The 144179-nt window shown below is 39.3% G+C and overlaps 2 protein-coding genes across 5 annotated transcripts in view; one reads left to right on the forward strand and one right to left on the reverse strand.

The window, feature by feature from the left end:
- Positions 1 to 21338: 21338 nt before the first annotated feature.
- Positions 21339 to 87853, reverse strand: FLT3 (fms related receptor tyrosine kinase 3). Its single transcript, XM_032219939.1, has 24 exons — positions 87756 to 87853; positions 79022 to 79143; positions 72725 to 72930; positions 69956 to 70071; positions 63456 to 63570; positions 60751 to 60893; positions 58992 to 59125; positions 58196 to 58349; positions 56541 to 56706; positions 48418 to 48524; positions 46398 to 46506; positions 44268 to 44443; positions 42850 to 42935; positions 42632 to 42764; positions 42438 to 42542; positions 39464 to 39574; positions 37523 to 37676; positions 34117 to 34256; positions 30927 to 31051; positions 28895 to 29017; positions 26201 to 26312; positions 24602 to 24701; positions 23451 to 23556; positions 21339 to 21843 (listed from the first exon to the last, which is right to left on the reverse strand). The coding sequence occupies exons 1-24, from the start codon at positions 87808 to 87810 to the stop codon at positions 21718 to 21720; spliced, it is 3024 nt and encodes a 1007-aa protein (XP_032075830.1). The 5' UTR covers positions 87811 to 87853; the 3' UTR covers positions 21339 to 21717.
- Positions 87854 to 93698: 5845 nt separating this feature from the next.
- Positions 93699 to 144179, forward strand: part of PAN3 (poly(A) specific ribonuclease subunit PAN3) — a 72556-nt gene continuing 22075 nt past the window's right edge. For 2 of the 4 annotated variants that reach the window (XM_032219374.1, XM_032219375.1), the window contains exons 1-8: positions 93699 to 94511; positions 109271 to 109392; positions 119259 to 119325; positions 121084 to 121154; positions 127983 to 128144; positions 135924 to 136074; positions 139627 to 139874; positions 141710 to 141814. In XM_032219374.1, coding sequence (XP_032075265.1) covers positions 94076 to 94511; positions 109271 to 109392; positions 119259 to 119325; positions 121084 to 121154; positions 127983 to 128144; positions 135924 to 136074; positions 139627 to 139874; positions 141710 to 141814 — 1362 coding nt within the window. In that variant the 5' untranslated portion in view covers positions 93699 to 94075. The remainder of the gene's footprint in view (positions 94512 to 109270; positions 109393 to 119258; positions 119326 to 121083; positions 121155 to 127982; positions 128145 to 135923; positions 136075 to 139626; positions 139875 to 141709; positions 141815 to 144179) is intronic. The other 2 variants (XM_032219372.1, XM_032219373.1) reach the window with 2 other exon arrangements.

Genomic DNA, 144179 nt, shown 5'->3' on the forward strand with positions numbered 1-144179 from the left:
CCGTCAAAACCGCGGAGGACAAAATCGCGCTCGACGAAAGCGCGCATTTGACATCATCACAGCGCGACGAAAAAAATTAAAAATTGAAATAAAATTAAAATTAAAGCAAGCCGATTCACATAAAGGTAAGGGTTAGGTTTAGGGTTAGGGTTAGGGTTAGGTTAAGGGTTAGGGTTAGGTTTAGAGCGTTAGGGTTACGTTTAGCGTTAGGTTAAGGGTTACCGTTAGGTTTAGCGTTATGTTAACGGTTAGGTTTAGGGTTAGATTTAGCGTTAAGTTAAGGGTTAGGTTTAGGGTTAGGTTTGGGGGGGTTAGGGTAAGGTTTTCGCTTTATTTTTACATTTTTCGATCACAGCGTGATATTTTCGTCGCGCTGTGATGACGTCAAATGCGCGCTTTCGTTGAGCACGATTTTGTCCTCCGCGGTTTTGTGGTGGAACCGTTCACTGCTACTATTTATAAAGTGCTTTCTGTGTGAAAGGAGCACTTTCTAGATTTTTTAAAAAACTATTGCCCCAGCCCCCATCCGCAACCCAACAAAACCACAACCTACTTCTCAGGACACTCTGGGAAACTCCACTTTTACCACAGCAAATATTTTTGCCCTCAGGAAATCTCATTCAGAGGCGCTCGCAGGGACACGCACTCACAAGGCGATTGTGAAATCGAGAAAGCCTAACCCAAAGACGAGGCAGTAAAATGGTGGGTATGTGTGAGTGCCTCTGTGTGTATTCCTTAGATCTATGTAGAGATGTAATTAGAGGTTGACATCTTTTCCCTTAAACGTCATTCAGGCAAAGCTGGGGAGGGAGGGGAATATAGAGGGGTTTTGAATTTTAAAAAGTTTCTAGCTCTCATGAAGACAAGCAAGGCTTATTTAGGAAAGTCGTGTTAAGGCTATTGCAATGTCTGTCTGTTTTAACCCAAACCCTTCTACATTTTAATTAATTTTATTTATACAAATGAACACAAGCAGAGTTTTGGCATTCTTTTAAATGAGATGACATTTTTAATTCTTACAGCTGCAAAGGATGGAGTATAAGGATGACCCCTCCTGAAATGTCTGCCGGGCCCACAGTTATTCACTTTGTGCCTAAGGTGGGCCTAGAACTCACAGTCTCCTAATATCTAGCTTGAGGTCTTAACTACCAGCAAACTGATTCACACAAGCTTCTGGGCAGGGTTTAAAGACTGAACTGGAGTAAATGTTCAGAATTAAATTGCAAAAATAAGTGTGACCCGTCAAAACCGCGGTCCACTAAAGCGCGCCCGATCAAAGTGCGTACGTGACATCAGCAGCAGCGCGACAAATAAAATTAAAAATAAATTAAATTAAAATTAAAATAAAATTAAAGCACGCCGATTCACATAAAGGTAAGGGTTAGGTTTAGGGTTAGGTTAAGGGTTAGGGTTAGGTTTAGGGTTACGTTAAGCGTTAGGGTTAGGTTTAGGGTTAGGTTAAGGGTTAGCATTAGGTTTAGCGTTACGTTAAGGGTTAGGCTTAGGGTTAGGTTTAGGGTTAGGTTTGGGGGGGTTAGGATAAGGTTTTCGCGTTAATTTTAAATTTACCGCTCACAGCGTGCCGTTTTCGTCGCACTGTGATGACGTCACGTACGCGCTTTCGTCGAACGCGCTTTAGTATACCGCGGATTTGTGGCGGAACCAAAATAAGCACCTGGGGAATATCTTATAAGCATTGGCTGTGTTTCTGAAAGACATTTTTCATATGGAGGCCGTGATCACATCAAGCTGGTTTATGAGCCTCTGTAATGGTGTGAACACAGCCTGAGTATTTAGCTTTGCTTCAAAAATATTACAAACCCAGGAAATGGAGTTAATTTAGAATAGAATAACAGAGTTGGAAGGGACCTTGGAGGTCTTCTAGTCCAACCCCCTGCCTAGCCAGGAAACCCTACACCACTTCAGACAAATGGCTATCCAACATCTTCTTAAAAACTTCCAGTGTTTGGAGCATTCACAACTTCTGGAGGCAAGTTGCTCCACTGATTAATTCAATTCAATTAATTCAATTAACCATGGATAATCATAGTGTAGGCTTGTTAATAAAACTCCTTAATAAGCTCCTTAGTAAGCTCCTTAATAAAACTCACGGAAGAAACATTCCTCTCCCCCTTTTCGGTTTTCCAACCCACATGGTTGAGGTTCTCCATGATACCTCCGTAAGGCCTTTTCGGAGGACAAATAGCAAGAAAGATAAGGATGAAATCACCATGTATATTAAGTTTGTGATCCTTTTCCTAATACTCACTCAACTTTGCTGTTGTTTCCTCCAGCAATACAGAAAAGCGATTCCCCATATTAGTGGTCTATAGCAGTGGTCTCCAACCTTGGCAACTTTAAGACCTGTGGACTTCAACTCCCAGAGTTCCTCAGCCAGCTTTGCTCTGGGAGTTGAAGTCCACAAGTCTTAAAGTTGCCAAGGTTGGAGACCACTGGTCTATAGGGTTTAAAGTGTGGGTCTGGCACTGGAAAGACAGAAGTTCAAGTCCCTCTTTAGCCACACATATTTACTGGGTGGCTTCAGTGAGCCCAACCTATCTCAAAGGGTTGTTATAATGTGGAAAAAGGGGAAGCAACAGTGTTATATCTGCTGCCTTCAACTCCTGAACAAAAATTGGGTATTAATCAAATAAGTAAATAAATTAACTATCAATAGATAGTGTTTTATAAGGGACGTGGTGGCGCAGTGGCTAAGAGGCTGAGTTTGTCAATCAGAAAGGTTGGCAGTTCGGCAGTTCGAATCCCTAGCGCCACGTAACAGAGTGAGCGCCCGTTACTTGTTCCAGCTTCTGCCAAGCTAGCAGTTCGAAAGCATGTAAAAATGCAAGTAGAAAAATAGGAATCAACTTTGGTGGGAAGGTAACAGCTTTCTGTGTGCCTTTGGCGTTGAGTCTTGCCAGCCACATGACCACGGAGATGTCTTTGGACAGCGCTGGCTTTTTGGCTTTGAAATGGAGATGAGCATCGCCCCTAGAGTCGGGAACGACTAGCATGCATGTGTCAGGGGAACCTTTACCTTTACTTAGATAGTGTTTATCCACCATCCTAAAATCTGGGTTATGAGTCAATCCCTTAAAATAACCTTACTGGGACTGAATGCAATGACTTGGTTTGCACTAAGGGGAAGACTGGGTTCTCACGAGTCACTCCCAAACTACCCAACCCTGTTTGAGCTTATCTGGCACGCTCTGCGAGTGAAAGCAGGAGGAAAAAAATGTTGCATTCAGAAGGGAGAACTCTATGTGGGATTTGCATTTATCAGAGCCAGATCATCCCTTTTCATTCCCTGTGGCAGCCTGGCTCCTGCTAGAACTGCCTCCGATCTTCCCTCCGCAATGTTATTTGCAAGTCCTTTTTTTTTTTAAAAAAAAACCCCACTCTCTGCATGCCTTTGGTGGCCAAGCAGGAGGAGGAGAAGCAAAGGAGGGGACCCTGTGGGAGAGCAACTTGTGGAATTTATGACTACCCTTAAGCACAGGCCTGATAAGAAGTTAAAAAGCATCTTGGTCCTTTTCAAGCTAGCTACCCTGGAGGCTTTGATGTAGATTATGTTGCAGAATAAGCCAATACTGTTATCCTGGGGATGATATTGGGATTGTTGAAATACACGCCTTGAGATCCCAGGGCCAGTTTATCGAGCAGTGAACCAAAACCGGCTTGAAAAAACTACAGAACTGGCATAGCTGGGCATGAATTGATGATCTCTAAGCAATTCCATTTGCATGTATGGTCCCGATGGAGCTACCGTAATTAGAATCTACAATGTATAAAGGCTGACAGCTTTCTTAAGGTGCAACTAGCTAAAACTTGCATACTTGGTCTATGTGAGGTGAACAGGGGACACATGCCTGGACTGACAAAAATAGAAGACATGGATGTCAAAGTTGATACGGAGGGAGGCATGGAATCGATTGTGAAGACCATCAATTTAAATGTTTTTAAAGTTAGGGGAGAAATTCTAAAAACTCATGGAGGATTCACACATAGATTGAGAAACCAGTCGCTCTTAGCCATAGTGGCTTCTGATAATCCTCTGTATGCTGCAGATGAATGCTATGTGCTGATAATGTTTTCAAGTTCTGCTTGTTGGAGGATTTTGATGGTCTATAATAGTGATGGATAACCTTTTCCACGGGTGTGTGCGTGGAAATGCACATGTGTGTGCCCAAACCCCCAAAATGGAATGCACCCCCCCATGCATGTGCCCCACATATGTGCGTGCACCTACACACATATCCCAGTCCCCCACACATGCATGTCTGACCCCCTCCCATGTGCGCAAGACTCTCGCAGATGTGCTCCTTGCCCCCCCCCTGCACATGCGCAGCAGAGACCCGAACACCAGCTGGTTTGTGAGGTGTGTGCGTGGGCATGCACGTTGGAACTGAACTGGAGTGATGGCTTGGGTTCCATCAGAGATGGCACTGCATGCCACCTCTGGCACCCATGTCATAGGTTCACCATTATGGGTCTAGAAGCCACATGCATGTCTTGTGGGATCAGAAAGAGGATATTTTGCAGTGCTTCAGGTATTGGACTATATGTATATGTATATGAATCAGGGGTGGGTTTCTCGCCCCGTTCCAACCGGTTCAGTTGGAACGGGGCTGGTGGCGTTCTCGTGCACGCGTGCGGTGCACGCATGCGTACTAGCGTCTGTGCGATGCTCCAGCTGCTCCTGGAGGATCGCGCAGGCGCTGTATGCGTCCTGCGCATGCGTGGAAGCACAGAACTCGCCAAAACCGGGTAAGGAGCGCGGGCGGGCGGGTGAGCCCTTCGCCGTTCCCGGAAGTTACTTACTTCTGGGTTCACCGACCAACCGGTTCGCAGGAACCGCCACGAACCGGTTGAAACCCACCCCTGATATGAATGTATATACCGGTATGTATACACACTTACGTATACAAATATAGTACACACACACACCTCCTACATTTATTATTTATACATATAACTCAAGATGTTGAACACTCCTTCCTCCTATTTTTTCCACAACAACAACCCTGTGAGGTGAGTTAGGTTGAGAGACAGTGACTCGCCCAAAGTCTCCCAGCTGGCTTTCATGGCTGAGGTGGGACTCAAACTTGTTACTCTTCTCAGACTACAATCCCTTTGGGATAATTGTGTGATCCCATTGGATAATTCTTAGCTGTGCTCTACAGAGTACCCTTAACCAGCTTGGGTAAAGCTACAGTATTTTACATATTAAATTCATAGTTAAGTAAAGCCACAGTTAGCAGCCTTTGCAGTAAAATGCTAAAGTTCTTTCATGTCAATCAAATTTGATTAGCTTTTGAGCAGTGAGGTAGTAGTGGTAGAGCGTGTTGTATAAACCTAGCCTATTTAATCAGTCTGTTAATGCATTGTGCAAAAAGTGAAAAATCAGATAATTTAGTAATCAGATCAAACAGCTACATCTGCAATATGTCTGGCTTCTTTTGCAGTAGGTGAAATGGAAAGTGATTAATGAAAAGCATAAACATTCATGTTTACCTTGATTGTATAATGCGTTGTACATTCTTTGTACAACAAATTCAAGTTCCTTAATCTAAATCAGACAAATATTTATGTTATAATTCCATAATGGCAAAACTAGCAGGCTGCAACTCTCTTAAGGTCCTATCAGCCTTATCACCACTGTAAAAAAAAAAAACGAAAACCAAACCCAACAGCATTTGATACAGAAATGAATTATTTGTGACTCATTTGCAGCATTTCAATTCCACCCCATCTTTAATGACTGGTCAAAGATCCACAATTAACTAGAAATTAGAGGCTGGGAACTCCTTCCCCCAGGGTAAGTGCCTCCCTCCAAGGAAGATGTTCCAGGTTATTTCCTTTGCTTTTATGACATCCTGGACCTAAACTCATTTCCCAGGAAGGAAATCCTATTGATGTCAGCTGAACTCATTTTAAATGATGGGTACCCAAGGTGGGAACAGCACAAACTCAGCAGCCAAGTTTTGAGAGCTGAAATAGTAGCATCTCAACCCTCCTGTACCCTAGGCAGAATGTGGCGATGGGAAGTTTAATACGATCTCAGCCCAATTTGGACAACTCCTCTAAGTTATAAACTCCCTGCAGATAGAAAGCCAGCACAGTTGGCAACTTAGGAAACAATTTATAATAATTTCCACCTCCAGGGATAGTTGCAATTTATTCTGCCTTTTTGCACTATATGGCTGCGAAGAATAGGCATAAATAAAAACATTACCAGGAAGCTAAATGTATTTTAGAAGCTAAAATATACTTAATGCTACTGATGGAAAATCTATCAGTTTCTATTCTGTCTTTTTCTCCTTGCAGATTTTTCTGCTATTGGAAGAAGACTATGTGGGAAAATATGTATGACATTTTAACATCTTAAACATAAGTTAAAAAAAAATCTGGGAGCAAGGCTGTCTCAACACATAATGAAAACTAACCCTTAATTTATCTTAAATTGTCCACATAATTTTGCTAACTCACTGGAAAGAGACTTTCCAAAAGTGTCTGAAATTTTGGTGGGATGAGGAACAGAGCTTTTTAGAGAATCTAGACAGACTTTATGAAAAGCTTACAATTATATCCATCCATAATATAATCTTTGTTGTATTAGGAGAGAAGCATGAAATCAAGAAAAAGAGTCAATGATGTTGATTGCAGTTTGTTTTTTGCTCTCATCAGTAATGCAGGATCTTGCAATTAAGAAAATGTTGGTGGCTTTCTCTATCCCTTGAAGATATCTGGAGAAATCTTCCCCAACTTTTTTATTCACTTTAAAATTATGTAAGATACCTAACTGTCATAGAGTTTGAGTTAATTTGTAAAAGGCAAGGTTTAATAACTCAAGCTAGATTAATCAATACATGATTGTAATGAAAAAAATGCACTTAAGGTCATAAAAATAAAAGAAAATGTAATTGACATTTTCTCCCAAACTAGCACATTTTATAATTTCTGTCTCTTTTGTTTATGTCAGCAGACTTCATCTGGCTTTTGGCTATGTTCATTACTAATTTGCTTAGTCAAGGCTTGCTGAATAAACCACAGTTACCAGGATTAGCATAGGTTGAGTTCTAAGCTAAACAAATCACAATTGTGTTGTTTATTCCTGAATCTGATCAATCTGAACCTGTTCTTTCAAAAACCCTAATAAATTTCATGGGATGAAAAGGTAAAATCAAACTCATACTTCCTGATGCAATGAATAGAGTTGGAAGATAGTGGTGCAATCCAACCGATTCTATCCGGTTTGGGCGAACTAGTAGTGGTGGCGGAGGGAGGGTCCACCCACCTCCCAGCTGTCATTATGTCCCATTTTTGATGCTCTGCACTTTCACGAAAGGTCCTGCACATGCGTGGAGGTGGTGCGTGCACTGACATTTGCAAACCGGTAGCGAAGGCAAGTTGATTTCACCCCTGGAAGAGACCTTTCCTGTTGATTCCATGGATATCACCCTTTCATGGGTCTTTTTTGGGAGACCGTATGGATGAGTTTGGTGGTGCCTTCTCCAGACATTAGTAGACATTGACATCCCACACATTTGAAAAGCAGCAGGTTGAAAGAAAGCTGCTAGTTAGGATCTTGGAAGATTTATAGATCATAGCAGCCATAGGGATAAGGGTGGGTCCTATTTTAAAATGTTAGCTATAAAATGCCTGCCAGACAGGCAGACATTGATCCTTCCTGTTAGAAAAGTAGCTTAGATGAAAAGGAAGAAGCATTTTCTCTTGTGTGCTTTCAAAAATCTCTTTTCTATGGAATGCATAGTGGAATAGAAATTATGAACCCAAAGGAATAGCATTATGTCAGAATTCAGATCTCCCATCTGCTTTGCATTCAAAACATGGGATACACTGAATCCTGGGAAATGACTGTTTTTCAAAAGCTCCTTGAGGATCCATTACCAAATAGGCATTAGGAGTTCTGGTTTCTTTTGTGAATTAATTGTATTATCGTTTCACCAATTTGTTTCCAATAATCATTTCACACGCGCCTTTCTCTTTTGCTTCCTGAATGTTTTCCACTTATGGAAAACATAACATGGTATTTTACAGCTCAGTCGTGGGTAATAAACACCATGGTAAACATAGGTGGAGTACTAGCTACATGGAAATCTGTGGAGGAAAATAAGGCGTAAATTGCAGCCAAGATCCAGGGGGATAATCTGCCTTTTCTTAGGAGTCTGTGTTTTTCCCCCTCCTAACTTCCTTATTGGAAAGAGCTGCTCTAGAACCTTCACCTTTAAAATGCTTTTTCCCATACCTTTATGAAACCCGCAAGACTATTTTCTGAATTTGACTCTGTCCTGAACTTTGTATTGCAATTTCTCAAAAGTTTTTTTTTTAAACCCGAGAAAGAGACTATACTTTTCCTTATTTCTTTTCAGCTTGCTTGAAATGGTCCCCATTTTTCTTTTCTCTCGGTAGTGCTTTTGATCTGAGCTGCTTGCTGAAGATGATGGAGGATTCTACTGATGATGTTACATTTTGTTCACCTCTTCCCATAATTCTGCAGCCGTCCCTGGTTACTTATACTTCTAATATTAAAAGGCCAAAGGGAGGAGTAAATCTAATCCTGAGATTGAGATTAAGCAGGGCAAAAAGTAGATATTGCAGAGATAATTTTTACAACGAAAGAATTCACTGTAGGGTTGTGCAAACTTTTAAAGTGATGCTTCACACTTATGGTGAAAGCACCTTAATGAAGAGAAGCACCTCTCTGTTTCTAAACCATGAAATTTCCATAGCACTTCATTTTGCTTAACTGACTAACTGAATAACAGAGTTGGAAGGGACCTTCTAGGCAGTGGTGGGATTCAAATAATTTAACAACTGGTTCTCTGCCCTAATGATTTCTTCCAACAGCCAGTTCACCAAACTGCTCAGAAAATTAACAACCGATTCTCCTGAAGTGGTGCGAATTGATGAATCCCATCACTGCTTCTAGTTCAACACCCTGCTCAAACAGGAGATCCTATACCATTTCAGACGAATGGTTGTCCAATCTCTTCTTAAAAACCTCCAGTATTGGAGCACCCACAACTTCTGGAGGGAAGCCATTCCACTGATCAATTGTTCTGTTGGTTCTCTCCTTGATTAGTTTCCATCTATTGCTTCTTGTTTTTCTTTCAGCTACTTCAAAAGGGCAGTGCATGCACAGAAATCATTTTTCTAGAAATGATGCAGCCAGTTCAGGTTGATTAGCCTTGCCTTAATACATATTGATATTGCTTTGGCTTCTAGAAAAGTAATTTTAGTTAAGGTACAACACTTCTTCCGTGCACAGCTATAATTCGTTCACCCATCTTGGCAACTTTGTCATTAAAGAATTAGTGAATTGTCATATTCCACCAATTAGAATTTCATTAAAAATTATCTTCTCTTCGGTAATAAATTCCTATGGCAACTTCTCTTTGGAGAACAGTAGAAATCAATAGAAAAGAATCCTTCTGTAGCACAAGAATGCAAATAAGAAAATATATTAAAGCATTTGTTCTAATTTTATCCTTTATTTAATATTCATTGTTTAAACTTTTTGTAAAAGGGACATGGTAGCTCAAAGGTTGGTAGTTTGGCGCTTCAAATGCCCAGTGCTGCATAATGTGTTACTTGTCCCAGCTTCTGCCAACCTATCAGTTCGAAAGCATGTAAAAATGCAAGTAGAAAAGTAGGAACCACCTTTAGTGGGAAGATAGCAGTGTTCCATGCACCTTCGGTGTTTAGTCATACCGGCCACATGACCACGGAGATATCTTCGGACAGCGCTGGCTCTTTGGCTTTGAAACGGAGATGAGCACTGCCTCCTAGAGTCGGGAATGACTATCACATATGTGCAGGAGGAACTATTATCTTTAAGCTTTTTGTACTTGGTGGAATTAATTTTCTTCTGTATTGGTTATTTGGATTCCAGGTTGTAGCAACTTGTTTGATAGAGTATCTGTTACTGAAACATCATTCATTCTCAATACTTTAAGCAAGAAAGCATTTTGCCTAGCCACCAAGTAATCTGTCTCACGGGCTATTTAATACAATACAATAGCAGAGTTGGAAGGGACCTTGAAGGTCTTCTGTCCAACCCCCTGCCTAGGCAGGAAACCCTACACCATTTCAGACAAATGGCTATCCAGCATCTTCTTAAAGACTTCCAGTGTTGGGGCATTCACAACTTCTGGAGGCAAGTTGTTCCACTGATTAATTGTTCTAACTGTCAGGAAATTTCTCCTCAGTTCTAAGTTGCTTCTCTCCTTGATTAGTTTTGACCCATTGCTTCTTGTTCTGCCCTCAGGTGCCTTGGAGAATAGTTTGACTCCCTCTTCTTTGTGGCAACCCCTGAGATATTGGAACATTGCTATCATGTCTCCCCTAGTCCTTCTTTTCATTAAACTAGACATACCCAGTTCCTGCAACCGTTCCTCATATGTTTTAGCCTCCAATCCCCTTTGTTGTTCTTCTCTGCACTCTTTCTAGAGTCTCAACATTTTTTTTTACGTCGTGGCAACGAAAACTGAATGCAGTATTCCAAGTGTGGCCTTATCAAGGCATTATAAAGTGGTATTAACACTTCATGTGATCTTGATTCTATCCCTCTGTTTATGCAGCCTAGAACTGTGTTGGCTTTTTTGGCAGCTGCTGCACACGGCTGGCTCATATATAAATGGTTGTCCACTAGGATTCCAAGATCCCTCTCACAGTTACTACTGTTGAGCAAGGTACCACCTATGCTGTACCTGTGCTTTTTTTGCCTACAGGGCTTTATCTTGTACAGAATTGAATTCCAGGAAAGATTGCCTCCAATTTCTTGAAATGGAGGGATCTCAACCCAGCTTTTCTAATTAGTTAATTAATTTTTAGAAAAGGAAAGTATTGTAAAGATCATGGATGGCAAAGTGGCAACTCTTCAGTGATTTGCTACTGAGATCTAACATCCTCTCAACTGAAGATGTTGGGTGATTGGGATATCCACCTTGGTTGGAAGATGCCATGTAAGGGTAGAGAGGTGGAAGGTTGCAGAAGGCTGCATAAATGTACTGGACATTTTCAAGAAGTTATTGCTTCCTTTCCCCTAATTATTATGTTGTTCAAACCAAAAGATATTTCCATTTTTAGTTGATCCAATCTGTCTTATTTATACCTGGCTAACAGTGTTTAGACATTCCAAAATCTGTAGTCCTACATCCCTTTACCCAGTGGAAAATTCTATTATAAATGGCTTCAAAAGACAAGGGTAATTTGTTATTTTAGAAACAAAGTAGAACATCCATAGAATTTGGTGAACTATAATTTGCTACCATAATATTTATAAAGCTGTTATGAATCCAAACATTTATAACATTTATAAAGTGAGAACAGAATCATTTTTTTTTACAATCACTCAGAAAGTTAAGACTTAACTCTGGCAATTGGCTTGAAGGTCATAGAGTGATATGCGACCATGGGAATGGTTGGTGTTGCGAGAGTATTCTCTGCACCTTGATAACTTTTTAACTTTTGATACCGCAAACACCACCTTTATTTTAACTTTGTTCTTATTTATTCTTTTGTGCTATGACTTATTTTTATTGTGTACCTCCAGAATCACTTAAGTGAGATGGGCAGTGTAGAAATGTGCTAAATAAATATTATTATATCATCTATCATCTATCATCTATCATCTATCATCTATCATCTATCATCTATCATCTATCATCTATCATCTATCATCTATCATCTATCATCTATCATCTATCATCTATCATCTATCATCTATCATCTATCATCTATCATCTATCATCTATCATCTATCATCTATCATCTATCATCTATATCATATCATATCATATCTTATCATATCTTATCATATATTATATTATATATTATTATATTATATTATATTGTATATATTACATTGTATATATTATATATTATATTATTATATTATATTATATTATATTATATTATACTGCATTGCATTGCATTGCAATGCAATGCAATGCAATGCTATGCAATGCTATGCAATGCTATGCAATGCAATGCAATGCAATGCAATGCAATGCTATGCAATGCAATGCAATGCTATGCTATGCAATGCAATGCAATGCTATGCTATGCTATGCTATACTATATTATATTACATTATATTATATTCGTATCCTATCCTATGCATATTTTTTTCAATTTTGAAACCAATGAGGGTTATTATGCTTTAAATCCACCACCTTTAAATCAACTAACTCTTTACAACTCTTTCTGGAATAGAAAGGTAATATACAAAATATTGATTTTTCTCCCAAACTTCTGATAACTACAGCCTTAAAAATAAATAAATCAAAAACCAAAACTCCGTTTGTCAAAAATGATCTTCTATCACCATCTTGTGTTTGAATGTGTAAAAACAAGTGAAACAGGCTCTTTCCCCTAATGGCAATCAAGCACTGAAGAAAATTAATGAATTTAGTTCAAGTCTCCTGCTGTATGAATCTACTACATAAGAAGTATTAGGAAGAGCTGGGATTGTACAGACAGCTACCAAGATAAAGGTTGAGGGAGTCATTGCTTCTTTGGTATATAACCACAACCACAATGACAAATTACGTATTATGGTCAATGACAAGATAGAAATACAATTCACAATTCCATTATTATGTTTTATCTCTAAAGTAAATACTGATTTTGGTGATAAAGCCCCCTTTTGTATCACTGGAATAAGAATCAAAACAGTTGCATTAAGTTTCTGAAATCTTGGGCTTCGGGGGGTGGATCCTGCCGCCGTCGGGAGCTCAACGGAGCTCCTCTCAGGGTTCTGGTCTGTATATCTTATAAGATCTATAGATATCTCCCCTTTCTGGCAGAAAGGGGCAGGGAGAAGGTCAGTCGTTAGGATCTCTTTGTAATTCATAGCTTTTTTTTTTGCTGTGAATGGAGAAGAGGTTCAACATTAGCTGAGCTTTTACTCCAGCCAGTTCTCCGCAGCTGCCTTTTTTGCAGCCCTAGGCAGATTGCCCCCCCCCCCCAGGACAAAGCTAAGCTATTTAAAAATTAATCCGGGCGGGGACCATTCCTGAGGAATTTCTTCTATTACTATCTAAAATACCAGCTTCAACTTTGCAAAAGGCTCCCTTTTCTAGCTGCATCACAAGATGGCGATCTTATAGCTTTTGTGTTTGATGTGACGTACTTAGTCAGCCCTACTCTCCTGAAGGCTTCTCCGTATTAACTGTTAAAAGATTAACTGAGGGGAGCAGAGACTTTGATTCTTGGCTAGCCTGATTGCTTGTCTTTTATTTTTATTCTGGAATGGCTCCCAAATCTAAGCAGAAGCGCTTCCTTAATAACATATCTCAAAAAACTGCTATGAAGCCGCTACCCTTGCCTCCTACGTCCTCCACTGGAGATTTGTTAACACAAGAATTTTTTCTCAAAACGCTTAATAATTTCAGACAGGAAATTAATCAACTGATATCGGATTTATATGATCAATTTGATGCTAAAATTGCTCAAGCAAAGGAGGATATGATCGGAGTAATGACAGTCATGACAGATTATATTGCTGAAACGGAGGATAAATTGGAACTTTTGGAAGAAACTAACTTTAATTTGACATCCAAAATTCAAACGTTACAACAGGAAATTGAAAATGCTCAAAAACAACTTGTCATGATAAATTATAATAAGACTGCCTTCACAATAAGAGTTAGAGGACTGCGTGAAAACGAACAGGAGAATTTGAAACAGATCTTCTTTGAGGCTCTTAGCCGCTCGGTGGGAAGTCCGGGACTTAACTTTGATTGGCAGATTCAAAAAATTTACCGCCAGAATTCGTGGGTAGCAAAACAGCGACAGCTTCCGAGGGACATAATTATATACTTTACCACAAGGGAATCCAGAAATGTGATAATACAGAAGCTTTACAACAAGAGGTTGAGAATTGATGGACAGGACTTGATTGTTTTTAAAGAGATACCATCTCAAATATTAAGAGCAAGGAGAGATTACATTTTCTTAACTGAAGAACTCAGAAATTCTCAGATTCCATACAAATGGGAAGTCCCAGCTGGCATTACAGTTACATTTGGCAATCAAAAACACCGCATTAATTCTGTCTGTGAAGCCCGAGAATTTTATTACAAGACCCTGAAGGCGGGACTTCCTGATTCATCCGGACCTGGAGAGAGACAAGGAGAAGGAGAAGACAAGCAGCGAGACACGTGGCTACAAGGCGGAGGGTGTTGCTTTCCTCTTCCGGAAGGGCAGAAGAGTAAAGAATAAAGACTTAGCGATGTTCTTAAAACTTTATGATTTCTGCCTGGGATAAAATGGAAAAGTTGTATATCGATGATGAGACATGGAGACTGAAAGAAGCGTTGCTGATTGTGGACACATATTGTATATAAGATTTGTTTGAACTCTAACTCAAATTGCGCATGAATTATTTTCCTAGGCGAGGAGAGCGGAGATCGCGATCTTTTTGAGTTGTGGTCTGGGACGAACGGAGTTGGGAGGCGCGTGGGAGAGGGAAGGGTAGCGAAAGCTTAACTAGACTACTTGGGGCTAGAATGCAAGCTGATGTTTGTATGAGTTGCTATTTCAATATAAGGTTAAGAAAGATTAGTCAGAGAGTCTCCAGGAAGGTGGAGTAAATATGTGAGGAGCAATGGACGCGGATAAAATATATATGTGGATATGGATAAAGGCAGGGTGGAAGGTAAAAAATTTACATGTGGATGTGGGTAAGGATAGAATGGGAGGTGTTGGAAATGAAAAATGAAAGAAGTACTTGAGTTTAATGGTTTTATAGAAAGGTTTGGATATTCGGATAAAAAAGAGATAAATTAAAGGTCTGAATAGATAGATAAAGCAATGAGACTTTTAGTTGGGGAATCCTAATTGATTAACTTACCTGGCTCTAACACAGTTTGAAACCCTGCAAGTAGTAAAATAACCGAAATTTGGAATGAGCTACATTGTTTAAGATTTACAGATGATGGGAAGCTGTGTTAATGTAGTGGGTTTATTGATCTTTCTTGTTTTTCTTTTTTTTTTTTTTTCTGTGTGTGGTTTTTTTCTTTTCTATTTTTTACTATTCCCTTTTTTTTGTTTTTCTTTTATTTTTTTTAACTTTAAAGCTAGCTGGCTTTATTATACTCAAGTGCTTGTTAAAGAACTATGCCGGGTATGGGACCTGGGAAGCCGTAAGGGGGTTAGGGAGGGGGGATTATAGAGGGGAGGGGGGGAGGGTGGAATTACAGTTTCAATTCTTAGAACAATAAGAATTCACTTGTATACTGCGGCTCGTTTTCCTTTTTTTTTTTCTTTTTCTCTTTTATTTTCTAAAAAATAAACTGAATAGATTAATTGTAGGGATACACCAAAGTGAGGAGAAGAGGGAAAGAAGAGGGAGAAGTAAAGAGGGAGCGAGAGGGGAATGTAAGGAGGGTGAGATGGAGGGAGGGGGAGATGTCTGAGGGGGAAGGGAAGTAGAAGAGGGGAATGCTGGAGGGGAGAAATGAAAGTTGGAGGGGGAGAAGAAAGGGTGTATGGGGGACTGAAGTGTCATGTTGGTTTTTTTTTTTTATGGTGGATTTTTTCCTTTTTTTTGTTTTTTGTTACTCACAGTATATAAGTGATTGTATAAAATGAAAATGAAAATGAAATAAATAAAATTTCTGGAAAGAAAAAAGTTTCTGAAATCTTAAAAAGTATATTTTGCTCCATTTAGACATCCAAGATCCTGACAAAAAAGGAATGACAATTCAATATTATGTCTCATCTTAACTATAATTGCATCATTGGCCACACCCTTTGGAAGGACATGTCTTTTCATGAAAATGCTTTTCATACTAGCTGCAAAATCTGTGCCATAGATGATTACTGCCTGAGTTCTAAGTTCTGCTTAGGCATAAATGTTAAGTCAAAATAACAACTGAGAAATGCAGTGCTCCATACCTTGTTGTTAACCACCAACAAATAGAATTGGAGGAAGCTTTCAGAGAATTTAAGGCAGAAGGAATACAAACCCCTCTTTTTAAAATGCTTTATTTTTAGGAAGACGTTTAAATCACATCATATGTGAGCAGTAGAAATACACAGTAGACGGCTGTTAGATAGCAATAAAAAGGAGCTTTTTTGTGTCACTTTCTTGCCATCTAGTGGTTTTCTAAAGTTTTACAGGCTGGATAGAATGTGCTTAATACAGTACCAGACTCATTTTCAGTTCTCACTAAGATACCATGCTAAGCATTTCTAAAGGATGGCCTATATCAGTGATGGCTAACTTTTTCTGGACCAAGTGCCTAAAGTGTGCGCGAATATGTATGTGTGCTCGAACCCCCCAAATTCAATATGCGCACAGATCCCTGCATGTGCCCTGAACCCATGTTCCTCCGCACATGCATGCCTCCCACGTGCACCCCTGCGCATATCTATGCACAGCACTGCATGCACCCCGCCCCTCTGCCCCACGCATGCACGGCAGAGCCCCGAAGACCAGCTAGCCAGTGGGAGGTGTGTGCTCATGCACGGCAGAGCTGACGGCTCATATGCCCACAGAGGGGGCGCTGCATGTCATCTCTGGCACACGTGCCATAGGTTCATCATCACAGGCCTATATCATGTTGCCCATGTCTCATTTCCAGACCATTAGGGAGGCGACTTCAGTTTGCATTTAATGCTTCCAATTTAAAGGAGTATTTCCTTCAGAGGTGGATTGGGCACCTCTGAGCGGTTATGCTTGTTGGCATAACCCAGTTTCTGGCATGCCACGGATTGATGCCAATCCATGAGCCGGGGTTGGGGACCCCTGCTTTTTATTATTCAATGTGCTTGTTAGTTAAATGACAGGTGCAGGTTGCATATGTAATGGAGCGCTGCGCAGTAAAGCAATAGAGAGCAGTCTAAACGAACCTTGCAAGCATCCCACCAAGCTTATGACCAGTCATTTGGAACATTTCTGATCAAAGTTATAGAATAAAAAATAATGACCAACTAAAAATGTGGGATTAACTGATTTTTGTAGCACACTTGTGAATCTGGGTCCGGTGCAGAGGTAGTATTCAGCTGGTTCTCTCTGTTTCAGGTGAACTGGTAACAGTGGTTGCTGGAGGTCCGCCCACCATCCCCAATGTAATGCGCAACCACTGCGCATGCGCAGATGAGGCACGTGCGTCCACATTTGCGAACCAGTAGGGAAGGTAAGTGAATCCCAACTCTGAATCCCATCTTGAGAACCTCTCTCCATTTTGGATTACACAAGATCTGATGTCAAAATTTGATCAGCTACTGCATGCTTCAGCAGGAACCACCTCGTGGAAATAATCTGAAACAGTCCATTGTCAGTCCAGGGATGATTTTTCTTTTTAATGAAATATTTGGGTCTAGCATGCATGTACGTATCATAATTTTCCTATGGTCATTGAGGTTTTTCATTATTCCCCCAATTGTTTTTTTCAAAAAATGTGACACATAAGCCACAATAAAAATCACCTTTATTTTCAATTTATTTATTTTTTTCATCCTAGATTTCAAAAAGTCTATAAAAACATATTAGCTTGTTAAAAAAACTAGGCAGCACTTTTCTGAAAACTGTGTACAATTGAAAATATAAAAAGCATAGATAAGTAAATAATAATTAATCAGGTAAAATCAGCCTAAAGCAGCAACAATATTTGTGTAAAACTGTAAAAAAAAAAGAATAGGTAATTAGAATAAATTGACAATTTCTGCTCAAAATAAAGAAAGAATATATCTGAACTTATTTAACGTAACTGTGGAAATTTTGTTTAAAACAATTTCACACAATGAAGGATCTAGAACTAAGTTATTTGATCATAATGAACATATTTAGCCAAAGATCACAAATTAATTACAAATAGGCAACACAACAATTATAAATAGATATTATGGAGGCAATATAGCAAGTTTTCATTTAGAATCCACAGAGTAATTTCTGCATCTTGCTCATATAATTAGCACTTCATGAACATTTGCATTCTATAGAGACAACAGTAGCATCAGAAGAGAGCCACACATTTAATTTAGTTATGACTTACGAGCCGTGGTGGCGCAGATTTTAGAATGGAATATTGCAGCCTAATTCTGCTGACTGCTGATTGCCAGCAGTTCGGCAGTTTGATTCTCATTGACTCAGTCTTCCATCCTTCCAAAGTGAATAAAATGAGGACCCAGATTGTTGGCAGCAATATGCTGACTCTGTAAACCGCTTAGAGAGGGTTGCAAAGTACTATGAAGAGGTATATATGGTAAGTCTAAGTGCGGTTGCTATTGCTATTACACTGAAGCTGGAATGCATACATACAATCAGTTTCCTGTTCTGTAGATATGCCAGAGATTTCAACAGTAACTTGTCATTCTCTCATCAAAAAGAAGACTCATGTTCTTTGATTTATGTTCCAGATCCAATGTTTATTGTAATGAAAGTAAACTTTTTAAAAAAATTGCCTTAATCCCCAAACCATTTTTAAAGGTGAAGACTGAAACCTGGAATTGACATTGCCATAAAGCCATTTAAGGCTGATAGCATCTTTTGATTTTGGCAGATATAAAAGGTATATAAAAGCACACATTGAAATCAACTGCATGCCAACTCTAAGAGATAATTCAGTACTACAGTAATTCAGTTGCACATTGCTGTCAAATATTGCAACACATTCATTATCAAGTATAAGCGTAAACTGCTTTCAAGTTATACTGAATATTCAAACAATCATTTAATATAGTCCTTAATGCTGAAGATAATCGCGGGGAACAAATTGATTTTTGTAGTCAGCAAATATTTTAGTATTTGATTATTCCCCCCAGGGCTGTGAATTGTTCAATGGTTGTTTCTTGTTTGTCCACATCTGTTGCTGGCTCACTAAATATTTACTTTAGAATAACACCAGAATACTCGTATAGGGTGAATGCAGAGATTGACTTACCTATCAACTAATGTCACATGTTAATTGTGAATTATAAAGCAGCTAACGTCTCTTAAGTTTACAGTTCTAGTTCTGGATCCAGTTCATTGGAGTTTATAGTGGACTGGACAATGGCATTTTTTATTCTCTTTCTTTCCTGCTATGCTTCCAAACTCAACAAATCTTTTCTGATTTTCTCCTGCCCAGCCTTTTAGAGAAGCAGAGAGAGAGAAAGAGTGTTTGTTTGTTTGTGTGTGTGTGCATTACGTTGCACTTTGTACATCATCCCTTTCTTTGTTCTGTACGCAGCATTCCCAGAGCTTTTCTTACTGCTTCCCAGAGCTTTTCTTACTGCTTTTTGTTAATGTGGCCAAGTAGTTATATTTTTTATAAAGTTATTTCAATGCTCTGAACCTAGGTTTCCACAAATCCTCTATCAGCCTGCCTGTTCCCCCTGATTTGCTGCTGGCATGCCAAAAAACAAGGCCCCATTTTTTCACGATTTGTATAATTTGTAATTAGGTTTCTGGGCTTGATAAGAGTCACATTTCTAGAAAAAAATATGTGTGTTTTGTGATGGACCACATCTAATGTATAGCAGCTGCTGTATTTTGTAATAGTGCTTGAAGTTAAAATTCTGAAAAAAAAACTAGCTCCCCAAATTTGGATGCTCCTGTTCCAATTTCATTTGAAACATTCTTGAATGTCTGCCCCCAATATTGTTTTTCTGGATTTTATCAATCTCAGTAACAATATAGAAAACGTTCCATTTCATGCCCAATAAAACCTTTTACTTACATTTAATGTCGCTGTGAAATACTGTAGCATAAAACTGCCCATGATCTGAGGGACAGTCAGGAATAATCTACCCGTCACTATATCCATAAATATCCATATCTATATGCTTGTCTTTCTGATAGCTGATAGAACCCTTTGGTTATATATTTAGTGAGGATATAATATAAGTGCAGTTAGCTGAACTGTGTGAATTAATCTCAGGCTATAATGGCCTTACAGCTTCAGCGTACCTTGGAGGAAGCTAACTATCTTGACCCCTTCCAGTCTGGCTTCAGGCCCGGTTACAGCACTGAAACCGCTTTGGTCGCATTGACCGATGATCTCTGGAGAGCCAGAGATGGAGGCTACGCGTCCATCCTGGTTCTCCTCGACCTCTCAGCGGCTTTCGATACCATCGACCATGGTATCCTTCTGCGACGACTGCGGGAGGTGGGGGTGGGTGGCACTGTTTTACAGTGGTTCTCCTCCTACCTCTCGGACAGGTCGCAGTCGGTGTTGGTGGGGAGGGAGAGATCGTCCCCGAGGCCCCTAACCTATGGGGTGCCGCAGGGCTCGGTTCTGTCCCCCCTGCTATTTAACATATACATGAAACCGCTGGGCGAGATCATTCGGAGGCACGGGATTAAGTACCATCAATATGCGGACGATACGCAGTTGTATCTGTCCGCCCCGTGCCAACTCAATGAAGCGGTGGACGTGATGAACCGGGGCCTTGAGGCTGTTAAAGACTGGATGAGAGCTAACAAACTGGTACTCAACCCGGAAAAGACCGAGTGGCTGTTGTGTTTTCCTCCCAAAAATTTGGCTAATGTTCCATCAATCAGGCTGGGGGGGCAAAATTTATACCCCTCAGACAGGGTCCGCAACTTGGGAGTCCTCCTGGATCCACAGCTGAGTTTTGACCACCACTTGTCGGCTGTGACCAGGGGGGCATTTGCCCAGGTTCGCCTGGTGCGCCAGTTGCGGCCCTACCTGAACCGGGAGGCTCTCACAACAGTCACTCGAGCCCTTGTGATCTCTAGGCTGGAATACTGCAATGTGCTCTACATGGGGCTGCCCTTGAAGAGCATCCGGCGACTTCAGCTAGTTCAGAACGCGGCCGCGCGAGTGATCATGGGCGCACCACGGTTCGCCCATATAACACCAATCCTCCGTGAGCTGCGCTGGCTACCTGTTGATCGTCGGGTGCACTTCAAGGTCTTACTTACCACCTATAAAGCGCTCCATGGTAGTGGATCTGACTATTTGAGAGACCGCCTCCTGCCAATTACCTCCCTGCGTCCCATCAGATCGCACAGAGTAGGCCTCCTCCGAATTCCATCCGCCAGTCAGTGCCGACTGGCGACTACGCGGAGGAGAGCCTTCTCAGTTGCAGCTCCGACATTATGGAACAACCTCCCTGTGGAGATCCGTACCCTCACCACAGTCCAGGCCTTCCGCACAGCCCTCAAGATCTGGCTATCCCGTCAGGCCTGGGGATAGGATTACTCTCACCCCGCCCGAATGTTGAGTGAATGTTGTGTTTTTATGGATAATTTTCTTTTATTCACGATTCTTTTTCTTTTTAAGTCTTGTCTTGCACTCCCTTCCCCTCATTGTTGTAAGCCGCCCTGAGTCCCCTCAGGGAAAAGGGCGGCATATAAATCCTCAATAAAATCCTAAAATCCTAAATCCTAAAAATAATACATTCACATTTGGGAACTTCAATTACAAAATATATTGTTTGCACCTGCTTGAAATAAAATATCTGGAATGCAGACCTTGACTTTAGAGATGCATATAATTTTGAAAGAAATTCAGCAACAACCTGAGGGTCAACCAGGCTATAAAATGAGGCTGGTATAAAAGAGATCTTCCACCTAGCTAATGAAATTGAAGGAGATCAGCTGAGAAGCAAAGTGGATAGAACTGATTCAGTGGCAATAGCAGCAAATTAGAACCTTTAAGGAAGGCAAAGTCAGATCCCTTTTGATTTCCTTCAGCTTATATGGCTTAGTTTGTAAAGAAGAAGAAAAAGTCTGCTTTATTTTCCCCTTGCAATATCTTCATTCAGCAGAGGAATAGCGAGCTCTGCTTCTCTCCTCACAGGTGGGTTGCATTTGGAACTGGAAACGTGCTTAGACATATCAGTACGATCTGTCCGGCATGCCTAAATTATAGGATGTGAACATAAACAGCACAATCAACACCATTATTACTAATGGAACAACATTATACAGATCTTTTCAGTATTTTGCATTCTCTTGCTGAGGTGTGGGCAAATTTTAAGAACAGTGTGAAGAAGTCTCAGGGCACCTAAAAAAACCCTCACCCATGTGTTGGGGCAGAAGGTTTCTGTAAAGCAACGCCCGATTTCTCTTTTGGTCCCTCATCTTTATTCTCACCTGCTGGACAGGTTGCCCACCCCCCCCCCCCAATGCAGCCTTTTCTGGTGCAAATATAGATAATATGTTGCCATGGAATTAAATAGTTAACTAGTAATTCCTTGATGCATTTGGAGGCTTGTCAGGTTTAGGAGCTGACCTCTTTTAGGGCTTAAGGATAAGGTAAACATAAAGGTTCCCCTCGCACATATGTGCTAGTCATTCCAGACTCTAGGGGGCAGTACTCATCTCCATTTCAAAGCTGAAGAGCTGCCCAGAGACGTCTCCGTGGTCATGTGGCCAGCATGACTAAATGCCATAGGCGCACAGAATGCTGTTATCTTCCCACCAAAGTGGTCCCTATTTTTCTACTTGCATTTTTATGTCCTTTTGAACTGCTAGGTTGGCAGAGCTGGGACTAATAACGGGAGCTCACTCCATTATGTGGTGCTAGGGATTCAAACTGCCGAACTGCCAATCGACAAGCTCAGTGTATTAGCCACTGAACCACCACCCTTCAGGAGTAAGGATGAGGGGAGTGAAATATAAGGTCAAACAGTTTTCCACTTCTTACAATTGGGAGAGATAGAGAAGAACTTTTTTTTAGAATAAAGAGTTAGAAGGGACCTTGTAGGTCAGTGGCCCCAAACCTTTTGATCATCAGGGACCAGTTTTGTGGATAGAAGTTTTCCAAAGGCCAGAGAGGGCATGGTTTTGTGTGCTGCCTGCATCTCGTGGATGGAGTTTTGCTTGTTTGTGCGACCTGGTTTCTGGCATGCTTTGACCCTGTGCTGGTCCATGGATTGGGGGTTTGTATTTTCTGCAATCGAGTTTGTTGCGATTTATCTTAAGTTTGTATCTATTGTGTGCTCGTATATTGTTGTGGTTGAAGTAGTCATGGACAGGTAGAACATTGTAGTGGATAATTTTATGTACTACACTTAGGTCAGACTGAAGGCAGTGTAGTTCTAAGTTGTCTAAGCCCAAAATGTCAAGGCTGGTAGCATAAGCTATTCTGTTGCGAGCAGTGGAGTGGAGGACTCTTCTCGTGAAATATTCTTAGCTCTGGTTATGCTTAGATTGTATTGTCTCCCAAACTATGGAACAGAAAAAACTTGAACTCCCAATGTCAACAGGAAGGAAGGAAGGAAGGAAGGAAGGAAGGAAGGAAGGAAGGAAGGAAGGAGGAAGGGCAATTATAATTCATCTTGAGACCTTCTTAAACAACTAGGGAAAACATTAGATTTCTAGTATCCTTCACCCCAAGAAAAGATAACTCTTTCTAAAAAGAATCAACAGCAAGGATGTTGTTTCTAGTCCCCTGACATGTGTCCTAATAAATATGGTGCAAACCTAGAGCAGAAAAAAAGGCTTGTTTGTAAGGCTCACTTACTGTTCCTTCTGCTTCAGCCAGCTGGCATGCCAGAAGGGAAAGCAGCTGCGAAAAGGAAGGTCTTTTTCTGGAATCCAAAGCCCAGCAGGAGCACAGTAATAAGTATCTGTAAAAACAAGATAAAAGAAGGGAGAGGAAAAACACAGAGCTATTTTCCCCAGTATTTTCCAACTGATAAGACCAAGGAAACATATATGTGTCACAGATATTGTGGTGTTATGCAGAGTTAAAAGAACCTAGAATATGAAGAACATCAATTTCATATAGAATTGATAAATGTTTACAAATATGAGGCATCAAAAAGCAGAAAATTGAAAATTAATATTATGCTTTAAATTTTACAATGCTTATGACGCTAGAGCCTTCTGTAATCCAGCTGGGGATGGACTAGTATGACCTAATAATTGCATATAGTGATGGGGATTGAAATGGATCTGAGTAATATTTGAAGATGCATTTTTGATCGAAACGTATCTACAATCTTAAGCATTCCCTTTCTGATTGAATTGTCTTAGTTGTATCTTGCAAATATTTATGTCCTAAATCTATTTCTACAAACTATGTATTTTTTATCTTGTGTGGATGATGGTTTAAACGGAGTGGCAATCTCCAGTGGAGCCTAGTCATTTCAGAAATAATATTGTGGCACAGGTTTTTAAACATAATTGCTATACTAACATTGTCCCTTAACTGATGTAGGATGGCATGTTTTGTTTGCTACAAACAGATGCAAATATAGTCATGTTGCAAAGCATTTGAAGTTTGGTCACATGACCACAGAGAAACAACTATCAGAACTTCAAATCCAGGCCATAAGACCTCTTTTTTGAGTTGGTTATAAGTTGAGGACTTATCTATATTGTGGGAACAGAGAGCTGAGTCGAGGCAATGCAGGACTCTTGTGTAGAAGTACCCTTACAGAAAAATATAGTTTTCTACAAAACACCCCAAATCACCAAGGCCAAACACCTGTATCCTCTTTTAAAGGTGACTTTTCTTGGCCTATAGGACTATTGCACAATGGTGTCTAACTGTGTCCAAAAGTAGCCCAAGAAAGTCACAGATAACAGTATAGTTAGAAGCACGGAAATAATGTCTTCTTACATTATACTCACGACAGTCCCACCCTAACCTTTATACCCAGAACATACATTTCTTCCGTAGCATAAAATGGACGGTCCATCTTAAATCCATTTTGAATAAGCTTGTAGAATTTCTCGTTAACTTGCATTCCGGGGTAAGGATTGACACCTAAAGAAAAAAAGCGGCAAAGCAAAGAATTCATGTTTGAAGTAAGCTTCATTGGAGAAGTTTTCTTAATTTGCATAACCTTGTAGAGATGTCTGCAGGATGTCAGGCCTGCATCTATGTTCCTTTTCGGATCTTTGGCCTGCCACACTTCTATTCTACTATGCGGTTCTATAGGGGGATTGGGAGGGGGGATAGAATGGAGTAGAATGTTATGTAGGCAAAATAAGATTCCTTTCTAGATTGCCAAGGTCATCCTTTGTCTTGGTACCTCTGCACCTGACCGGAACTGGATGGGTGGAACTGCCAGCATGGCAGTGGAAGATTGGACCATGTGATGGACTTGTGGCTGTGAGGGCAAGATCATGAACTTTAACTTGGGTGGGGAAAACTAAGGAGCTTCAGATCCGGGTTTTCTCAGAATTGTGCCAGCAAGGGTCTCTTAATAAATTGGAACTTTGAGCAGTACTTTGCCTTGGAGTCTGATTTAATTTTGAATGCTATCTGGAACGCTGACACAGGGTGTGGTCAGAAAAGTCAAAATGGTAGCCATAGCAGTCCAATTTAAATTTTGTTTGTTTTTTTAAACTCCATTGCATGTCATTTTGACCTGTTTGACCATTTCCTGCAAATATTCTGCATCCTGGACAGCAAGACAGGGACCCACACCGAGCAGGCATATGCTACTTAGATATTTAGAAAGATGACTATTCAATTATATATTACAAACAAAAGAAATGGAAAACCCAAAAGTGGTTAACAAAGACATTGTCAAGAGCTTCTGGAGAACATTTATGACAATTGAATAAAGGATGAAAAAGGATGAATGATTTGTTTTTCTTCTTAAAAAGATGTCTCTCCTAAAATATACACATCTTGAAGTTAAAAACTCACATGCACACACTCCTTCTATACTAATAGGGGCCAGTGGTGGAATTCAATTTTTTTTTATTGCCGGTTCTGTGGGTGGGGCGGGGCTTGGTCGGTATGGCAGGGGAAGGATACTGCAACATCCCCATTCCCTCCCCACTCCTGGGGGAAGGATACTGTAAAACCTCCATTTCTACCCCACTCCAGGGGAAGGATACTGCAATATCCACATTCCCTTCCCACTCCTGGGGGAAGGATACTGTAAAATCCCCATTCCTTCCTCACCCCACTACCTGCTTTCCAGCTCCGTTCTCCTGTGCAGGGCAACAGAAGAAGAACTAGCCAATCAGCTGGGACTCAGGAGGCAGCAAATTGATGGGGGCGGAGCCAGCCAGAGTTGGCATTTGCCGGTTCTTTCAGCTACTCAAAATTTCTACCAGTTTGCCAGAACTGGCCAGAAATGGCTGAATACTGCCTCTGAATAGAATTAAAATGTATCTGCCACCCCTTCTGCACTTTGGAATTCTACTAGCAAGAAACAACATTCTAAAGACATTTTTCCAGGTTGTTTATGAAAAATAGTTCTGTTAAATCTCCGACGGGAGTTCTAGGGAACATATTCCAGAACCTACCAAGAGAGAATATTTCCCAGAGTAAGATTCCATAAGACCAGACATCACTTTTAATTGTGTATATCCCTTCGAATAAACTTTCAGGGGACATCCACTTGACAGGTAGACGAGCCTGGACAAAAAAAAAAGCACAGAGAAGAGAGAGATTATTTCCCCTCAAAGTATTCTCATATAGAGAGACCAACTGTAAAACCACATTGTTATTGAGCAGCTTAACCCTGAGGAACAATCATCCTTCTTGTTGGCATCCTATCAGATAGTAAAAATATTCTTGGTTACATGGGCACTCTAACATTCCCATTGGACTGCTTTTGGAGATTGGAGTTTTGGATTTTGAATTAGGATTTCATTATTAATTAGCTGATAACCCGGCGTTGCCTGGGTATTTATTTATTTATCCTAATTCTGTATTAGATAGGAAAAGGCCTAATTTTGTTGAAAATGTCCGGACTTTCCCCTAATTCCCCGGACTTTTCCCTAATGTTGGATTTTTCTTCATACCAGAGAGCCCCCTTGTGGAGGACTGTGCAGCCGTTACCATGGCAACACTGTGCTGTATAGTAGAAGCCATTTTAAGGCAGTATGGTAGAATCCATTTTAAGGCACAACAGGCTGTATCTTAACAGAACACAGATCTCAAGGGATGTTAGGGGTGTCTTACCCCACAGTATTTGTTTCCAGATAGTAAGTCATCTGGGTGCCAAGTTTGGTTGAAATTGCTCAAGGCATTCCAGAGTTATGCTGGAATGCACACTGCCATATACATACATACATACATACATACATACATACATACATACATACATGTTATATTTGTAAAAAAAATATTGGGTTTCTGCCGAAGGACAGAGAATGGAAGTAGTGATCTTCCTCCCATATTTGGGCATACCAGGGGTTGTGACTTTATATATATATATATATATATATATATATATATATATATATATATATATATATATATATATATGTGTGTGTGTGTGTGTGTGTGTGTGTGTGTGTGTGTGTATATATATATATTTATTTTTACAGCCCTCTCAGTCAGCCTCTTGCCCCCCAACAATCTGGGTCCTCATTTGACCCACCTTGGAAGGATAGGAGGCTGAGTCAACCTTGAGCTGGTCAGAATCGAACTGCTGGCAGTGAGCAGAATTAGCCTGAAATACTGGATTCTAACCACTGAACCACAACGGCTCAGGGAGGGAGAGAAGGAGGGAGAGAAGGAACAAAGGGAAGGAAGGAAGGAAGGAAAGGAAGGAAGGAAAAACATATATATATATATATATATATATATATATATATATATATATATATATATATATATATATATATATATATATATATAGTGTCACAACCCCTGGTAGGCCCAATTATGGGAGGAAGCTAACTGCTTCCATCATCTATCAATCGGCTCGTCACAAGAGTCCATAATAAATATAGTAGTCTCATTTTCTACATGGAACTATTGGAAAAGTTGAGTACCAACGTGGCTGATTTCTCAGAGATGGAGAATCTGTAGACCTCAGACGTTTCTAAGTGGCAACTCCCCAACATCTTTCACCATCAATCATGCAACGGTGAACTGCAGTTCAACCACTATTTCCTCCTCTCCGAAGGAACCTTAGCAAAACCATGGTGGTTTTAAACGTAATAATCTTGATTTTTTTTTAAAGAAAAAACCCACACCCCAACAATGTTGCCTTCTTGCCGTGCATATCTGTAATAAAATAGATTTGTGCATATGTGTAAAGCTGATAAATCAGTACACATGCAACCTAACAATTTCTGATGTAGAAGTGCTTTTCATATTAGAAATTTCCATTTTTTTCCCCAGGTTCCAGGGAATGAAATGACATGTGCAGAGAATACAATATGGTGGTTGATCACAAAATGAGGGATCATCAATCTTACTCCCACTGATATCTGATTGATGTCTATGGGATACAGGATCTCAGAAATTATGAACAAGCTCTTCTTCCACGCTTACAAGATAATTTTCAAGCAGCTATCTATTTATATTTTTGTAGTGCCAGTTTGGTGTAGTGGCTAGAAAAAAGAAGATCATAAGTTCTAGTCCCACCATAGGCACAAAGACAACTGAAGAAGCTTCTTGGATGAGAAGTGAAACGTCTTCAAAGAAAAACCAAAGTCCAGTTGCCTCTTGAAAAAGCACCTTTGGGACAACCATGACCTGGATGACTGAGAATCTCCATAGACATTTACTTCTCAAGATGCTGCTAAGAAAACACAGGAACTAATTCAGGAGCTCACCAATAGTAAATAGTGAAGATGTGGAGATATAGAAGTGCAATTTGTAGCTGAAACTGTGCTGTGATTGTAAGTGTTTGGTGCAGAGATTAAGGCACCAGGCTATAAATGCTAGTCCTGCCTTGGGCATGAAAGCTTGCTGGGTGACCTTGGGCCAGTCACTCTCTCTCAGCTCTAGGAAGAAGGGAAGGGCAAATTACTTTTGAAACCTTGCCCAAAAAACTGCAGGGACTTGCCTAGGCAGCAAAAATGGACTTGAAAGCACACACACCACATTTCTACCCAGCAAACCAACGAAAAGAAATTTGCCATATTATCACCCTTCTGAACCTGGATTTGGCTGAGCAAAATATTAGTAGTAATTTCATTTTTACTTTCAGATCTTTCACAGAAAACATTCGGAACCATCTTTAATAAACATCAACTTACATTTCCTCTGACAACATAGTTTGAATCATTCATGATATCCCTGGCAAGTCCAAAGTCACATATTTTGGCCACTTTTCCATAGGTGACTAGTATATTCCTGGCTGCTAGATCTCTGTGAACACACTGTCAAGAGAAAAAAGTGTTGCACAAAGGACAGAATTTAATTTTCTGATTGCTTTTTTTTAAAAGTCTTTTTTCACTGAAATAATACAGCATGCTGAAAGCCATTAAGTAAAGTGTAGTAAGTTTTTTTTAATGTGTCAGAATTAATTGCCCTATAGATTATTTTTCCGTAGGTAAAGTAAAATAAAGAGCACTTTACTTTAAAGTGAGAACTTTAAAAATATAATAACACAGAGGCCAAAAGATTAAAACAAAACATTACATTCAAAATCTAAGATGGTGTGAATACAGGCATTTCTTTCAGTGGTTTTAAAAATGCTTCTTAAGATGGAAGAAAGGGCAGTTAACTACTGACAATATCCTGGAATTATGCTTCAATATGAACTGTGGGTTGGTCCAAGAAACCAACCTGATTCATTTTATTTCCTTCCACTAAGCAAGGAAAGGATCGAGACTGATAGCAAACTGTTCTTGCCCTTTAAATACATAAACACAGAATGCCTGTTGCTTGGAAGTAGGGTTTATGCATTTATTTACCAATTTAGACACTCTATAAGGCAGCATTTTTCAACTTTTCAGATGGTACCGTAGGATATTTTAAACTAATAAACACTGGCATAAAATAGACAGTGAATATTATATGCCCAGAAAGGATACCGAAGTGAAACATCATAAATAAAATGTGACCTTCAGCACAGTTTTATTCACATTACAAGTCTGTTCCCAGTTGAGACTGACAAGAGCACTTTTTCCCTATAGAAAACTCCCCCACACATAACTTCTTTGCCAAATTTTAATTTGGATGAAATGCCTATCAGATAGCACTATGTAAACATTTTTAAAAAAATTTGAAAATCGTATTGCAGACTGATGTTGTTACATACTGTAGTTGGCTAATAAGACTAAGGTTCTACATTTAGGCAAGAAAAATGAAATGCACAGGTACAGTATAGGTGGTACTTTGCTCAATAGTAGTAACTGTGAGAGGGATCTTGGAGTCCTAGTGGACAACCATTTAAATATGAGCCAGCAGTGTGCAGCAGCTGCCAAAAAAGCCAACACAGTTCTAGGCTGCATAAACAGAGGGATAGAATCAAGATCACATGAAGTGTTAATACCACTTTATAAGGCCTTGGTAAGGCCGCACTTAGAATACTGCATTCAGTTTTGGTCATCATGATGTAAAAATGATGTGGAGACTCTAGAAAGAGTGCAGAGAAGAGCAACAAAGATGATTAGGGGACTGGAGGCTAAAACATATGAGGAACAATTGCAGGAACTGGGTATGTCTAGTTTAATAGAAAGAAGGACTAGGGGAGACATGATAGCAGTGTTCCAATATCTCAGGGGTTGTCACAAAGAAGAGGGAGTCAAACTATTCTCCAAGGCACCTGAGGTAGAATAAGAAGCAATGGGTGGAAACTAATCAAGGAGAGAAGCTACTTAGAACTGAGGAGAAATTTCCTGACAGTTAGAACAATTAATCAGTGGAACAGCTTGCCTCCAGAAGTTGTAAATGCCCCAACATTGGAAGTTTTTAAGAAGATGTTGGATAGCCATTTTTCTGAAACGGTATAGGGTTTCCTGCCTAGGAAGGGGGTTGGACTAGAAGACCTCCAAGGACCCTTCCAACTCTGCTATTGTATTTGTATTTATTTAAGGTGTGTGCAAGTAAACAACCAAGCTCAAAGAATACTAAGGATTCCACGTAAAAATCTATCTCCAAACAACAATGGCATATACTTTATATAAGTGAGATTTTTCTTTCCTAGAAAAATTCTAATGCTTATAATTCTAATATTCAACCAGATTGATCTCAAATGTCTAACTAGTGATGAATTTAGATAGTAGAGTGTTTCTCCTACCCTAATCTTTGCTATTCAGCACTATTTTTACAGAGCAATCTTACTGATTTTGATTCCAGAAACTCCATTCCTCTGGCGACTTGATATGAGAAACAGAGAAGGTCTTCAAAAGTCAATATATTGAGGCTTTCATCACCATCTAGTCTCCTGTTCACATATTTCATTTCATCTGCAAATGAAAAATGGTAATTGGCTGATTTCTCAAGTAGAAAGAACGACAACTATATTTTAAATTTTATTATGTGGTCTCCACAACCCTTCACTTCCAATATATCACATTCTTTCCTATGCACTAGTAACCACCATTGCAAATAAAATCACATGTACTAGTGGGAGACTGAAACACAAAGCAGAGAATGCAAGTAGAATAGTATCTGATGCTGTTCAGAAGCAGGCAGTGTTTGGACAGCAGATACCATGTTATGGATGGCTAAGACCAGGGGTGGGCTTCAACATTTTTAGCAAGGGGTTGTCTGCTCAGTTGCTGGGTGGCTGTGGCCATGCTGGGTGTGGCCTAGTCAGCCTCCTGCTCCACGGTGGTGGTGGTGGTGGTGGGCATTTTTGCCCTCTCCAGGCTCAGGAGGCTTTCCTCGAGCCTCCAGGAGGGTGAAAATGACCTACCCAAGCTCCAGAGGCCCTCTGGAAGCCAGAAATGGACCTGTTTCTGGCCTTCCCAAATTTCCAGTAGGCCCATTTTTTGCCCTCCCTGAACCTCCATGCGTGACCTGCACTTACCTGCATCCAAAATGGGCCGCATGGGGACTCCTGGGAGGGATGGGGTGGGTGGGGCTAGCCAGGAGTGGGATTTGGGGGTTCTCCTAATTGCACAGAATCTTAGCTAGAGCTTCTCCTGAACCTCTGCGAACCCCTAGCAGTCCACCCCTGGCTAAGACTCACAAAGCAATGACATGGTATTTCAGTGGAGAAATGGAGCTGGGATTTTTAGCTTGCTTGCCCTCCCTTTTTTATGAATTGGGATTTCATCTTCACAGGAACAGACACATTATTATTTTGGGTCGGTGGGTGGGTGGGCAGGAGATTGCCTGATAGTTTATTGCTGCATTATAGCACTTGTAGGGTTGAGAGAAGTAGAGAATCAGCATTCAGGACTTGCATGCGGTTTGTGAACTTCCTATTTCGGATAAACTCCACTTCCTATCTCTGTTAAGATTAAAATTGGCCGTACCAATAATACCATGCTTTCTCTTTTAATTTCTTTAAGAGAGAACAAAAAGGTAAGAGAAAATCATGGGATGCCAATGAACTTAAGAACGTATGTGTGTGCCTCTGTTCTCTACTGAGATATAAATCAGAATTACAGAATTTATTCTGTTGGAATCTTCCTTTTAGACCGTATCTAGGCTCTTGCTCAGTGCAGAAATAAAAATGAGAGCAGATGGCTGTGTGTTTTCTGCTTGATTAAATCATCTTCAGTTTTCATCAGTGTGATATCTCTTTAGGTACTGGAAAAGTCCTAGAGTGTACTAACTCAGTCTTTTTGTTTTAAGGCTTCTGAAAGTAGATGGTCCATGACAGCTTTCATTGATTCTATTGCTAAGGCTATTTAGAGAAAGGCGTCTTATCATCAACATCATCTTCTTCATTTAATGACCCCATAATCCCTTGCGGGGTGGAATCTGGGCAACTGAATGGAGCTAGTAAAGTGTTTTAATGGCGGATGCCCTTCCTGTCACCAATGTGGAGTTTCATTCAGTACATATATTCTCAGTGTGCCCAAAGAGAGAAATATCTGCCTCTACCTAGAATCGAACTCACAGCCCTCCTGACTGTGATGCAAGAGCTCCACCTCCAGGCCACTGCACTGCAGAGAAAGGGTACCTTATGTCAATTACACACTTCTTTCTACCCATCTCTAATTCCTACAACTATTTTTATAACCTCTTGGATTGGATTTGGATTTATTCAACTTGTATGCCGCCCTATTCCCAAAGGGACTCAGGGCGGCTGAACAAAAGCCAAGGGGAGGGGGAACAAATACAAAAAAGTAAGACAAAAACAAGACAACAATACAAACAATTTAAAAAACACAACAAGCACAACCAATTTGAGTAGGGGTGGAACTCAACAACCCCAGGCCTGCTGGGACAGCCAGGTCTTAACGGCTATACGGAAGGCCTGGAGGGTGGCGAGGGTCCAAATCTGCATGGGGAGATCGTTCCAGAGGGCCGGAGCAGCCACAGAGAAGGCCCTCCTCCGGGTGGTCGACAGCAGGCATTGGCCGGTAGATGGAATTCGGAGGAGGCCTAATCTGTGGGATCTAATGGGTCTATGGGAGGTAATTGGCAGAAGGCGGTCTCTCAAGTACCCAGGTGCAATACCATGTAGGGCTTTATAAGTGACGACTAGCACCTTGAAGTGTATTCGGAGACCAATAGGCAGCCAGTGCAGCTCGCAGAGGATAGTGTAACGTGGGTGTACCGAGATGCACCCACAATCGCTCGCGCGGCTGCATTCTGGACAAGCTGAAGTCTCCGAACACTCTTCAAGGGCTGCCCCATGTAGAGCGCATTGCAGTAATCCAGTCTTGAGGTCACAAGGGCATGAGTGACTGTTGTAAGCGCCTCCTGGTTCAGGTAGGGACGCAATTGGTGCACCAGGCGAACCTGGACAAATGCCCCCCTGGTCACAGCCGACAAATGGTGATCTAAAGTCAGTTGTGGATCCAGGAGGACTCCCAAATTGCGAACCCTGTCTGAGGGGCGTATAATTTCACCTCCCAGCCTGAGGGATGGAATACCTGGCCAATTTGTGGGAGGGAAAAACACAAGCCACTCGGTCTTGTCAGGATTGAGAGCCAGCTTGTTCACCCCCATCCAAACCCTAACATCCTCCAGGCACTGACACATCATGTCAACCGCTTCACTGAGCTGGCACGGGGTGGACAGATACAATTGAGTATCGTCCACATACTGGTGGTATTTTATCCCGTGCCGTCGGATGATCTCTCCCAGCGGCTTCATGTAGATGTTGAACAGGAGGGGGGACAGGACCGACCCCTGCGGCACCCCATAATTAAGGGGCCTAGGGGTTGACCTCTGCCCTCCAACCAACACCGACTGCGACCTGTCCGAGAGGTAGGAGGAGAACCACTGAAGAACGGTGCCTCCCACCCCCATCTCTCGCAACCGCCGCAGAAGGATACCATGGTTGATGGTATCGAAGGCTGCTGAGAGGTCAAGGAGCACCAGAACGGAGGCCCGGCCCCCATCTTACCTTCCTCTGAAATCAGGGCACTTCCAGATGTCTTAGAGATCACATCTAAGTCTTGTTTTGCATGTGAAAGATCCCTTTGGCCAACTGGTAGGTAAGATCCATTTGTTAGTATGCTTCCATTTCTGGAGATAAGAGGTACACTTAAAAAAAAAAGAATTTGTTAAAGCATCTAATATAACAATAAGGACAAACATTTTGATTATGAAATAAGAAATGTAATAAATTTGTACTGAAACTTTGATAATAATGGATTGTTTTTGTAAACACATTCGGAGTGCAACCATGATTAATCAAAATGTTACCTCCTGCAACATGGAATTGACTATTATTGTATTCATTTTAAGTGACCATATCTTTTAAATGAGGATCTGTGACAGTTTCTAATCAGACTACACTTCTGAAACTGTATTAGGCTAGGTAAAAGTTAAAGGTTCCCCTCGCACATATGTGCTCATCTCCGTTTCAAAGCCGAAGAGCCAGTGCTGTCCAAATACGGCATGTAGCCGGCATGACTAAACGCCAAAGGCGCACAGAAGGCTGTTTCCTTCCCACCAAAGGTGGTTCCTATTTTTATACTTGCATTTTTTACATGCTTTCGAACTGCTAGGTTGGCAGAAGCTGGAACATGTAACGGGAGCTCACTACATTATGTGGCGCTAGGGATCTGAACCATCCGAACTGCCGACCTTTCTGATTGACAAGCTCAGTGTCTTAATAAGGTGGCCCTATGTACTACAGGAAAAGAATGGCAGGGACTGCAAAAGGACTTCTAAACAGAAGAAATTGCATGACTGGGAAGCTCACAGGGTGTTCCCAGACCTCTCTTACATTGAGGAGTCAATTGACCAGCCATATGTCCATACTTAAAATTTAGCTTAGTCTGCGTAAAATGTTACTGAGGGAGATTTTCTCCATATTTTCAACCTGTTAATATCATATTTAGTTTGCCAGTGCATATATTTTTCTTTGTTATCTGCCTGAATTATATTGTCACCTGTCTGGCCACATTCTTCCTGCAGCTTATGATCAAAGGCCTGTCAACTATTGCAGCTTCAAAAAAATATTAAGAGTTAATTGATTGTGATTCATAAGAAATATTCCTATCTGTTGTGTTTCTTCTGGAGTTGTAGGGTTATGGGTGTTTGGAAGTAAGATTCATTGTCACCAGCAATTTGTGATAATGCACAAGGCATCTTTCTATGGAGTCCTTGGTGCTCTCTGAGCTTGATTATTTTCTTGCAGAGATTTCATTACCAAACTAGGTAACATTGTCATTGCTAGAAGAGATTAGAGTTTGCTTTCATTTTATATACTAAAGGTTTAACCCTGTCAGCTCTACTAGCCTTCTGTCTGTTTGTTCTGCATAGTAGTGTGTTGTGGCCCAGCAGGAGCCGTTGGAGCTGCCACCAGACCCCGACAGCGAGGGGCCCTATGAGTCGGCCCTGGAGGATGTGGAAGACCCTGGACAAGGTTCTGACTCTGAGCAGGGCGCAGAGAGACTGGTTGGCCACCAGGTGGTGCCTGAACCTTGGACCAGTGGGGAGGAGACAAGGGAGAGTGATCACTCCAACCAGCAGTGAGTTGTTCCTGGATGCACGTCATCGAAGAGCTATTTGGCGTCAAGAACAATTACACAACTACAGGAGGTAATTGCGCTCAGCTGGTGGTCATGAGGCTCCTCTCCAGACTATAAAAAAGACTGCTTGTTACATGCCCCTTATGCAGAAGTCAACGCTTTGACTAAAGAGAACTTAACTAACTTGGCAGGCTGGATTGCTGCCAAGGTTTGTCTGAATTGCTGCCAAGGTTTGTCGGACTTGCTGCCAAGGTTTGTCGGACTTGCTGCCAAGTTCCTTATCTGTTTGTTTGCTTGGCTTTCAGCCACCGAGATTCTGGTCTTGCTATTAAAGGACAGTCTAATTAAGCTTGTCTCAGCTTTCGTTACTGGACGGCGGAGGGGGGTCACAACAGTAGTTGTTATAGTGGTATAGTCCTTAACACTATGTTGTAGATGACTGGGGCTGCTGTTTTCTCTTAGATTAGATTAACAGAGTTGGAAGGTCATCTAGTCCAACCCCCTCCACCCAAGCAGGGGGACCGTATACCATTTCTGACAAATGGCAATCCAATCTCTTCTTGAAAGCCTCCAGTGATGAACAACTTCCACAACTTCCAAAGGCAACTTCTGTTCCATTGGTTGATTGTTTTCACTTGTCAGAAAATTTCTCCTTATTTCTAGGTTGAATCTCTCCTTGATCAGTTTCTATCCATTATTGCTTGTCTGACCTTCGGGTGTTTTGGAAAATAGCTTGACCCCTTCCTCTCTGTGGCAGCCCCTCAAATATTGGAACACTGCTATCACGTCTCCCCTAGTCCTTCTCTTCACTAGACTAGCCATGCCCAGTTCCTGTAACCATTCTCTTCTCTGTACTTTTTCTAGAGTTTCAAAATCTATTTTATAGTGTGGTGACCAAAACTGGATGCAGTATTCTAGAGTTGCTGGGTATTTTTGTGTGGTTAGGAAGTTTTGGAGGGCTTTAGTTGGTTTCTCGGTTACAGTAATACCATATAGTTAGAAAACTAGCAGAACATATCCATGGATACCCACTAATAGTCAGAAGACATGATGAAATCTCCCTAATCTCACAACATATGGACAAACTGAACTGTAGTTTCATCTGGCAAACTGTGAGCATCCTAGACCAAGCCAAATTCAAAATCACGAGAGAATACCTGGAAGCCTGGCAGTCAGACAAATTGGACCATAGAGATAAACAATACCTGCATATCACTCAAAAGAAGACAAACAAAAAGCTAAAAAGGAAACAAAAAGACCAGAACACCTACTCATCAGCAACCACAACATCCAGATGAACACATCAAGATTAACACTATATCATCAATCAAGAAGTAAACAATACCCCAATCAAGGAACCACCAGCTCAGACAAACAAGCTAACAGTAAACATCAGCCTAATAAAGGAACCGCCAAGAATACTGACACTGATACTGATACTAACACTGACAGAGTAAACCACTAGTATAGTTCTCGGCCTTTTGGCTAAGACCAAGCGTAGTGTGGTATACAAAATGAGAGCAAACCACACTCCTTTCTAACTCTTATAGTTACCCAGTTTGGTAATGAAATGTCTGCAAGAAAACAAGAAAGCTTAGAGAGTACCAACAATGTTACAGTTCAACCCTGAGCTGTAAATATTTGTTTCTATCAGAATTTTTCTATTTTTTTGTATTGTTTTGTTAAAGCTACAGTTCTAAAATAGGAATTACTTGAGATATAAAATGCTGCTACTGTGATGGATTGAGCACATGATGCAAAAATGACAATTTGTCTTTAAACTTGCCCAGTTTCTTCATCTGGGCATATTAAACCATGATTGATCTTTACCTTGAATTGATTTGTCCTCGAAAATTGTGATAAAAACTAAAATTGTGCTGACTGAAGACTTCACTCCATGTTTTGTGGAAGGTGTCTCTTTTGCTTCGTAAGTAGTTCAGGAGATCTCCATAGCAACAATATTCAAAAATTAAGTAAACTGGTCCTAAAAAATACATGTTTAAAATATAAGAAAATCTTTTACTTAATATATACTTAGCATGCATCATATTGAAAAAAAAATTAGACATTTCTAGGATGTAGGAAAAAGGAATTGAATGTTGTTAGACATTTTTACTTCAACTATGTGAAAATGAAATCTCCGTATCTTATACTTATTCCATGGACTACAAGTCTTTGAATTCTCATTGTAATGCTAGCTAGGAATTCTAGGAACTGTAGTAAAACATCTGTTTGATTGAAGAAAGATGCAGGATTCTTACCGTGTTCCTCTGAAAATAAGACAGGGTCTTATTTTCTTTTGACCCACAAAATAAGTGCTTGATCTTATTTTGGGGGAGGTCTTATTATTTTTGAGGTGCAGGAGGCAGCAAGTGTGATCACCTCATAGCTGCCACTATGCTATAATATTTTGGGGGAGGGCTTATTTTCAGGGGAGGGTTTATTTTAGTGCATGTGCTCAAAAGCCTGATTGGACTTATTATCCAGGGAGGTCTTATTTTGGGGGAAGTAGGGTACTTGTGGCAACTCTTTTCACTTTGTAGTAATACTTGAGAAGTTCTTATTCAGCTTAAGAAAATTCTCTGTTTCTAAGTCCAACTTATTTCACATAAAGGTAAGGGATCTTCCCTGAGACTGCTATTCCTAAAAAATGTCTAAATCCTGAAGACATAGGTCTACAAGATATTTCAGAGAGGTTATGTATTAATCTGTCATTTCATACACTATCTGGAGGTATCAAATAGCTTAAAAGTATGCAGTACATCACTGGATTGTGGCAGGGGTCTCAAAACTTTTCAAGATGATGGGTATCCTTTAAATGCAATGATGTTCTCTCAAATGACTGTAATGGGAGGGCTTCCCCATTCCCAAAAGCTTAATATGGTGAATGCTGCTCACCAGAAAAGAAAACATTTAACAGAATTCATAATGGTGTCATTTCTTGTCATTCCTTCTAACTATCCAATATATTTTTTACTATTCTCATTTACATTTATCTTTTATTTTCCTGGCCAGTTAGGAAATGTGTTGACCATTTTATTTCCTCAATATGTCTGTGGGGTTTGTGATATCTAACACCATTCTTGGAAATAAAAGTATGCTACATTAGGTGGCTATGAACACACAGATGTCCACCAGTGTCATACAAGGACCTCAAATGTATGACTTAATACTCTAGTTCAGTGATGGCTAACATTTTTGTTGAGATGTGCCAAAAGCGGATGAAATGTGTGTGTGTGTGTGTGTGTCTTGCATGTGTGTGCCCACACCCATAATACAATGTCCTCCCCTCTGTGCATGTGCGCATACCCCAGGAGCCATTTTTCTCCCTCTGGAGGCTTCAGGAGGCTTCCCTGAAGCCAGGGGAGGGCAAAAAATGGCCCAACACGCAAACTGGAAGTTTGGAAATGGACTTCCAGGTTGTCTGTTGGGCCATTTTTCTCCCTCCGGAGACTTCAGGAGGCTTTTCTGAAGCCTCTGGAGAGTGAAGAACAGCCCAATGTGCAAACCAAAAGTCCGTTCCCAAATTTCCAGTTTGAACGTTGGGTTGTTTTTCACACTCCGGAGGCTTCAGGGAAGTTCTGGGGGATGAAAAATGGCCGAAAATGAACGCTGAAGTCAGCTGGCCAGTGCATGCATGCACACTGTAGCTGACAGGGCAATGTCTTGTGAACCCTCAGAAATGGCTCCATATGCCACATGTGGCACGCGTGCCATAGGTCTGCCATCATGGCTCTAGTTGTTAGTACATTTCAGAAATCCGTGGCTCACCTGACTTGGTGCATGCTCCTAGCAGATTCACAATGTTTTCATGACTTCCAATATGAATCATCATTTTGAGTTCAGACATTAGAGCATCCTTTTCCAAAGAGTCATATTTTTCTGTAAAGGTAATATGGCAGATAGTAACTATACAGAATTTTTACAATCAAACATATACAGTTTGAAACACATTAGAAATAATTTTATTAACAGAATGACTAATTTGGTCAAATATTTCTCTTGAAGCAGGAAATGAGAATGAACAAGTAAAAGACGGCTATAGCTCTTAGAGCAGTGCCTTATTTCCTGGGTCTGTGATATCATGGGATAGTCCATTGCTACTCAACAGTAAAGGAAACATAAAGAAGAATAAGAAAGACTGTGTTATATGCCTACCCAAACCTGCAGGGATTAGGAAATACCTTTTAAGGAAAGAAGAAAAACGAAATTCATCCTTAAATAAAATGGGGAAAATGATCCAGAAAGAGTGTAGTGAAGTCAAGCATTCTTTATTTTTATTTCTCTCTCTCTGTTTCTCTCTCTCTACCCCTCCCCACTCCCAGAGGTGGGATTCAAGAATTTTAGCTACCGTTTCTCTGCTGGGTGGTCGTGGTCATGGTGGTCTCCTGCGTCTCAGCGAGGAGAGTGGTTTCACCCTCCCCAGACTCTGGAGGTTTTCCTCAAGCCTCCAGGAGGCCAAAACATTCTCCCCCAGGCCCCAGAGGTCCTCTGGAGGCCGAAAACAGGCCTGTTTCTGGCTTTCCAGAACTTCCAGGAGGCCTGTTTTTTGCCCTCCCAGAGCCTCCATGCGGGCCCTACAATTACCTGGCATCCAAAACAGGCTGTGTGGAGACTCCTGGGAGGGGAGGTGCAAGGTGGGCAGGGCCAGCTAGTCTTTGCAACTACTGGTTCGGCAAACCAGATGTAAAATTAGCATCCGAGTCACCCAAACAGGTCTGAACCAACTGAGTCCCACCCCTGCCCACTCCCCCCCTCCTCTCTGTGTATGTGTCTTTCTCTGTCTGTCTCTTAAACATATTTAGTAGAATAGAAACTCTTCCATTAGGATTCACTTAAAAAGACATTAAGATAGGACATTATTATTTTAAAAGATAAAGCATGCTACAGACTTGAAAAGGGATGTTTCTAGTCACTCATGAACCCAACAGTTAAAAGTCAGTTGTTGACAACTCTTGTATAAGTTCATTGTACTAGGAGTTGATGACAACATGTTTCTAGCAAAACACCAGGCTGTGTGATAAATTTAATACAAATTTATTTCTATGTTAAATAGTCTACTTCTCCCATCGTATATAGTACTTCAGGTACATCTTTATGGCATGGAACCAGTTGGTATCATTCTCTTTCAAATATTGCATCTAAAAAGGTATCCATTTGCAAAGGATATCAGAAGAATATATTTATATGAAATTGTTTAGATTAAGAACTCTATAATTAGAATTCTTATAACATGTTAATTCCTTTAATATAATTTTAATGATAATAAAACCAGCTTTTTAAGGAAAAAGGACTTTTAGAAAAAATGATGTAAAAGGCCAATGTTCACTGAGATGGATTCTTTTTTTTAAAAAATGCATCTAATAACAGAATATTGAAGAGCACACAGCAAAGTCACAGAGTAAAAACAATGATAGAATATTAGATCAACATATCTGGCTACCGACATGGACCAAAAATATATTGATTCACATTACTTAAGTGACTATCATGAAGAAAATCTATATAGTTGCTAATAGTCAGCACTGACTTTATGGCATGTAATCAATAAGTCTAGTGAGTTTGAAGTTATCTACTTCAACATAAACTTCATATTGGCGGTATGCGTGCATCACATTTATCCAACAACCAAACCATGTTTTAGTTAGTTCACATGACACATTGAATTATAGTTTGCCTGTATGTGTTGTTAATGGAATAAAATGTTGTTGGCTAGATTGCAGTTCAATCTGTGGCACAGAGGTAACTACACTAATCTGTTCCTTACTGCTTTCAAGTCTTAGAAAGAATTTATAACACCCAAACATCAGAAAGCTAATCAACTGGCCTTTTCAGTAGTAGCTCCGACCCTTTGGAACGACCTCCCTGTGGAGATTCGTACCCTCACCACCGTCCAGACCTTCCGCACAGCCCTCAAGTCCTGGCTATCCCGTCAGGCCTGGGGATAAAGATCGTAATCTGTCCCCACCCGAATGATGAATGAATGTTGTGTATTATTTTTACTCATGTATTGTTTCATGTTTACTGTTTTGTACCCCCTTCCCTATATTTTGTAAGCCGCCCTGAGTCCCCTCAGGGAAAAGGGCGGCCTATAAATAATAATAAAACTAAAACTAAACTAAACTAAACTAGGATGTACAGTAAATGCTACAGCATGGATCCCAGGTCAAAAGACTCTATTGCCTCCAAAAACCACACTCAAGAGATAGATGGCATGATACCTTGTAAGAAGAGAGCTGTTGGTCTTCTTTAGTTGTGTTTGAGGACCACAAATATTAACTGTTTAGAAAGGTATCTGTCAAGCCCAAGGAACCAGACACACAAGTGTATAGAATCAGTGGTGGTGTGCTGCATGGTTGTGCGGGTTCGGGTGAACCCTTAGCTTTGATCGCTGACTGGGCCCGCCCATCTGCCCTTGTGCTAAGCTGTCCATTTATAACTAACTTTCTGGCTCATTCCCTCCACCCTCGCTGTCCAGCTGAGTTTCATGCTGCCCCTGTTTTACTCACTGGAGCTGCCTGAGTTGATTACCTGCTTCTTTGATGCTCTGCTTCACTCCCAAAGGGGCGTATGCGAGCAAAGCTAGCATGTACTCACGCATGCACTCATGCGTACGCTCACAACCAGCAAATTGCTTGTGAACCTAAGTACAGCCCACCTCTGTATAGAGTCCAAGCTTACTACTTTAGTGATGGGAGAAAATCGGGTTGATACAAAGAGACCAAATTCTTAAATTTTTAGCTACCTTTAAGCATTTTGACGGCAACTTGGATGGAGGCTCCAGCTTCACTAATTCCATATGCAATAGCATTCACGACTTTTCCAAAGGCACCAGAGCCCAGTACTTGCCCTATAAAAAAGAAAGTATTCTCCTTATTTACAATTTGTGCTTGTTTGTTTCTTGATTAGCCTTCAGGAAGAGTACCATGGACAGCTCACCAAATTTCAGATTTTCTCGGGGAAACTCCCACTGGACATCATACTCCAACTCACTGAAATCTATGTAGATGTATTCATTGTTGGAAGAACCAACCATTTGTATCATATGCAGTTGCCTTTCATATCTAAATTGCTAGAGGGAATGGGACATTGTGAATGGTAAAAACAACACACAAAGGGAGACAGAAATGAATAAAGACTGTCCATTTTGCTGTTACCTTTTTATAGTTTCGGTAAGTTAATATGCACAACCCAGCGATAATTGCAAAACAGACTCCAAATGTTGCATATAGCAAAGGGGTACCTGGAAAGCAAATGCAAAAATTCATGCAATTTGAAAAACAGTGAAAGAGGGAAGTAAATATTTACTCTCCTTGAATGAATGAATGCTTTCTGACAAAATTGACTGTAGACTAAGTACTAAAGCTTCCCAGGATAGAATTTGCAAACCTTTGAGGTGCTTTGCATTAGACTTGCAAATATATATAACATATATAGTACATTAAATTTTATAGACCAAGCCTTCATGTTTAGAAGAACATACCTCTGCCTATCAAATGGAAAGTTAAGAATTGTTCATTAAAAGAGCAAAGAATGAAAGTAAGCATACAATGGCATGAGACTGATCTGTATGTCTGGTGATTTACCTCTGAAGAATGAAATACCAGTGTGTTTTCTGTGAGCAAATACCGTATTTTTGGAGTATAAGACGCACCCCCCCAAAAAAGAGGGTGAAAATTTGGGTGCATCTTATAAACCAAATGTATTCCCCCCCCAACCAGAGGCCGAAAACACGAAGCATGTAGATAGCAGCGATGGTCTGTGGCAATCCCTGCAGCCTGGAACAGCTGATTGGGGGTATTCTGACAGTCCGATCCATCTGCCAATCAGCTGTGCTGAACCAGGCTGCAATAAGCTGAAGCTGACCTGGCTGGGCAGAGTTTGCAGCAGCAATCATATTCAGAAAGTAGGTTTCAAGATAATAATAATATACAATACATCATCAAAAGCAGGTTTTCCAAGGTAGCAGTAAATGCAAGCAAAACACAAGCAGTTTCACTTTCAGTTCCTGGCTAAGCCAGGCTCCTTTCTGTTTCCTTGTTGCTCATATAGCAAATTTCAGAGTCCAAATAGCCCTCATTGGCTTAGTTGCTATGCCTATTCATTGGCTGACCTTCTTACTATGAGTCAACTGAATACCATGGATGCTGATAGGCAGAGGCAGAATATTTGTTCTTATTTTCCTCCCCAAAAACTAAGGTGCGTGTTATACTCTGGAGCATCTTATACTCTGGAGCATCTTATACTCCGAAAAATATGGTATGTCAATTAAATATATTCAGTGGATTTTTCCCCCAGTCTCAGATCCCCATTGGTAAAATAGAAACTGTGTTCTGTCTTACTAACTGCAAATGCAGACTACAAAATGAAAAGTGAAAAAAATCAAAAATCAAAACCCAACCCTCGGTGTATAGTGTTTCTACAATACAGGTTTGGAAGCAAAAAAAATTCAGATGGGTTTAATTTCTTAAATTTAATCTTTTAAGATTTGCTCAACATGCTACTTTTAAATTCTATGATCCAATTACTGCCATACTATTTCATCATATCCCCAGTAGTCTAAATTATACACTACCTTTTGGTTCAACAAAATAAAATTCACAAGAATAGCCAACTGAATTGTTTGCACAGCATTCAACGAAACGCCCAGCTTGTATGTTCTTTGTATCTAAAGTGCTGCTTGAGATCCAGGATCCAAATATTGTTCCTTGGCGTACTTCATTTGAAATTCCATCTGTGATTTCAGTGCAACTGAAAGGAAGAAAAAATTATTCACATTTTCTAATGCTCATGCAAAGTATTGAAAATTCAACATTACAAATAAAAAAATAAGAGAGAACTTTGGGGGCTTCAGTAGAATGAATTAGAAAAAAAATCAAGATGGCAGCTGTGGGTAAAACCCTGCCCCTTTTGCATATACCATTGGATTATAGCTGGCATCTTGATGTTTTCGGCATTCAGATTCCTTTCCCCTGTAAACAAAATGACCCTGAGAATTTCATATAATCATATACTTTATCATTAGATATGAAGGAATGGTGTAAGCTGCCATCTTTTTTTTTACCTACAGGTCAGAGGTGGTATTCTGCCTCGGTTTGGGCGAACCAGTAGTGGTGGCAGCAGGAGGCTCCGCCCACCCACCCAGATGACATCACAGACAGAAGCACCACAAGCAAGCGTAGCGAGCTAGCACATGAGCGCGTTCCCAGTTCCAAACCGGTAGCAAAAATAAAAGGATTTCATACCTGTTACAGGTTCTTTATATTTGATAGATCTAACATGTGGAATGCATGGTAGAATTTTGACTCAGAGAATGGGAATTCCCAGATTCCATCTGATTACCCACCTCCATTTATGCTAGAAGTGATGTAATATATTAACCAATCTTAGGGCATATTTTGACCCTCACTAATGTTGTCTTTATAGATTTTTGCTGGGGTGTCCCATCTATCTGAGAGAAGACAATGAGAAGGCCATCTTAATTTCTGCAGTCCACTGTTGAATGTCCATACCCTAAGAAACATTTTTGACATTGCTTACATGCTTTAAAACATGGGTGTCAAATTCGCTATATAACATTGCCGTCTTGTGATGTTTTGTGACGTTTTTCCCATTCGCGGAACTGGATGGGTGTGGCCTGCATGTAACACATCCAGCCCTTGGGCTGCCACTTTGACACCTCTGCTTTAAAAGAAGACCAACCTTACAAGCCATTATTTGGAAGAATAGAACTAAGAAAGGAATCAGTTAGTACAGCCTTAATCTTATCTTATCTGTGGTGGCACAGTAATTAGAATGCAGCATTGCAGGCAAATTCTGCCCACAGAGTTCGATCCTGACCAGTTCAAGGTTGACTCAGCCTTCCATCCTTCCATGGTCAGTAAAATGACCAGATTGCTGGGGGAAATATGCTGACTCTGTAAACTGCTTAGAGAGGGCTGTAAAGCACTATGAAGCACTATAACTTTAAGCGCTATTTCTACTTGACAGTTTCTAGGATTATAACTACCAGAATTGTAATTGATGAGATGGCCTGGCATGAGAAGGCTGCAGGAATGGAACTGGCATAATGCAACTTTTTTTGCAGCAGGAAGACTGAAATGAGCAGCATTCTAGATAATGGTAAAGCTGGGACTTCTGTTAGCAAGAACATCTGTATGTGTTCACTTCCTCTGAAGTTCTCAGTTCAAGGTTTAGCAATAGCAATAGCAATAGCAGTTAGACTTATATACCGCTTCATAGGGCTTTCAGCCCTCTCTAAACGGTTTACAGAGTCAGCATATCGCCCCCACAGTCTGGGTCCTCATTTCACCCACCTCGGAAGGATGGAAGGCTGAGTCAACCTTGAGCCGGTGAGATTAGAACCCCTGAACTGCAGATAACAGTCAGCTGAAGTGGCCTGCAGTACTGCACCCCAACCACTGCGCCACCTCGGCTTTAGGACGAGATGGAAAGTTTTCTGTATAATTTATTAAGATAAATATTTTGAACTCTGACAGGTGCTCTAGGAAGAGATTTGTCATGGAATTGAGAATCCATTTGTCTGAGCCAGTGAGGTCAATTGAAGCTTTTATTCCTGTGGCATCTTATTTACTTAAAAAAAAACAATTATGTCAGTACTATAAGATGCATAACTATATCATAGTTAATCAATGGAGAGCAACCACTCACACCAATGGAACAATTCAAAGTAATTTTTATTTACTTGATTTGTTTTCTGTGACATTCCTTCCAGATCCACAATGAAGCAGGATTGCTTTCAGCAGTGCAAGATAACTGATTAAACGTTGAGCTCATATTTACTTTAGGCATGCCTGCAAAGATAGCAGCAAAGATGATAGATAGTTCAGTAATTTAATTTTGCAAACATTGCCGGAACAACTTTCCTACAACTTAAGCCTTTGCTGTTTTAACTACCATATTTTATGGAGTATAGGATGCTCCTTTTTCCCCCTTAAAAGAGTGTGGAAATGTTGATGAATCTTATACACCGAATATAGCCATTTTTGCCCCCCCCCCCGAAGCCCTACCCTGCATGCCATTTTTTGTGCCATTTTCCACCTGTTTTTTGGCAAAAACAGGAGCGTTTTTGCCTTTCCCCAGCTCTGCTGAAGCCTGCAGAGTGCTCCTAGGGGCCAGTGGGGACAAAAACCTTTTTTCTTACTTACCTCTTCAAAATATTGGTGTGTCTTATACACTGGTGCATCTTATAGTCCGAAAAATATAGTAGTTTGATTACAAACCCATTTGTCTAAATGGATGGATCTTTATATGAATCACAAGATAATTGACTCCAATATTTAAAGCCAAACATAGCACAGAATAAAAGATATTACACAGCAATACTAATTTTTATCTTTGACCCAGACTTTTCTGTTTTTAACCTTGTGTTGTCTTTCTTGGCCTTCCCTTATCAGCTGTCTGTTACTGTGTTCAACTCACTAAACCCGACACTGGATTTGGGCTGCATTAGTCAGGTGAAACTGGATAACGGCAGGTGACAGAGCAAAACATCAGGGTCATAAATTGATAGCATCAATAATCAAATCAGTAATAAGCTATTCAAGCTACCAATTGAACTAGATTCGCTCCCTCTTTGTTATCTTTCCCAGCTTTTTCCAACTTGATTTCCCTCAGATGTGGTGGTCCAATAGCTCCTTACATTCAGCCATTTTGAACAAGTGACTGGATGACTGAGAGTTACAGAGTTTGCCTTGAGAACATTACATTAGCAAAGGCTGGTCTGTCCTTTCAAACTTCCAGGCATTTGTTTTGCAGCATAACTTCATGAGATTCCTTCACTGAAGATGCATGATACTCTCCTGTTATGTTTACATTTATACAAAAAAAGTAGCTTTAAATTTTTCATTCCCATTATTGCAGCCAGCCAGCCAGCTAGCCAGCCTATCTAGCCAGATAGCTAACTAGCTAGTTAGCTAACTATCAACCCCCACACCAATCCCCACTCCTGAAGCACAGAAAGACTACATGGCATCAGTACATGATGAATAGATTTTTTAAAGTTATAAATCACAAATACATAAACATGCCATTGCTTTGTCTAGCCTGCCTCTCTAGGGTCTCAGATTTAAGATTTTCCCCATCCAGTTTGGAAATGCTTTCAATCTTGCACATGCCTGCCTAGCAGCAGGCTGTTTAACCATCAAACCATGACCCTTCCCTGCCAGAAGAAGGGCTCTGAAATTTCCCTGTCCTTTGAATGCTACATTTACATCCCTGTATAGATGTTCAGTTAATTAAAGACATCATTTAGATGTGGCTAAACTATTTCAAGTACAAAACTAACTTGAAATAATGGCTTTATTCGGTAAAGTGGACTGTCACACACAGATAAGACAGAAATGAAAGAAATGCATAGGAATAAGTGAGGTCAAGTAGACCGATTTGCCTATATAACTTTGGCTGGCAGAAAGAGATTTTTTTTTGTTAATTTAAGCAGATGGTTCATTAATATGAGTCCACTGTACCCGGTTTTAACTTACTGTTTTGATCAATTTAACTGATGTGGTACTTGAATTATTTTTAACATTGTTTCCATTATGAACTGCACTTCGTTCATTTCCTACTTAGTCTCAACACATATTTAAGGGAGACAAGTTGGAGAATACATGATTCAATGGAAAAGATGGGTAAAAATTAAACCTGTTAATAGGTGCAGCATGGTACTGAATATTGATTGATCTTGTTTCTTAAAACATACTCACTCTTCACATAGAGCCTTAATGTCCTCTTTACAAACACATCACTATTTTCTGCATAGAATAAATATTCTCCCGGTTGGCGTTTATGATCACAGAAGCCTGCAGAGATGCTGTTTCATAAAGGAAGGAAGGAAGGAAGGATCATTCAAGTGTACATTCAGGTGTAGTCTTTACTGAAAGGCTCTATGGTGAGTTCTTAAGCTACCCATGTTACTCTCAAAGAATAAAAACCACCAAATCACCAAGTAATGTTGTTCTCCCATGAAGGTTTCCGAAGCAGAATCTTCACTGTGGCATCTGAAACTATGGAACTAATTCATGGGAAAATCATTTTCTTTTCGTTTATATTGCAATAAGGAAAGGAAGCTTCCTAAACTCTACAAAGGGGCCAACCAGACAGACTTTTAGGAAATCAACCACAGATACAATATTGCATTTGCATTTGGTCATGTATTTGACCTTTCCTCCAATGCCATATAACAGTGTTTCTCAACCTTGGTAACTTGAAGATGTCTGGACTTCAACTCCCAGAATTCCCCAGCCAGCATTTGCTGGCTGGGGAATTCTGGGAGTTGAAGTCCGGACATCTTCAAGTTGCCAAGGTTGAGAAACACTGCCATATAATACAAAAAAGCCATTTTTTTCTCTCTACAGAAACCTCCCTCAGTTCTGCTGATTTGATCAGAAGCAGGACACAGATGGATTTTGTACATTTGAAAGAGTATTAATATTCCCTCTTGTTATGAGGCCAGAAAAAAAGTTTTGCAATTAAAAACGCTCTTCCTCTACTTCTTCAGGATGAAACTCTGTTCATTGGACCATATAATGTAGCCTATTGCTGAAGTTCTGATTGGTAGGTAGTTGTTTTTTAAACTTTCTGGTTTGGGGCTTAAGGGGATGACTGGCCCAAGCCTACCAGGTCAACTTTTTAGCTAAGACTAGGAGCTGAGATTTTCTATTCCTATTTCATCGGCTTAACTACTCTACCACACTGGCTGTCCAAATTTCTGATCAATAGTCCAGTCATTTATATAAACTAAGAACAGGATGGATAGCTAATTAGATAGGTATGTAGAGAGATAGGTAGATGGACAGATAAATAGATGATATAATAACCCTATTTCTAATCTTTAAAAAACTGTACTAATACAAACAATTAAGTTTATATCCATCAAGGTCAGCTTTCATGTTCAGCTTTGATCTGGTGGGAGGGGGATAGTTGAGAATCTATAGCACCACTATGAGAATAAAGTTTTAACATAGCAAAGGGCAAGAACTCTCAAGACCTCTTGGATCAAATGAAGTCTTCCAGGTGTTAGAGTCTGAATCTTCCAACTTTGTTTTTTTTTCTTCATTTATCCTGCTCTATAGTTACTCCATGAACTACAAAATGTACGAATTGCAAAGAACAGAAAACACCTAGATGCATTTTTGCCACTTTTGTGGTCACTCATTTGGTACCCTAAATAAAGATACAACCGCATTTCTACCTATATTTGACTTTGACCATCCTGTTGTGGCATGTAGCAACCCAAAGATTTCAAGGGAAGTAATGAAACTTCCTTAACAGGAAAAAAAAGCACACCTCCTATTTTGCAAAAAACAAGATTACAAAAAGAGGTTTGAATCCTGCATTTAGCCTGCACCAGCCATCTAGCTCTGCATAATACAAGTAAATGAAAAGGGTGAAAGAGCTTGCATTTCTCTTTCACCTGTTCTCAAATTTACTACTCCTTGGGAAATCTCAGATAAAAATACATATTGCTCAAACAGAAAATTCCTACCTCTACATGTTAACTTCATCTCAAAAATGCAGATTGTAGTTTAATTATTTTCCCTGCACTGTGATGAACTCAAGAACAGCAGATGCTGGCCTGGCATAGCACAAGAAAGAGCAAGAAAGAACAAAGCATTACAAGTAGTTCAAAGGAAAGAAAGATGAGGCAGGCAGAAGACTCAGGGTCAATTTATTGACAGCTAGAAATATATGAGTTGGACTTCTTCCTTCGCTTTCCCTGTCGGACATCAAAATAGTCACACAAGCTAAGTAAGGTATACTCCAAGGGTGAAATTCAGTAGGTTCTGACAGGTTCTGGAGAACCGGTAGTGGAAATGTTGAGTAATTTGGAGAACCAGAAAATACCACCTCTGTTGGCCCCAGAATGGGATGGGAATGGGGATTTTGCAGTATCCTTCCCCTGGAGTGGGGTGGGAATGGGGATTTTGCCGTATCCTTCCCCTGGAGTGGGGTGGCAATGGGGATTTTGCAGTATCCTTCCCCTGGAATGGGGACAGAATGGAGATTTTGCAGTATCCTTCCCCTGGAGTGGGGTGGCAATGGGGATTTTGCAGTATACTTCCCCTGGAGTGGGGACAGAATGGGGATTTTGCAGTATCCTTCCCTTGGAGTGGGGAGGCAATGGAGATTTGCAGGATCCTTCCCCTGCCACGCCCAACCAAACCATGTCCACAGAACCAGTAGTAAAAAAAAAATGAATTTCACCACTGGTATACACACCAAATGATTACTGATCCAGGAGTCTTTACTAGTTATTTACAGCATCACTGGAACAGCTTTAGAACCACAATATTACACCCTGCCATTAAGTCTTCCTGCAAAAGATGATTTACACAGCCTTATCCTGCTGTTGTCCATATAAGAAAACACCCAGCAGCCATAAAACAAACAGGAGAATCAGAACAAGATGTTATTATGCTAGCACAGTGGCAGCTCTTTCAGTTCCCACAGCAAGGGCTGGTTTCCACTGTAGCTAGAAAAGAGTCTAGATGGTTTTTAACATGTTCCTTGTGGGGCGAAAAGAAAGAGCCCAAATGCAATGGGATTCTCAGCAGGGAACAGCTACTTGTAGATTAGCAGTTTTGAAAGAAAAGGGATATCTGTAGTGTCTTATCCTTTAAGGAACCTCTGATCATGACCGATTTCAAGGAAATAATTTTAAAAAGCCACACACAGTTGATGGAATCTTATCACATAATTTTTGTTTGTTTGCTTTAATCCTGAGATTTGCGGGTGTAAGATTTACCTAAAATGTAGATGATGAATGTATTGGAACAACAGTTCAGCTGCAGTTTCATCAAAATTCATGTTGGTGGGATTTCAGTGGTACTGAACGGAAATCCACAGGAGGATATTCTTGAAATCTACCTATATTTGTATTTGTATTTTATTATTTGTATGCCGCCGTTCTCCGGGAGGACTCAGGGCGGCGAACAATTCAAAGGGGATAAGGGGGAACATAAAAGACAAAATACAAATAATAAAAGTCGACAACAATCGCACAACCATACATGTCGAGAGGGGAGGGAACTCATCACCCCCAGGCCTGCCGGCAAAGCCAGGTTTTGACGGCTTTTCAGAAGGCCTGGAGAGAGGTGAGGGTCCGAATCCCTACGGGGAGTTCATTCCAGAGGGCCGGAGCTGCCACAGAGAAGGCCCTCCCCCGGGTAATAGCCAGGTGGCATTGGCTGGTAGATGGCACCCGGAGGAGGCCAACCCTGTGAGATCTAATGGGTCTGTGGGAGGTAATTGGCAGCAGGCGGTCTCTCAAGTACCCAGATCCAATACCATGAAGGGCTTTATAAGTTACGACTAGCACCTTGAAGCGTATCCGGAGACTGATCGGTAACCAGTGCAGTTCGCAGAGGATAGGTGTAACGTGGGTGTACCGAGGTGCACCCACGATCGCTCGCGCGGCTGCATTCTGGACGAGTTGAAGTCTCCGAATACTCTTCAAGGGCTGCCCCATGTAGAGCGCATTGTAATAGTCCAGTCTTGAGCAGAGGGCTAAATCTATGGATCTAGGAGCTTTCTTGAGAATTATAAGAGAAAATAAGCAAATCACAAATAACTATGTTTCCACCAAATGTGTTTTCTTCCTTAATGGCATTTTTCTTGAGAATCAAGGCATATTATGCGTGATATGGGATATATAAGATCACTTTTTTAAAAAAAAGGACTAGAACATTTTTTTACAAGCCCCATCTCTGAAGGCAAAATCGCAAGCATTAATTGGCTTTCTACTGGTGCATGTTTGGTAGCCATAGAAAACCAGAAATGCTTGTAGGTGAGTAAGGGCCACAATTCTCCATTCTTCTTTAATACAAAGATACAGGTGAGCTGCTCCATGATGGTCATAGAAATGTGTTTATCCATCTTCTCCTAGCCTCCAGCAGAATCTTTCTCTCTCTCTCTCTCTCTCTCTCTCTCTCTCTCTCTCTCTCTCTCTCTCCCTCCCTCCCTCCCTCCCTCTCTCCCCCATCCATCCATCCATCCATCCATCCATCCATCTATGCGTGTAAGTGGGGAAAAAAACCAAAAATAGTTATGCATAGATTTTAGTTTCATAAGATTGATTCAGTCTGGAAAATTAAACCAACTTCTGCTGAAAAATAAAGGAAGATTTGTTGTATAAACCTTAATAAGTTTTGCTTTATGCTTGATTGAAGAAGTGAAAGCAAATAAAGAAGGAACAGAAAACTAAAAGGTACCAAGACCGCTTTGTGGAAAATCTTAGAGGAAGTAGTAGGTGGAGTGGAATCATAATACTAAAAAAGAAAAAATATATGCGAGGAATTTATTTATTTATTTTCAAATATAGAAATTTGTCTCACTGTATTATGCATTATTTGCTCCTCTTTTCATCTGAGCAAAGAATGGGATAAGCTCTTCAGCTTTTTGCTTTTTTACTACACATTTGCTAAAGTCACTTCTACTCTCCAGTTACTTGTTTCTTTTTAGAAATCATTGCTCTCTTTTATCCCCTGGAGATAGCTGCTAATTTTGAACAGAGAAATAGCAGGTCTGATCCTTGCTTTGTTGTGTCTCCTCTGTTCTGCAGGAAAAGAGTCAAAGAATAATATATATATTTAACACCTATCCTAAAAAAAAATAAGACAAAACAACAACAACAACAACAGAGACAGCCGCAAAAAGAATTTGAGAGGAACAAAAAAGAGACTATTATTAGTAATCATACTAATGAGCCAGCAATGCCACAAAGCAACTATAACAACGTAAGGCTGCGTTCATAAAATAAGGCATAAGATAAAGGTTCCCCTCACACATTATGTGCTAGTTGTTCCTGACTCTAAGGGGCGGTGCTCATCTCCATTTCAAAATCAAAGAGCCAGCGCTGTCCAAAGAATTCTCTGGTCATGTGACCGGCATGACTAAATGCCGAAGGCGCACGGAACGCTGTTACCTTCCCACCAAAGGTGGTTCCTATTTTTCTACTTGCATTTTTTACATGCTTTCGAACTGCTAGGTTGGCAGAAGCTGGGACAAGTAACGGGAGCTCACTCTGTTATGTGGTGCTAGGAATTTGAACTGCTGAACTGCTGACCTTTCTGATCGACAAGCTCAGCGTCTTAGTCACTGAGCCACCGCGTCTCAGATAAAATAAGGCATAGTTCCATCCAATTCTGTGCTAGGGCTGTGACTTAATTTCTTTTGCTTTAGAGGACAGGATTGAAACAAATGTAGAAACTGCAGGGGATTAAATATCAGCTCTGATTTAGGACAATCTTTTTTGGAATAAATTACAGGCTCTGGGATAGGCATCTACATACAGTATGGATCAAACTAAGTGTAAGGATAGTCACATCAGAAAAATGTACTGTACATGGTAACCAAATCAAAAAAGAAGGCTGAGCAGATGAGAAATTTAGGTTCCTTAGTCAGGCTTAAATAAAAAGTGCTCTGAAACAGTTCTTTAAATAAACTTTCAGAGTAGAGGAACCCACAAAGCTGCATAGGGCCACCATGTACTTTCAAGGTCTGTTACACACAGACCTACCAGTTTCCTCCTTGTGTTTAAAAAAATGAAAGGGGGGGAGGCAAAAATTTATTTTTCGATCTTAATGTTTGCCGAATCATAGAAGCCAAGACACATCTCACTAAACTAGGACCTTTTAAGTATCCAACTTGCTATCTTAATCAAAAAATAATTAGATGTTCCAAAATCACCCGTAACATCCATTGTTTAGAACCGTGATGGCAAGCGGAGCCATTTATCCGGGCATGCGAGGCATTGCCCTGTCAGCTGGTCAGCATGCATGCGCGTGCTGGCCAGCTAACTTCAGCCATTTTTCGCCCTTTGGAGGTTTCAGGAGCTTCCCTGAAGCCTCTGGAGCATGAAAAACCGGCCCTACGGGCAAACTGGAAGTTCAGGGCGTACTTCCAGCTTGCTCGTAGAGTTGTTTTTTGCCCTCAGGAACCTTCAGGGAATCCTCCTGAAGGCCCCTGAAGGCTCCAGAAGGCTAAAACCGACTCTACGAGCAAACCAGAAGTCTGTTCCCAAACTTCCAGTTTGCCCATAGGGCCGGTTTTTCACAGTCCTGAGGCTTCAGGGAAGCTCTTGAAGCCTCCAAAGGGCCTCCGGGGGGGGGGTGTTGTTTTCACCCTCCTCAGGCTCCTATAAAGTCTCTGGAGGTGGAGAGGGTGAAAAAAGCACACCAAAAATGGGGGGGAGCACTGGTTGTGCGCGCATGCGTGCTGGGGTTGTGCACATAGCATTATGGCACGCCCATGTACGACCCCCCTGCATTCCGCCCACTTTTTGCACGCAACCCACAAAAGGTTTGCTATCACTGGTCTAGAAGTTAAAAGTACAGTAACAACCCCTCCCCCCAAACCAGTCTTAAGTACATCAGCACATGACACTACCAAACAATTCCATAGAAGTGTTGTGGCCCGCCAGTGGCCAGCGGAGCTGGCAGCAGATTTTTGACAGTGAGGAGGCTGGGGAAGAACATGGGCCAGTCCTGGAGTCTGGGGAAGGCTCTGATAAGGGCTCTGTGTCAGAGGGGCCAGAGCCATGAGCCAGTTATCAGCTGCCTTCAGAGTCAGACATCAGTGAAGCAGATGAACAGCTGGAGCCTGTTCCCAGTGTGTGCATGCGCAGAGTTGCCAGACGAAGGGAACAGCTAAAGAATAGGGGTTGAATTGGAAGCAAGGCCATAGGTGGACGATGAATGGCCCCTCCAAGAGGAAATAAAAGAGGAGCGCAAGGGGAGTGGAGTTTGCAGGAGACTATTAGTTTGCTTAATTGGTTCATGATTCTCCAAGACTCCTTGCCAAGTTTTGCAGATATTAGCCAGGCAGCTCTCCAAGCTAGATAAGGTCTGTGACTGTAAAGACTGTAAAGACCATTGGAAGACTTTGTTGGATGTGAATGAGAAGAATTCACAGTAAATTAATAAAAGGATTTTTTGTCGGGACAAGGAGTTTGCTTCATGCTCTTGGTAAGACTAGGTCAGAACAAGTGGGACTTATCATCAATAGTGCTGCTACTGTACTATCAGAACAAACTCTGGATCCTGCATCATTCAGGGACCTCCTGATTCAGAGCCATGGGCTTTAAAAAGTTCACCAAAAATATTGCCTTGCTGGTCCTCATTACTGTCTGATAGAAGGACGGAGAGATAATTAATAAACTAATACTGGAAGAGAAGAGGGGACATGGAGAAGAAAGAAATGAAAATGAAAGTAACTTCAAGACACACAAATAACTTTTGCTGTAAATTTCTCTGCCCTGGTATCCCTCAGTATCACTTGTTCTATACCTCAGTTTTAAAAATAGCCTGGTTCTGGTAGCCACTATTGTCAATTTTTCACACTTTGAACCTGGAATGGTGTTAAGAGCATACTGGGAAATTCATCAATATATTCCTCAGGAATTAATTCATTTTGTTTGTTTGTTTGCTATTTATCTATTTATTTATAAGTCTTAAGTTCATATCCCAAGGGAGAAGACTGAACTCAACCAAACTGAAGCACCTTCAAGTCAGATCAATGCTTACATTTTTACACAAAAATCTCTGCAACTTCAACATGCTGAATTACAGCGGGATGCATTCAAATCTTTCTGCTGCATTATGGGAAAAAATGTTACACAGCCCCCCGATTTGACAAGGCACTGGTAGGATTCGCCACATTAAAGTTCTCTGTCACTGAACTTTTTAATTTAATTGGAGAAACAATAGATTGCGGCATACAAAAAATAAAAACATATGCAACAAATAAATAGCATAGCTTTAAACATCTTAGAAGTGGAGAAAATGCGCCAAAGCGCATAGCAGCAAAGTAATCAAAGAAAGTGAATTACCTGTAAGTGTCTGTGTAAGTTTGCTGACATGGAAATGACATCTGGGAAAATATCCAAATGCATCTGATTGGTGGATAGGCTTTAAGTTTAACTTCAAGGCAGGTATCTTCGTCTATGCCAACTTCAAAATCTTCCTTTGCATTGGTTATATTGATAAACCCTTTATCTGTTAAATGATAGATCAACATTGTGTGGCAGAATTCAGTATTTATTTGAAGGACATATTTGAACATAAGCACTTTTGGTATTCCTTGGTCTACAGCAATTAAACGACTATTGAATGGACGGATGGCAGACTTTCATTCTGACAGGGGCAAAAATATGAGAACACATATGAGGCCCACCTAGATCATTTTTTATATAGTTCAGCTATATGTTTACAAGTAGTAGTGGCAGCTAAATTTGCTTAGGAAGATTAGAGGCTGATCTTTAATGTGATAACATTCCCTTGTTATATTGTATATTCCTTCACAATACTGTATATTCCAGAGAATAGAAGTTCTATTTGACTCTCAATTAATAGACATTGGTTGCCATTTCTTTCTCCAATAAAGATGGTGTTAAATTATAATTTTCATAATCATCCAATAAACATGGTCATTGCTACCTTTATTGAAAGGCCTATCTCTAAACATAATAACTTTTGAATACAAAATTTTGAAACTAACAGAGTTAGTAAGCCTTGCAATCAGAGCATAACATGTTTACATTATTTTGACTTTTCATCAGTAGCTCCTTTTAATCTATCAAAAATTATATTTTGCAAAAAGTATGTTCTTTCTGTACAGAAGAAAATAGATTTAAAAATTGCTGGACAATTATATGCATGTTTGAATAGGATTCCGAAGATCTGAAGAAGTGTAATTTAAGTCAAATAACTCAAGCATAGTAACATTTCTGTTCTCCTATACCATAGGTGGACAATTAATTTTCCCAAGGGGCCATGTGAAAAACTGGGGTTGTGAAGGCATATAGGCACCCATGGGCTCACCTATGTAAATTAAAAAAAAACATTCAAAATAAAAGCAATGCAATTGTATTGCATCCATGATATACACTTATTTACATTTGACTTCTAATTTTGGATTGATATCATGCGGGCCAGAAAAGGAGTGATACTGGAAATATCTAGCACATTTGAGTGCTTATTTTTCCTCCCCTTTTAGCAAAACCAAATATTCATTTGCATCAAGAATAATAACAATTATTAGTTCAAACCCCTATTACAATTGAAATTAACCATAGTTAAATCAATCATGTGACTATATGATAAGCCCAGAAAAGAATGGAGAGACTGTCTAAAGTGGAATGTTCTAAGTCTCTTAAATTTTAATTAGAAAGTTTGAGGGGGTAAGCCACAAGTAATCATAGAATCAATGTTTCAGTTGCCAATTTCTAATGGAAAAACAAGGAAATTAGATTCTTATACCTTTGCACAGACTCAGAGGACCTTAACTGGCCAATAACCCTCCATCCAATAATCAAGAGAAAAATTGGCCACAATCCACTGGCATGAGATACAGTATTTGGGGGTGGGTTTGGGGGAATGACAACATGTGTTTATCTTCATTGTCAACATTCTATAGAAAAAAACATATATTTTATCCTATCAATTACCTCTACTGCATATATCAACGTAAGTAAATATGTCTTACCTAAAATTCTAACTATAGCAGTTTTCTTGGCAGCAATTTCTTCAGAAGAACAAGTATAATTACCATCATTATGTTGTTCCACGTGTGACATAAATGCATACAGAGTCTTAACCCAAGATGAACTCAATAGCAATCTTCCTTCTAGCGTCATACTCTAAATGTTTAAATAAAGATTAGGATGTAAGAGCCCATAGCTTTTATTCAGGAGGGACCTATGTAAAGTTTCACATTGGGGGATATGTTAGTGGTGGATGAATATGGAGATTTTCAGTCATCCAGGTCATGGAGGTCCCAAAGGTGTTTTTTTTTTCCCAAGAGGCAACTGGACTTTGTTATTTTGCTTTCAATATGTTTCACTTCTCATCCAATCAGCTTTTTGAACTCTGACTGGATCCTTCCATTCCCCACCATCCAGTCAGGGCTGAAAAGCTTCTTGGATCAGAAGTGAAATATCAAACTGAGAGCAAACTCTCAAACCAAACAAACAAAGGAACAGTTTAACATTATAGAGTAGGAAAGGAATTAACCTTTAAGAACAACTCCAATGTAATGTAAGAAAGGAGGCTATTAAAAGAAACCTAGCAAGTTAAGAATGCTGAACAACTCAAACATTTTATAAAGAGAACGGTTAGTATGTTTCATAACAAATTGAATGTAGTTAACTGTTCTTATTTGAATTGGGAAGTATGAGAAATGAAGTATGCTAAAATCATACATTTTATGTCAGTTAGTATTTAATATAACCAGTGGGAGTTGTTAGTAGTAACTATCACAGGAAAATGGACCATTTCATTACCTTTTTTAATTGCTTGTTTCCAAAATGCCACTTATTTCCAAACTGAGAAGTACTATATTTGGATCTGCATCTTAAGAACAGTGGATCTCCAACTCTGAGAAATAGTTCCTGCCCAGGGCTTTTTCCACTCAGATCTGTATTTTGACCAAACACCATAAACCAACATGCTGAAATCTTTTATAACTTCTACTATTAAATAATACAAGAGAGTCTTATTTTTCTAGGGTGAGACATTACAGTTCTTGCAATTGGTGGGTTAGGGGATGCCAGAGTGAGCTGGATATTCTATGTGACTCATAAATGGTAAACTGCTGGCCTATGATTTAAAGTCTAAGAATGTATTTGTGCCCCTTGGTTTAGGGGAGGGGTATCCAATTTTGGCAACATTAAAACTTATGGACTTCAACTCCCAGAATTCCCCAGCCAGCATACCAAGCCAATAAAAAATCAATTTATCAAAACCTTAAAATTATTTCCCCAGTTTATACAGATATAAATTAGAACATGTAAAGAATGCATTGTAACATTTTGCACCAATATCAGTCTTATACATAGCATATACACAAAGAGTGTTATTTACTTCCAACAAAAGAGTTAAGGTTAAAGTCAGAGTTAAATTGCACTGTTATTAAGATCTGTAGCTCATGTTTGAGCTTGTGCATTTGAATCTGATTATATGCAAAAGCAACCAAACATATTTACCAGTCTCTCCCAGATATAATAATAAATCATCTAAACATTTGGTTGACTTTGGGACCAGCCATAATAATAATATAAATTTATATGCCGCCTGACTCCCAGTTATTTTGCTTAGATATTATGCTTCAAATCCAGTTATAGCTTTAAATATTGGGGAGGAGGGGGACTTTTAAATTCTTTATGGAGTGAAGCAGTAAGAACAATCCTCTGGCTATATGCCCATGAGTAGTTCTTTCTGTGCTGAAGTTTATTCTTGACTTTAGGAATCCGAAGGCACAGTTAACATAAATTAATATATTCTAAGCTATATAGCCTAAGACACAAGCCTAAGACTGAAAATCAAGCTTGTCAGATGTTACATCTTTTCCATCCTGCTCTACGGAGTAGAGAGTTGGTCTCTGGCAAAAAGTCACTTGAAGAGACTAGAAGCATTTGAAATGTGGATTTACAGGTGGCTGTAACGTATATGCTGGGCTGACAAAATCAGAAATGAGGAGGTGATAGGCCACCTGGGAAGGCAAAGGGAAATCATCAAAGCCATTAAAAAGTGAAAGTTATAATGTTTTGGACATGTGATGCGACACCTGGAAAAATATGGTATACTTCACTCAGGGGTGGGTTCTGGTAGAGACTACTTCCAGTTCACTCAAGGGCGTGCTGCTGATTGCTCTGCGCATGCGCGGAAGCAAAAAACAAGATGACGGTGCCCATGGCGCCGCCAGGACAACCAATTCAGGGGGGTGTCAGGCCTGGGTCACTGCCGGTTCCAGCGACCCAGGCCAGCAAGCTACTACTGGTTGGGCTGAACTGGGCCAAATCGGTAGGAACCCACTACTGACTTCACATAATCCTCCAAGAAAGATTGAAGGCAAATGAGATCCAGGCAGAAGAACATCATGGCTTCAAAATCTAAGGGATTGGTTTGGATAAAACTCAGCAGCACCTTTTTTGCAGCTGTTGATAAAAATAGGACTGCCAACATGTTCACCAACGTTCAATGACAGATATGAAACAAGAGCAAGTTATCCTAAGGCAGACTCAGTTTGTACTGGTGTATTACCTATTGTATAAAGCTCTGTGCATACTTTGCCCAGATTATTAGTTGCACAGCACCATACATGTGGTTCAAATAACAAGCCCTTTTCTCTTAAGGAAAGCTGTGCTTTCTGCTTTTTCATCAGGTCTTCAGGAACAAATCTACACCTACAAATCAAAATAGCAACAGATTAATATAAAATGTTGGCGATGGTAATATTGATTTAAATGATAATCCTCTTCATAACGTTTTAGTATAGCAAAAAATATAGCAGTGCGAGTAATGATTTTCTATTCTTTACAGGTCACATGTACAGAACTTTATGCTGCTTCCTAAATAAAGATTAATCAATTTATTGTCATTTAGGAACGGGGGAAAAAACTATCTCTGAATAATTTAGTGATTATTTAAGTTAGGAATTATGCTTCATCGCTGAATAGCTGTAGCTGTGTTTCAAAATGCCCACAGTTACAATGAGGTACAGTAGATGGGATTGTGATAACTGCAAAATACTTATATGTTTTATTGTAAACTGCTAAGTTTAATATAAACTGAATGAGCACCATCGTCGATAATGCAGGGGCTCATATACCAAAGATCTGCGTAAAATCTACTCCTACTTGCTGGCTCCCCGTTTTGAGTCCCATTGCACAACCAGCTCTACGAAGGCAGGAAGCCTTAGTGAAGGAGTACAACAAAATTATGAGAAACCCACTTCTTCCTGTGCACACTGATTTTCCTCATCTATCAATTGGCAGGCTTAAATCCAGGAAGCCCTCTCTGGCACTCACTCAACAGCTACATAACAACTTTGACATCAACACACAATGGAAAGCCAAATGGGCTGCTGAATGCCCAGATACTGGCAGTTACATAGATGACCCTACACAAAAGGTGCCAGGTTTTGACCTTCCTCGCTAGCATTGGTCAACTCTGAACAGGATCCGTACCAAACATGGTATCTGCCAGTACTCATTGTTTAAGTGGGGTCTTGTCTCTACCCCTAAGTGTGACTGTGGTGCTCCTTGGCAAAATATCCATCACATTGTGTCTGAATATCCATCAAAAGCTTACACCAGCCCAATCAAAGGTGGTATTCCCCCAAACCGGTAGGGGAAATTGTGGGTGGCTCCGCCCACCCGCCCCAGTTCTATGGCATCTCATTTAGACCCTTTTAAAAGGCAAAGCGTATGTGCGGAAGGCTGAGCTCGTGCGAGGATGTGCATACTCACATTTGCGAACCAATAAGGAAGGTAAGTGAATACAATCCCTGAGACCAATATCTGAGTTTTTCCAAATAGAGCACCCTGTCCTTGAATGGCTGGGTGGACTGGACATTAACATTTGAACCACTATAAGTCCATGTATTTGACATACATTACCGTATATACTCGAGTATAGGCCGGCCCGAATATAAGCCGAGGCACCTAATTTTACCACAAAAAAACTGGGAAAGTTATTGACTCGAGTATAAGCCTAGGGTGGGAAATGCAGCAGCTACCAGTAAATTTCAAAAATAAAAATAGATACCAATAATGTTTTTGAATATTTATTTCAAAGAAAAACAGTAAACTAGCTCTGGGACATTGTTATGTGGCTGCTTGCCATAACAAGGAGGAGGTGGGACATCGTTGCAGAGCGGCAGGAGGGGGAGGAAGGGGAATCGTAAGACAGCCCTGCATTACATTAGAACGTGAGGAGGGGGGATGGTGCGGTGCGCGCTGCGCGGCAAACTGACACAGAGGGAGGGGAAACTCACAGGGGCGCCAGGCCATTCCCAAGCGTCACCCAGCGGCATGGCCCCGCCCCCTTTTCTCCTCCATTTCGGGCAAATTTTTCACTGACTCGAGTATAAGCCGAGGCGGCTTTTTTCAGCCCAAAAAGTGGGCTGAAAAACTCGGCTTATACTTGAGTATATACAGTAAATAAAAACCAAAGATCTCAGTCCACTATATCAATCCTTATTTGACTACTAAAGACTCTTAGTTGTTTGACAGGTTTCAGTGGCAGCTCAGAACAACTACAAATTCTTGTAATCTAGGCTGTGCTACCCAAAATCTAAAGCAGGTGTTGTCTGGGCATTTAAATGTATAACCAAATATAAGGGGAAGTTGGTTCAAACATTCTCTGAAACTTAATTCCTAGGTTTCTTACATTCTAGAAACAATGAGATTTTTTCCCCTAAAAGAGTGATATTGCCTACAGCTCTCATAGCCATTAGACATAGCAAGAAACTTGAGGGCAGGAAGATCATTTTGCACTTTCAATGGATGAATATGGAAGTTATCGGAAATAAGTTCCATATAAATAAGTTCATAGCATTTACCATAGCATTCTGTCAATTTGCTACATGCCATCTTCTTTTAGAAAAATATCTCAATCAAAGAACTACCATCTCAGACAAACAGTAAACAACAGCCTAATCAAGGAACCACCAGGAACAATCATGCCAACACTGTCAGACCAAACCACTTATATATAAACAGAAAGCAAATCCCACTCCCTTCTAGTACTGATGATGTAACCTGGTTGGGTACTGAAGCCTTTGCAAGCAAACCAAGCTCAGAGAGCCCTCAAGGAGCCCACAGTTCAACACTGAGCTACAAATATTTTCTTCTATGGGCATCTTCTCTCAGTGGGAAGAGGGACAAATATACATAAATAATACAAACATTGAGAGTCCCAGAAAAGAAAAGGGAAAAAAAAGACAATAGTTTGGAGCCACATACTTGTCATCAGGAACCTGGCAAGGTAACCATTCAAGAACTGGTGTAGGATGTCCTTCTGATATGCATCTCACACTTTCATCTCCATGTTTTATAAAATATGGCTTTTCTGGGCTTCCTATTGAAAATGATGCATATAGTGGGGTGTTTTTTTTTAGTACTTTTTAGGTATGTATGCATTTTGCATATGAATACTAGCTTTTTTTAAAATGTTGATATTAACAAAAAGTATGCAAATATTTTGTCTCTGCTAATATACATAATGAAATTTCTATAGTTGCTCATCTCAGTCTAGTGACCAATTCTCTTGGTTGTTTCTTAATATTTTTCTATCTTTGTAAAACATCTAGAAGCCCTGGTGGTTAGAATGCAATAATTCAATTCTAAAAATAGTACTGCGGGCTAACTCTGTCCATAGTCTGAAGTTCGATCCTGACTGGTTGACTCAGCCTTCCATCCTTCCGTGGTCAGTAACACGAGGTCCCAGATTGTTGGGGGCAATATTTGGGGGGTGACATTTGTAAACCACTCAGAGAGTGCTGTAAAGGACTATGGAACAGTATATAAGTCTAAGTGCTATTGCTATCTTTGCTTCCATCATGTCCCTACACTTCCTCATAAATTGCCTTTTGTTACTTCGACTTCTCAGCTTTCACTTTTTGTGGATCTCATCAGTTCCATCCAACTATGACTTTCTGTGTGTATTGTTTTGTGATTCAAATCTCATTTATTCTCTACCACCATTTATTCTCTCTCAAATCACAAAAATATTTATTTCATGCTAGGTTTCATGCTAGGTTCTTGATCCTCCATTTAGTTAATTTAGTTAATTAGTTAGTTTTAGTTAATTAATTCAGCATCCATTAATTCCTGATCCAAACTTTTCTTGTGTTACCATTCCCAATGCATATATGTACTGTGTATGCATGCATGTGTGTATATGTGTTTGTTTGTTTGATTATTTATTTATTTAACTTCTTTCATTTCTTTGAGACTGTCAAGTTCATTTATTCATTTATAAAAATCTGAGTTTCCCCAATCAATTTGCATTATAACATGTACCTATTTTGGTGTCCAGTTAAGTCTTCTGATATGTATACTTACAGTTCAATTTACCTAATCTATATTGTTTTTGCACTTTTACATTATTTTCATGAATCTTTTTTTTATGCAAGCCAGCACAATATATTTTTTAAAATAAAAATCAAAAAATTAGCACTGCTATGAAAAAAAATGAGAACTCTGAATTGAAATGATAACAAAACTTCATCTTGACACTGGCTAAAAAAATACAACATTAGGCAAATTAGTATTTAACATTAAGTTCTTTCCTTCATCAATGCTAGAGGCATTTTCTAAATAATTACTGGCCATGCTTGGAGTGGGGGTGGGTGGGTACAGATAATTTTTTGGAATGGAGATAATTGGCTATGTTTAGTCATGCAAGTACACCTTTAATAAAATATGAATAAATACTGTATATAGGCTACAGTACAAACTATATTTGATTAAATAACCTTCTGAGTAACTAAAGAAGCCAGGAAGCTTTTGAATAAAAATTGTAGGGCTTGTTGCAATCGGGGGAAAAAAATCAAGGTACTGAGTGATAGAGTGACGTTATCTTCCAAGCCAAACTCTTAACTAGGAGCCATGATTTCCAAATGAAATTCATTGAAAACTAATTAGCAGAATAGCTTCCTTTATTTGCCAGCTTGTCCAAAGCTGAATCAAAGTGCCTAGGCATGTTGCAAAAAAGGGCATTCATCTCAGTTTATCATTTGAGAGTGTGGGTGGGTGGGTGTGCACATGTGCGCGGGTCCATGTATGAGAATTGAACTTTGGTGTTGAACATTTAGTCCAATTATTTGTATCAAAAACAGAACTGTATAAGGTTATTACTATATCCTAATTCTTATTTCAGCAAACTTCCTCAAACTGTGAATTAGACGGCCAACTGCTATGCTGTGCAGGAATTGTGGAAGTTGCTGTTGCAACAGATCTGAGAGAGTCTTAGAGCACATATTTGATTACTGAAAGCAAATTGTATGGTTTTTATAGTTACTTTATCTGGGTTAATATTTTGGTTTAAAATAATGCCTTGAAAAGTTGGGCGGAGTTGAGGCTTAGATGAAGAAAATCCATGCATGCACCTTTCCCCCCAAAATCCCATCTCAGTTATCTAAATCATACAATGATTATGTGATGCTAGTTTTTCAGCTAGTGCAATCTGTTCCGCCAAACTCTTTAACAGAAAAATCCTCTTCTTGATAGAACTCCTGCATTGCATTACTCATGGCCCTTGGAGTCAACTTCATGTGGTCTGATTTCAACAAATTTGTAACTTTATCTTTATTTATCTATATATCTTTATTTCATGTTTTGGGCTGTTTTGTGCACGGAGTCCTGCTCTGGTTATTAGTAGTTCGTGTTCCCTTGTGTTCTGAGTAGTGTAAAAACTGGAAAGGCCACGAAAAATGTCAGTTTTGAGCAGCAATAATTTCTCATGCAAAAGCTAAAGTCTCAAGTTCAGTTCAATTCCTAGCGAGTTCATGAGCTTGTAGGTTTCTTTTGACAACCGTATAAAAAAACTTTGCATTGCTTTTCATCCCCCTGAGATTTTTTGATGGTTTTCAATTCTAACAAGGCCCAAGCTTGTTTAGGTTTTTGAAATCAACCGACGGCAGCTTGACGTTGCCCTCTAGGTGGGCAACTCTTCTAGAGCTTCAACATTAGCCATTTGCTCCCCAATTCTTAAAAATATAATTTCTGACTCTCTTATACTTTTTAAAAAGGGGAAAGTTGGTAATTATTTTTAAATAGCCTCATTTCAAAGACTTCGAAGACATTAAAGTTCCATGAGCTACTATTTTTATACAAGTTGGCAGCAATTTGTCAAGTACAAAACAGGGGCGTGGAGGGCAAAACCTATGTTTAGAATTAGGAACCACAAGTTGTTCTTTTGCTTTCCGTACAGAGTTCACTCACACAGCAGCCCCACTCTCGGTTATCTTCGTGTTATCAGCCTAATTTAAGTGGCATGGTAGCTTTCGGCACTGTTGCAGTCAAACTTTTGGGAATCAGAAACTCTTCTTGACAGATCACAGCTCATTCAGAGAACAACCAGTCAATCCTGTTATTCCAGGAGGCTTAAAAGTGTCCCAGCGCTACTGTCATGTCAGATTGATACTTTAAACCTTAGGGCAGTGATGGCTAAACTTTTTGTTGTTGGGTGCCAAAAATGTGAGGGTGTGCACGCAATAGCATGCATGCAAGCACCCATAATGCAAAGCGCTCCCTCATATGTGCATGCATGCACAATCCGCCACAAGCTCCCCGCACATGCGCCACACTACTTGACTCCATGTGTTTCCTTTGGAGGGCCGGGGGAGGTCCCTGGAGGAAATTTCTTCTGGGGGAGGGGCAGAAGTTAGGCCCGTTTTTCACTCTCCCCAGGCTCCAGGGGTTTTCCTGGAGCTGGGGAGGGTGGAAACGGCCTCCCCCAGCCCTCTGGAAGGCTGAAAATCAGCTGGCTGGCGCACACATGTACTCTGGACCTGATGGCTCGCATCTCAGCAGATATGGCTCCATGTGCCACCTGTGGCACGTGCGCCATAGATTTGCCATCATGGCTTTAGGGAAACATGAATGGACTCAAAGCATTTCAGAGATTTTCTTTAAGAAAGTTGAAACTGCTCTAGCTCTAAAGTAGTGAGGAGAGTGGATAAATATCCCACAATAATGGAACAAACATGGAAGGTGGATTATAAATAGGAAAAAAAAGGACAAATCATTCAAGAGCACAGCATCCAAAACATTTTCAAGTTTCAAAATTCCTCATTTCTACCCATTGATCTCTCCTTTGAATGTTAGTCATTGACATCTAGGCAATGCCTTTATGTATTATCAAGAAAAGCTCATGCTTTAATGCACCCCATGCCAAAGGGAATGCCCTTGATATGTAGAGACCAAAATGTAGAAATAAGGTACTCTGGAATTGGGTGGCCTATAAATCCATTAAATACAATATACAATACAATTATTGTGATTAAATAGAGAGATAACATATGCCAGTGATCATGGTTAACCTTTTTGGCACTGAGTGCCGAAGCTGGAGTGCGTGTACACATGTATGTATGCATGCGTGCCATCGCCAGCTGCTCTTCTGGGTTTCATGCATGCACGGACTGCAGCCTCGAAGTGAGCAGTTGGCTAATGTGCACGCATACCAGACCAACTTGCGGGCTCACCATGCTCGACACAGAACCTGGAAGAACAGCTGGCGACAGCATGCATGCCCACAGAGAGAGCTCTGTGTGTCACCTGTGGCACGCATGACAGAGGTTCGCCATCACAGATATATGCCATTTTGATGGAGAAGACTATGAGCAAGAACAGGTTTGGGCACCAGTACTTTTTGGTGCATAGCTAGGACTTTAAACTTTCTTTACTCTTCTTGAAAGAGTCCAATCTATGGGGTATATCCTAGTATGCCCTCGAACTCCAAATAGGCAGGACTATCTTGAATTGAAACAGGTACATGGACCTGTACCATAGCACATTGGTTGAAGTTAATCTTCTTTCCCACAGGTTTGAGTTCTTTTCTTCTTATTGAGGACAATTACAAATCAATATGGTACAGACCAATCTCACAAAAGTTTTAATCTCCTGGCTTCTCCACTGAGGTATTCCTAAACATGGATTCTGAGTGTGCACTCATGCATTTAATCAACCTATCAAAGACCTGGAAACCCAACAAAATCAACCTATTCTACTCTAAGAACATTTTAAGAGCAAGTCAAGTTCCATTTATGAACCAGTGAGATACACCAGTTAACTGTTTCTAAATGCCAAAAAGCACTTATGTTAACACGCTTCAATGCTCCTCACACAGCAGTTTTGGAGAGTTGATTGAAAAGTCCCATATGAGCTAAGATTATGTCCCTGCGTCAAGGGACTATTGAAACCGCAATTAATCTCTTGCTATATTGCACCCTCAATAAGGGTTCAAAGACCTACACTCTAACTTATTATCTGTAAAACACCATGGAAATTCTCTTTTTTAATGTTGCTGTTGTTATTATCAGATCAGTATGAGTTAATTTCCTTAAACACAGCTAAATTTTGCTTTTCTGTCTGTAAAATGAGGCAGACTTTTCTTATCCATTGACAAATCCACTATCCGCCTGTAATATTCAGTTATTATAATTACAAAAAATATTTATATTCATACCCCATATATTCATATATGCAAGTGACAGATATGTCTCCCTGTTCAATCTCCTGCACAGGAGCTAACTGTAATTGATGGGGAACTTCAAAGTCTTTGTTCTCTTTTATTTTCTTTAAATTTGACCTGGAAGGGCTTTCAGGCTGATAGCACCTAAATGCTAGTAGTCCAAAGTTACTGTTGAAGTCTGCCTTTATCCTCAAGAAAGAAAACATGAACGAAGAGTAGAAAAAGACATTTGCAAATGTAGTGATAAAATTTCATGAATGATGAAGGATGATTATACAATAAGAAACACTTTCAGTAGGACCTTTGGACTGGATAGCTTTTCAAAGGAGAGGCAATTTACAGGCATCCTTTCAGAAGGTTAGCTGTATGGGTTCTATTTTTTTAAAAGGAGGAATATACCTGTAATTATATAGCAATTGCACTTAGACATATACCACTTCACAGTACTTTACAGCCCTCTCTAAGCAGTTTACAGAGTCAGCCTATTGCTCCCAACAATCTGGGTCCTCATTTTACCAACCTTGGAAGGATGGAAGGCTAAGTCAACCTTGAGCCAATGAAACTCGAACTGCTGAACTGCTGGCAGTCAGCAGAATTACCCTGCAATACTGCATTCTACTGTAATCACTGTACCACCAGGGCTGTTATATAACAACTTCCTAAAGCAAAATGCCTAATAATTAAAAACAAAAATAAGGATATTCATAACTATAAAGAAAGTACATTTGGCTGCAATACATTTTGAAAGTTATCAATGAAAATTGATAAACAACTTTTATATAAACTTAATTATCATCCATTTGTTGAGCTTGAACAAAATCAATACATTTTACAAGCCATATTAACTTCCTTATTTATCAACATTAACTATATATTTAATTCTGATCTTTGCTACCTGCTATTATTATTTTAACTATTCTTAGTACAATTAATATACAATACCTTATAAATCTACACATTCTGTATTTATAAATAGCAATAAAAATAATATTAGAATACCACAGCAATTGACAGCTTGTTCTTTGTTAATTATTACATGTCATTATTCTGAAATAAATTAAAGTTTATATATAATTAAGGTAGGAGGAAAATCTGCTTTAAATGAAGTCTCCAGCAATAACATGATAATCATGACACATTTTATTTAATGCATGTAGTATTAAATAAATAGCTTTAAATACTTTTTAAAGGTTTGTACTTAAAATATTAACTGGGGCGGCGTGCTCATTGTAAAATAAGATACGAAACCTCCATGTGTCATACTTACTCCTTATATACAACGTAAATACTATAGTGTAGTTACTGGTTTCAGTTGTAATTAACAGTGTGTGATTTCCCTCTTGGGTTTCTTTGATTCTTGGGAACTCCACTGAAATGATATGCCTGTTGAGACAGAAAACAAGACTTCCTTTATGAAATAATTATGAAAAAAAGTTTCAGGGTGTGGAACTACGCCAAGATGACAACAAGCAAAAAGGAAACAAAACCTTGCATATGGACCAGAAAAACCATTTCATTAATCACCTACAGAATTAGGTTAGCCACAATGACGGTTCTTCTCTACTTACACTTCTCTGGAAGTTCTTGAAATCTCTACAGTTCCAAATGATAGTGGTCTCTTGCTCATTCCAAGAAGAGGAAGAGATCATACTTTTAGCTTCAATATGCAACTTCATTACATATTTCATTTAGAAAGACTGGTAGACTAATATAAGCAGTGTGGTTCTAACTGCAGGTTAGAATGGGTCAATTAAACCTGTGAATTTTAGCAGATAACTCCAGGTGGTTTGTCAGAGTATGGACATCGCATTCCTTAACTCATTTCAAGTTTCTGATTTTATTTGCAGTCTACTGGCAGAGCTAATAGCAATGTAGTTGCCGCTTCTCCCTCTCTTCCCTTCCTTTCCATTTTATCTAGCAACTGATCCAGATTCAACCAGTGAAAATAGCTGTCTGAGAGATAAATTTGATCCTCTCTATTCCTATCTACCAACATCACTTTTAATACAGCAATAGGCTAAATGGCATAACGTTATAGTTAAAAGGCATTACTTGTTACTTATAACATATAGCATCTATCTTCTAACTCAGTGGTCCCCAACCTTTTTATCGCCGCGGACCAGTCAGCCTGTGGTAATTTTACCGTGGCCCGCTGAGCGCGCGCAGGGGTGGGGGGGGGCGTTGTTCGCGACGACACATTGATTGTTTATATATCATATATATTTCATTTATATATCATAAAATGTTAGATGTTGCATTATTTTCAATATGTATTTGTAAATATATGCCAAATAGATTGCAATCGCTTTCTGGACTTCCTTTAAATTTGCAGGTAAATGCTGCAATAGATATATAGCTCCCATCAGATTGATGATCACCCAAAAATGTTATTCATTGAATTCACTGTGAATCCTTTCTTAGTAAGTGCATTCAAGCCAGCCTACTACTAGCTGGTAGCCTCTCTGTCCATTCACCAAATTATCTGGGACAGGGGTGTCAGAGTGACATCGAAAATGTCAAGGTAATAGCCATGACTATGAAATTAAAAGCCTATTTATTCTTTTATTTGCATCACATAAAAACCAAGATGGTTCCCATCTTGAATTTTTCTAAATACATCCTACATACAACCATGATGCAGGAGTTTTCATTCAGCAAGAAAAAGGAACCGGTGACTTGAGCCAAGTCAACATCTGGAAATCTTATCCCAGTCATATCCAACCTAGCTTATTTTTTGAGATCACCTCAAGGCGAGCTGGAGCGGGACGCGCTGCGCCACGAGTTGGAGAGCTTGGAGAGGCTGAGCGCGCAACTTGGAGAGCTGCGTCTCCGCCGCCTGGAGCCCGAGCTGGCCCGGTGGCAGCAGCAGCTGGAGGGGCTGTGGGCCGACTGCGCCGCTCTGGAGGCGCTGCTGGAGCAGCTCCTGGCCGAGCACGAAGGGCTGCAGGAAGCGCGCAAGCAGCGGCCGGCCGCGCTGCTGTCTGCCCCGCGCGTCCTCCGGGCCGGGCGCTCCGAGAAGCGGCAGCTGGCCTCCGACTACGCGCTGGTGCTGAGCTGGAGCTGCGCGCAGAGCCTGGAGCGATACGAGGCCGAGTTGCGGGCGCTGCAGGAGCTGGAAGGGGGCCGCCTGGGCCAACAGGACCTGCGCAAGCTGCGCGCGCAGAACCAGGAGAGCCGCCGGCGCCTCGAGGAGCTGTGGCGCCGCTGCCGGGAGCTTTGCGCGCTGGGCGAGCGGCTGGAAGAGGAGCGGCTGGCGCAGCAGAAGAGCCACGGCGCCCAGCTGCAGCGATCATGGCTGCGCGGCCCGGTGCCAGGTACTCCACGGCCCGGCACCGGGCCGCGGACCGGGGGTTGGGGACCACTGTTCTAACTAACCGTGGATGGCTCCCAATAAAAAAAAATGTATTGATTGGGAAAACATCCAGAATTCTGGAGAGGGAAATTTGACTTCTAATTTCTTCCATTAAGCTTCTGAAACGTTCTTCCAGCCATGGAGCTTTGATGTCAGAGAAGGAAAGATGTATATGAAACCTGGGAATTAGAAGGTAGCATTGAAAGATTAGGTGAGGATTTGGGTCCATGGGAATCCAAAGCTTTCCTGTTCTTCAATTCTGCCTAATCTAATAGGAATTAAAGGTGAGTCAGTTGTTTGAATAGGCAATTAGGGACACCTCCCTAATTCTCACTCACGGATGAAGCATAATACTCTGCCTTCAATACTCAATACTCCGTAAGAATGAATTAGGACAAGTACAGGAAAGATATTATGAAAAGTTAATGAGGACAAATGCTAAGTGCTGAATATTGGAGCTATAGGTTAAAGGGTGTGATGCAAGAGAATGTTGGTAAGTAGTGTTACTTCAAGAGAGACAAGCAACCATCCAGTTATTCACATCTTTAAAAATTTGAATTACTAAGAAGGGGATTCATGTGTTGCAATTGTTCATTTGAGGTTTTGACACAGGCTCATGTGAAGAGGAACAAATATTACTTTTTGCTCTTCGTATTTTTAATGTGTTTTTGTTTGTTTACTTACCGGTTCTCCAAATCCAGAGAGGAGTTACATTTGGTTTGGATCTCTTTAAAAACCCTATGGCAGATGATGTTCTCCGAAATGTTTAATATTGCTATTAACCTGACATTTTCAAGCACACCAACTTCTACAACCTTGGTGGTTTTGTAGGCATTCTTGGTGTTTTGATTATTCAAGGAACACTGGAGGTCTTCAACATTATCTTGCATCTGCTTTGTAAGAGATAGAAAATATATGTTTACTCTGTTGCACTATTTAACATCTATCTTGCTTTTAGAGAAACAACATTGAAAGATAATTTGCATACAGTTCTCTGTAAGAGATCTGAGAAGCTACCACCAATAAAGGTAGTATTTCCTTCTATCTTTCCCAAATAAATGAGGTCCTTCCCTATCTCTCTTTGTCCTTCCTGCTCAGTCACTGAAAGAGATAGAGAGGTTACACAATTTGATTAAGCAATGAAGGTTGAGGATATCTTTTGTGGTGAATACTATGAGAGGAAACCCTTGGAGAAGACATTTTGAAGTAGAATTTGAATTTGTACAAAGTAATTTCATATGCTTAATTTATTGGAATATGCAAACAAATCAAATTATTCCAATTTTAAACTAGATATATTTTTCCATCAAAAATATCTCCTGCATTTGTTGAATACAATATTCCCATTACAAGCATACTAGGCCTGAAAAACAGCCAGTCCTTAATCTTCATGTTTCGAAAGACTGCTGTCTATCACGTTATGCCTGTTAAATTGAACCTTCCTAAGGGATTTTTTTTCCGTATGTTTGCCATAGTTTGCAAAAATGAATATGTAAGGCACAATCTCACTGTGTCTTGGAATAAGAATTATGAAATGACTGTAGCTTTACTTCCTTTCAGTTTGGGGCAGTATGGAGTTGATAGATATCAAAGTGATTTAAATGATGGAATGAAAATGTTTCTGGCTTGGTTGATACATTGGTTTGACTTTAAAAAAACACATTATTCATTCAGTTACCAACATACTTTTATTATTAATTTACAACCTGATTTTGCATGAAAGGAAAACCTTGTTGTAATAGTTACATTCAGTCATCCAAACTACTGTCTGCCCACTACTGATAGTAAATCAAAGCAATTTAAATGAGTAAGTCAAAAGGCAAAATTAGTATTGAAATTAGAGATGCACTATAGTTAGCCCAGAGTCCAAACACACTTCGACACCCCTCTACCCTTGCAAAGCTAGGAATCCTTCTCAAACAGTGACGTGCGGTGAGGTTTATGGCTGGTGAGGCACTGATATAGTGGTGAGTTTCAAATTTTTTTAGACTTGTGGACTTCAACTCCCAGAATTCCACAGCCAGGCATGCTCAGTTCCGTTTTAAAGCAACAGCATTTGCTTTTCTCCTTTGCGAAAAAGTTTCCTTCATTCTTTTTCTTCTCCCTCCCCCTCCTTCCTCCCTTTCTCCCTCCCCCCCTCTCAAACAGACACACGCACACAGAGAAGTTGGATTGGACTATCTCTCCTACCCCCTTCCCTCTCTCACTCACTCTCTCTCAAACAAACACAAGTTTTATTCAGCTGTGTGTGTGTGTGTGTGTGTGTGTTTGAAAAGGCAACGTGGCTCTGCCTGCAATCAAACTACACTTGGGGAGGGATCTACACTTGAGGATTATGTTTGCATTCCTCCCCCGCCCTCTGACCCACACGTACATTTTCCAGCTGTTTCAGAGGGGATTTCAAGTCTGCTCTTGTTTGTCATCATGAAAAGAAAAAAAAATGTAAAAGGAAAAAGCCAAGAGCTGAGGTCAGGCTGAGCTAGTTGCTGCCAGAGTCACCGTGATAACTCTGCTTAACTGTTTAAAAAAGCCTCTAAAAAGCACCCTCTACAGGAGGAGGCAGGAGAACGATATGCCTCACCTATGTCAGGAATTTTTAGGCTTTTAACCCTTGCTTCACTCTGCTCGAGTTATCATAAAATGCCTAGTCAGACTAGATGAGGCACGTCATTCTCCTGCCTCGTCCTGTAGAGGGCGCTTTTTAGAGGCTTTTTTAAACAGTTAAGCAGAGTCATCCACGGTGACTCTGGCAGCAACTAGCTCAGCCTGACCTCAGCTCTTGCCTTTTTCCTTTTACATTTTTTTTCTTTTCATGATGACAGTGGTGAGGCTCTGTCTCCCCTGCCTCCCCTGACTGCATATCCCTGTTCTCAAAGCTTCATGAAAATTTGTCACTAAATTGTAATTTATAATGTGACAGAAAAAGGACAATATTAAATAAATAGGGAACAGTAATCACATTACATGCATAGGAGTGTTCTAATTTACATTTTAATTAAAGTAAGTAAAATTTTGATTTTGCTTGAATTCTATTCATCTTGGAAGCATAGCTGACAAAGTGTCAGTCAAAGCCATTTATGGTACCCATTAAGAAAAGGGTTGAGCATACCAAAGTTAAATCAGATTCCTCATTGATATGTCTTAATATGCAGTAGTGCCTTGCAATGATATGTCTTTGACTACATGATATAAATATGCTACTAAACCTACTACTAATATGAACAAAGAGTCTAGAGTGACCAAAAATACTGATTACACAGCAGATATCAGAGATAATGATGAAGAAAATGGCAATACGGAAAAGGGAGATATATAGAAGAGCCAAGTCAGGGCATTAGGATAGATACTTAGCAAAGTATGACAGCAAGAAAGAACAAAAGACTGAAAGAGTTTAGGAAAAGAAACACCTGAAATATGACAGAAATGTGGAAAGAAAAAAAAAGGAAGTTATAATTTCTATTTTGGCATGGAAAAGAAGCAAAGTCTTTTGCACAAACTAAAGAGTTTGAGGAGGGAGAGAAAATCTTAATATAGCATAAATTTTAAGATATAAGATTTATGATTTCCTGAACTACTGTGACTAAGTAGACCATGCGGCTTTATTTTCAGCAAACAAGAGGAAAAGAACATAAATTTAGGGAGGATGAAGTCAAACAGCACTTTTGTTCTCACAAACATTTATCCATTTTAGATCATAGCTAAGGTACCGAATGGAGAGACTCCCAAAGGTACTTTTTCCAAAAGGCAACTGGACTTTCTTAGGGTTTTTTTTCCTTAGAAAATATTTCGTTGCTCATCCAAAAAGCTAAACATTTTCTAAAAAAGAAAATATATATAAAAAGAAAAAAAACGAGTTGCCTTTAGGCAGTGGTTCCCAAATTTGGCAACTTTAAGACTTGTGGACTTCAACTCCCAGAATTCTCCAGCCAGCTCTGCTCTGCTGGCTGGAGAATTCTGGGAGTTGAAGTCCACAAGTCTTAAAGTTGCCAAGTTTGGGAACCACTGCCTTTAGGAATAAAGCATCTTTGGAGTGCTCGGAGAGAATAAGTTGGGGATATTCCTCAGAGACATGAAAAAATATATTATGAGGGGATGATATCAGTGGTGAAATCCTCCAAAGTCTGCTACCGGTTTGATAAGTCTGCTACCGAGTGAACACTTGCGCAGTGCTAAAAAAAGAACATTTTGAAGCTGGATGGCAGGGAGGAATCCACTGTGGCACGCGATTTAGATTAGCTAGAAAGCAGGAAATCCGATGAGTCTAGCTAATATAAATCGCGCATCACACCTGATAAGTCGGAAATACCAGTTTGTCCAAACCAGTAACTTTTTTTTTACTATCGGTTCAAGTGAACCGGTAGCATTTTTTACTACCAGTTCAGGCGAACCAGTTCAAACTGGTAGCATTTCACCCCTGGATAATATCACAAGTAGAAAGTGGTTTAGACAATATAGAGAGACAGTTTGCTGGAGTGATTAAGGCACCTTTTAAAAAAAACAGTAGCTGGTGAATTTTAGTCCTGAAGCCAGGTTGGGGAACTGGCTTCAGGAAACCTCTTTCAAAACTTTGCCAAGAAAATGGCATTGTTTAAGTTGTTTAGCAGCCACAGTCAACAGTGACTTGAAGGTTCGCACATGTAGCCAAAAACCTCACTTCAAAATTTTAAGCATAGTACATGGAAATCAGGAAACAAAAGGAGGCAATAAGTATTAACAGTGGAATACCACATGTTTGAAAAAGGGAAGATGAAGATTGCTCAGAAGACCACAAGAGAGTATGGAAACAGAACAGCTGTCAGCGGAGAAAAGATGAAAAAATGTTAGCTTTACAGTTAAGATGAACTATTTTTGGGACTTGTTTCAATTGTTGAAAAAATAATTGAATGCGTAGCTTATGATGGGACCTCATAAACTACGCTTATACTTCACAGGTCAGCACTCCAGACAGCTGCCTGATTATAAAACCAGTTCAGGCTCAGAGAATTAAAGACCTGGAGGAGAATGAAATCCCTTATTATAAAGATAAAATAAAACCTTGACATCCAGTTTTATAATACTTTGACAGGTAGTAGCAACATCCATCATTGTTTGAGCTCACATTCACAGAAAAAGAGCAGTGAAAGGCAATGGGTAAGGGAAAATGCAAAAACATTATTTATAAGTTAGCAAAGAAATAAGTCTTTTGAAAGAGATGAGGTAAGGATTAGTAGATCTCAAGCCATAGCATAGATGGTCCTTATGTAAATGTACAACTCTTCTGGCTTCAAAGCTATCAAACATCCCACCAAGTATCAATTCACTTGGAAGGGAAGGCAATGGTTAAAATCTTGAGTGTGTACATATTTCTGAAACTTTTGCATTAGCAATGGGCAATCAACTATTGTGTATGACTTCATCCTTGTCTGTAGTAAAGATTCAAATCTAACTGAGCCTTGCCCAAAAGTTTTTAGCCAAATCAAACTGCAGAGTAAGTCGTGAAAGATCAGGAAGCCTAGGATTCACTCCAGAGATGAGTTGCTAATCTTTTTACTACTAGTTCAGGTGTGCTTCTGCGCGCACTGCTGTGCGACACTTATGTGCATGCGCAGAAGCTTTTGCACATGCGCAGAAGCATCCAGGCAGGTGGGAGGAGCCTCCCGCTGCCGCGACTACCAGTTCAGGCGATCCAGGCTGAACCTGCAGCAACCCACCTCTGATTCACTCCCAAACCCAGGTTGTAAAGCCTGACAATTTGAATATTTGTTCATTACACCAATTACCATGAGAGGAGAGTCATTGGTTAAGAATCAAGAGTTAGCACGGCGGCAATTGCCTCTCTGGGTGGCAACCCATTAATCATTTGTCTCAACATCTTCTGTGTCAAAGCCATGTGCCAGCCAGAAAGGCCACCAGATGGAACAGAATCTACTGGTGGCAAATGGTCTTTGTATGGAGCTGATATTTGTGGAATTAAAATTGCTTTGGTGGGTTTGGAAGCCAGAAGACACAGAGAAAAGCTGGTGACAGAAGAAGATGTCACCTAAGACATTTTAAAACAGCATTTATCTACCCAAGCCTCAAGAGGGTAGAGTCCACATCCAATGGAACAATGCAAACAAATTCTGATTACAACTTGATTTACAACTATTTGTTTAGTGGCTGTTTGAAGTTACAGTGGCATTAAAAAGGTGACTTATTGCCTATTTATGACCATTATAGTATTCCCGTGGTCACAGGATCAAAATTCAGGTGCTTGGCAACTGGTATGTATTTATGACACTGTCATATCATGGCCCCATTGCACTGTCCTGAGGTCATGTGATACCATTTGTAATCTTCTCAGCAGGCTTCTGACAAGCAAAGTCAATGGGAGAGCTGCAGTGATTTGCTTAGCAACTGTGGGGAAAAAAGGTTGTAAAATGGGGCAAAACTTATTTAACAACTGCCTTGCTTAGTAATGGAAATTTTGGGCTCAATTGTAGGTTGAGGATTGTATTTCACCTGGGAAAGGTGAAGAAACAGGCAATGACAATATTGAAGGACTGGATGATCTTCACAATGAAGAAAAATTGAAAGTTGAGACTCTTTAGCTTACTGAATAACTGACTGAGTGGGTGAGGAAGATGTGTACTCTATGGAGAAAGTGGAGAGGAAGAAGACATATCCTTTGCTCATAATGCTAGAACCCAGGATTAGTGAAACTGGATGGTGGTAAGTCCAACATGCATGAAAACAGGAAGGATTGTCTGTAATTAAATCATGCAAGATTTCAATTCATTAATTACAGGCATTCCTTGCAATGCCCACCAGGTAGCTTTAAGTGGAGCTTAAACTTGTTTCACACTGTAAAAAAATAGTAGAGAATGTTATATTATATTCCATAACAGAGACACACTGTCTTCAGTATAATGTGATGGAGAACATAAACAGGAAGATGCTATTCTGTGGCACAGATGGGACTTTGGTCCTATTCAACATTTTTATACTTTAATTTTCCTTTACCTTGAGAGAAGCTGAAGAATTCCAATTTCTTGAAGCATTGTTGTGTTGTTTGATTAAAAAGCAAGTTATCTCAAATGTAGTTTGGCTTATCACAACAGTGGATGTCACTGTAAGAATCAGAGCTGCCAAAAAGGAAAACAAAAAATGTACAATGAAATCAAAACGTAAACATGCTGAATATATTGTGGTGTTTTTTTTCAACCCACTGTCCCTTTTCCCATTCATTTGTCCCTCTCAATTAGTAAATTTCTCAGTAAATCAAATAGATAGAACATAAAACATAGCATAATAGGATTGGAAGAGACTTTGTAGGTGTTCTACTCAAAACCCTTGCTCAAGCATGAGACCTGGACAATTGGGTATCTGATCTCTTCTTGAAAATCTCCAGTGATGAGCAGCCACGACTTCAGGAGGTAAGCCATTCCACTGATTAATTGTTCTCAATGTCAGGAAATTTATCCTAAGTTCTAGATTGGAGCTGTCTTTAATTATTTTTCACCCACTACTTCTTGTCTAGTCCTCAGGTGCTTTGGATAGGTCAACTCCCTCTTCCCTGTGATAACCCCACAAGTACTAAAACACTGCTATCATATCACCCCTCTTTTTAGTAAATTAGGCATACCTACTTCCCTCAATTTTTCATCATATGGTTCAGCTTCCAGACCAGAGGTGAAATGCTACTGGTTCGGGCTGGTTTGACTGAACCGGTAGTAAAAAAAATACTTAAATAAATAAAATAAAGTTCTGACGAGAACTTAAAAAAAATATTTTTTTGAATTTTTTAATTACCTGTTCACCTGAACCGGTAGCAAAAAAAAAAAAACACTTTAGAAAGTTTTTTTTAAGTTGCGATGATCATCTGTGCGATAATCAGCTGTGCTGTGTTGGAAGTTTTTAAAAAACTTTAAAAAGCATTTTTTAAATTACTGATCAGCTATGCGACAATCAGCTGTGTCTGATTTTCTGTGAGGTTCCTGCTTGTTGCAGGGGATATTTTGTGTGAAGTCCAGCTGCTTATACATTGTATGTGAGTCAGTTGTGCAGCCATGCCCACCCAGTCACATGACCATGAAGCCTCCCCCACCTGGTCACCTGACCACCAAGCCATGCCCACAGAACCAGTAGGGAAAATTTTTGAATTTCACCACAGTTCTAGACCCCTTATCTTTTTGTTTTTCTCTGCACTCTTTCTAGGGTCTCAATATCTTTTTTGCATTGTGGTGACCAGAACACAGTGACAAGATGCTTCTGAATCTTGAGTCTATCTTCTAAATGTTAGTTATTCCCCCCAGTTTGGTGCCATCTGCAAATTTGATGAATTCCACTTCTATCTGCTCATCTAGATCATTTTTGAAGATGCTGAAGATTACTCAGCCATTATCTATATATTGCTATCATTCTCTCTTTCTAATGTTACTCACTTAATTATAGATGCCACGAGAATGTCAATCCTATTTTGTGTATTGGCCACTGACTGGAGTGGTATTTAGCATTTTGGAAATGTCTCCTTGGCTGGCACAAAGCCAGAATCAATGGAAAACGTGACCATTTCATAAGATAGAATATGTATATAATATGGTGTTTCAGCCTGGATGAATGAAATATAAGTATCAGTGTTGAAGCAGTAGATTTGATAAAAGATAAGCCAGCCTTCATTGTGAGTACAGAACACAAATAATAAATTAAGAGTAAAAAAAAAAGTCACTACAAACACTAAGCACAATGAATAAAGGAACAATTTAATTTTAAACATCCAAGTCTCTTTTCCAGCCAGCATTTTATTAACCTTTATGGTCAAAATTAAAATGATATACAGAGGAATATAAAAGTATTGGGAAGTTAGTTTTTTAGCTGAAGGTAATTGCAAAGATTCTTAATGAAATATAGTCCCAAAACAGGAAGCCAACTTTTAGTAACTAATCAAGGAGAGAACCAACCTAGAACTAAGGAGAATTTTCTTATTAGGACAATTAATCAGTAGATTAATTAATCTAGAAATGAAATAAAAATTGAATGACAAATAAGAATGGAAAACAACTAATGTGATTTATTTAAAAAAACACCACAATATGATGATACATTCCTGCCCTAGTCTCTCTTTCCAGTATGCAAGACTGCAGCTGGAGTTGCCAATATTAGACTAGGTTGAGAAGAGATATAAATAAAAATAGTCCCCAAAGGATTATCTAGCATAGAACTGAAACTAGACAGTACTTTAAAAAAGGGGAATGCATTTGTTTAGCATGACATAGAATAGTCTTTTAACCAGAAGTATGGAATAAAAGAGAGACTGATAAATATTAAAAAAAAATAAAACCAAAAAGCAGCTATTTATTTGAATTCTAGATAAACATTTATTTCAGATTTAATAGTGTTTCAGAGATGTGGCTGTCAGCTATTTGTGTATGTATGTTATTATTATGGAAGGTTAGATGAGATTTCACCAACATTATTCCCCCCTGATTAATGCATTCATTCTAATAATCGAGTCTGACTCTGAATTACAAATCTATGTCTGAAGAATCTGGGTTAAGTTTTGGATTGGAGATTTGAGGAACATGAAAGTTTATGCATAATTTTTGTAATTTTTCATTGGGTCTTAATAATGATTTTATTCATTTGGGATTTGGGGGTCTTTTTTCATAGGCTTAACACAGCTCTAATTTTGTCATTAGGAGCAATGTAACATTGGCCACTAATGTATTGTATACAGGTTGTCTTAGAAGGTAATACCTTTTGTATAATAGGAACTTAAGATAGGCAGACTTCATACAGATAAACAATTGAAAAATACTGTTCTTTTTAAAAAGCAGTGTTAATTGCTGCACCTTTCTTATATTAAGTATATTAGCTCAAGTTCATGTTAGGAAAAACTTAGTAAGAAAACAATGTTCAGAGTAGCTCAATAACTAAACCAAATACTAAACATGGAGAATACACAGCAATAGCAAAAAAAACTAGCAGTATACATTCACAACAGAATCGGAACAAATTCAACTAAAAATAGCTCTCATATATAGTGTATGTTACATAGCAAAGCATGCTTAAGACATTTAAATACAATTTCTAAAGAAAAAATAGATAAAAGGACCAGACAAGAAATTAGAAACCTAATGCTTACAAATATATTGATTTATATTTGAGGTTCAATGGGAAGAAAGGATATACTTGAAAAGTGGTTTCTTAATGTTTTTATTGATTTTTATTCTGTCTTCCCTTTTTTCTTTTTGTTCTGTTTATCTATCTGTACCTATATCTATATCTATAACCGCATCTCTCTCTCTCTCTCTCCCTCCCTTCCTACCTTCCTCTCTCCCTCTCTCTCTCACTTTCTCGTGGGAAGTGATAGGTTCTCCTTGCTTTGTACATTCAAAGAGAAGCTAAGAACTGGCTTGCCAGTTATGGATTACTACACTAAGCAAAGGCTGTTAGCACCCAGTGAATATTGACTGATCTCAAAAAACCTAAGCAGTGCTTGACAGGCAATATTCAAGTGAGACACCACCCTGAAATTCCATATTGTAAACTAAATTGACAAGTAAAAAACATAAAAAAAGAAGAAAGAAGGAAGAATCCTGGAAGAAAGCAATAAATAACTGCTTCTATAGAGTACTTCGTGCTCCTATTCCTAGTACTGTACTTTTATACTGTTGACCAAAAAAAATCCAGCTTTGGACACATTCATGTGGTTATCGGGAGTTCAGTTAAATCTGAAGGAGTCTTTCCCTTTATAAATTAGGCAACAGACTGAGCTCAATAATGAAAAAAGATCTTTCAACATTATGATGTTAAGACTCACAATGAGCTTTAACCATGAAACAATTAGGATTATAATATTATGGATGAGGTTTGCATTAATTTGTTTCCTATTGACTTTGTACATTCAGCCATTGATTTATAAACCATCAACCATAATGTATGAACCCAATAAATTTCAGCTTATTTTATAAACCATTATTAAAGCAAATAAAATCTTAGAATGATTATGAGGCTATGTGGCGATGGTTTTGGTAAAGAATGATCATTATCCATCCTCAGGCATACTTTATTCCTTCAAGGTAGACTGATGCAGAACCAGTCTTAGAATGAGACATACATTGTATAAGACATAGTTTGAATAATATGATTTATTGAATAATTCATACTTGTTTTGAATAATACAATAAGCTAAATAAAAACATATTTACAAACTATAGTGGCAAAATTCACACAAACATAAAATCCCAATGCAATATGCAGTCACAATTGAATCCTGCCACCTTTCATTCTAAGGAGAAAAATTATGTCTTAGCTTCTCAGTTCTTGCATTAATGGACTGTGTTATTCTTTGCTTTAGTTATGACCTGTTCAGATTTAGAGAAACTAATACATCTTATAGATATGAGCAAGGTTACAGAAGGCCAGATTTGTATAAATGCAGTACGTTTTCCTTGTTTTAGCTTCTCTTGATTTGTCCTTATATAAACCTATTTGAGATCCAGGACATAAATGAAGCAAGAAATTACCCAAGAAATCATAAAGAAACCATGCATTTCTGCTTGCACATGACTTATCTAGTGGCGATTCGGGCGGCTAAATGTTCGCATTTCTCCGCTCTCATTGTGTCCTCAGAATCACGCTCGGCCGCCCTGTTTAGGATAACCCGCTCCCTCCTGAAAGGGAGGGATGCGGGTGAACCCTTGCAGGGAAGAGCCGAGGAATTTGTTCAGTTTCTGTCGGACAAAGTCGCTCAGATTCGGACGGACCTGGACTCCACTTGGACAGTACCTGCTGAGATGCCGAGAGTGGGCCTTGATCGGATTTCTTGGAGCGAGTTCCAGCTTGCTACTCCTGAGGAAGTGGACAAGGCCATGGGAGCTGTAAGTACCTCCACCTGTTTACTGGACCTGTGTCCCTCCTGGCTGGTTTCAACCAGCAGGGAGGTCACACGAGGCTGGCTCCAGAGGATTGTTAATACTTCTCTACAGGAGGGATCTTTCCCGCTGCCCCTAAAGGACATGGTGGTAAGACCCCTCCTTAAGAAGCCTTCTCTAGATCCAGCTATTCTTAACAACTACCATCCAGTCTCCAACCTCCCTTTTGTAGGGAAGGTTGTTGAGAAGGTGGTAGCCTTTCAGCTCCGACGGACCTTGGATGAAGCTGATTATCTAGATCCCTTTCAGTCAGGTTTCAGGCCTGGTTACTCCACTGAAACTGCTTTGGTCGCACTGACCGATGATCTCTGGCGGGCCAGGGATAGAGGACATTCCTCTATCCTGGTGCTTCTTGACCTCTCAGCGGCCTTCGATACCATCGACCATGGTATCCTTCTGTGACGACTGGGAGAGGTGGGAGTGGGAGGCACCGTGTTACGGTGGTTCTCCTCTTACCTCTCAGATAGGTCGCAGTCGGTTTGGTTGGAGGACAGAGGTTGACCCCTAGGCCCCTAAAATATGGGGTGCCTCAGGGCTCGGTCCTGTCTCCTGTCCTATTTAACATCTACATGAAGCCCCTGGGTGAGATCATTCGTCGGCACGGAATCAAATATCACCAATATGCGGACGATACTAGTTGTATCTGTCCGCCCCGTGCCAACTCAGCGAAGCGGTAGAAGTGATGTGCCAGTGCCTGGAGGCTTTTAGGGTCTGGATGGGAGTAAACAAGCTGGCACTCAATCCAGACAAGACCAAGTGGCTGTTGATGCTGCCCCCTAAGAACGGACCAGATATTCCATCTCTTAGCCGGGGGTGGTGGTGGGTGAAACCCTTCGCCCCTCAGAGAGGGTCCGCAACTTGGGTGTCCTCCTGGATCCTCAGCTGACATTAGAATACCATCTGTCGGCTGTGACCAGGGGGGCTTTTGCCCAGGTTCACCTGGTGCACCAGTTGCAGCCCTACCTGGACCGGGAAGCACTTCAAATGGTCACTCATGCTCTCGTCACCTCTAGGCTTGATTACTGTAATGCGCTTTACTTGGGGCTGCCCCTGAAGAGTGTTCGGAGACTACAATTGGTCCAGAATGCAGCTGCGTGAGCGATATCGGGTATACCTAGGTACACCCATGTTACACCTATCCTCCGCGAGCTGCACTGGCTTCCCATCGGTCTCTGAATGCGCTTCAAGGTGCTGGTCATTACCTTTAAAGCCCTACATGGCTTAGGACCTGGATACCTACGGGACCGCCTCCTGCCACATACCTCCCAACAACCTATAAGATTTCACAGATTGGGCCTCCTTTGGGTACCGTCGACCAGGCAATGCCGGTTGGCGACTACTCGGGGGAGGTCTTTTTCTGTAGCTGCTCCGGCCCTGTGGAATGATCTCCCCACAGAGATCCGGACCCTTCTCACTCTCTCGGCCTTCCGTAAAGCCACTAAAGCCTGGCTGTTCCGGCAGGCCTGGGGCTGTTGACCCCAAAATATGGTCCAGCCCCATTTGGAATGGAGTACATGGTGTGTTTTTAAATCTATCTTTTCTTTCCTTCTCTTCCTTTTGATTTATTTGTATTGTTGGCCGCTCGGAGTCCTACAGGATTGGGCGGCATATAAATGTTATTAAACTTTAAACTTTAAACATTAACTTACAGATCTACACTGAATTTGCATATTACACTGAAATGTAAGATTGGCTTAACAATAAATTCAATTGTTCCTAGTACTTGAAGAAAGTGCAGTTAACAAGATTTACGTAGACAAGCTTAACATGATATTTAAACCAAATGCTCTGACTTTATCAACCTGAAAGAAACCAGAAGACAAACATGTAGCTTGACCTCTTCATTCTCTGATGTTTTTCCAATGAATGAATCTAAGATTTTACATCTGCATATAATGCTAAGACTGGCTAATCAAGACACAAACAACTCATTAATCATGTGCTTTTCTGGCAAGAGCACGCTGATAGGTTTGCCTGTGTATTTGCTTTATCATTTAGTACAATATGCAGGATGGAATGTAAAAAGTAAGCCAGTAATAAACCATAGATTCAAAAAGCTGTTCATTTTATACACTAAGCCCCAAAAAAGTATCTGGGCTTTTCATAATGGATGAACCCAACTTCTATGGAGAACAGAACAGAATTTAAAGCACAATAAATACTTGTGAAACTGAAGACCTAGATATGAAACTGTATAAACACAACCAAGAATCAAAGAAAATTGCACAATCTGTAGCATTTTAATTCTTGCACGTATTTTACATTTAGTTTGAAATAAGCTGCTGAAATCAACATGGGGAGAAAAACTACTTAAATTACAAGACAAATAAGTAAAATAGTGAGCGTGAATATTTGAATTTACAATACGTATAAAAAAGAGCAACTACAAAAAGAGCTGCATTTTATTTTACTATATATTGTAGTAGGAAATGCTGCCCCTGCTGCAACATTTTGATTGGATTTTTGGATTTTCAAACATAAAAACAGATTTTATTTCAATAAGATTTATTTCAGATGAGACAGATCAAAGTTCAGTGGGGATACTAAGCATGCTTGCAAGTGAATATATCCCATTGAAATCCGTGGAACAGATGCACTCAGGGCTGTGTAGTATGAGAAATCATAAATCAAACCTTGACAATTTTAGAATTCAGCACATAAGAGCTGGTGAGAATATGCTGTGGTATTATTGTAGAATGGCTGAACCATGCGAATTAAGAACTAAAGGTTCTTAACCAAAGACATAATAATGTGGCTCAGCAAAGAATGGCATAAAAGAGAATATGTTAAGGCTGAGCTCTTATAAATCATGACACTTATTCTATTATTACCAAGAACACTATTTCAGCCCTAGACGAAAATATAGTTATCTAAATCTTGAAAAACATAATGATGCTATTTTCTTGCTAACAAGATTAAATAATACAAACAAGCAAAATTAGGTACCTGATATTACCAAACTAGTTCCTTGTAAGAAAGATCAAAAAGATCTTTCTTTCCCTCCCTCCCTCCCTTTCTTTCTTTCTTTCTTTCTTTCTTTCTTTCCTTCCTTCCTTCCTTCCTTCCTTCCTTCCTTCCTTCTTTCTTAATTATGCTGTCAGTTCATTTTAGAACTTACTGTACTTTAATTCAGGAGCCATGGTTTTAACATAAGTATGGGTATGAATAATATTAAACGTATCAGGCAAGATGCACAGAAACTGAAATATGAGTTTAGTCCTTTGTTCAATTGTATAAAAAGGTAAGATTAAAAAAAGCATTAAAATATGGTTTCCCAGTTGTATGAATACAATTTAACCAAATAACCTATTCGGTGAACTGGTAGCCAAAGTTTTAGTAATAGTTAAGCAAAATATCTATCCATCAATACAATAATCATCCTTCTAATAAAGATCCAAACTCATTACTTTATCAAGATATATTAATTGGATTAATTGCATTTGGATCTCTGAGTTTTCTGTTAGTTTTCAAATCTCTCAGATCAGGAAAAAAAATTGATCTAAAAAAGCCTTTCTCCTTGCTTATTTTAAATCCATCAACAATTGTTACCCATCCTTCTGAAGCTTCATACAAGCAGCCTGTTCTGTTAGGAAGGAGAAACAGAAAAGGGCACAAAAAGACCACCAAAACCAAAGATCCACGGGGCAAAATCAAATAGAAATGAAGAGAAATGAGACACACACAAACACAAAAAAAAAAAATCCGCGGAGGAGACACTAAATAGAAAAAAAGGTGTAGGAGAAAACTATAGAAAGAGGAGGAAAATTTGGACCAGCAATGCAAGAAGAGCTATGAATGCAGATGTCAATGGGTACACTTACCAAGCATCTGCAGCTGACTTTTAGTTACTAAAATATTGAAGTATTGCCGTCTCATTGCAGCTGTTGGTGCAAGAGTTCCTGCTTGAGTGAAATGTTATTTCAAGAGCTCACATTCTGTATCTGCAGGTGGTTCTCTCAGGACTCCAATATAAACCTCTCGACTGTAACCCACTTCTTCTTTTTGAGGAGAGGTTTTGGGGCTCTTCCTGCAACAAAAAAATAATAATAACAACAGCAGCAGATTAAAAAAAAACCACCCTACAATAGTTAACCACCAGCAAAGTGAACAAGTCCTTTCTATAGTATTCAATATGTTCTTTTCCTATCATTTTTGTGAGGATGAAAAGTTTTGATTCCCGCAGAAAAGTCTTTAAAGCTCCTTAGTGTTTTTATTTTTTCAGTACCCTCCCCTTTTTATTTCAAGAAATATTCACTGTTTAAGAATTAACCATAGAGGCATAGTTCTTTTTAGGAACAAGTTTGTTGTGCTAAATCCATACTCCAGTAGAGGGCTCTCAGGCACTAGAATCCTCAGGTTTACTGAGCTGCATTTCAGAAACCTAATCAAATAGTGAGGTTTTTTTTCTCTCTCCTTCCATTTAGACTCAGTGTCAAACACCATGACAATCACTAAAAAAAAGAAATGGTAATTGCAAACAAAACATGTTATTAGTTCAACATGAGATCCAAAAATCAGCTTTATAGAGGATAGTGCCTCCTTTTCCTCGGTTATAGAACTCATTCCTCTAATGATAAGTATAAGTATAATCTGTATTGGCATTGTACTTAAATACAACGAAATTGGCTTTAACCTCACTGGTGCAAAATTATAACAGAAATGAAAAAAGAAAGAAAAAGAAAAAAAACAGCGTGTGCCTGGAGTGATTGCGGTTGTGTTTAAAAGTCTCACAGCCCAAGGATAGAAACTATCTTTAAATCTGTTTGTTCGGCGGAAGGAGGAAAATTGTTGCCTGGGATATATATATATTGTAGGAAGTTATCACCGAGCCCTCTCCCAGAAAAATGAAATATCCTAGGAAATATTGAAAAGGCAGAATATTTCTCTAGATGTGAAAAGGAAGAAAAATGTTTTATAAAGAGAAAATAGCTCCCTGTAGCTCCCTGCCTCCACTCATTTTGCCAATGGGCCATTAAGAAGGGCAAGCCAGTCCTTTTACATAATAAAGAGTTCTCCCCCTCAGCTCCAGGGGATGGGATTAAGGTATGATAATATTGGCCCTTTACCCAACTTGCCACATGGCATCTGAGAACTCAACCAAACCTGGATTCAAAACTCAGCCTAGAGAGTTGCCCCTGCATGGCCCCATGGGAGTCTGACAACCAATCAGAATACAAGATAGCAATAGCAATAGCAGTTAGACTTATATACCACTTCATAGGGCTGAAAGCCCTCTCTAAGCGGTTTACAGATCAGCATATTGCCCCCACAGTCTGGGTCCTCATTTCACCCACCTCGGAAGGATGGAAGGCTGAGTCAACCTTGAGCCGGTGAGATTTGAACTGCTGAACTGCAGATAGCAGTCAGCTGAAGTGGCCTGCAATACTTACTGCACTCTAACCACTGCGCCACCTCGGCTCTTAAGATCAAGATCAAAGGCCAGAGCGGGATATAACCAGGGACTCAGCATCTCAGTCCTCCCTTCTCTTTTCTCCACCAACATTGAAGCATGTGATCACCTTTTGTGTTCAGGACTCAAGCCATGTGATCCTGTCCACCAATAAACCATCTTTCCAAGCAACCTCCATGTCTCCAGTGTCTTTTTCCCCACTTGGAGCCGAACCCAGAAGGACATTTCTTTCAACAATGTATAAGATTAGTGGAGAGGACCCTCTGAATCAGGGAGTTTATCATTTTGGTCTTGGACTGTAGATGTCCTATCCCAGCAGATGTGGTATGCAATTTTCCGCCTGACTCATGACACCTACTCAAGGAGAAGGTGACAGTTGTGGTTAGAAGGGCCTTTGCTGTTGTGATATACCAGTTATTCCCCTTCCTGGATAGGGAAGCCCTTGGTTCAGTTACTCACACCCTGGTCATCTTCTGTTTGGACTATTGCAATGCCTTCTACACGGGGCTACCTTTGAAAAGTATCTGGAAACTTCAGCTGGTACAGAATGCAAATGCACAAAGAATTTTGCACATCCCAAGGATGATGTAAACTTCCTGGCCCACTTCACCTTATTAGTTATCACCTTTAAAGCTCTATGTGGCATGATTACACGTAGATCTATCTTTGCCTCATTACACCAACCTATCCCACGCAGGCAGGCAGGGAAGATATGCCTGCTGCTGATGCCATCAGTCAGAGAATTGTGGCTGGTGGGACCCAGTAAAAGAACCTTTTTTTAAACCATTTGGAACTTTCCTCCCTCAGAGTTGAAGCAGGTCCCCACTGTCCTGGCCTTTCAGGAATGCTTGACGATCTGGTTTGCTTGGGATCCATAGAGAAACACATGATATGGGGCTGATTAATGCTCTAAAGGCCCTCCCTTTCCTTTCTTAATTCTGAATTATTTTATTCTTGTTTTATCTGTTGTTACTACTACTACTACTACTACTACTACTACTACTACTACTACTACTACTATTTAGCGTGTACTTGCCACTCTATGAAGGAGATGGGCAGTCTCTCAATGTGATATATAAATAAATAACCTTTATTAACCTCAAAATCTACAGAAGCTCTGAGTGTCCCTCCCTTCAAATAAAACCAGTTGTCATTCTTAAACGTGGAATAGCTTTGTCAAGGAATCTCACCTGACATCTATTTTATAAACATTTCAACTTCAAGATCTTTTTCAGTCAGCAGCCTTTGATTGATTGAAATATGGGAAATAATCACAGTATTTTAAAGCGTGTACTCATCTAATCTTGGTTTATGGTACTCTTGTGCCAATTTGGAGAGATAACATGATGCATTTTAGTATCTTATTATGTATGGCTTGGGACCAGGTTCTCTGAAGGGCTGTCTTCTCTCAGTTACATCCACCTGTCTCACCAGAGTGGAAGGCAGGGAATGCTGTGGGTCGCCTCTCCCAAGGAGATATATCTGGTAGGACGCAGAAGACAGGCCTTCTCCGAGGTGGCTCTCTCCCTTTGGAACATTGTCATGTTGGAAGAAATGTCCTTCTGGGTTAAGTCCCAAATGGGGAAAAAGATACTGGAAACATGGACGCTGCTTGGAAAGATGGTTTAATGGTGGACAGGATCACATGGCTTGAGCTCCTGAGCAGAAAAGGGGGAATCACATGCTTTCAGATGTTGGGTGTAGAAGAAGAGAGAGCGAGATGCTGAAATTCCTAGCTTTATGCCCTCTCTGGCCTTTGATCTTGAGCTTGTATTCTGATTGGCTGTCAGGCTCCCATAGGGCCATGTGGGAACAACTCTCTAAGTTGTGTTTTGAGTCCAAGTTTGGTTGAGCATTGCTTCTTCCCAAGTGCCCTGTGGTGAGATGGGTAAAGAGCTAATACTATCATGCCTTAATCCCATCACCCTGGAGCTGAAGGGGGGTCTTTGTTATGTAGAGTAGACTAGCCCAGGCTTTAATGGTTCATTGACAAAGCAGGTGGGGGAGGGTGAAGGAAGCTGCAGGGAGCTACTTTGCCTTTAAAAAACATGTTTCTCACTTTTCAAACCCAGGGAAATATAATATTCTGCCTTTTCAATATTTCCCAGGACATTTCATTTTTCTAGGAGAGGGGTGGGTACTAACGTCTTATGATCCCTGTGGAGATTAGATTGGCCCTTACTTGACACTTTTTCATGATGCCCTAAAGACCTGGCTTTGCCAAAGGCCTGGTGAACCAAGTTGGATCGAATCCATCAAGTGATTTATCTGTTTAATTGTTGTTGTTAGAGGGTAGGTGGGGTGATTATTTTACTGGTTGTATATTGTATTTTATTTATGTAAGCTGCCCAAGGTCACTGAGAATGAGCGGGCGGCCACAAAAATTCTCATAAACAAATTAACAAATAAATAATTTTATTGTTTTGCTTAAACTTAAATTGATTTTCTAAGCCTACCCAACCTGGACATCTGATGTATTCATTTAGGATTCAATCAGGTTGCAAACAATAAATAGAAAAAAATGCTTCTTCCTGGGACAATATTACTTTTCTGTATGAAATAGCTATAACCTTTATAACAGCAACAGATCAATGAAAATTGAAAGTTGAAACATTAAGAATTGTATTTCAGTCACTTTCCTTTTTTTTATTCACTACTTTGGAATATCCAAGAACTTGAGGATGACAATTAAAGAACTTTCCTGCATATTTGGTTACTTTGTGATTTATTGGGAGATACTTTATTTTTAAATTGGTTTTTATCATTATTGATTTTATATTCTCCTTTCCAAAGGCTTTATTTCATGTTTCTGAAGTGACTAAAATAATGGTAATTATTAATTATGTGTGCAATTGATTTGTTGGTTCTCCTTAATTATATTTAAATTGATCTATTTGATGTACTATTAATATATTACCTCATGAATATATTTATTGTATTGAGATGTAACATTTAGAAAGACAGTACTGTATACACGTGCTAACTATTCCTTTCATCCATTACACAAAAATAAGGTACATGTACCCAGTATATTTTACAACAAGAGGACCAGATCTATTATCTTTTTGAGAATCCACTCAGGAGCTATCAACCTACCTTAGGCAAGTATTTATAATTAAAACCACATGCACCAGCCTGAAAAAAGATATCCCAAGAAAGAATGATGGAGAGTGGGGGGAGGATACTCAACTTTTTCTTGTTATTTCTTTATTTCAAAGGAGCATTTTCCCATTAATTTTTTTTACTCAGGTTTTTGAGATTATCTTTATGCCTTCCATATTTTTTAAAATATACACTCCAACTTTTTTATAATTAACTGATTCCTGCTGTAAGAACTGTGGCTTGAAAATCCATATTTGTATATGTTCAGAATAACTATAAAAGGGAAGGTTTTTTTTTAGTACTGTTGAAAGAAATGTCCTTCTAGGTTCGGCTCCAAGTGGGGAGAAAGACACTGGAAACATGGAGGCTGCTTGGAAAGATGGTTTATTGGTGGACAGGACCACATGGCTTGAGTCCTGAACAGAAAAGGTGATCTCATGCTTCAATGTTGGTGGAGAAAAAGAGAAGGGAGGACTGAGATGCTGAGACCCTGGTTTTATCCTCCTCTGGCCTTTGATCTTGAGCTTGTATTCTGATTGGTTGTCAGACTCCCATGGGACCACGCAGGGGCAACTCTCTAGGCTGCGTTTTGAATCCAGGTTTGGTTGAGTTCTCAGATGCCATGTGGTGAGTTGGGTAAAGGGCCAATATTATCATGCCTTAATCCCATCTCCCTAGAGCTGAAGGGGAGAACTCTTTATTATGTAAAGGGACTAGCTTGGGTTTCTTAATAGCCCATTGACAAAGTGGGTGGGGGCAGGAAGCTATTCTGTCTTTAAAATATGTTTCTCCCTTTTCACATCCAGAGAAATATTCTGCCTTTTCAATATTTCCTAGGATTTTTCATTTTTCTGCGAGGGGGCTGGGTGATAACTTCCTACAGTACATTAAAAAAAAACCAAGATACATTCAACAAGAATCATAAGGTACAACAGTTAAAGAATTTTACTCTGTTCTCCTCTATTTCTATTATTTGTAATTCTACTCTATATATGTCCACGATCAAGTATTCCAGGCATATTCATGTATACACTACGGTGCGGGGTGTGGTGGAGGGTTTATATCCACATAAAAGGGTTTAGGAAAGCCGCTGCGCTTCTTTCCCGCCCGCGAAAGGCCAAAAGTAGACGGAGTTTGCTTGCCGCAACCAAACGCCCGCTCCCTGGCTGCCACCCGCCCCACCCGCCAGGAGCTGAGCCAGGCCTCCATCAGCCCCTTCGCTTCCTCCGGGCCTGGATTACCCAGAGGGCCTCGCTGTGGCGCAGGCGCATTGAGGAGACAGCTCAGGAAGAGGAAAATGGAATAAACAATCCCGCCGTTGCCGCTGCCTCCGGGACCCTTCAGCGCCTGACGGAAGGCCCCGATCCCCTCCCCTTTCCCCGGCTTTCGTTTAGCCTCTTCTTCCCCCGCCGGGCTCGCTTGACCCCTTTAAGAGAAGCCCCAGCGCCCTCCCCCTCCCTCCCTTGTCCTCCCTCGTTCCCGGAACTCCGGCAGTGACAGCGGCGGCCGTGGGACGGCTGCTGCGCCCGCTCCCCGCCTGCCTCCCATGGTGCGGCGGTGGCCGGCAGCGGCCGTGGTGCCTTCTGAGGCGGCCTCGCTGCTGCTGCTGCTGTAGCAGCCGTCGCCGCCATGAACAGTGGCGGCCTCCCCTGCTCCTCTCCGGTGGCTCCCGCCGCGGCGGTAGTAGGGCCGCCCCCCGGGCCGGGAGTTCCGGCGGCGGTGGCGGCCCCCGGCGGGCTGAAGCTCAAGTTCTGCCGCTACTACGCCAAGGACAAGACGTGCTTTTACGGCGAGGAATGCCAGTTCCTGCACGAGGAGCCCGGCGGAGCTTCCGCCGCCTGTCCCGGCCCTCCGCCGCCGGTCGCCCTCGGTGGGCTTCCGCTCGGGCTCCCTCCGGGCCCCGCCGCTCCTTCCGTCGCCGCCTCGCCGGGGCACGGCGGTAGCGGCGGCTATCCGGGACACGGGGTCGCGGCGCCTGGAGCGGGGCCTAAGAAACCCCCCGAGCTGCTGGGAGGAGGCGGCGGAGCAGCAGGCGGCGGGGGGCTCGACGGACCCCGGCTGGCCAGTGAGTGTGGGTCTAGGGAAAGCCGCCCGTAGGCGACTGGGGTGGTGGTGGTGGGGGGCGGGAAGAGAGACGGGCTTGGGTTCTGGGCCTCCGCCAGTCTCGGGCCTGGGCTGCGCGGTTTCCTTCCAGAGGAAGCTCAAGAGATGTTAGAAGCGTCTCGGAGATGAGGAGGGCTCCGGAAGAAGGTGGGCGGCGGTGGTTTAACAGGGCTGTTTCCTTTGGGTTTTGAACCCTGCGGAGCTTGAAAGTAAAACGTTTGAAGGGAGAAAGGGGAAAGCAGCTGCTAGTATTGGCCCCTACTCCGCCTTCCCTGTGGGAAATTGTGATTGGGAGATGAACGTGCGGCAGCCTGTCAGGGAATAGTAAAAAGGGGTGTGGTGGAGGTTGTGTGCATGTAGGTGTATACACTGGGTATTGCTCTGTCTGCCTCTCTACCTACCCACCCACCTACCTACCCACCCACCTACCTACCTACCTACCTACCGTGTTTCCCCGAAAATAAGGCAGGATCTTCTTTTCTTTTGACTCCTGAAATAAACACTTGGCCTTATTTTTGGGGAGGTCTTATTATTTTTGAGGTGCAGGAGGCGTCGAGTGTGGTCATCTCATGGCTGCTACTGTGTTGCAATATTTTCGGGGAGGGCTTATTTTAGCGCATGCGCTCAAAAGCCCAATTGGGCTTATTATCTGGGGGAGGTCTTATTTTCATGGAAACAGGGTATCTTATCTATCCATCAATCCATCCACGCACTCACGCACCCAATATAGGGGCTAAGGATGCTCATGTTGTGTGGCATGAAGGGAGATTTAAAAGTACAGCCCAAAGCCATATCTAATCTGTACACCCTTATCTTTTTACTAACTCCATCTGTTACATTTTGTCATTTGTTTTCCCCTTTCAAAGGTCTATGTTTAGTATATTAACAGTGGTAAAACATTGCTTGTGGGAAGCCTAAATTGATTTGGCCCTTCCCTCCCTCCCTCTCTCTCTCTCTTCCCCTCCCCTCCCCTCAGAAAATTGTAGAAACTTCTGATTATTTCAGATGAAAAATATTTTAGAGCTAAATTGTCAGCAGTGTGTGGGGGGAAATCAACAACATTTGTTGGATATCGTTTGAAGTGTAGCTTTTGACAACTTGTTGGGACTTTCCTGTAGATTATTTTTCTTTACTCCTTACAGCTTCTAATCAACTTCTAACTTTTATTTGTTAAATGCTTTGATCTAGAGCAGCTTCCCACCGTAAAAGGAAGAAAGGGGTTTATTATCAGTATACTACAAAGCTGCTTTTTTGAACTTCCAGATAGATAGGTTGCTTGTAAAAAAACAAGAGATTTTTAATATACATTTCCCTATGTTTATTGTGCACAGAAGAAAATACTGGTATAAATCCTTTATTTTTTTGGTCAATTTTTTCTTAAAATAATCTTAAAGAGACAATATGTGAAAATAATTGTAGCTGTAAAATAATCAGAAAAGAGTAGATTTGTTAATCTAATAAAATTACAATTTCCAGAATATCTCAATTTGTGGAGTCCTTGGTGTTCTCTGAGCTTGGTTTCTTGCAGACATTTCATTACTTGACTAGTAACATCAACAGGCCTAGTAAGTGCGGTTTCCTCCCTGCTTATGCTTAGTAGCTTGTTCTCCCAGTATTGGTTGGAGTGGTTTTCCCTTTGGTAGTTCCTTGTTGGGGTATTGTTTATCTGTTTAATTGTTTGTTTGATTGTTCACTTGTTAGCAAAAAACAATATTCTAATAAAAGAATGGGGCATGATGGCTCAGCAATTGCTGAGTTTGTCAGTTGGAAACCTGACAGCCGGGGTTCGAGACCTGAGCACCATGCAATGGGATGAACTCCCATTCTTGCCTCAGCTCCTGCCCACTTAGCAGTTTGAAAACATGAAAATGTGACTAGAAAAATAGGTACCATTTCAGTGGGAAGCATTGCCCTGGCATATAGGTCATATTGACCACATGACCATAGAAATGTTTTGGACAGCGCTAGCTCCCTTAGCTAAGAACTACCAAGGAGAAAACCCACACTAACACTATTGATATTACTTAGTTGGGTAATGAAATGACTGCAAGCAGGCAACCACGGAACCAAGAGAGCATCAAGGATGCTATAGTTCAACCCAAGCCTACATGTATTCTAGTCTATTGATTCTTCAGTTTAAAAGACCTGTTAAAATAATAGAATTATTGTAATAAATAGTTAATAGAATGAACTTTAGACTAGAACATCTTTAAATCAGGGGGAGCAAACTGGTGGCCTGTGGGTCAGATGCATTGAGCACAGGCCATGCCCACCCCAGCTCCATGAAGGGGAAAAGTCATGAAACGTCACGTGACGGCAGCCTGGAGTTTGACACCCGTGCTTTAAATGTTGCTCCTCCTATGAAGTCATTAGATGATCTTAAGTGAATCATTGTGTCTTAACCACATCTGTAATACGGGTGATTATGATTGCCTTATAGCTGGATAAATTTGGACTTGAAAGGATTGCAAAACTGGTTTGAGTTTGCTGGATATGAAATTGGGGCATTTAACTGTATGCTTTTAACATGTACAATTAATTGCTGCTTAGATATCTACAAAAATTACATTATGAAAAAATGGTATTGCTGCTTAGATATCTACAAAAATTACATTATGAAAAAATGGTATGAATCACAAAAATTTTTATTCTGTTGTTCTTTTTCCTGCTGGCATCACATATTGGATTCAGCTGTGTGTTTGCTAGGAGAAATTTGGTATAAATAATCATTCAATATTTTGATGACAATACACTTGCAGATTCAAAAGGAATGTTAATCTTAAATAACACATGGTTTGTAAATAAATTTTCAAGAAATTTATAAAAGTTTTTATCAGAAAAAAGATATCACATTAAGCTATACCTTTTTAGTCACGTTTCTGAGACAAAATTGAAAGCTCTCAAGATATCAAAATGTCTCGGTGTGTATAAGTCTAAAAACATGGATGCTTGCAGTCGGTTAGGTGGATTTTTTCAACATTCAAGTATGCAACAGGCTGGCTAAAGAATTAATTAGCAATGAGACAAATCCCTTAGCCTATTGCTTTTTGTAGAGAAATGTTTCTGACTTGGTGGCTTCTAGGCATGTTAGTGTAAAAGTCCAATTTATTCCATCTGGCAACAGGTTGAAAAGGTGCTGTAGATAAAGTTTTCTCCATGATGATTTCTGTTTCAGATAACAGTGCAGCTTTTCATTTTTGGGTTGACTAGCTAGTCTTATATGCAGTATTTTGTAGCACAATATTGCTATACTCAATTTTTTCAAATCTAGCACTGGATTGTCTTGTTCTTCAGAAAAGATGTCTAGTCATGATAGTCATACTCCGCCAGTCGCATTTTGTAGACTTATTGCCAAGGCATGTGGGACCTTTCTATAATTATATTCAGCAAACTAGAAGAAAGCTAGTTTTTTTTAAGTTCATCTATCCTATCTCAATTGTATGTGTATTTTACAAAAGTAGGTAGAAGGAGGGGGAAATAGGATTTATTTGTGACCATAATTGCAATTAGTTCAATAAAATAATAGGAAGGAATGATTGAAAAAACCTGATCTCTGGAAGAATTAATCATTAACTGCTCCTCTGATTAATGTAAGTAAAAAAAAAGACGAATAAAATTATTACATTTAATCCTACATTATAGCATTGCTCAAATACTTATTGAAGCTGATTTAAGAGAAATTGGTGTGTGTGTGTCTGTGTGTCTGTGTGTGTGTAGGGGGCAAAGCCATGAATGCCATTATTTTTCTCTATTAGCTCCTTTCACTTTGGCCTGCCTACCTATTGCTTCTTTTGCTAAGGAACAGAGAGTACTTAAGCTATAGTGTTGACAGAATCAAGTCCTTTGTAGGAAGAGCCACTTTACAACAAGCCATGGCAACTTTTTTGATTCCTGGTAAAAGGAGTAGTCAGAAGCAGCGAAGTACACCTTTCAGCAGACTATATTCCAAGCTCAGAAGGAGTTTTGTTTCATGGTCAGAACAAATCATACAGTTTGTTCCAAGTGGTATTGTTTTGAATGTTTTGTCTAAGTGTGACAGTTGATCAGCTGGACTGCTTTTGTGTAACTTAGCTAACCTACAGCAGCAGGGAATAGTCATATTCCTGATGCTGTTGTCTTAGATTAAATGGGATGATGTGGCAGTCGAGTGTTGAGAAGAAAGCAGTTAAGTACTTGGGTAGATGGAATATAAAGGTGGTTGCAGATTCATGTCAGCCAGTTTGCCTGCTAAATTATCACTATTTTTTTTATTTTTCTTTGTTATGGGGAAGTTAGAATTCATGTGGTGGTTAACTTTATGGCTAACGTTTATGTAGGAAGGCATGAGTATTGCATGTGTATTGTGCGGTATTTTGCTAGCAGAATACAGATGTGTGTGTATGTATTACGTTTCACAAAAGCGTTGCTAAAGCTTTTGAGGTTGCATAAATGTGCAGTGGATATTTTGTTCTCTTTAACCTTTGATGTATACCTAAAATACATTTTAAATTTTGGGAGGAAGTTTGTTCTTGTCTTCTGGGACCATGATCTTTTGTTTAATTTTTTATGACTTGAGATCACTTTGTTGTTATGACTACATGATTATTCCTGTTTTGGATTTTTTCGGAATGTAGTTTTCTTTCAGGGTATAGAACAACGTAATATTTACCATTGAGCTGTGTATATTGTATGCTTTGATGCAAGCATTATAAGTTTCACATTTGGTTGTGTTGCAGAAAGATTTAAAATTTTAAAAAAAACAAAAAAAATTCTTAGTGAAGAGTGTAATACATACTACAGTAGGTAGCTGGACTTCTCTTCTCAACCTGCTGTGTTAAAGTGTTAAGTGCTTTTAATTTGTTAAAGTAAGTGCTAATGAAAGAAATGCAGATAATTTCCTTTATTTGTTCCTGAGTTTAACAAAAGATTTATTTAACTACCTAAAGATGTAATTTTTTCCTATTGAAATCTCTGGAGTGCTGAGATTTGATTCAGTCTACTAAATATAATCTATTGGAAAACTTTCAAATATGTCTTTAAAATCCCTTTAGTCAGTTCTTCTGCAAATTGACTGGCTGGTAGTGGTCATTGTGGATTGCCATCCTACCTAATCTTGGCACCCTTTGGTAAAAACAAGGAACAGGGTCTGATAACAAGTTTCTTGTAGCCAAGGTACTCAAAGCATTTTATTTTGTTTTCTCACAGAAGTATTCAAACTATTTGACCTGTCTGAATATTGTCAACTTAGACCATTCCAATGGACCATATTTACAGCATCTATCTTATTTGTACAAAAACTAATTTTCTGATTTATGCAGAAAATTCAGATGATTCAGATATCTAGTTGAAGATGATAATAGAACAGTCTTGCTAACACTTAAATGGGGTTATGACAACCTAAAGCATGTATTTTAGGCCAGATTGCAGGGAAACCTGAATCCCAGTAGAAAAGATAGTAGGACATCTGCTAAACTAATATGTCACTGACTGGAAAAAAGCAGTGAAGGAAGTAAAGTAATACATCATTCTGCATGGACAAGCATTTGGGTCACTGTAGCTTATGTTTCTCCTATCATTGGTAAGGAGATAGCAGGCACATCGTTTGCAGGTTTGTTTATACGTAAATGTCTTCAAACATCTTATGGATTTACATTTTGGGGAAGAGTATTTCATTTATTTATTTCACCTGTAATTCCTAACTTTAAAAATGACTGGAATAAGCTATAGAAAAGACAATTACTTGAATGGAAGAATAAATAGGAAAATAATGTATCATATGCTAACTAGTTATATGGCACAGTAAGGCCCATATTTTGTAGCACTCTAACAGTTAATTTATCTACATCTCCAAAATAATTCTCAGAAATAAAAAATAGACATACCTTGTATAAGAGATACAGATTTTCTGTGGGATATTTTTGAAATGAGTTTTCCCATAACATGGTGACCTCCAGACACATTTTATTGTCTGGATATGACAGAAATAGTAATTTAGCACATCTGGATTGCACTTAACTGGTGTTCGGAAGATTTGTAGAGATAGTAATACCATAATCCTGTCTATATCCCACTACTGTATGTAGGTTGCATTATAGAATAGAATGGTGCAGCCTAAGGCTACCGGATTGCACGTGAAAACTATTTTCCTCATAGATGTTTACCTCACATCCATAAACATCATGCAAGAGAGTGTACTATCTCTTTGCTTCTATGAGGTGTTTTGACCCCAAGACCAAATGTTGGGAGATGGATAAGGAGAAGGGTTTTTGCAAGCTCTCCTTTTGCTTGTTTTTAATTTGGCCTATGGTTAGTTAAATGAATCTGTTTAAATAAACAAAAGAGAACTTCCTATTTCACTGTTTTCTCCCCTCCCCCCAGCTTCACACTTTGAGAGTAACTTAGGTATTGCCTAAGCGAAGCATTTAATTTTCATGTATTGCTTTCACTTCACTGATAGTAATTGGGATAAACTGATGTTTTCAACCCAAGAACATTTTATTATTGAGTGTTTCATTTTTTAAAAATAAAACTCTGTGCTTAATTACTCGGAGTTCTCCTTATGTAGCACAAGCACAAGCAATGTAGCACATTCTCTTAACAAGGGCTCTTGATAAATTCAATATTCAATAGGTTAATTTTGGCTGAAGTAGATTCCAAGTTGTAACTTCTTGGTGAATCAGAAGTAAAGGATTATAAAAATGTCCAGAGATCCTAGAAATTGGTTCACATAGAGAAACAAAATAGGACTTGTTTTTGGTGCTTAATAGATTATTATTACCACATTATTTTACTTTCTCATCTCTGACAACAGTGATATGGTGCCAATAAAGGAGAATATTTGTTGCTCAGGGCTGAAATGAGGGGTTCTTAGTGCTCCCTTCCTAGCACTGATGATGTTACCTAGTTTGGGTAATGAAATGTCTACAAGAAAACAACCAAGCTCAGAGAGCACCAACAGTGAGATGGCCTACACAAGAATGTGTGAAAGGTGTGATCTGTTCCAGGCACTTTTTATTTTCAAATAAAAATAAGGATGGGGGGGTGTCTATAATATGCAACAATCCTTAGAAATCTTTCAGTTATGGAAAATTTTTGAAATGTAAAGACTTTCTGAAGATGAGAAGCAAAGAGAATTAGTAGGCCAAATTAGAAAGCCTGTGCGTATATCTTAGGATATGTAAATAACTATGTCCCAATGTCCATGCCAGGGAATTGAGATATCTGATCAATATTAGGAACAAATTAACAGAATGTACCATCCAGAAGCTGTAAACTTTAGTCTGTACCTAAAGGAAGGAAAGTGCTTTTTAAGAATACAGAATGGCACAAACATCTCAGTCCTTGTCTGTCAAATGTTTGATATTGGGAAGTTGTTTAGAAATAGTGACATTGTAAGAAGTTAAGTTGCTTTCCTTCTGCTGTCTCTGCCACAGTGTGCTGAAACAAGCAATACTTCAATAAAACCTGACTTTGGATCACATAATGTCCAAAATACATGAGTGTGAACCCCTAATGGGATAGAAAAATGCACTTTGAAAATAAAAGCCTCTGTTTTCAGAGCTAAATAGTTTTTGTTTTATCTGCAAAAGCAAATCACTCAAGAGGCCATTTTACCCCCAAAGAGAGGAAAGTTTTGGGCACGGCTTTAGAAGTGTAAATGAAGGGAGAGTAATGAAGATGGAAGGCTAGAGAATCTTCCTTCCTTCCTTCCATCCATCCATCCATCCATCCATCCATCCATCCCAAAGGGGTGTATATGTGTGTATGGAGAGGGGGGGTGGGGGGAGGGATGCATTATGGGACAAAGGAGTTGAACTCTGGCTGGCAGAGCAACTATTCCAGTGTTCTGAAATAAAGATTTCTTTGTTGGTATTGATACAAGCTCAAAGAACAGATTGTAGTAGCAAATGAAAAAAACCCATAAGTTTGAAAGGAATTTGGAAGTTTGTAATAAATGAAGACTAGTGATGAAGAGCCAATTGATTGACATGTTAAAGATGCATTGAACTTTTCTAGATTTAGGCTTCACTGTATTATGTGTTACCCAATCAGGAAGAGACAGAGTTGAATGTGTTGATGGGGATTGTTAACAAGCAAGAATGGAGAGCTGCTGCTGGAAAGAAAATTACTGGAAGCTGGACTTTTCAGAGTAGATTCCGCAGAGGGTTGTAAATTCTGTGCTAATGGAAAACCATCCCAGCTTCCAGACCTATCAGGGCAGTGCGAAGGGAAAGATTGTGCTGAATCTTGGAATACACAGTTAGATTGTAGGAATATACAGAAAACCAGGTACAATAGATGCAGAGGAACAACTGACAATACATCTCAAAATTGCAAACTATAAATATGCAATCAACATAACTTTGTGTGCTGATGAATCACATAGTACAAAAGGAATCTGAAAATGCAACGTAATAGCAATTTTCAGTGGGTAGAGAAATCCATACTGACTTCTGTTCTTCTTGGATCAAAAGACAGAAGCAGACACTGTAATTTTCTTGGATGAAGGGTCTTATTTTTGTTTGTTGTTAATAAGACATAAAGTGACCTGCAAATTCAGATTCTTTGTGGCTTATGTAGAAAATAAATTGGAAAGAAAGCCACAGATTTTCTGTTCTCATAATGGGACAGAATTTATGAATGGACAGATGTCTGGTTATATAACGGAAAACGGGATTATACATGGGAGAACTGTCCCCTTTGCATCAGAAATGGATTTACAGAAAGAATAAACATTTTGTGGGTTGGATATGTGCTAAACTATGTTAGTTGACTGAATCTAGATAATAATATGATTTCAACAGCTAATAGTCATCAACAGGGGCTACCTACTAAAGATATGAAAGACACACCTTATGAACTGTGCTTCCACAGAAAATCAATTTACCTGTACATTTGGCTGTTAAAGTGTATACTTGTGTTTCCAAAAATAAAAAAGTTGTATTGCTAGAACTGTATATGTTGATTAGTATCTAGCACAGGGTACAGGATGACAACTGCAAGATTACAGTAGTAGTATTTTCTTTGATGAGCGAGTAAGGCCACCTGAGAGTAAAATGTCAGGCTCTGAACTTAACAGCTATCAGCAGACAATACTATAACATTTATTTCCAGTTTCTAGTTTCAAACCAGCATCATATTTTCAGAAGGGAACTTAAAAGAACCTGCTGATGTCGTGCTGACTGCAGAAAGGCAAGTGCAGTTATAGTAGAAGCTGAACATGAGCCACAGTTAGGGCATTCATAAAGACCTCACAAAGCTGGAGTCAGGTTCTCAGACATGGGGAGATATTTAAAAGCTGCTAGGTTATGAATTCAAGAAATTTGAAAGACGCAAGCAAGGAAAGATTTAGAATCTTACAAAAATTACTTTGAGATTTGCACTGGGACTCCGAGACAAGCTATATCTCTAAAGACAAATAATCAGCATATGTAGCTATAGGCTTATCAAAGAAATGGATTCTTAGCCAGTAATGCAAAAAGGCTGAGAAAAAAAATTCAAGAGTTTCAGTAAAACTGCATCTTAATGAAGAAATTAGATTTAAAATGTTCCTATATGAGGTATGTATGTGTGTGTGTGTGTGTGTGTGTGTGTGTGTGTATGTATGCATGCATGTATGTATGTATATATGTATGTATGTATATATGTATGTATGTATTGATTGAATTTATATTGCTGCCTATTCGCACATGGCAACTTAAGGTGGTTTACAGAATATAAAACCCCCATATAAAAACAACAAAACTAATAAAAGAAAAGTCATATAATAAATTAATATACAGAAAATCACCCCCTGCCCCGGCGACAGCACCTCACACTAGCCATTTAATGGGCTCCATCCCGCTCTGGGTTTCTTAGGTGGGATGTATTCTGTATTCTAGCCTCTAATTCTCAGCATTAAAACTTATTAAATATTTTGTGAATATTGCTTTACTAGTTGTGTTCTACAGTTAAGGAATTTGACAATAACATTTAAGTTTGTAGAACTATCTACCATAAGAAAGTCAACTGAGTGCAGTTAAGACCAAATGCAGTACCTATGAGGAAGTTCCGTCCTTCAGAGTAGTAGTCAAGGGATATTCTCAGGAATATGGAGAGGACTACCATGAGATTATGAAAATACTTTAATTAGGACTTTCTTAGGCATGTGCCAGAGGCATAGAAATTGACCATCTGGATGTAAAGAGTGCTTTCTGTACTTGTAGAAGTAGAAGAAGAAATTTACATAGAATAGGCCTTAGGGTTCATTCAAGCTGGCAAGTGGAGGCTTGTGTACAAATTAAAGAAGAATCTTTATGGATTAAAATTGACTGCAAAGACTTTCAGACAGAAATTAAATCAAATGTTGCTTAAAAGGGAATTTAAGTAGTGAAAAGCTGACCCTTGCCTCTGATCAAGATTTAAAAATAAATGGACTTTATCTTGCCATATGTTGAACAATTTAATAATTTGTTATGCAGACTGACAACATCGTAAGGGGATTCTGAAGCACCTAAAAAGGGAATTGTAGTGAAGAATATTGGCAACATCTCTTATTAAACCAGAAACATAATTATAGGGCATTTTGGAATGCCTAATACTGACTGAGGTAAATTTACTTACCTATAGAAGCTAATTTTCTAAAGGAAAGATAGAACAGTGAACAACTTGACAAAGTGGTTAGCAAGATGCTGTATATGTCAATAACTAGACCAGAAACTTCTACAACAGTGTGAATTCTTTACAGAAAATTCATTACGTCAACCTAAAGTGACTGGACTGTAGTCAAGAGGCTAGGAAAATGCCTCAAGGGCCCCACTGACTTCAGATAAAGCTGACAGCCAGCAGTAGCCCTGAATTAACTATATATATGGATGCAGAGTGGGCTGAGGTTATAGCTAACAGCAAGTTTGTAAACAGCTCCTGATTCCCTGGAGGGGTGAAGAAATCAATTGCACTGACAGGAGACAAGCTGCTGCAGTGTTGACCTCCACCAGGGCCATGCACATTTCAGCTAGTGAAGCTAGTTGCAAAGCCACGTGGGTTTACAAATTTCTAAATAAATTTGGAATTTACTGATGCCACGGTGAGGACTGAAGGCAGCAAAAATTGTAAGGAAAGAAAGATTAATTTAGCAGTAAATGACATTGATATCCAATGGCTGTGGAGGATTTATGGCCTTATTTATTTATTTTAGAAAATATGGCTATTCACTTTGCATATGAATTTTGAGTGTGGAACAGCAAAACCAATATAATAAAACCTCTATAAATCATATTGCTAGGGTCAAGACACATAAATGACACCTATATTGGTCTTATATAAAATCCCAGTACAGCAGTTGAGAGAAAAGCCAGGTCTATACAGCCTTCTGAAAGGACAGGAAGGTCAGGGCTGTCTCAATCTTGAGGAAGGGTGTGGTAGATGTGCTAACAGAAGAAGGATCCCTCCTTGATTCTGTAATATGAGATTGTTCAAAACAGGGATCTGGATTACATTTGCCCTGCTGCACCTGGTGAAACAGCAGATACCCTCAGAGATAGGCAGTCCTATAAGTCACCTGGCACTGTGCCATGCAAGGTTTTGAAGAATGATAACCATACTTTGAATTGGGCGTGCTATCTCTCACTTGCTCTGTTTAACAAATCTGTGCTTAAAAGACAAAGAAGCTTCCTGGCTGACCATCTCTTCTGCTTTTTCTTCAAAATGTACAGTAGTTTAAGCAGAAGTGAGGCATATAAATTTACTTTTATTGAAATACAATAAATGTCATCTGCATTCATTAATACTCGAGCAAAGCTCATACTCAAGCTATGAATATTTCCTTTTTTTTCCTCCCAAATTGGATACTCTGCTACTTAACTATTTAATAGTCTTTCAGAAGAATACATTCAAGAGCATACTCTGTTATAAGGATTTCTGCTGAATTAAGATTTTCAAGATGGGAGAATATTAAAAGAATAACTGCAAAGTACTTATATTAGCTACATTTAGTTCTATTAAATGCAAATTAAACCAGAATTAGTTTTTATACTGATCCCCATCCAGCAATGTTTGGAATACAGTCTCAGTTTCTGGGAATTTTCTCTCAAGGGTGTCAAAGATTATAATCTAAGGTATAGTCATAATTTATTTATAATAGAAAAATAAAGTTGTAGAATTTTGCTTTTAAAATTTAAAATATGTATTCTTTTCCTTTATTTTGGTTTTTTAAATTCCTGCTTGAAAGGAGAAATGTCTTTGAATCAATATAACTTGAGCCCTTAAAATGCTAAAAACTAAACACAGCCCAGTGTACTTTCATCAGATAGAATAATTTTTGCTCTTTAATTGAAACAAATATGAAAAAAAATATAATTATTAGCTAGACATTCAAAACCTTTAATGAAATCTGAATAATTTGGAAAATACATATACCATTATTGGTCCATCTTGTATTGCCTGCAATACTTTCCTCTAGGTGAAGGGTGTCAAACTCACGTCATCATAGCAGTGTCACATGATGTATCAGGACTTTTTCTGCCTTCACTAAACCGGGGGTGGGTGTGGCCAGCAGATGATGCATTTGGCCCATGGGCTGGGAGTTTGACAGCCCTGCTCTAGGTGATGTTAATTATTCTTCACTCTACATATGAAACTGAAACTAGATTTTGGGTTTATATTATCATTGTTGGACATGCGGCCTAGAGTCGGACACAATTGGACATAGAAACCTTTGCCTTATAATATTGTCACCACCCACCAGCCCATTATCACCTGGATTGGAAGATCCAATTCCTACCCGAATATAACTTTAATCAGTGAGGATGACAGCATCTAGTTAATCTTGTCTGGTCTTGAAAAAGCTTTGTAGGCTCAGAACTGCTTAAAACTCAAATGAGAAACCAGCAGGAAATCACAGGGCTGCAGAGGTAAAAAAAAAAAATCCTGGAAGAAAGTTACCAAAGAATTTTCTTGTTGCCAAGAAAATATGGCTACGTAGTTAACAGTAGTTGAGTTTGATTTGAAGGAGACTTTATTGGTCTCCCCCTCCCCCATCCAACTGAACAAAGCAGCACCAAATAGAAATAAAACATCCTGACCAGGGGTGGGTTCTGGCCAGCTTTACTGCCGGTTTGCTTGTGTGCATTCTTTACATGTGCATGCATGTGCAGTTCAATTAAAATTTCTCTGCGCATGCACAGAACTAAAAAACAAGATGGTGGCGATGACAGCGACGGAGGAACTGGTTCGGGGGTCAGGCCGCCATACCACTACGGTTCGGCCAAACCGATAGGAACCCACCTCTGATTCTGACTCATTTGCCTATGCTTCCGATGCCAATTTTACTCTATTTTCACCTTTTTTTTTAATCAGAAGGGCTGAGTCAGAGGTCTAATTAGGAACTCTACTCTTAAAATTCTCATTACTTCTGGGACACAGAGCTAATAACAGTTGTGAAGTCTGCCACTCTTAGTCTGAATCCCATTTTCTTGCTGTCATTAGTAGACCGCATTTGCCTTCCGACCTGTATATAATTGAGTCATTGTCTAATCTACAGGCTATAATACTGTAGTACTTAATGTTTGAACAAGACATGCTGTGGGCAGTTTATCTGTGGACATAGAGGTAGGCTCTGCAGGTCACTGCATCCACTACAATATTCAATAAGTCTCATTTCTTCTCTTACTCTCCATTTGTCAGAGAAGCACTACAATGCCTTTTTTTAAACAGAGTTAGCCAGCAGTTTTGAAATCATGAGTATTCAGGGAATACTTTCTGCCTTCAGGCTATCAACTACATTTTATTTCTCAATAATGGTGATAATAATAATTCTCAACTTACAATAGTTTGTTTAGTGACCGTTCAAATTACAGTGGTACTGAAAAACATCGGCATATAGCCATTTTTCAGACTTATGACCATTGCAGCATCTCCATGGTCACATGATAACAGATTCATATTTATGATTATTACAGTGCCCCAAGGTCTTGTGAGCACCTTTGTGACCTTCTGACCAGCAAAATCAACAGGAGACCAGATTCACTTAACCGGGTTACTAACTTGACAACTGCAGTGATTCACCTAACTGTGGCAAGAAAAATAGTAAAACAGAGCAAAACTACTTAACAACTGTCTCATTTAACAACAGAAATTTTGAGCTCAATTATGGTTGTGAGTCAAGGACTACTCGTAATAGGAAGAAATACTTATCTTCAATAGATTATGAAATGTGCATTTCAACTGGCAATCTTGAAAGCACTTAAGAGTCTGTTTAATCTGATACAATATTGAGGAGTTTCTTTTCATTTCTTTTGACTGCTAATTTTATACAGTTTTTTTCTGCTCCCTCTTGAATTAAATAGACCCCATCTACTTAAGCGAAATTGTTAATTAAACAAGACTTGCAAAGACTTGTAATTTGGATGTTGGAGCAAATTGCTTTTGCTTGTTAAAGAACTATTGATTCTTTACTGTTAGAGAGGAAGTGTGAGAGAGATGCTAATGTTCAGTTAACTTGGATTTCTGTTTAAACTTCATTGTTTATACTTTGTTTACTGATATTACCAGTTATATTCCATTTCCATTTTCTGGTTCTCTCCACTATCTATAAATCAGAGTCATGTTACTGTGATGAAAAGATATAATTTGTTGGTATGTGGTCTTTTTAATTTCTCCCTCTGTATTTAGATAGATAATGGATTCTAAATTTGCATGCTGTTGGAAGAAAAGATCTGCAAAACTGATAGCCTTTAAAACACTTTTTTCTTGTTTTATCTCTAGTTCCGGGTATAGATGGGAGTGCCCTGGCTGAAGCTAGTCTTACAGACTCCTATTTCAGCACCAGTTTTGTTGGAGTCAATGGGTTTGGAAGTCCTGCAGAATCAAAGTATCCTATGATGCAGGTAATGACTCATTTTATAGAGTGTTCACTGTGGTCTGTTGCTGATTGAAATTATTTCTGCAGTTTTTTCTACAGAAGCGTGAATTCTAACATAGATGGGAAACCCCACTTCAATGATACAAATAGAACTCTTGAAGAAAAAATATAGGGCAATGTGGGAAAGATGTTGCTTGTTTGAATTTAGTTGGTGTATCTGTAATGACCAAAAGAATACAATAACTGTTGTAATTGGGGAATTATATAACATCTTCAGTTAGCACAAAATTTGGTTGTTAGAATTTTTATTAGCATAAGTTGGTGATACTCCTAGAAGAAAATATTTTTGTTTAGCAACCTGCCTGTCTATTGAGATATCCATTGACATTTTTGGAAATGTTCTTTTTTGAGTACTATTATATAAAAGCTGCTTATTTAATAAAATATCTCATTCCCACATAACTCTAGGCAGCTTACTACTGCAAACTAAAATGTACAAAAAACATAAAAGGTATAACAGACCAGAAGAACAAAGTAATCATAGTAAATTGTAAGCATTTGCCAAGAAAAGTTGCAAACTGAGTTGGGAACGTGTTCTTAGACCAAGCCAAGCCATTTAAAAATATTTGCATTGCTTCTAGTTTTAGCATTTTCTATTGTTGGTTCCTTCTTTGTTTTTATTATCCATATGATCACATTGTTTTATGTGCTGGATACTTCCATAGTAAGACACATAAGAATTGATCCAGATTGATTTTTTTTTTAAAATAGAATTTTTATCAAGAATTTTAATTACAGTGGCGAAAACTAGTACAAACTAAAATTGGAGAAAAGGAAAAAAAATAAAAAGAAATAATAAAAATTGGAGAGAGGAAAAAGAGGAAAACAATGTAATAAAAATATATTTTCTTCCAACCTTCATCACTACAAGTATAATAATTCTTTACCTCCTATAAAGTTAAACAGATATATTTTCATCCCATATTCCACCCCTTACATCTGAACAAATCCATAAAGCCTCAACTTTTCAATCCTGGTACCAGCAAAAATCCATAAATTGTTGCCAGAATATTGAAAAAAATATTTTAACTTGGATCAGATAAACCAACTTTGTGTTCCTTCCTTTCATGTTTACCAGTCTTAATCTTTAATTCACTCAAATATTGTTGTAGAACTTGATTTCTCTGAAATTCTTTCTTTTCCAGTTGCATAGATTTCTTCAAGACTTTCTCATACCCCTTTTGTAGATCCAATAAGATAATATTTAATAGGACATTCCCTTGGTTTTAGTTGGACACCAAGAAAAGAGGCCCCGGGCATGTACTGGAAGACCATGGAAAAGATCTTGCAGGGGTATGAGTGATTGAGATGCTCAAAAAAAAGGATGCGGGTATGTGTGCAGGTGTGCAAATGCAGGGAAGGTGTGAAAAGAGGGCATGGGGATATTGCATGTGTCCAAGTGCATGGAGGTTGAGGAAAGATGGTGCATGGTACATATGGTTGCAAGGATGCCATGGAAAGAGGATAAGGGGTGCGTATGATTGCAGGAAGGCTATGCAAAGAGGGTGCAGGGTATATGTGTGTATATGTGTGTAGTCACAGGAATACTGAAGAAAGAATGGGTGTGCAAGTGTGCGATTATAGGGAGGCTAAGGAAAAAATTCAGGATGTGTGCATATCTGCAATTTCAGGGAGGCATGGGATGCAAGCATATGTATGTTCAAGTGCAGAGAGGCCAGAGAAAGAATGTGAAGGGTGTGTGCAATTATAAGGATGCCATGGAAAGAGAATGCAGGGTGTATGGTTATGTGTCTGATTGTAGGGAGGTCATGGAAAGAGGTCATGGAATGACCTGCAGGCAGTGAGAGTATTTAAGTGCAAGGGCAGGGAAGCCAGGGAAAGGGGGGAAAATGTGTGAGAAAATGGGGGAAGAAGGCCGTGGTGTATGCAAGCAAAATAGGCAGTTAGAATGAAACTTACTCTAGCAACTTTCAATCTTCTTTGCCTGCTTCCTGTTGACTTTGCTTGGGGGAAGCTGGCAGGATAGGCTTGCAAATGGCGATCATGCTGCAACTGATTGTAAATATGGGGTAATATTAAGCACCTGAAATTTGTTCACATGGCCATGAAGGTACTAGAACTGTCATAACCTCAAAGACCAAAACTCCATTTGTTCAGCATCATCATAACATTGAAAGATATCTGAACAGATTGTCATAACTCGAGGACTACCTATAACGTTCTATTAGAAGAATGACACCTCTCTAAATCAATAGAATCCTTGTTCAGATTGCTGACTGTGAATTCTTCTATTGATTTTCTCAGCATTTTAAAGCATATATGAGAGAAATAAAATAAAAACTGCTTTTTCTTATAAAGAAAAGAGCTACAATATTATACAGCATAGCAATCCAAAATGTATACAGACATGCAAAAAATATATAGATCTAAGAAAGTTGGAAAATGTGTTGATTGAACGAATAATCATAATTATAGCAGGTGGCAACCTATTTTAGAAAGTAAATTAATGGAGCAAGATGCTTTAATATCATTATGGTTCTTATATTTTATTGTATAAAATATGTATAATAAGCACTGCTAGTGTTTTGTTAATGCTAGTTGAAATTGAAATATTCCATTATGACCTGTAAGAAGCCATAAAAAATTGTATTGCTCATATATTTATTGAACATATATATTTACTATTCATATTGTTTCTGGTGACTGGATTATTTTTGATGAGTAAATAATATTTTTATTTACTTATCAAATTTGGATACTGCTCACCTCACTGTCTGAGTGACTCTGGGTAGTTTGCAGATTTAAAAAAACCCATAAAAACACAATGGACACCAAGTGCAGTAAAATGGGAACCAAGTAAAAACATAGATAAAATAACTTAAAAACTAAATGGTAGCAGGATTGCTTTCAGGGTGTTTTCGTGCTCTTCCCCAAGCCCCACACAAATTGGCAGAGCCAGGTCTTCACATTCTAGCCAGGAGAATAGGGTCCTGCCTTACCTCTGGGGGAAGACATTTCATAGGGCGGGATAAGCAGCAGAGAAGACTCTTTTTCTCAAGAATTCTGCCAGTTTTTTAACCAACCAGGTCCTTAACATACATTCCCTGCCTGACTGGATGGGATGGGTTGAAGTGTTAGGGGAGTAAGACAGTTCCTCAGGTAACCTGGTCCCCATGCCATTTAGGCCTTTAAAGCTAATAACTAACATCTCGAATTGAACCGGGAAGCAAACAGGACATCCAGTGCAGCTCAAACAGCAAAGATGTTACATGCACCATCCTTAGTCCTCCCAAAACCGCAGCCACATTCTGCACCAGTTGTAGTTTTGGGATACTCTTCAAAGGTAGTCCCATGAGGAGTGTATTGCAGTGAGTCAGTACAGGAGATGATCACGACATGAGTTACCTGAGAGAATGGCTTTCTGATCTAGGAAGTGATGTAACTGTCACATAACAACGGATTTGGACAAAGGCCCTCCTAGCCATGACTGCCAACAGATGCTCAAGCAGGAGTTGTGGATCTAGGAGGTCCCCCAGATTGTGCATCAGGTCTGCCTGGGGCATTGCAACTCCATCCACGACCAAAGATAACAAATCCCGAGGTCCTCCAGGCATCACGAAAGAACTTCCACATTATTACTTAATTCTTATCACAAAGTCATGAGCTTTACTTGTCATTCCCTTGTGATAAGAAATTATAATATTTGGAATCTTTTATTTTAGGAGAAGTTGTTAGGAAACTATGATACAGTTTCATATACTGTATTTTTCGGTGTATAAAATGCACCCTTTTCCCTCAAAAAAGAGGCTGAAAATCTGGGTGCATCTTATAGACTGAATACAGCATTTTTTTTGCCTCCCAAAACCAAAATGGCCATGCATAGCCTTTAGGAGGCTTTCAGAGAGATCCTGGGGGCTGGGGAGGGCAGAAATGAGCAAAAAATGGGTCGTTTTTTTGCTCAATTTTGTCATCCCCCCCAATCCCCAAGAGCACTCTATAAGCCTCCTAAAGGCTATGGATGCCCCTTTTTTGACAAAAAAACGGGCCATTTTTGGGAGGTCTGCAGAGTGTAAAAGTTTTTTTTAAAAAAAAATTGCCTCTTTTCCTAGGGGCTGCTTGGAGTGTCCAAGCATGGGTTAACTTCAGCTTGCTGCCCAAAGACTGAGTTCAGAGTTTGTGTAGCCACGCCCCTTGCTCCCTTCAGAGGCCCAGTTTAAAAAACTCAGACGCCCTAAAAGGACGTATTTTGGGGAGTTCCAGTCCTTGAGCAGCAAGTTGGACCCTCCAAGTCAGTGTAGTGTAACCTTTATTATTTTTGTACAGTTATTATTTTTGTATAGTTAGGTGTTATGACCCCCCTTCCGACCTGCAAATCACCCAGACACAGCTTGGCTGTTTGCCACTCTTTAATCACGGATTTATTGGCTCCTTTGGCTGAAGGCCCAGACAAGACTCACATGCAAGAATAGTTGGCAGCAACCCAAAATCCAACAAATACAAGACAGAGTATTCCAATACTGTTTCAAACGGTTGTGTCCTGCAAATGACCTCTCCCAACTTCTTCACTTATATACTCTCTTGGGAGCGGGCAAGCCACAACCACCTGTGTTTAATTATCGTCTCTGAGTCTGCCTCCACAGCTGCTGCTTCCGTTTCTCCGCCCTTCTTTGTCTTGCATCAGGAACAAACTGCCTTGAATCCTTCCCACTGCTTTATGCCTCAGGTGCCTCTTGGTGGCCAACCAGACTCTCTGGTCCCTGCTCTGAGTCTGAACCCTGCCCAGGGTCCTCCACATCTTCCCTGGCAGACTCATATGGTTCCTCGCTATCCGAGTCCATCAGCAGTTCAACCGGATCCCGCTGGGCCACAACAGTTAGGTTAGGTTTCTTTAGCTCCTTATTGTTTCTTCTCAACTGTCAAAAGTGTGGATTGCCTGTCTTGACTTCTGACGCACGGAACAGGCTTCCGTGCTGCTGCGATTGCAGCTACACCGTGGGATGGCTCATTAGCGGCTGCTGGCGAGCTTCAGGGGCAGGTAGACAGCTAGGAACCCCCTAAAACACTGTTGGAGGACTTCTTGATAGCCAGAGGCTCTCCTGAGCCTTCCGAATAGCCAACAGCTTCCCCGGTGCTGCTCTAGGCATGCGGTGGCCATTTTGAAAAGGAAAAAAGTTCACATGCTTTATACTGAGCTGTTTCAAGGCGCTGCGGCCTGTTCCTTTGCAGACCGCCACCTGGGTGGGGGTGGTTTCTAATTATATGGCCTCACTCCGGGTCTCCAGACAAGCCTCTCCCTCCCCAGGACTTCCAACTGGGCGGCTGCAGGGATTTTGGCTATTGTTTGGTCATCCCCTGGTATTTAAATCTAGCGCGGATCCGCAAGCGCTCTGGACATATTCTGACAGGTGCCATTTTGTCCTGCCTTTTCTTCAACACTTGGGACGTTGACTGTTTCTGAGGACATTCAGGTCCCATCTTCTGTCCTAAAGCCTTGTTTCTTTGGCTCAGTAAGCCAGTTCTGCCTCAGTGCCTGAAACTATGGCTAACACCATGGATGCTGAATCCAATTCCCAGGCGGACCTACCACCAGTAAGCGCAGCAGGCTCAACCCTGCTGTTAAGGGTGAGGGGGCCAGGTGCCCTCCAAGGGGAAGCAGCCCAAACCCAGGAAGGCGTCCAAGGCTGCAGAGAAGATGGCTGAAAGACGCCAAAGGGCCCTTGAAAAGCAATTCCCAAGGGCTCAATCGGCCCAGAAACCTGCAAAGAATTCCTCTCCACCCATGGAGGAGATTGCAGGTCCTTCCCTTCCCACTCCTCAGCGGGATAGGTCCCCATTCCTGGCAGGGGAAGATGACTTTGGTTTTTCACCCAATCCCTCTAGGGCTTCTTCCAGGTCTCCCTGTCCATCTCTAGCTGAGGAGTCCATGAATGAGGCCTGCTCTATTATTGAGGAGGAATCCTTGCCTCCACCTGAGGCCGGACCTAGGGCCTTGTGCCCTCCTGAAGACCAAGAGCTTCAGCTGTCCTTGGAAATGCAAGAAGTAGTCGCACATGCGATTTCCCAGGAGATTGCGGAAGGCATCCAACAGTTAGGGATCAACTTACCTAGACAGGCCAACAACTCAAGCAGGGCTCGCACTGCTGGGACTAAGAACCCACCGGCTAGACCCTCCTCTCCGACCCCTTCGGGAGTCAGTGATGTGTCCGAGGCGGAGGAATAGCAATAGCAATAGCAGTTAGACTTATACACCGCTTCATAGGGCTTTCAGCCCTCTCTAAGCGGTTTACAGAATCAGCATATTGCCCCCACAGTCTGGGTCTTCATTTCATCCACCTCGGAAGGATGGAAGGCTGAGTCAACCCTGAGCCGGTGAGATTAGAACCGCTGAGATTATAACCGCTAAACTGCAAATAACAGTCAGCTGAAGTGGCCTGCAGTACTGCACCCTAACCACTGAGCCACCTCAGCTCATTGGAAGGTGAGCAGGACGTTCCTGATCTATCAGAGGACGAAAATCCTCTCCCCGATACACCCGCCTTCTTAGGCTTATTCAAGCCCTCAATGTTTAGAGGTATCCTTACCAAGGCCAGGGCTTCAGCCCCCCCAAATGGGTCAACCAGCTCAGGCAGACAAGCCTTCCACTGATCAGGGCAATAAAGATATCAGGATCCTGGTGCAGGGCTCTTCAAGGAGACCACTCCTCCTCAGGATCTGGTCCCAGCCCCCCAGCTGTTCCTGGATGTTATCCAGCAGCAATGGGCCCAACTGGGTTCGATGGCTAGTCCCAGTGGGGTAGATAAGAAGCTGTATACCATGGAGAGTAGCCTTGAGGATCTCTTAAAGCTTCCTCAGGTGGATGATCCCATTGTAGCGCTAACTTCCAATTTAGTGCTTCCAGCCAACCTCCTGGAAGGCTTAAAGGCTGAGGACAAGAGAGAGGAGAAGGCCTCTCATAAAACTCACCTGGCCACTGCATGGGCCATGAGAGCATCTTCTTCCTCTTCTTACTTTAGCATGGCAGCGCTATTTTGGCTCCGCAAACTGCTGTCCAGCCTGCCGGCGGGGGACACCAGAGTGCTCCAGGATGTGAATAAAATCATAGCGGCTGTCGAATACTCTGCCGACGTCTCGCTTAATGCCACAAAATTTTCCTCCAGAGCCCTCGCCTCCAATGTCACTTCATGCCATCTGCTGTGGCTTCGCCACTGGCAGGCGGACATGAAGGCGAAGTGGAAGCTTGCTTCTGCTCCCTTTAAGGGAGGAAAGCTTTTTGGGGAGCCCTTGGATTCGGTCCTCATTGAATCCAAGGATAAACGTAAAATCCTGCCAGTGGTCACCAAAAAGTCAGACCACAAGGGTCAGTCCTTTAGTAGGCAGCCCTTTCAGAACGCAGAACACCCCCCCAGCCTCCTCTGGGGGATTTAACCGGTCATACTCCCAATCTCAGGATAGTGCCCAAGACAGGTCACGGGCACGATCAGGGACAAGAACAGGCAACAGGACAACTGCAGGCCCTTCTAAGGGGGGGTATTCCAACCATCCCTTTCAGAAGTTGAAGTGACCGTCACCGGTCCCCTCTTATAGGTGGTCGTCTCCAACTATATGGCGCTCAATGGGAGGGGACAACAACGGACACTTGGATTCTGAATATGGTCCATCACGGCTTGACCCCGGAATTTCTCTCAATTCCCCCACGGACCTTTGTCCGTTGTCCCATTCCCAAGTCTGCCCACAAGTGCCAGCTGATGCGGGCGGAGATAGGACATTCGCTGGAGATAGCGGCCCTAGACACGGTCCCCAGGGGTCAGGAGAGCAGGGGGTTCTACTTGATCCTCTTCCTGGTCCCAGAGTCTTCAGGGGCAGTAAGGGCAATACTGGACCTCAAGAAACTCAACATCCATCTAGCATACAAGCGCTTCAAGATGCAGTCTCTTCAGACCATACTGGGTTGCATCAGGCAGGGCGACCTCCTAACTTTCATCGACTTGAAGGAGGCATACCTGCATGTTCCCATTCATCTGGTGCACCGCAAGTTCCTGAGGTTCCAGTTTGCCAACCAGCACTACCAATACAGGGCCCTCCCTTCAACCTCTCGTCGGCCCGAAGGACATTCACCAAGCTTCTGGCTGCCATCGCAGTGCATCTTGGATCTCTCCCAGTGAGACTCGAATGCTACCTGGACGATGTTCTCATTCACTCGTCGTCAAGATATCTCAACATCACCATCCGCGTTCTCCAACGCCACGGGTTCTCAGTCAATCTCAACAAGAGCCACCTGACTCCCAACATCCAGAATCCAGCATCTCGGTGATCGACTCCAGGAGCTGCAAAGTCTTTCTCACACGGGAGCGGGTGGACAGCATCAGATCTCTGGTGAGACGTATCTGAGTGGCAGGATCAGCGTCCATCATCTCTCTCTCCCAGTTGCTAGGAAAACTAATCTCTTGCATCTCAGTGGTTTCTTGGACGCGTCTGCATGAGCGAGAGTTCCAGTGGTTCCTCCTACCGATCCAGAGACGCAAGGCCAGCAACTCCAGGAGGTGGTGTGCCTCCCTCCAAGGGTGGTTCGGTCCCTCAGGTGGTGGCAGTCGGAGGTCCTGCTAAGGGGATCCTTATTCAAGGAACCAGGTGCCTGGTCATAACAACGGAAGCCAGCCTATACGGTTAGGGTGCTCATCTCCAAACTCACGTAATTCAGGCTAGGTGGTTGCATGCGGAGCTCACCCACAACATAAATTGCCTGGAGCAAAATGATCAGGGGTGAGATAGGTCAAGACTTGTGGGAGCTACATTGATTGTCAATTTGCTCCTTGGTACATTCGAATGCTTAGGGCTTGTATGTCTTCAAGACCATATATTCTTAGCTAAAATTTGCCCATCAGAGGTTATAGCAGAGAAGATGGATGATCAGTTAGGCAAAGGCTCTGTTATTGCTTTCCAATTTGGAATAGTTTACTTCCCAGAACTTTTTCCCAGGTGAAAAGGTTCAGGAAAGTGCAGAGCTTCAGAGACTCTGAAGTTGTAAAGTGAATTAATGATGTTTCTCCTGGGGTTAAAACCACAACAAAGTAGGTTTGAGTGAGACTGTTCGGACCCAGCTCCCAAACACAACAAAGTGTCTGTAGTTAAATCAATGATTCTTTTATTAGGAGCCTCCCCCCCCCCCCAGCAGGTTAACAAGTCTGTCTGGCAGAGAAATGAATCGTTGTCTGCCACACCTATTCATCTCCGCCCCCTGCCTTTTATCCCCAGAGCTAGGGTGGGGCTTCACTAGCAGTGATGGATCTTCTGTTCCAAGGATCGGCCAGTAGATTTCCACTGCTCTCCTCTCCTCTGCTTTCTGCACAGCCGCGTGTCAGGCACTGGCCCCAGCTGTTTCTCCTCTTCCTCTTCAGCCACCTCCAGACATGGGGGCTGTTGACTTCCATCTGAGGGATGATGGACTGCCCAGGCTCCACCTCTGTCTATCTCTGACAACTCCATTCCCTCTTTCCCCACGGAGCTCTCAGGTTGTGTTGATGCTAGCCCTGACTCACACACTGCCTCCTCATCTGATTTGGCTGCTGGAGGGGTCGGTGGCTGACAGGCCACAACAGAGACAGGAAGTACTTTCTGACTGTATGATCTGTTAGAAAGTAGAAAAGCCACTGCATGAAATAGTGAGTTCTTCACAAGAGGTTTTCAATCAGAGGCTGGATGATTAACTGTCAGATATTTGCAGATTTTGTACTAGATGACTTCTAAGATCCCTTCTGACTCTCATTCTATGGGCGTTAATCCATGTTAATCTGTTTTGAGTTATAGACATCTGGAGGCAAATAGTCTTAATACCTTAATTCACTATACAATTCTATTTTTCATTTTCTGCAGAGGATGACAAATAGCAGCAGTTCACCTAGCCTTCTTAATGACAGTGCCAAGCCATATGCAGGCCACGGTAAGAAAGCTTTAAAATTATGTTGAAGCTATTTTATAGAAAAAAATACATATGGTTTAGAACCTCATTATTTAAATAATGCGTACATTTCAAACCGTTTGTTACAAACTGTTTTAGGATTAATTTGAACTGGTGTTCTGAGTTTTGTTTTTTTACATTGCTGATCTGCAATTTAAATCAGCAGATTAAGTATTTTAAGATTTTGGGATGAAAGATGTAATATTTTAGATGAAAACATCAACTGGGATTCATTGCCACTTTTATTGCACCCAAGAATATGGATTTGGTTAGGGAAATTGCTATATTTACATTATTAAAATGATACTAAAACAGACAGCAGTGTACATTTAAGGGCTATATAATTAAATGTTCTTAATTTACATACTTGTATTTTGGTGATTTAAATAATTTAGAAGGAAAGCTTTGTATCATGAATATATCTTATCTTCTGTACATTATAAAGAGCTATATTGTGGGTATAATTAGTTTTAAGGGGGACGCGGTGGCTCAGTGACTAAGAAGCTGAGCTTGTCGATCAGAAAGGTCAGCAGTTTGGCATTTCGAATCCCTATTGCCTCATAACGAAGTGAGCTCCCGTACTTGTCCCAGCTTCTGCCAACCTAGCAATTCGAAAGCATGTAAAAACGCAAGTAGAAAAATAGGGACCACTTTTGGTGGGAATGTAACAGTGTTCTGTGTGCCTTCGGCATTTAATCATGCCGGCCACATGACCACGGAGACATTTGGCTTTGAAATGGAGATGAGCACCACCCCCTAGAGTTGAGAACAACTAGAACATATGTGTGAGGGGAACCTTTACCTTTAATTAGTTTTATCTAAAATCCTTCAAAGCAGTCATCTATGATAAACATAGCTAATAATGGGAGTTGAATTAAGGTCTAAAGTTGCTCTAGTTCTTCAGAAACTATGCTAAAAGCTATCAGCCAAATAAACTACCGAAGACAGCAGTATTTCTGATTTTTGTAAAAACAATTTTTTAGAAGAATAATTGAACATTTTCACCAATTTTCCATTTTATTTATTACAATTCCTTGACTATAATCTAAGAAGCTATTATTCATATAATATTTTACATGCAATCATTAGTACCATATTTTCTGGAATATAAGATGCTCCAGAGTATAAGACACACCTTAGTTTTTGGGGAAATAAAATAATTCTGCCTCTACCTACCAGCATCCATCGGTATTCATCTGGCAATCGTCCTTAGCAAACAGTCTGGTGAGCTTCAGCACATTAGCTTGACTCGGCATGAGCAGCTGATTGGTGGGTGGATTGGCCTCCCGGAATACTCCCAATCAGCTGTTCCCAGAGGTGAACTTTAGCAGCAGGTTCACTGGTTGTAAGCATCCCTCACTAATTGTGAGTGAACCTCATTGGGGCTGATACACAGCTTTAAAAACACAGCTGATTGTCACAGGGCACTCCAGTGAGTACAGCAGGTGAAGTATTGAACCGGTCAGACAAGGCAGCAGCTGTTCCAGGTTGCCATTTTGGTCTCTGCGCCTCTCATTTTCAGCCTCCGAATGCTCCGTTTGAGACCCATTCAAGGCTAAGTGGATTGCCAAAGTACATCGCTGCCGATCACCACCCAAAAAAACAATGTGGAGAGACCAAAATCTGGGTGTGCAGAGGCCTAAATGAATAAATGTGCTGTTTGAGGTTTATTTGGTTCTTTTGGCAAAACTTTACTATTGAAATAAATTTATTTTGTACTTTATAAAATTTGTTTTCCAGATCCTCTTACTTCACCTAGTTCATCTTTGTTTAATGATTTTGCTGCCCTCAGCTTATCTCAAAGAAGAAAAGTAAGTATCATCAAACGTTATAATTTCTGTATCCAAATAATGAAAAATATGTATATGAATAGTGTTTAAATGTTAATTATTATTAATTATTATTAATAGTAGCATATTAAGCACATTTGTGAACTTTATATTGTAATACAATTATTTACTTATTTAATAATGACCCAAACAAGTTTCCTTCACTTTATGTACCATCTCTTGTAAACATTCAGTATGAATTTTAATACTGTAATATTATCGGTGGCTAGTGTTAAACAAGTATTTCAGTTAAGAAATTGTTACTTTTTAATCTAAAGCAAACTTATTCAGAGTGTCTCTGGATCTTGTTGTACCCATGTGCAATCTATTCAGCAATTTCCATATTTCCCAGCTTTCTCAGACAAGATGCCAGCTCCTCTGTTGGTCCTATCCAGTGTTGGTTCTTGTTTGAAGAATTGTTTGAAGTCTTCCATCGACCCAAGGAAGCTTTTCCTCATCTCTGATGAGCTGGTTGTAGGTCATAGAGAGAGCGTTGTCTAGATGTAGATGATTTAAGCCTCTCTCTGTATGTTTCTTCTCTGCAAACGGCAGACAGGACAATGCCAACAATGCTGATTTATCTCAGATTGGGCAAGCGTATATTCACCTGCTCAAGAGCATGAGCTGCTATCTGAAGGAACCTTTGATGGCACCCCACTAGGTTATCTCTTTCATTATCTTTATCAGAATTATTAGGAAGATAAATGTCCCTGGATATCCTTCCAGCTATCTAAATTATTGAATTTTTGGAACATTACTTGGGACAAAATCTCTCTAACTTGTTTCCCCGGAGTGATTACTATCATTATTTACTTTAAAAAAAAAATCAATTATGTGCTGTCAAATAGTTTTCAATCTCCAGTGATTCCATTTATTTTTTTTATTCCACCTTTATTATTTTTATAACTGACACAATACCCATCTCCTATTTTCCCCACAACAACTTTGGAAAGTAAGTTGGGCTGACTGGCCCCAAATCACCCAATTGGCTTTTCAGGTGGGACTAGAACTCACACTCTTCTGGTTTCTAGCTTGGGTACCTTAACTGTTAGACCAAACTAGTTCACCATGACAATTTATTCTCCATGACGATCAATTCCTAAGCTGTTCTTTCAAGTATCCCAACAGTGCATTCATTGAACTGAGTTCACCCAACTTACTCCTGGTCATCCTCCTTTTCTCCTATCTTTCCCAGTACTAAGTTTTTTTCCAGAGACTTGAGTCTTAACACAGAGTGTGTCAAAGCAGGATAATTTGAGCCTAGTTATTTGTCCTTCAAGTCAGAATTTTGGGTTGATTTGTTTCCATTGGATTGTTTTCTTCATTATCCATTATTCTGGTATTCAGAATAATCGAGTTGGAATGGACCTTGGAGGTTTTCTAGTCCAGCTATCTGCTCAAGGAAGTATCCCTATACCATTCCAGACAAATGGCTGTATAATCTCTTCTTTAAAACCTCTAGTGTTGGGGTACCCATGGCCTTTGGCGGCAACTGTTCCACCTAGTAATTATTTTCACTGACAGGAAATTTCTCCTTAGTACTTGATTGGATATGTCCTTGAAACATTTCCATCTGTTACCTCTTATCCTGCCTTCAGTGCTTTGTAAAATAGGTTGACCCCCTCTTCTTTGTGGCAGCCCCTTAAATATTGGAAGATTGATAGCATGTCATTCCTAGTCTTTCTTTTCTTCAATATCAAAGTTCAAAGTCAGCAACATTTTTCCTATCTTGCTTCTTTGAAACCTGATTTTTGCTTCCACAGAGTGCTACAGGGAATAGCATGGCTTGTACGATTCTGATCTTTGTAGATATAGACATAATAATGGCACTTGAATATTTTTTTCCAAGGTTTTTATGGTTGCTCTACCAAGTGCTAGACTGTGGCATATATTTTCTGACTGCTTGTTCTTTTGCTGTTTATATCCACTGCTGAAGCTGCGCACTGCTTCAGTTTCTTCATTGTCAATTCTAAGGCTGATTGCATACTTTGCTGTCATTAATTTGTGTTTAATTTTAATGCTATGTTTGGGTTCTTTGACTTTTAGTACCAGGGCTTGTAGATATTTGCATTTTCTGTCATATTTTTAAAAAGCATTTATATAGTATTCCAATCTACAAAAACTCTGCTTGGTATACAAGAATAGAATGTACCATTAAAATGTTTATATAGGCATAAATCAAATAGCTACTTTTGTATCTTTACTATGTGTTAAATGCCTCCTAAAATAAAATAGGTTTTAGCGCCTTATAAAAGTTAAGAGGGATGGGGCCAGACATCAGGGAATAATTTTTTCATCTAAAGAAGATGTAGTGTTAGGTTTGGAAGTCAAGCAATCAGGTGAACAGATGTAGGATCTTCTGTTTTAATACTTACACTTGGCGCTGCTTTCTCTAAACAGATAAGTGTGCTTTTGATCCTTCTAAAGAATATTTTTGCCTCTTGGAACAAACATTCCTCAAGCCTTGTAATAAGTTGAGAATTGAAGATTCAAGAGAATGAACAGTATTTCTATCTCGCTTACAGCAGATGAAAATAACAAATGGCTAAATAAATAAAAAAAACCTCATCTTGCCAAAGGTCATAATAGCAGTTTTAAATCTTCAGTGTAGTGCATGGTTATAAATGATCTTAAGTGTTAGGATGCTATATTAAGGGACTTTTTAAGAGTATTTCCACTTCTTCACAATGATAATGATATTCAAATCCCCAAAATTAGTCTTTTCTACCCACAGACTCAACAAATCCCATCTACATCCTGATTTCAGAATGTGTGGGCTTCTTTGGATAGGATCCACACTCTGTGTGTTTCTCCAGTTTCATTAATTAACACAATAATGGCCAAAATAAGCACAGTGCTATTATGTCTTCTTAACATTCTGCTGACAAGGCTAATCATGGTTCATCTTGTTATTTCTTCTTATCCAGTCACTTTCCCAAATCCCAAAACTCGGCAATATGAGGATTTCATATTCAGATCATCCAAAATTTCATTTCGCCTCTTTCCCTATCTCTGTTTTATTACTCCCCTTCCATAATTTGGATATCATTTTTTTTAGAGCCAGCAAAAATAAGCAAAATACCCTTTAGTGCCTATATTACAAGGGAAGGAAATATTATTATAAAAGTTAATTGTAATAGATACATGTCTGCACTAGCACAGAATCCATATTGATAAATTTTCAGATCTCTTTAAAAAACCATGCTTAACAACAAGCATTCTGCTATTCTACAAAATTTATTTTCAAAATTGTTCTTTAAAATTTTTCAGTGTTTATAATATTTAAATATAATATCAGTGTGTCTTGTCCATTTGCAACTTTATCATATCTGTAATCTGTTTGGCAAATGATTAAAATATGGATAAATCTAGACATCAGTTGGGTTATTGAATTCTAACAGAAATTGAATTTCTAGTTCAGTTTGAATCTTCAGTTATAATTTAGGCAAATGCTTCTGCTGTGCAGAGACAAACGTAATTCAACAGTTACTAATAGAATTTTCTCAAACCTTAATAATAAGCAGCCTAGACTTTCATGTTAGCTTTTTCTGATGGATTGTGTTCTTTTTTTAATAAAAACACCGCAGATTTAAGAAAATGAAGAACAGCTATTTGTCACTCAATTATGTTCTTTTTCCTATATGGAATTGCTTGTTCAAGGTACATCTTACTTTTTCAGTTGATGAATTAGTGGTTGAGAATATAATTTTGAAAGGAAAGGAAAAATAAATGGGAAGGTTATATTTTTATACCTCCCTCATTTTGTAGCTTTAGAAAAAACATAGTTTCGACAGTCAGTTATAAGACAGGATTTTAAACCATCCTTGTCTTTATGATATAAAATGGAATTTAATTCAGGACTGACTGATTGAAAATATATTTTAAATAAACTAATCTTGAAGAATATTTTTTTGTTTTCTTTAACATAGGCAGATATTTTCACAAGTAAAATTGAATCTACAAATTTAATATGCATACAGTTTTCAACTTCTACATATAGAAAAGCTTAACTTAAAACATATATCCTTTAAATCAGATGCTACCGTTGTTATGCTTTAATGCATTGTGATATAAATTGTTGCAGTTGAATTGAATTTTACACATAATCCAAAATAACATACTTGAACCTTATTCACGCGCTCACAAATTAATAAAATAAAGTGAAATTTTATATCGATTAATATGGTAATTTTTTTATTTATATTCTTTAAGTTAGGAGCAATTTATACCCATTTTAATGAACAGCCAGATTAAAACTCATTTCTTTCAATTGAAGTTATTATATACTTACTTGACAAGTCTTAAATATAAGATAATGATAACATGAGTATGTGCTACTCTAATATAAGATGTTTTAATTTTTGTTAGACATTTTTTCCCAAAACACTTGCTGCTCACTGCCCAGTATCAGATGTTGAGTAAGAAGTCAATATCAATAAATAATATGGTGATATATTCTCTGAAATTCTTCCTAATATTCTAAATTGGAGTCTGTGGTATAAGAATTACACTAACTTGTGTGCCTAGAATGACACAACATGCTTAATTTATGTAAGAAGATTAGTATAAGATTGCTAAGTACTCTTTAATATATTTATAGTTTTTAATGTAAGACTACATTTTGCCATATATAATGTATGGGGGTGATGTAAGTAAATAATTATCATTACTTAAATCATAGAACATGAACTGTTAAGGGATACAAAATAGAAAGATGCTTTGTATTTTGCCATTCTTTATTTTGAGAACTGGAAATTTTCCACTTTTATTTTTTATCCTGAATTATTCATGAATCCCTGGCCTATTTTCCAACTATTAGCTGGTAAAAAATTGTACATTTGGATTCATGAAAACCATGGTATCCGTTTTGTTACAATCAGAGTACAATACGGAGACAAATTTAATAAATACATATAGGATTTGATATACTGCATTATGCATTAATATGTTTGGACGCATATTGTGTTTATGAGTCTGTGTGCATATACATGGACAGACATACAATAATGGGGGAAGGGTTTTTAGAGAAAAAACCTTTGGGCTTTAATCCCTTTGCTTTATGTGTGAATGAATTTGAACACCAAAATATTTATTTTTTCTAAATAACCATAGGATGTATGTATACAGCTTTACTGAGTGGATAAAGAAGTTGATAAACTGAAGGTGCTCCCGGTCTTTTTGTTATCCAGAAGAATCTCAAAAGAAAAAGAAGCATCGTTTATTTAGGGCTTGTCTGTATTTCAAATATGAGTAGTCACTCTGAAGTTATATCAATGAGCAAGGAATGATCAAAAAGCATCTGTCTCCTTGTTTAGATGAATATGGAATTTCTCTGGTGCCATAAATGTTTGTGGGTATTATATGGATGGGTAATATAGACAGTTTGAAGTTCACAATTTATTTATCTTTTTAAAATTCAAGTTATATTTCCTGATACCAAGGATTTAACTTCTGGGAAATCAAGTCATTAGCTTCTGGGTAATCGAGTCTACTTGTGCAATGGAATTGTTTGAGAACTCACACTTGTCTGTTAAGAAGGGAGTGCACCTGAATATCTTCTCAAACTAATGCAATAAACTAATAAACCATTTTTTTATTTCATTAGTTACAGTGGAATCTTTGTATCTGTCCTTCTCTCTAGTATTTATACATATGATTGCTTTTAGTTTATTTCTTTTGATTTCTATTATAGCAATATGTTCTAGCAATTTATGCTATTACATTATAGAGAGCCAGAATTAAGATTAAGGAGGTACTATGAAATTACATCCAGCCCTTTGTATTATGCCATTTTGCAATTTCTTTTCATTTAGAATAGGCTCTCCATGGTTTAATCTTCAGTTACTTTTATGTTACTATATGCTGTGTAAGCCTTAGCATTACTCAACAGAAGACCTGAATTTTATTGCACAAACATCTAGATTTGGTTCTAAAGAAAGGTATGCTATAAATATATTTCTTTACTCTTTAATCTTTTTGTTGGATTGTCCCTACATTTTTGTAAAATAATGTTTATTTGGCTTAGGATTGGAATTGGCTAACTGAACATTACAGTTGAAATTGAAAATGCAAGCTTTATTAATCCTGGCTAATTTTTTAAAAAAGTATGATGATTTTATGATTGACACTTTACTTTTAGATTAGTTTTTATATTTTACTATTTTTGTAGAGCAAATTAGAATTCAGTACTAAAGCATCATTTGTTATTGCATATGCATATTTAAAAGTATGATTCCAAATTTACAAATGTTTGCTTACCAGAATGTTATCTGCTAGCAGAAATCAGTGTAATAAGATATCGTGTGAATTTTAGAATTGATTGAAAGCTATGTTTGCAAAATGGACAATTTTATACTTAAAAAAGTTTATCAGTGGGCTTTCAAATTTCAAATGTCTTTAAATCATTACAGAATGTAAAGATGTTTTATTTGAATGCCTATTTTCAATTCTGGAACTTTGAGGATTGCATAATTTCCTGGTTAAAAGAATATGAAAAGCAAAGCATGTAGGGTTGCTAATAATGATATTATGAAAAGGAAGCTCCACTTCTTTGCAAATGATACATCCTGAATATATTTGCTTGGAATTCAATACGTCTTACGTTGAATAGATATATATTGGATTATGCTAAAGATTGTTCAGTTTTTGCTTACACTTGCCCTGTGAACTTCCTTTTATAAGTCATAGCAGTTAATATGGAAGCAAACCATCTTAGAAATTTTACTTGCAAATTGTTTCCTATTCCACCAATCAAACCAAAGATCTAAGGGATACTGGGAGTGCCCTAGTTTTTTTCCTTCTTTTTCATAGCCAAGAAAGTATCGACTGGGGATGCTGGAAGAGAGGATAGTTCCGGTGGGATCAAAGGCACGGAAATCAAAGAACACTATTGGCTGCTTGGCTGACAGGTGTAAAACAGGAGTACCCATCAATATGATTTGGTGGAACAGAGTCACAGAAAACAATTTACAGGTAAAATTACTTTTTCCTAGTCACTTTAATTAATTTGGGGTACTCATTTATTTTTGGAAGATGCTGAGATCAGATACATGCAGTGGGATTGAAATTTGATCAAAGCCTTCACAGAAAAACGAATAAATACAAATGAGTTTCTTAATGTCTCAACTAATGTCTCTTAGTTTGAATGGTAAGAATAATATAATTTAAAAACTCGTAGTAGTCATGTGCCATTTTTTAAAAATTAGATGATATTCTAGTTAAAATTATCATTTAGGAAGAATGTTAATAAAACAATGTTAATATACTGTTTATTTTAGATGTCCTTGTCTGGCTTATAGTGAGGAGAAGCCAGAATCCCTGGTAGGTGCAACATGGTATAGGATATTCATTGCCATCCTTTGTTTCTTTGCTGTCTCCAATCATTAGTCGCTAAACTATAATAGAACTCAGTAAATTATAAAGATTACCTACTTCATAACTACTAATACAATGGTTAGTAAGTTATAATAGTCTAAAATCTTTTTTTTTATTAAGCCTTTAGAAAAGAGAAATCATGTAAAATGCCAATAAATTTTTCATCACAATCACAAGTATGGAGAAACAAACATTCTTCAAATTTAATATCCTGTTTCAGTTTTGTCTTAGTATAATAGATTTATGGGGATGTGCAAAAATCATCTATTCAGGACTGGTATGATTTCTCTAAAAGGTTTAGTTCCTGAGCTGGTCGGTTTTTCATGTCTGCTTTGCTTTCAGTAATTTTTACTGCACTAATTAATAGTGATAATAAAGGGGAAAAAACTTTGAGATGTCCTGTTCTTAGCTGCCTTTCCAGATCATAGTAACAGCAACAAAAAGTATAATAATATCATACTTGTAAGTTAATGCAAGAAAAGGAAAAATAGGACATGTTTGAGGGAAGAAGCTCATAGCAGTGGTCTTATTCATGAAAAGAATGTAGCATTGAAGTACAGATCTTACATTAAGTCAAACACAAATTATGAATACAATATTGTACAAAATTAGCATGTAAATAAGTTCAATGGTAGTAGTAGGCATTACTTTTGCAGTATTATTTTATATAGCAATTACAATAGCAAAAGGATGCATTTTGTGCCTGGAGAATTACTACTAACTAAGAAGTTAATGTTTCAGAAATGCAGCTGTTATTAGTTTGCATCTTAAAAAGAGAGATTTTTGAGGGATTTGGAAGGACCTTAAGAATCTTAGTATTAATTTTATATTCAATATTTGCTTCAAACAGAAGAGGTGGAATAGCAGAATGTCAGAATAGTTGAAACTCAGTGACTAAATAAACTACTCTGAATTATTTTCATTGTAATAATTTCTTCAGATGAGTAGACAGGTTTGTCTTCTTGAATCTAGAACATTTCATAGCTTTAGTTTTGGAAGATACAAACTGTTTGTCATATATTTTATAATATAACAATATATTTTATTGTTCATCATATAAGAACAATCATACAACAATAGCACATATCATATATGTTCTATTATTATAGCACATAACAATATCACAGTTCACTTATTCATGACTTGGGGAAGCCAAATAGTACTTTGGTTTTGGATAGATCTTACATCTTTATAGTTTAAGAGAAAACTTTAATATAGACTGTTGCTTAATGAGGGTGTGGTAAATTTTGTTGTTGTTCCTTAATGACTTGACTTATATACCCTCTCCTTTCAGTTCAAGATGAGCTTGTATTGAGTAGATAATACTATAAAGTTTTTGGTTTGTAAATTTTTAACAGGTCTAGAACTTTGTTATTCAGTAAGCGAGAATGGATTTCTATTTGTCTTCTCATATTTCTTACTTTTCTGATACAGCTCTCAGTCCAGAGAATCTGTTCTGAATGTCCAAGGACTAGTTGCTATAAGACTTAAAATGATTTTACGGGGGGGAAATCAGCCCACTGCATATCCAAAGGTGCTCTTTTCAAAAGGCAACTGGGCTTTCTTGGTTAAATTTTTTTCGCTTCTCCCATAGAGAACTGAAGAAGCTGATTGGATGTGAGCAAACATTTTCAAAGGAAAAAACCCCCAAAGTTTAGTTGCCTTTTGGAAAAAGTACCTTTGAAACAATCATGACTAGGTTGATTGAGAATCTCCACAGACATTTATCCCACAATAGATTATGCTTTTTTTCCTGTCAGGCAATCAAGTTATCTTTTTTATACATGGATGCGGGCTTGCAGTGCTGTATTTCAGTATAATAATATTCTTTCATTCATTGCTTAATAGAATGTGGAAAAATATAATAGCCAAACTGTGATCTACGGTATTTGTTTTAGAGAAATTAAATGTCAACATTTCTGTTTCTCACCTTTGCAAAAGACACTCAAAAGGCTATATATTTAGCTCAGAGTGGCACACACTCCCATCAATAATAGCCCAGTGAGGTATATCAAGTTGAAGGGAGGTAACTGGTCCAACGTAACTTGGTGATCTCACTAATGGATAGCTGTTCTTATGTGAAACTACCTTTTATGAGTTTCAAGTTACAATTTCAACAAATTCCATCCACTACAAATGCTTGTTAGAGGACATGAAACTATTTGAAAAGATCCAGTTGTGACCTCTTGATCATTCCCTTAAAGGAATTAATCAATTGGTAACCCATATAATTATTTTAGTATTAATTATTAAGAATTAGATTATTGATCAGTTGAGTTATTTCAGTATATTCAAACTGAAATTGTAAAATTATTGAATATGATTTTAATATGATAGCATAAACAATATAAAATAGTTGCAATTTTTTAAAAAAATCTAGCTTCGGTTCACATAAGAGCATAAAAGAAAATCCAGATCCTTCAAGACACCCTCCCTGTTTCCCCCCTCCACTCAATCCTGTATAGTTACTATGCTATAGTATTTTCATATAAAAAAGGAGAATTCAAAAGTCTATATGAAGAGAAAATTTCTGTTCTTACATTTTCTGTATAATTAAATGCTGTTTAAGGAAGTAGTGGGATTAATGTTCTGTACTGTAAAATAAAATCTGTAACATGCAAAGGTGGAATAGGTTTTGCCTGAATAACAAAAATAAATAACATGCAAATATTAGTCACTGATGAGTTAGTATTGCAGATGGGGATAACAATGGACATGAGGAGGAGGCAACCATACTAGCACAGGAAGGGTGTTTGATTTATATGAAAGAAAAAGAATGAATTTTCAGTTAGCCAGATGAATTTTAATATTACACAAAGACATGCTAATTGTACACCTCTAGAAGCATTTTAAGGAAGGATGTTGGTGACTGGATATGTATAATCTTCCCCTCTGCAACCTTAGAATATTTAAGAATGCTTTATTGGCCAAGAGTGGACACACAAGGAGTTTGTCTCCTGTATATAAGCTCTCGGTGTACATACAAACAGCAGAGTATTACAATCATGGGATACCAATAGGAAAAGATAGTAGAAAAGATGAGAAGGATAATAGTAAAACAACCTTACTACATGGGTAAATAGACATAGACATAAGACAGTACTGCGGTAATTAGGTAATCAGTGGAATGATGGCATGAAGAAAAAAACTGGCTCTGTCTACCTGTTTTGGCATGCAATGCGCTATAGTGGCATCCTGGGAGGGGGCAGTGGGGAAGAGTTGAAACAATTTATGCACAGAATGTGAGGGATATGTAGATATTTTCTCAGCCTCTTTCTGGCTCATGTAGTATATAGGTCCTTAATGGAAGGCAAGCTGTTTGCAATTGTTTTTTTTTTCTGCAGTCTTAACTATATGTTGAAGTCTCTATGTGTCCTGTTCATTTGCTGTATGACAGAGTCAATAATTCCTCTGTAGAACTGTATCAACAGCTCCTTGGGCAATTGGAACTTTCTGAATAGACACAGGAAGAACATTCTTTGTTGTTCCTTTTTAATGATGGTTCTAATGTTAGGTGTCCATTTCAAATCCTGGATGATTATAGAACCCAGAAATGTGAAAATCTTACTATTGGTACTATGTTGTCTAATACTGTAAAAGGTACTAGAACAGGAGGGCTCCTCCTAAAATCCACTTTCAACTCTACAGTTTGAAGTGTGTTCAGCTCTAGGTTGTTCCGCCTGCAGCACAGGGATCAATTGTCGTTCAATCTTCCATCTTGAATGATGCAGACTCACCACTGTCTCAAATTAGGCCAATGACTGTTGTACCATCTGCAAACTTCAGTACTTTAACAGAGGAATGCTTAGAGATGCAGTCATTGGGCTAGGTGGAAAAGAGTAATGGAGAGAGCATACAACCCTGGTGGGACCCTGTGCTAATTAAACAGGTATTCAATCTGATTTTACCTAGCTTCATCTGCTGCTTTCTATCTGTCAGAAAGCTTATAATCCACCCACAAGTGTGGACAGGCATAGCTGAGTAAGTTTAGAGTAAATAATTTCTGGATGCTGAGCTGGTCTACAAACAGGACTCTTGCATAGGTCTTTTGGGATTGAAGATGTTGTAAGATGTAGTGCAGTGCCATGACAACAGCATCATCTACCAATCAGTAGGAAAACTGCAAGGAGTCTAGCAGCGGATCTGTGATGATTTTCAGGTGGGCCAGCACTAACCTTACAAAGATTTTCATAACTACAGATGTCAGAGCAACCGGTCTCTAATGGACCTGCAGTGTAAGCTTAATCAAAGACTAAGGTGTACAGTGCACATTATACTGATTGAAAGTTATGGCACTGGAGAACAAGCCTCTCTCTCTTCATCCCATTTTTATGAAAGTATGACATTCAATTTTTATGATCCTTTTGATTTCTTTATATATATGGTAGAAAATGGTGGCAAGTAAACGGCACCTAATCTAATATATAAAAAAACAAAAGTACAGTTCTGAGAGTCATAAGAAAAGCAAAAGATGAAAAAGCTATTTTTTTGTATCTACAATATACTTGTGCCCTAACTATTCTGGAAAATGAGGTGTAAAGTTTACAGTGAAATCACTATGTGAATAACTTTAATCAAACCGCTTTCTCTTAATATATTCTGATCAGGACTATATTATGCTTAATATTTTGTTCATAAAGTCAGGAAAGTTTTATAAATGAGATGTAAGTTGGGTCTTGATTCTGTTTGTGTGTTGCTATTTATTTTATCATATTTTCCATGTTTCATATTTGAGCGGTTGTCATTAATGTATTTTAAAAGGAAGATTTTTATTCATTTTCCCTTTTCACATATTTGTACAAGATTAGCAATTGTTTCTAAGATTTGTTGTATTTGAAAATAACAATTGCTTGTGTCATGATATTTCATTAAAACTAAATATGATGGTTTCCAGTTTCTTGATAGGGAAAAATGCATTGTGTCATCTTGTTGTTTGAAAATGTTAGGGATGAAAAATATTGGATTTGGATAAGATTTCTGTAAAAATGCTGTGTTTATTTAGGAAAAGACACAGAGACAACATAGGTACAAAGGTGACTGATGCATATAAAGATATAGAGCAGACTATTAGTCTTGTAAAAGTTTAATTAATTATTAACTAATTCAAATTATATGCTGCCCATCTCACTGATAAAATGACTCTGTAATGTTCAAAAATGGCTGTAATAATTGTTCCAATAAATACGGTGTCTTGTAGATTATGGCATAATAAAATGCTATAACATTTCAGATGTGACAAGATTTTTTTAAACATTACTAAGAAGAATAGGGCGGTATTAATTTGTATTTAACAAACTGAACAGCAAAATCTTTGTTTTTTAAACTAAGTTTATATCAGGAACTCTGTTGGCTGTGATTTTTCATTTATTTTTTTTGTTTTTACTCCGTCAGCTCTTAACTGGTAGCACTATGAAAACACATTGTATTTTGAGTTAGGTTTGGCTATAGAAAAAATTGAGAATGAGTTTTGAGAGATAAATAAAATTGGGATACTTTGGGTGGCAGATATTTTCTTATTGGCTAGTGACTTCAGACAAGTGTATCTATGTTCTTAAGAATGTCTGAAGAGGTGTACATGTTAATTAAAGAACCTCAGCAGTTTTATCCATTATTTTAAATGTATAGGTTTTCAAATCAAGGACAACTTTATTGGGTAGTAAGAGAACAGCTAAAGACATTTAAAGACATGCTGATGGAAAATAAGCCTAATGTAATTATGATCAAATCTGTATATCTTTTGAAAGGTATTTAATTCTCGCCCATCCCTATCTTCAGTGAAATCATTAGCTTTATTCATAAGGGCCTCACACAAGTTCATGTATGCAGTTGCAGTATCACAAAATTTGAGACTATCACAGTGATTCACACTCCTCTCAAAGGCCTCCATTATTGTGACTTTTTCTGCACTTTATTAAATTGTGTCACTTCTCAGCAGTGTGGTGGCTTTTTGGTTATTTTGTTATTTAAGTTTCCTTGGATTTATTTTATGAAAAGACAACATATATAGTTTTTAATAATAAGAACTAGACTACTCATGACCTGTTGGCTTGCCAGACCTATTTCTGAGAAATAGAATGAGCAAGGATGGGCAAAAATGTAGTGGGAGCAGGTGGGACTTCTGGCTTCCTGCTGGCTTCCCCATTGACTCTCCTGGGAGAAAGCTGGCAAGGTGCAGTGGAAATGATAATCACTGACCGTGGCAATATGGCAGCAGTGAAACAACATTGCCAATGCTATGGGAGTAAGGGGTTCCAGATTTTTGACACATTCTTTAAGTTAGCTCATTTGAGGTGCATCGATTCAAAAATTATTGTCCTATGATGCAGAGTTTTGCTCAGTTAAATGTTACAAATATATAAACAGGAGTGTTTTACTAGTATATAATAAATTACAGGGGAAATCTCATTTATCAACCTGGATAAAAAAGGCAAATTAAAAGATAAATATTTAATATTCTGCTATATGTTAATACACTTATATATGATTATAATTCATTTTATCTTTTAAAGTATGATAATAGCCAAGAAACTCATAACCGCATTCTGAACATGCTAAAAAGAATGTTTTGTTGAGCTATTCTAATTCATCCAGGATTTGGTACTGAATTATATAACCACATCAAGATTCAAACTGGCATTTACAGCGAATGATGTTGTGAGGCGAATATAATTGTTTCTTTGTTATTTAATTTATATATATATTGATTACTATGTTCTGTTATTTTAAGTCTTTTATATTTTATGTTGTTTTAAGTTTTAGTGCCTCTGTTTTTTTCTTTAGATCATGAATAAGGTGTAATTGATAACTGAACTTTGACCATAAATCAAATTATAATAACTAACTGAAATAAGCTTTTTGAAATAATTCTACAGCCTAGTTCTCTATAATATCATACGTTTATATGAACAGACTACCATTGGCATAATGATAAAGCTGAGAATTGCTGAAATATAATTGACCCATGTGTATTGTAGATTTGCAAATCTTAAATTATAGAGTTATATGGAGATCTGTATTTCGACAGACGGTAAAAGAGTACTTATATCCAGTTAGGATGAAAATGCTCACCTTAATTGAATGTTTTCTTTTTTTTTCTCCTTCTCTTCTTTGCCATGTAATATTACAAACCAAGCACAGTTTTGAAAAGTCATGCTTAGAGAACAATTACAATAAAAGGGAATAACATATAAAGTCCACATTAACTTCGCTGGAGTAATTTTAGTCTTTGGACCTTGATATTAATTCTTAATTGTCTGCTGAAATGTGAAATATTAGATTTGGGGTTTTTAATTCCTGATTGTTTAGTAAACAATGATTTGTTTAGTAAACAAATATGTCTTCACGTTTAACATATAATATATCCTGATTTTTAAACAGACGCCAAATCCCACTGCAAGTGAGTTTATTCCTAAAGGAGGATCAAACTCCCGACTTGGTAATATGTCACACTCAAATATATCTGCCTTCTCTCAAGCCTTGTTCTCTCATCCTTCCATGGGAAATCCTGCAAATCCTGGGTTAGCTCCAGGTAAGTTTTAGAATAATTTCTTTACGTTTTAATTAAAATATAGCACAGGTAAGTTGCTAAGTAGTAGTAACTAATTTATCTTGTTGTACCTTAGGAATTGATTGACATAATAAATCTTGGCTATGCAAATTGTAACTTCATGTAGTTCTCTTTACAACCTTATACAAATTGCTTTGTTATAAGAGTAATTCTTAAAGGTTTCTTGTCATTATTTGGCATTAGTAAGTTACGAATTTTAATTTTTCTAGGCACTAAAAAGATAAGTTATTAATTTTTCCTAAAGTAGTGGCCAGGGGCACAAACCTGTAGAAAAGTGTAGCTGTGGTTGCAAAATAATACATGAACAAAACAATGAAAAGTCAGGATTCTGGGATGCTTGATTACAAAATCATTGACGTTCATGTTGTTTTGTTTTTGACAGTAAATGCTCATCACTGTTCCTGACTTTCATATTAAAGTTAGAATACCTTTAAAATAAAGTATACTCTAAAAAAATATCTAGCTCTATCAACTGTCCTTCCAAAGTTTTGTGGATTTTATAACTAAAAATGTAGGAGTTTTAAGAGAGAGAGAGAGAGAGGGAGGGAGGGGCTTTATTTTTTTTGGTCAGGGCATTTATGCTTCTAGACTTAAACACTTTTGAGTACAGAATCTATAGAATCTAATTTGCTGTCTTTTCTTTTGATAAGGTTGGACTTGGAATCACATGGAGCATGAGATCTACTAGGCTAAGACCTCTTGAAAGTAGATCTTGCTTAATAAGATTCCTGTGTAGTTGTTCTATGTAGATACCGTGTTTCCCCCAAAATACGACAGGGTCTTATTTTCTTTTTACTTACAAAATATGGCCTTGGGCTTATTATAGGGGAGGGCTTATTGTTTTGGGTTGCCGGGTGGCTGCTCCCTTGTGAACTGGCTCCCGAAGAGCCGGGCACAGCCTCAGGGGTGAAGCAGCCATGAGGTGACCAAGCTCATGAGCAACCGCCTGGCAAACCCCCTCTCCAACTGGGCAGAGCGCCATTCATTGACCTAGGGGGTATCCCTAAGGCGAGAAGCCACGTGGTGCTCTTCCTGCTCCCCAGCTCCCGCGGCTTGGCACATTAGGTCAGTACATGGAGCTCTGCCGGGCTGGAGAAGGGGTGTCTGTTCCGCCCCTGGCAGGTATGCCTCCTAGCCTCAACATGTTGAGGCCCAGCTCTCCTTGCAGCAGCCGCTGCCGCGCTCCGAGCATAACGTCTTCTCTGGTTCCAAACTCCCAAACTTGGCTGCCGAGTCTTCCAACAGCGGCCGCTCTAGGAGTGTGCTCTATGGTGGTGGGCTGGCTGCTGGAAGACTCTGTCCAGAAGACTCTCTTACAGAGTCTTCCAGGAGCCAGCCCACAACCATAGAGCACATTCCTAGAGCGGCTGCTGCTGGAAGACTCTGCAGCCGAGTTTGGGAGTTTGGAATTGGAGAAGATGTTATGCTCTGCTGCTGCAGGGAAAGCTGGGCAACTCCCACCTCCGGCCAGGCAGAACGCCACTCCCCAACCTAGCGGTATCCTGAAGGCGGCAAGCAATGTGAGCGCCTTTCTCCCCCCCGGCTCCTGCGGCTTGGTCCCTTCAGGATATCGCTATGTCAGTGAGCGTGCTCTGCCTGGCTGGAGGCAGGGAGGTTGTTCAGGGGGTTTATTTTCGGGGGTGGGCTTATATTTTTGCCCACGCGAAAAATGTGGCAAGGCTTTAGTTTCAGGACAGGTTGTATTTTCGGGCAAACACGGTATCTATACTGTAGATACATTCCATTTTTTTAAAGTTGGTTTCAGGGACTCAGCAGTATGCCAGCTGGGTGATTTTGAGCCAGCCATGCATTTTCAGTCCAACATCTCACAATAGGAAAATAGGAAGAGGATGGATGGATGGGTTTTTATTGTTGTGGAATTTGTTGTAAGCTGTCTGGAATCACTGCATAGTGGTCATATAAAGGTGTTTACTAAATAAGTATGATATTCATTTCTTTGAATTAATATAAAATAATAAAAGTTGGATAAAAAAATCTAGATACTGGATGAATAAATAAATGTTGGTACTTGGAAAGGCATTTATTTTAAAACAATATTCTTTAAAGGGATTAGTTTCAATGTTAGAGAGATCCAAGTTAAGGCAATACTAGACAATGGAAGCTTATAAATGGCCAGTCACTGTCTTTGAGTCCAATCTACATGCTGTTTAGGAATAAAACGGGAAGAAACAATACTGCGTGGGTGAGCCTGAAGAAATAGTGGAACGTAAATCTAACAAATAAGGAAAACTGTATCTTGATCTATATTCTAAAATTTCCTGCAGCTATGGGTATATAAAAATCACACAAATATATGACTTTTTAAATTACGTGGCTTGAGCAAGAAATATAATATGGAGAAATAAAATTAAACCTGAATCTTTTACATCGAGAAATTGTTCTGAAAATATAAAATTTCTCTGGAGGAAAATTATCATTTAAATCAAACTGAGGGATGAGAATTACATTCATTGTTGTGTGTAGCCTAGGGAATTTTAACTTATTTATTATTTATTTATGTAGTTGTACAATATAACAGGTATAAGTATAAACATGGACATGAGCACATGAAATGGGTACAAATAAATGGGGATAGTAGGACAGGGACGGTAGGAATGTTGGTGCGCTTATGCATACCCCCTTACAGACCTCTTAGGAATGGTGTGAGGTCCACAGTAGACAATTTAAGGTTGAAGCTATGGGGGTTTGAGGAAGTAACAACGGAGTCAGGTAGAGAATTCCAGGAACTCTTTTGCTGAAGTCATATTTTCTGCAATCGAGTTTGGAGCAGTTTACCTTGAGTTTGATTCTTCATTAATTCTTCAGGGTCAGAGATTTTTTTTTAATATCATAAATACTATGGTTAGAAACTGAATTTCATTCATGAAAATAATTGTTCTACCCAATTAGTTTTCCTTAAAAACAATGCCTATATTGAATACAAAATATCAGAGGCCAGTAAACTTGTGCTAGTTTTTATTTGTTTAACTTTGTCATATTTTCTACTCTTTCATATTTCCTATAATAAAGATATTTCATTTTCTTATGGATGATAACGCAAATGAGAAAACTTATTGATGACAGAATGATGCACTTCAGACATTGCTGGAATGTTCTGTTCTTCCTCCAGACTATATCAAATCTGGTTGTTGTCATTTTAGAGGAGATTTAATATGATATGGAGGGAGGAGAAAATAATTTTTTGGAGTTGTCTGCAATAGAATGTTCCTAAATTGGCGAGTTTTGCAAATCACTAGATTTATTATAAGGCTGAGGCATTGATTTCAACATGCAACCTTGAGGTTGTGTCAATCAACCTACATGATGTCTGTTAACAATTACATTTGAAGACTGAATATATGCTAAGGTTGGGAACATTTTCAAACATCTTTTTCCAAAGTTCTTTTTTTTCTGATCTGTAAGAGAATTTGTAATTTTTCAAGCTTTAGAGTTCATGCTGGAACATATTCCTGGTTTACCAGCAAGTCTTTTTCCCCTTTTTATTTGCACAAGGAATGTCACTGTCAGCAGGATCGTCACCCCTTCATTCTCCTAAAATCACCCCTCACACATCTCCTGCTCCTAGACGAAGAAGTCACACTCCGAACCCAGCAAATTATATGGTGCCTACTAGTGCCTCTACACCAGTTACTAATGCTGTCTCACAGCCCCCCACAACTGGCCAAGTGATTCAGAAAGAAACGGTGGGTGGAACAACCTATTTCTATACTGACACAACTCCAGCACCTCTAACTGGAATGGTAAGATTTAGCTTCAATTGTGAGGCTACTTGTCAGCAAAAAATTATTTACTGTTATTTTCAGTACTTAATTGCTATTAAATGTCTCTTCTTCATATTTAAATTATTTCTTCTTCATATTTTATAAAGGAGATATTACATGCACTCAGATATGATAAACTATGTTAACTTTGAGTTACCGTATTTTTGGAGTATAAGATGCACCTCCCCCCCCCAAAAAAGAGGATGGAAATTTGGGGGCGTCTTACACACTGAATGTAGCCCTACCCACCCCCACCAGAGGCCAAAAATGCAAGGCTTGGAGGCAGCAATTGTCTATGGCAATCTCTGCAGCCTGGAACAGCTGATTGGGTGTATCTCGGCAGTCCATTCACCTGCCAATCAGCTGTGCTGAATCAGGCTGCAATAAATGCTGAAGCTGACCTGGCTGGTCAGAGTTTGCAGCAGCAATCACATTCAGAAAGCACAGTAACTGATTCAGCAGGATTCAAAATAATAATAATAATATATAATACATTACCAAAAGCAGGTTTTCCAAGGTAGCAGTAAATACAAGGAAAACACAAGCAGTTTCACTTTCAGTTCTTGGCTAAGCTAGGCTCCTTCCTGTCGCCCTGCTCACACAGCAAATTTCAGATTCTAAATAGCCTTCATTGGGCGATTTAGTTGCTATGCCTATTCATTGGCTGACCTTGCTACCATGTGTCAGCTGAACACCATGGATGCTAGTAGGCAGAGGCATAATTTTCTTCTTATTTTTCTTCCCCAAAACTAAGGTGTGTCTTATACTCCTAACAATTCCATTGTTATCATGGTAAACAGTTGTGATAGCTTCCTCCCAAAGTAGCCTTTTATCTCTTTGCATAGGCTATAATTTTTGCACAGTTCTTATCCCCTAGAATAGATGGGAAGAAGCTATAGCTCAGTGGCAGAGCTCTGGTGGCAAGGGATAAGGTATCTTAGTGAAATTCTTAAGAGCTGTTGCCAATTGGAACAGATGTTAGTAGTTAGATGTCAACAAAGTGAATGTAAAGTATTTCTGTATTTTCATTAGAAATGCTCCCAAGTAAGTGGAATTTAATAGGGAGAGTAAGCTGTTTTTTAGACACAGGCCTACCTGATGCCTCAGGTTTGCCTAGGAGATACTACACATTTGCCTAGAAGACATTTGTTTTTTTAAGGCTAGCTTAGCTTCTTAAAGAATTTGATTTGTTCTCTGGAATGAGAGGATTTGTCCAAAATAGGATTTGAACAGCTGGTAACAACAAAATTTTATGAAATGTTAAGTGATTAATAAAGATCCTTATATGATAAAATTTGATGCTTAACTGAATTGGAAATAGAGAACCTTCAGTTATTAATCTCTTTGTCATAGATAAAAAACCTCTCTAGTAAGAGATTCATTTTACAATATAAAATGTTAAATACAAGCTAAAGTGGCACCAACCTTTTGATTAAATTACATTGCTGAATATGTGATATGCTGAATATTATTTTTTTTCAAAAAATTAATATTTTTCTAAGTAATAGAGAGAAAAAAAGTAAGCAAATATGTGAAATGTTAAATAAAAAAACAAGATTTGGAGTCTGAAATAGCCAAATTAATTTAGAGAAACTATGGTGAATGAATGGTAATAGTATGTTAGAATCCTTTATAGAATGGATGTTGCTAGAATTAGCTAGTCAGTACAGCATAAGTTCAAGCCTATAATAGACGGTATAGTATCAAAGAAGCTCTGTGTTATGGTGCTTCCTTGAATGTATTAAGACTGTTTTTAAATTCTATTGATCTTTCAACTTCTGAAAGTTATCTATTTCCTAACTGGCTTTCAATAGGTATTCCCAAATTATCACATTTACCCTCCAACTGCACCTCACGTTGCTTATATGCAACCAAAAGCTAATGCACCTTCCTTCTTCATGGCTGATGAACTCAGACAGGTAAACTCTTTTTAAAATATAAAAATGAAATAATCAATTTTATTCCTAAATGTTTGCACAATGTTTCCTTTAAATTTTTGTAAAAAGCTGTATTCAGTACATTGTAAAACTAGGTACTGCATTGCAGGAAGTGTAGTATATGCATAAGTACACTCTATTTGAATTGGAAGTGCTATATGAGAACTAATAGCAGCATTGCATATTTATTTAACCTTAATAGTGGGATTTGGCAAGGTTTCATATTCATATTTTTAGTCCTTTTGATGGTAAACTTCATAATGAGAAAGGCTATGAGTATGAGAAATGTAAGCATCCTGTGAAAAGATTAGTCAAGATTTAAAGGTTTGGATTTTTCAGATGAAATTGCACTTCTGGAAAAAACCTGGAAATGTTCATAGGACATGATCGCCAGTTTGAAAATAGATGTTGGTAAAAAGCCTCTTGAAGGTCCCTGAAGCCTCTGGAGGGCTTAAACCGAGCCTACGAGCAAACGGAAGTGACTTCCAGTTTGCTTGTAGGGTTGTTTTTAGTTCTCCGGAGGCCTCAGGGAAGCCTCCTGAAGGTCCCTGAAGCCTCCAGAGGGCTTAAACTGACCCTATAAGCAAACCGGAAGTCTGTTCCTGAACTTCCGGTTTGCCCATAGGGTCGTTTTTTTGCGCTATGGATAAAGCCTCTGGAGCCTGGAGAGGGCGAGAAATTGCTTTAAAAAAGGCTGAACTCAGCTGGCCAGCACACACATGCTCGCTGGCCAGCTGTCAGGGCAACGCCTCTCGTCCCTTGACAAATGGCTCCGTGTGTCACCTGTGGCACACGTGCCATAGGTTCATCATCCCGGACCTAGAGGGAGGAAGAAAAGAGACTGACCCATTAAAATTTGCCAAAAAAATTATTTAAAGAAAACCTGATAAACATTAGACTCACGTGCAAAAAACCCAAAACATATAGGATTGTAGTGTCAGTCATCAATTCTCAAACAATGAGTACTCATTGAGAGTCACTTAAATATAAAAATTTTATAAATTTTATAAATACATAAAATACAGACAGTCCTTGTACCAAAATTGGGCCCAAAACTTATGTTGCTACGCAAGACATTTGTTAAGTCCGTTTTGCCCCATTTTACGACCTTTTTTGCCACAGTTGTTAAGTGAAACACTGCAGTTTGTTAAGTTAGTAATACAGTTGTTAATTGAATCTGGCTTCCCATTGACTTTGCTTGTCAGAAGATCAAGAAGATGATTTAAATGACCCTTGGGACATTGCAACCATCATAAATGTGAACCAATTTCATTTTTGAAATTGTGCCCAAATTTTGTTCCCATGATCATGGGGATGCTGCAATGGCCATAAAAATGGTCATGAGTCACTTTTTCAGTACCATTTTAACTTAGAACAATCACCAAACAAATGGTTGTAAATCAAGGACTACATGTATTTGTAAATGTTTTAATCTGTAGTATCTTTGTATGGTTACCAATATATTTGACAAAGTAACTGTACATATATGACTATAGTACCACCACTGTCAAATTAAGCAGTGCTTATCTCTGCTTGTATGAAGAATCTTTTAGTCTACATTCAATTCACAGGACAATATTTGTATTAACTGTATAATATAATATAATACTGTATAATACTGTAGAAAAGAAACTGATCATGCCTCAAAGTTGTGGATAATGTGTAAGGAAAGCAAACCACAACTATACTAGAAAGTTTGACCATCTAGTTGTTAGGAAGACAAAATAGAAAATTATTCCTGTATTGTCAAAGCTTTTGGAATATTATATTTAATACATATAATCTTATAATACATAGATGTTGATAAATATTTTTTTGCTAGGAAGAATTAAAAAAAAAACCATTTATTTGTAAGGCTGTGGAACGGCATGTCTTTCTAGAATCTATAGTTGTGATGATCTCCCAGGCTTAAATAGTTGCATATGATTTGAAGCACTTTTTTGCTTTTGAATCAGAAACCATGTAATAGTTATTTGAGATTATTTGAGTGTACTAAATATATATAATCCAATAATAAAAATAGGTATTATATACATATATATGTAAATACCTGAAAAATTGCTAACATGCTTTTTATTTATAAAAATGAAGTAATAGCTTCATTTCTTCTCCAAAATCTTATTCCCTTACATAGATGCAAACATTTTCTTATGATGATTTGGACTGAATTAAATAGAGGAGTGGTCTAATACCCATGCTGTGTTTAAATGTGAATCTGCAGCATTGAGAAAAGAAAACTAAAACAATTGCCAGAGAATAGTGAGAGAACACACTATAAAAATGCTAGGACAAAAATGCTACTATTAAGGGGTAATGTAAAAAAATCTAGGATGGAAGACCTTTTTAA

The sequence above is a fragment of the Thamnophis elegans genome, chromosome 6, assembly GCF_009769535.1.
Source record: "Thamnophis elegans isolate rThaEle1 chromosome 6, rThaEle1.pri, whole genome shotgun sequence".
Lineage (NCBI taxonomy): Eukaryota > Metazoa > Chordata > Lepidosauria > Squamata > Colubridae > Thamnophis > Thamnophis elegans.

Coding starts and splice junctions, on each gene's coding strand:
- FLT3 (XM_032219939.1), bottom strand. CDS start 87,810: ATGAGACGGCAATACTTCAATATTTTAGTAACTAAAAGTCAGCTGCAG. Junction 29,018..30,926: donor AGTTTCTGGAATCAAAATCA/GTAAGATTGCTC, acceptor TTCTCTTGACAG/TGTGTTCACAGAGATCTAGC. Junction 24,702..26,200: donor CTGGGAAATATTCTCTCTTG/GTAGGTTCTGGA, acceptor TTTTTTCTTTAG/GTGTCAATCCTTACCCCGGA.